Source organism: Phalacrocorax carbo, chromosome Z (genome assembly GCF_963921805.1).
Source record: "Phalacrocorax carbo chromosome Z, bPhaCar2.1, whole genome shotgun sequence".
Taxonomy (NCBI): Eukaryota; Metazoa; Chordata; class Aves; order Suliformes; family Phalacrocoracidae; genus Phalacrocorax; species Phalacrocorax carbo.
Window position 1 is genome coordinate 72,965,019 of NC_087548.1, and position 144,179 is coordinate 73,109,197.

Below are 144,179 nucleotides of genomic sequence, written 5' to 3' on the forward strand. Positions count from 1 at the left end.
TGGCAAACAGTAATAATTAATTTGCGCTGACTTCTTTCTGTGGATATCAGAATCATTTCCATAGAAAGTACCTGTAAGTCAGTATTATTTAACCTCACCATTAGTTAATGCAGTACAGATAACTGCCAGCAGTGGTAAGTGTAGTTACTGTTCTGATAAAACTTTTAGGCTATTGCCTGTTATTGCAGTTGACAAGCACTTACATAGAATCTACAGCATATGAACAGGGGGCAGGGGGGGAAGAGAAGTCTGCAATGGGTAAGAAGAAGTTATAGACTTCTAGCTGTACCTACAAACAGGGTTGTTTTTTTTTCCTAAGATTATTTCATCATTAATAAACAAGTTTGGGGTTTTTTCCTTTTTTTGTTAATTTTTTTAACATTGTCCATAGGTTAATATTTCCCACAAATACAGCTATATGAACATGCAGCTATTCCAGCATTAGCTTGCCTCAAACTGTCTTCTTTTCAAAAATATTATTCTTGCTCTATGAAGTCAGTAATCCATGAAATATAAGTACATGAGTAAATTCAGCTTAATATTCATCAGGAACAGTAACTTCAGCGGAGTTTGACCGTCTGCTGGCTGCAGCTAGCTGAACCACTCCAATAGACCGCAGGTGATAAACTATACATGTATTTCTGTAGCCGTTTTCTTTTCTGTCAGAGATGCTGTTTCTCCAAGGAAACTGGTGGATCCAGTATTAATATTTTCCTTTTACAGCAACCACACAGAATATAAGTGCTAGAAATATTTACAATTTTGAAGACTCTCTCACTAATGGCTCACTTACCGTTTATTTTCATTGTATTTTAAGTAATATGCAGGAGAAAAGCGGTTAGCATAGATAGCAAAAGATGTTGAATTTGTCAGGAAGCTCCCCTAACTAGAAGATAACTTCCTTTTCTTGCAGATATTCTCCACAAATGCCATTAACTTCCTGGGTGGGGAGTGGATAGATTTTCCTGTGCTCATTCATCTATTTTCTTATCACCTCTCAAATAGATGCACTCAGCCTCGGTGGCAGCAGCCACCCACCAATTATGCAACCCTTTCAGGCTCCCTGCCCAGAGCCCACCCATTCTGTCGCAGTGTGGTGGCACAGGGGGTACCTTCATTTACCCTCACCTGCACCTGGTTGTGGAGATATTGCAGGTTATGTATTAGCGACACTGGATGTTAAAAAAAAAATACTAAGAATGCAATAGATCAAATTTAACCCAAACTGCTGATTAAAAGCTTTGACAACAAAGAAAACTGGAAGACTTGGGATGCAATATCTGATAGAATTATCTTACTTGACAGTGGCTGAGAATTTCAGTCTGGGTACATGATAGTAGAGGAAATGCTTTATGTTCCCCTGTGATTAGAAATACCTAGGAAAAAAGTCTGCATGTCCATGCAAACACATTTTGTATGTTACCTTCCTGAAGCATATATGGATGGATGTTCTGATGGAAGTGGTACTGAAAATTAGAGCAGTGACTGTGAGCAAAATGGACACAGACACTTCTGTGTGAAATTACAAGGTGTGGGGTGGCAATCCCATGTACACACCTTACAGCAGACAAGTGGGAAATTAGTTGAAATTCTTCCGATCGCTGTGAGTATCACACTTTCTTACTTCAAAGTCCAGCCTTAGTGTGAAAAATGAGAATTCAGATTGAAGGACAACACCAGAAGTATCAGAACTGCATAAAATAATAAAGATTTTCTTGAAAATTTAAAGTAAAGGTGATTGTCTGGATGTTCCTGGGCACCCTCTTCTGCTTCCTCATGAATTTGTAAATGATGCTTTGAGATTATTTCCTTATAAAACTACCTAAAAGGTGTGAAAATCCATGTCAGTTGCCAGATATCAAGTGCCAAGAATGCACAGAAGGCATGGGATATTTATTCTGTTAGAAGAAAAATGTTAATTACAGCAGTAGTTTCATAGGTAAGACACTTAAAAAACAGGGCAACAAGCACCTCTTGCTGTTGCACCTTAATATAATTATATAATATATGATCAAAGAACTATTTCATATCAAACTTCTTACTGGTTCAACTACGAATTTTCAGTAATGATTCTCCTCCTCAGAAAAGAGTTAGAAATTTTTGATTCAAAGTTCTAAAGGAGACTGCTTTGCCCATTTTTACAGAACAGATGGGAAGTTATAGAAAAATAAGATGGCAGTTGTTGCAGGTTTCCATCTTCAAATAATGGGGATGTCTATTAGTCAGAAGTGTGAGAAACATTTAAGAACTGATCTCAGCCAAATTCAGAAAGTCACTGCAGCACCTTACAAGTTTTAAGCTTAGTTAACTGCATGCTTAAGTCTTCCACTTTCTGGGATTTTACATGTGGAAAAATAAAAAATTTAAAACTAACTCTGCTTTGTTCAGAAGTTATGTGGGCCTTTTTGGAAAAATATTATTAAAGCTAGTTATCTTTCCTAACTTGAATGTTTGGCAATTCATATAAGGAAAGCTGTGACTCAAATCCTGCAAATAATTCTGCATGCCTGTAAAGTCAACAAAACTTTAGAAATGCTCTCAGGGAAATGCGTGCATCCTTAATGCTCCCAACAATACTGACAGGTGTCCCAAAACTGCTTCCATTCTATATTTATAGCAGGGTATTGGCATGGATGCACATGCCACATATCTATTAGAGGGAACTAAACTTTTGTAATTTGGCTAGTCCTTAGAACTAAATATTTGTAAGCATCATAGAAGTGTAGAACACTTTAAAATATATACTTTAGCAACTATCCTTTAAGTCACTAAGTCTTTTAAAACCTCAATGCTTAAAACAAACTTTGCCTTATTTGTGCATTGGTGATATTAAGATCAGTACTTCAGATTTCTGGCATTCAGAGACCTCAGGCATTAGAAGAAAATGTACGTAAGTATCTGTGGAGAATATGTATTGAAACCCAACCATTTAGGCAGCATACAGTGTCATTCATCAAAGCAAGGTTTTTCTTGAAAGTTGGCTTCACAAGTTGTGTTCCTGGCCCTGGCTGTTGTTTGGTTACCCGGTGACAAAAATGTCAGGCTAGTCTACCTTAGCAGAAATAGAGCTGCATTTGTTTAAAAATTACAGGTATAAAAATTGGGGTTAACACGACCAGGGTGCGATGCTACTGAGTAAGTAAGTAAGCAATTTTATGGACCGTAAGTAGCTTTATGGCTAGACAAGTTCTTTCTGTGAAATGCGTAAGGGTTTGCTCAGTCTTCTGGCAGTGTTGTGATGTTCGTCCCTCTGTTTTTCTCAGGGTTATGAGAAGAGTCCCTTTCCCTGTTCCACTGGTGCTTCTTTTCTGAGCATAAAGATCTGTTTCTCTTCCAGAAATGAAATCTACACAGTCACCTATGGCCAAAATTTTTATGCAAAATGGTACATTTCTAAGAATTTTTTCTTTCTGTCTTTCCAATATGAGGTCTAAATACTTACTGTCATTGACAAGAGGTATGGCCACATACAGCCTCAGCATAGGGAGAAATCTACAAATATTCAAATTTCAAACACTTTTTTTTCTCCTCCAACAGTACAATTTAATGTGAATAAAGTGTTTCCAGCTTCAGTGGCTACTTTTTCTACATTGTGTCTTAGTTGCTGGGGTCAGCATGGTCTGAAGTAAAGCTGATTATTCCCTCTAGGCATGTTTTCACACTTTCTTGTTCCTGTAGCTCTACTGACCCTTCAGACAATCTGCAGAAGTGAAAATTTATAAACAGAGTGGCAGGAGTTGACATTGAAGATCAGGGAGTACAGGATGCTTACTTTTAGCCAATATTTACAAGTAAGTCAAGGTTTCATTTCTTCTGAGCTATATGAAGATCTTAATGCCTGTCGAGTTCATTTTGTCTCTCTGGTTATGAAACGTTCATCAAAGCAGGTTGGGTTACTAAATCCAGATGGTTTTAAATGTTTTAATATATTTATTAAAATATAACATTTAAAAAAGCTATATAAACCAACCCAAAAAATTGAATTAAAAAAATTAGAAGGCACATTTTGGGGGGGGGGGGGGGGGGGGGGAGAAGGAGAGAAAGGAGAGCAAAACTAGTTCCCTGACTAGTGTCCCACCTTCAGTTATGGTTTCTTTAAAAATGAGTGCCCATTGGATTCCATATTAAACTGGATATGCTGTGATGCGGTTTTACATCCCATGGTACACTATGTTGTTCAAAGCATGAAGAATATGAAACAGATGGCTTGGGAAGACTGTCAAAACGACCTGCTGGGCCGTTCTCTGGTATTACCTTAAATCAAGAAAGAAGATGAGTAAGTGTGCTGTAATTTTTGGCCTTAACACAGCATTCAGGAAGTTCAGGCTTCTGAAGAAATGCTTACTGAATCACAGTAACATATATAAAAACAAGGATCTATTTGAGGATAACAGAACAATAAAAATTATTTGGAATTGAGATTGATAATGAAAGGAAGAAGATGGAAAATTGCAGTGGAGGGGGATGGGAGGGCACACATTTGCTTGAAGATGCTCATCACAGGGCTGAGCAATGCAGAAAAATAAATTTATTCAGGAGTTCCACAGGCCATCTTTAAATATTTTTGTGTACAATGTAGTAGAAGATAAATGCTGCAATCTTTATTTTGATTTTTTTAAATTATTATTTCAGAGGTCTCCTTAAGGAAATAACAGTTGTGCCTTCAAGACCTGCTTGGTTTTGGTATCAAAATCTCTAAGCGTGTAGGTCGGACTCTTCCCCCTAGTAACAAGCGATAGGACGAGAGGAAATGGCCTCAAGCTGCTCCAGGGGAAGTTTAGGTTGGGTATTAGAAAACACTTCTTCACTGAAAGGGTTGTCAGGCACTGGAACAGGCTGCCCAGGGAGGTGGTGGAGTCTCCATCCCTGGAGGTGTTTAAAAGAAGGGTAGACATGGTGCTTGAGGATATGGTTTAGTGGTGGACGTGGCAGTGAAAGGTTAGCGGTTGGACTCGATGATCTTAAGAGTCTTTTCCAACCTAGATGATTCTGTGATTCTATCTTCTAACCAAGGCAAACAATGTATTTCATAATAGAGAGTCTTAGGCATGAAAATGAGATCCTGCTGTATAAGCTTACGTTTGCAAGACAGTGCCCTTTTAGGAGCTATTTAATATACTACAATATATGTTTGCAATTTTTTGGTATTATAAATAGTAAGCAATCCAAATTCATCATGTTCTTGTCCACAAAAAATTTTTGGAAGAAGTTGTGTTTTTTTGGAACCTCATTCCTGCAGCTGCACACTGTCTGATTTAACCTCAGCTAAGTAGACCTAGTATTCCAAGTCAAAAATACTAAAAATATTACATATTCAGTACTATTAAAAAAAGTAATTCCATTTTTGAGTTCACAGTTTACTGAAATGAAAATGTTTTTACTGAAATGAAAATGTTTTTTCCAGAAGATCATATTATTAAATAAGAATATAAAATGTGGACATTGCAGCATAAGGAAAACAATTTTCTTCAGTCATTGCTGAATTTGTGTTAACTATAAAAATGACCATCTAAAATGATCACTGAAATATTCAAATTTTTATACTACACAGCTAGTATCATTTTTTGCAGCTTATTTTCTGTTGTTAGTTTCCTTTAGGTATTGTCATTGCTCAGCTGTCTGATAAAGCCGAAATGTGTAACTATCTGTCTCAGCCATATTTTTTTTTGAGCTCCGGAGTATAGCACATGGCTTGGCAATACAGTTACCTCAGAGCTTTGAGAGATTAATACCTGCTAAAGGTGGTGTTACAATACCTAAGTTTAGCTGTTATTTTGAAAATACACCTTTAGCCTATTTTTATTTAGTGTCTTTCTTGGCATTGGGTTTTCATTTCGATGTTTTAGGAATATCCTATAAATGTTGTTATGTTACTACTTTGAAAAGGAAAAGAAAGGAAGAAACATGTAAAATACTCTTGAACTCATTTTCCTTGTGATTTTTGAATAGCTTTCAAATTAGAATGATTTTCCCAGATTTTTATAGGCTTGCCCAATCCAGCTGTATATTTTATATGCTAATCTAAGTTCTATTTTTGTTCCCCTTGGGATTTTAAGTGATTATAATTGTTGCTCTTCAAAAGCCAAACAGATGATGATTGCTGCTTCAGGAATATACCAAAAGAAACTGTCTTTCATTAAACCTGCTCATCCACTTCATAATTATCTCCATTTTATTTCACTACGAAGAAGGAAAATGGCAACTACAGTTCATTGAAGCCAGTTCAGTTATTTAAACATCATTTTACTGAGATAACAGGAGGTGTTGAAGTGGGGAACCTTTTTCCTTTCAAACACTAAAATGTAGCCAGTACTATAATAGGGTTGACAACTGGGAGATCAGGCCCTTCATGTCGGCTTGAAATACAATGCTAGAGGCCAGAGATGGCAGAAGATACTGTGGTGTCTGCTGTGGCTGGGACCACTTCAGGAGGACAAAACATAAAGTAGGCTGACAGCTATTTTGCAAGGCATCTGTTGGTCTGACCTCTCTGCAAGAAATGAGAAATCAGAGTAAGCAGAAGCATGGGAGAGGAGGAAAGGAGGGTAGAGCTGGCACAAGCAAAGGGACTAAAGAAGATTATAAATAGGCAAACGATACAAGCTTTGATCATAGATTCACTCTTCATATCTGTCAGACCAAGTGATGTTTGGAATGAGCTGGGATAGACCAAAAGGTTTCTCCATAATTTGTTTCAGTAATAAAGTTCCATTTAATTCCATTTTAAGAACATTAACAGAGAAATTTTGCAGTGAAGATCAATATCGGAGAGGAACAGTTCCCTGTGAATTGCGCCAAGATGCTGCAATATCTGGCAGCCCATGAACACTGGCAGAAAGAGTAGTTAAAAGGCACAGAGGTTCCTCAAGACCTAGAAATATGTAACCAAGTTCTTTAGTTCACAAAATTGGTTAAAAAACTCACATGTTCAAATTTCTGCATGTATCTTCTAATGTCTTCCTTATCTTACAAATGTAAATAGGGTTTTTTCTACCTGTTCTCTGAAGTGAGGCTCCTGCAATTACAGGAAGAAGTTGGACCATATGTGTTGCCATTTGTCCTCCACTGCTTTCTTTATGCTGGCAATCAGTGCACCTTTTTTGTAGAAATCACAGCTTACCACTCAAGGGGACCTGTAAAAAAACAGTACCATCAACAGTTTCTTCTTCAAAGACAGACTGCAGCAGCTGTCTGAAAGCCTGGTTCTTTCATCAAAGCAAGAGTCTTTTACAGCTTTAGTCTCCCACGTGCCAAGGAGATGACCAGGAAAAAAGTAGGAATTCACAAAGGCATGAATGTGGATTTTTCTTTCTTAAATTTAAATACCTATATGAGAGCAGAGGTTAAACTTGGCCAACCATCAGAAACTCCTTTCCATCAATTATAGAAGCAAAACTTCTGTCAGCCTGTGTCTTTCTAGCTTGTCCAGAATGTTAGTGAGGTCTGGATATAGCAGTGTAAGCTGAGAGAAAAATTTCAGGACCTACAGACTGGAGAAAAAACAGCCTGTTTCAAATAGAGAGAACAGAGGTGAAACATCCACTGTTTGCAGTTTTGTTGGTACAGCATCGAGAGTCAGGCACTCACTAATGAGGCCTTGTAAGCATCAGCAGTATGCTCAACACCTCCTTGAGACCAAAAGGCAGATGGTGCAAATCCCAGAGCACAGGTAGAAGGCTGCCAGGAACACAGCTTGCTCAATCCCAAGCAGCTGTATTCGTTACCACCAACAGTTTTGGGTCAGTTTCACCTCCAGCTAGAGTGTCCCATAGTACCGAGTCAAGTCTCCCATGTAACGCAGGAGCCACAGCAGCAAGATCTACCCCTGGGATGAAAGATTGTTGTGTCCCTGTCACATGCAGACCCAGATTAAGTCTTACAGTAGCAGTTTCGCTGAGCGATAGCAAAGGTCCTCTTTCTTTTGAAAACTGCTTTCGCATAAAAACAATATTTACTTTCTCCAAAGGCCTGATACTGCATCTACATTCTTCGACATTTCCCTCATTTCAGCACAAGCTCCTCACTTTTGTCTGAACCAAGCTGCATTCTCCTCCCTCCCTCGCCCCGTTGGGCACGAGGATTCCAGAGGCTGCAGCAGTGCCCTTCCTTGCACAGCTGCTCGGGAAAACGAAATTGCTTGCAGAAAGAAGAATGGTGACACTGAGATCAGTCCTATCCATAAGGCAAGTAAAGAATAGGTGACTGATGATAAAAGCAGGTAATGTAAGAGTTTATCAGAGCTATCACCTACTTTTCATTCTTTATCAAGAAACAATTGATCATGTCACTACTACCTAAAAATCAGAGCTCAACCCAGAGCAACAGGGGTCAGGAAATCCTGAGCTGTGAATCCTATCTCTAAGTTCGAGTTCTTTGCTTTCCATCCTCTCTCATCTAATATGGATTTATATTAAATCAAACTCTAAGTATATTTAGGACTCAGTTTTCCCATTGCTGGGAACACAAATTTGTATTTGCAAAACGCCATGCACTTGACAAGGAAGGGAGCAGGGGGTGGCTTTAGGAAAGCAGACTGTAGAAACAGAATTTTGTATTAATTCTTTTAAAAAATGGTTTATTAAACAAACTGCTATATCTAGGTTCTAAATTTATTACCATTCCTAAGGTAGCTTAATTGTATATCTGCTTCCTAAACTATTCAAGATGAGTTTCTGTGCTAGTGACTTTATAGCATCATGATGTGCATTCTGCCATATCACTCTCAGACCAAACTCTTTCTAGACAGTGCATTTTCACAATGGCAAATTCATAGTCCTCATTACAAACTAGCCACACTACATACTTTTAGCAGCAGTGTTCTTAGATTCTACAGCTGGAGAAGTGTTTATGCAGCTTCTGTAATTACTTGCTTACATTTACTTCTTGTTACATTATCATTCAGAATAAGCATCTTAAGCCAAATTAACATGGAAGGTATTGAAAACATATGCAAAATAAGCATTGAAAGAAAACTGTGCAAAAGGAGAATATTTCATAAGAAATTTCAAAATATAATTTTCCACGTTAGGAGTACCTCATTAAACAGAAAATAACTGTACTTTGTATTTGGCTTTCTTTTTATTAGTTTTCAGTTTTCGCTTTATTCACAGTAGATACCTGATCTTAACCTTATACGGCCTGCTTCTGGTGAGATTGCCTTAATTTAGAAATGAAATTTCAGAATAAGAAGATATTCTTGTAGAACCAGTAAATACTAATAAATTATCTGTAGTGTTATAAAGAATTTTATTTAGACAATGCCTCAGTATTTACAGCTATGAATATGAGTTGACTAGATACACTGTTGAGGAGGATTTGTTTTAAAAATATGGTATCTGTAGTGTCAATTCTTTTTAGCAGAGTTCTATGAATTATTAAAACAAAAAAAAAGAAAAAAGGACAGAAAATTAAAATCTAGTATAGATAATGGTAATAAAACTAAGGCAAGAAAAAAAAAGGCTTAACTGAATATTACTAGCATAACAGGGGTTAAAAAATGTATGACTAGAAAGGATTCTTCCTTCCTCTGAAACCTAAGGGAAGCATCGTAAGAATAAAAAGAGATGTTTCACAGTACATAATGTCAGAATGATTCATGAAAATGTTTGTCACTACTCAAACAATTAAAAAACATCTTTATTACAATTTACATTAAGGCATTTGACTTATGATTACTAAAGTTGTTCCTAAAGCAATCATAATATTTTATTTCTCATATGAAACTCCAAAATGAAGGATGTGGCACTTTTGGTGTGCATTGCTATTCCACTTGAGAACAGCTCCTACATAGAGTAGAAAAATCATCTCATGCAAAATGATACATATATAGTGTTAATACAGGTTCTTGGCAGTTAAATAGATGAGAAGTGTTCTGCATGTTTGACTTCACACACTATAAATATTTCCATTTATCTCAGTGAGATTACAATAACAAGGAGAGCAAAGTATATGTTGAAGTTTCCACAGTGTTATGGCTCTACAACACCACTCCTAAGCCGTACGCAAATAGAAATGACAAAAGTAATTTTCCACAACAGCAGCAAAACTCATAAGCAAGGAATAAGACGCTCTGTCCACTCATTGGGACTACGCAAATGTTTTCTGGGTCTGTATCTTTGTTTTTAAGTGAAAATAGAAAAGCATAAAATCCTGTAGTTATCTCTTCTTTCTAACCAAAGCATTTTGACTACTCAAGACAATACTTGGGTATGGCTGAATCACCCCTTTACAGTGCAGAGCTGGGGGAGGGAATAGATGGGAGGGAAAGTTAGAGAAGCAGTTATATAAAGGCTAACCCCAGCTTTGTTATTTCAAATAACCTCATTTCTCCTTGTCTCAGTATTATCAAGAACGAGGAAAGCCATAGCCCTGTGGACTGATGGGAGATATAAGAATACGTCTCCAAAGAGCAGAACTTGATCAATTATTCTCATGTGCTCTAGAGATGCAAAAAGGGTTGAGCCTCCTCTCCCTCTTTTATTACCTTGAGGATGAAGATCCAGTGGAAGATTTCAGTTCTGAGGAATGAAAAGATTTATTTTGAATTCAGTCTACACTTCTCCACCTACCCAGTGTAAATCTTTCCTGCCCCAAGCTTAACTAGGGTACTAGGTCTCTTTTTTTTTGTTTTGTTATGTGGTTCCTTACATACCCAGAGTGTCTGTTTCTTGCTGATTTTTCTCTTATGTGTAAACAAGGCCATCTCTCACAGCTAAAATACCTACAGCTTGAAGTACTTCCTTCACTCATTTATTTTCCTGTTCTTGAATACCTTAACTTTCTTTCTGTAGAGAAGACATTGCATAACCTCACACTCACAGACCATCCAGTTGCTGGTGTTGCTTCTTTTCTACCCTCACCTTCCTCACACTGGTGGTGAAACCTTGCCACAAGTTAGCACCAAGTTGTGGCCAACTGGGTGGTGATGCTGTAAAAAGGGCTGTAATGAGAGACCCTTTTGCTTGCAACTTTTAATGGCCTTTTTATCCCATGTTGTGGAAGTGGGCAGCACTTTAATAAACCATCTTCATCAAAGTATGCATTTAAATATTGATTGTCTGAAGATGTACACTGTATTGAAACTATGGTGACTCTACACAGGTCTATACAAGCTATAAATAGTTCATCCCTCTCTCTTACTTTTCCTCGGCAAGCACAATTATTCCAAACAGAAAATGCTGCAGAATAAGTGACTGCCTGAACATCACATTACACAATGTATTTGCATGACACAAAATGCTCATTTGCATAGTTATTGCATAGTAGGCTTTTCAGACCTGAACCACCCAAAGTAGAAAAATACAAGAAAATATTAGCCTGTTTGAACATGCTAAAGAAACAGGGGTGTCTGAATACATAAAAGAAACTCTGGGAAAACTAATAAGATCCCATCTGAAGGCAAATAAATTTCACACATACGAGTGGTATAAAGTAAGAAGATGGATGTGACTCACAGTTCAATTACTATACTTTTGTTCTGAATGCTCAGTGACAGTTATAAGGATGTTTTACAAGGATTAAGGAGGAACTGTAGCCAACAAGTACTAAATAATTATTTGGAGAGTAACCTGATATTTACCTTTTGTCTTACTGTAGCAGCTAGGAGCACTGATTAAGTGCTAGCTAGAATAAACACATCTGGCATAAAACTTGTCAATTTCAAGATTTGCCATGCAGGGAAAAAGAGGAAAAGGACTGTGGATGGAAAGATTAAGTAAGCCTTTTTACAGGATCTGTAGTAACTGTGGCTTAGTTGGTTTTGTTGCTTGCACCCTCTTTCATGCACGTTGAAAATATGGATCTCATCTCATGTCTTTGGGAAAGAACGATATGTTTTCAGAATCTAAAAGGCAATATCCAGTCATCCTGTAAAGCTAATTCTCTCCCTTTTTTCCCTGTCAACTCATTAAAAAAAAAAAAGGAATAAAAAAAAGTTAAGTTTTATACAGTTGAAGGTGACTTGAAGGAGGAAGGCAGGTCTTAGGTTTGGAACATAAATTTGAGTAAAAAGACAGATATTTTACAGCTTCTTGACATATGTTGTGACTTCACTTTCTGTTTCATGTTAAATATCACATTATTTAAATCATCTTCAGGTCTCATAATGTATCATCCATTTCCTGTAAAGGATGAAGAAATTAACCTAAGCATGACTGGGAAACATTCAGGAGGAGAATCTAGTAGAGTTTTGCATTATCAAGAAAGTACTGTGGAAAACCGGTTCCCATCATTAATATTTCCATCATTTCTAGACCATGAAAGTTGAATCATTGTCCTTAATCACATATATTTCAGGCTTTTGTTATTTGAAGGTAAAAAGCACATCTCTCATTGTAGTTTCACTTTCCACAGATTAGAGGTGAATCCCTAGCATTGTTGATCATGTTTGAAAATTATGTCTAAATGTAGATTTTTTTCCTTCTTATTGAGATGGAATTTGGTAGGTAGGTGCATTTATGCTACTGATCCAGTGGTTTGTAGACCAAAGTTTTCATTAGTAAGTTAGTATGTCACCATTTTGAAGTCCCCAAATGGGAATTACAAAAGGATGCATGATTTTTCAGAATGCAGATTGTCTGCAGCTAGTTTAATTCTGGATTCCTGTGTCTGAAGTGGACCAAAAAACAGAAAGGCAAATTAAAAATCAACAGCCAAACACTGAAAGGCACTTTGAAGATAGAGGTCTAGGAGATCTAAAAAAACAATCAGTCTTTGAATTCATCTGGAAAAAATGCTAGAATGCAAATAGCTTTGTTCATCAGACTCACATTTGTGTGGTTTCAATGCTTATTGACAAAAGAGGAAAAAAGTGTAGGGAACTTGCTTAGTACTTTACAGCTTTTTTTCCTCAGCCTATCAGATCTATTTCTTTCTTGGCTTTTTGTGTTTGGGGTTGTTTTTTTTTTTTCCCTCAGAGATTCAATTGATTATAACAGACAAAAGGGAAAAGCACTGTTTAAAACTTCAGTCATTTTTGGTTGTGGGAATTATATCAATCAGAAGTGTAAATCCTAAGGAGCTTGAAGAGATCAAATAATTTGTCCTAATTCTCTGAGGAAAACTAAAAGTGTATATCTAACTTTGGACCTCAGCAACTTGCTTAAGTAATGTGGTCCAGTACTTAACTAATCCTAGATAACGTTTTCCAGTTGTTAACCTAAATTTTTTGTTGTGAATTAAGCCATATGCATTGGTTTTTAGCTTGCAGTACACATGAAGATGATTTGATCATAATCTGCTAATAATAATTACTTCTAAAAGAAAGTTCATATAACCTTTGTCACTGTTTTTGTTTCTAAACAATATCTCTCTTGAAATATAATCATAGATTATGTTTTCTAAAACCTTTACTTTTAAACACCCTTCTGTGGGTCTTCCCCAAGGTTCTTAAAACATGGGAAAACTGGATACAGTTTTCTGTTTTCGGCTTGTCAATGTCAAATAAGAAATGCATTCATGTATGTCTTTTCAAATCACACTCCTGTTTATACATCTCAGAGTGAAGTCTCTCTTGCAGCATCATATTCCCATGACTCTTTCAGTATGATGCAGCAGTACCCTACAACCTCTTCTTCAGTACTGCTGTTATTCTCTGGTTTTTATATGCACATATGGTTATGATCCTACTTTTCTAAAGACCACAATCACTTGTCACTTATCCTTATTGAGCTTCATCTTGCTGGTAGGTCTCTCTGTTCTGAAAAGACCATTTTATATTCAGCATTTAACCACCAAATGTTTATAACCATTCTGCTTGCTGCAGTCCAGTCTTCATAACCATTCACTATGTTCCATCTTCCAAAACATGGACAGAAACACTGTCTTGACCTTAAAAGGTATACTCCAGGAGGTCCTTATTTGATACAGCCGTTCATCTGGCAATGAACTATGATGATCTATATATATTATTGTATACCCTTTTTACAGTAATTTAATTAACATTGTGCTTCCTCTTTATTCCATGAGAACACAATGCAGGTTAGCAACAAAGTTTTAAAAATTAACCTATACTACTTTTCTGCCTTATACAATATTATATGATCATAGAAGAAAATTGTTGTTGCCCAACAATTTGTTCCTGGCACATCTGTGTTTCTTAGTGTCATAATTTTGGGACCTTCTTTTGAATTAGGAACCAGAAATAAGACTGTGTAGTCTCCCTTCTCCTGAATCTCTGTTTAAAAAAGGAAAGAATATAATACCTTTAAACCCATTCTTCAGTGTGTATATGTATTACCTAATGATAGATATAGAGGAGAACTTTCAGCAAAGAGTAAATGCCCATGACATCATCAGACTCATTTGCTGTAATTTTATCACATATTTTATTCCACTAATCCATATTACAGTGCAGTATGTTACTATTAGTTTGAATAACCTTTTAGATATTTGCAGCTATGTGATAATTCATGGTCTAGATTTTGCTGATGACTCATCTCCAGCAGAATCAAAGTAGTACAGAGCTATGCATAATAATTCTGGTGCAAAAAACTGAGTTGTGTAAGCAGAAGAAACAAAACCTCCAGCATTTAAAGACACGAAAACTAGGCCAGCACCAGTAAAAGACCATTAAGTTATCCACAAGTGAGTAATTTTGACATTAAAAGAAAAACTAGTTATTTAGATAATTTTTAGCCTGCTCCTTCAAAGTAAAATCTTGATGATCAGTGTAAGTACGATAAGGGAAGTGGTTTTTGGAAGTGAGATTTGATCTTCGTAGCTAGTAACTGCAAGGAGTAATTATCAAAGTCTGGTCCTACTGCTTTCAAATATTGAGCCACTTTCTTATAAAAAAAATTGTAACATAGGTAACGTAAAAAAAAAAGTGTGCAAAGCTCTGTGAAGTTATGTGACAAACATGAGGGGGTGTGTATGCAAAATGAGGTAACTGCTTTTAAAGTAATGCTAAGAAAAAAGTATTTTTAATACCCCTTCTCAAGAGTGTATAGATAGTTGTCCACTCTCCACCGCTGTGCAATTATAGAAGGTGCGTGCTAAAAAAAGATTAACTTTATTTGGAGGAGGAAAATACAGTACTTTCTTACACCTTCTAAACTCCTACCCTTATACATTAGAGCAGAACTCTATCTGTACCTCTACTGAACCATAATTGCAAGCTGGATTTGTATTATCTTAATTGAATAAAACAAAAGATGCAAGTTGGTGCTTAAAAAGATGTGGAATCTATTTAAATAATTGCTTTACAAGGTCAAAACCAAAATTCCATGTACTATGCATGTGATCTGATTATCTGAAAATTATCTAATTACATATTATACAAACACTCTGGAATTTATAAGGACATTTTCAATAAAACAATAGAAGCAACAGCCACTATTTTACTCCACTATGCTGCCAGCAGGAAATATGCTGTCATACTAAAAAAGCTATCTTTGTGTAATATGTGCTTGTCCCTCAACAAATGAAAACAACTACAGGCTTTTGAAAAAGTAAAATCCATCTTTTAAGTCAATATTCCTATAGCTTTAATACCATGACTGGATATACTAATTACCGTAAGTTTATAACCATACATCTCTCTCCTGGAGAAACATATTGTTATGGTGAAAGTCTAATCTAACTGAATTGACAGTATTTGGGATGATTCACTGGAGAACTTAAAAGGACTTGTTATTTTTGGATAACAAACAGCATTAAAAATATTGATTATGTTTTTGCTTTGAATTGTTTCTTTTACTCAAGGTTAGTTCTCCTCCCATCTACACAGTGCTTCTCTGGCAAGGTGATCAATCACTTCAGGCTCTGGTTACATACTCCCCACAAATTAGAAGGGGCAAGGGCAAATTGTTATAGTTGAGTTCTGTGATTTGTGACCTTTTTTAAACTACCTACCTACCTGTGAACTTGAGAAATGCATCTTATAAACGAAATGTTTTTCTGCTCTTGGAATAGCCACTTGGCACTAATTTGTGTGTGTTAAAACTGCACAGTCCACTTAAGTCGCTCAACAAATTTGACCTTATCCCCATCTGCCTTTTGCTCTCTCCCAGTCACCTTGTGGTTTTACTCTCTGCCACACAATTAGAAGGGCCCCCAAATTTCAGGGACAAGCAAAGAGGTGTTTCCAACAAAGTGCATGTGCCAAAGATGCCTCCCTTCCCACGTCATTTGATTCTGCCTTTCCCCTTGTCTCTGAGAAAGCTTACTGTATTAAAACATGAAAGAAATTAGTCATCTTCTGGGTCCTTATTACTCCTCTTCCTCTTCTTCCTTGCTAGCTCCCGCTGTCAGATATGTTTTAGTGACAGGCTAAGGCCAAATATATGTGGTTAGATTATCAGGAGGATAGAACTGGTCTCACCTCTCTGCCCTTCATTTAACAAGTCTGAGTGGTAAGTCTTTATGTTTTTGCTTAGGTTTCAAGCTCCTCTTGGCACAAGTATCCAGCAACTTGTCTTTTGTTAAGAAATAAAGTTAACCTTGCCTTAAAGTATTATCCAAAGAAGATGGAAAGTTAGCCTTAATGGCCAAAATTAGATAACGTAATGGCTTACAAGCCCACACAGTTACTCTGGTTCTTCAGGAATCAATCACAAGGAGTTAAGTGAATGTAGCCAATCATTCTTTACAAAATAATGCTTTGTAACCTCAGGTTATATGCTCCATCTACATTCCTTTTAATTGCATTTTCCACAAAGCTTTCTTAAAAAAAAAAAAAACAAAACAGATCAAAGGTAAGCTGAACTCAGTATAAACTAAGTACTTCTGCTGGAAAATAGTGGAGCTACAGTATTCTAATCTGATGCCATTAGTCAAAAAAAAAAAAAAGCAGCAGCAGTTAGAAACAGGATTTTCTGCTCCTATAAAATGTCTTAGTGTGTACTATGGCTTATGTTTTGTAAAATGAGTAATTCCAAAGGTGATTATAGATCTTTTTTACATCAGCAATTAATTTTTGTTTATCTCTGCTCACAAACACAAGCTTCTATTGTCTGTTACAGAATTGAGCTGTGTGCTTTAATGTGAGCTTGACTGTTGTTTATTAAAAATCACAGTGCAATTCCTTCTCCTGCAGAGGAAATGGGGAATTGAAAACAAGCTACAGCAGTTTCAATGTGGAAGTGTTTTATCCTTTGTAATGAACTTGACAGACAAATGGACAGTTTGTTCTGGGACTCAAAGACATGTCACAACAGTGAAACAGATGAGGAACCCCGACCCCAGTTCAGGTACTGCTGGGACAGTGATTTGGGATGGAGATGTTAAGGTGTTTTTATTAAAGCAGAATCAAGTAAGAGAAACCTCTTTCTTTTTGCTGAAAACATCCTAATGACAGTTTACTTCACTGGATTATCAGCAACGTGATGGCTGTGCCACCTGAATTTCAATTTCTTAGCTTACAGCACAGATAAAATAGAACAGAGCTGGATCTCTGCTGCTCTCTACACTGGGCTGGTCTTATCAAGCATGAAGTTTGGCGCATTGCAAACCTATTCAAGTCATTATCTGTTGAGGACCTCTTGAGCCATCTCCATCTCTGCAATGTGCTGATAAGACAGCTGTTTCTGTAGCTGCAGTGCCTCTCTGGGCCCTGGTCTTCTTTCGGTGCAAACTACAGCTTTGTCACTGTGCCCTGATGCTGTCACTTTCTCTGTTGTGCAAGCGTTTGATCCAAGCACAAAAGAGGTTGATGGCAGCGATTGACTGGCAGGTGACACAGTCTTATTATTTTACAATTAAATGTGCATTACACACCACTCAAAGTACAAATCCTCAATAAAAGAAGCTACCTAAGCTGTGGTGCAGCAGAAATCTGCCTTTGTCTGGTCACAGTAGGAAACAAGCAAAGACACAATGATTTGAATACATAGACAGCTTCTTTCGGGAATTATATTTATCTGGACTAAGGTTCCACGGTTGTCTGTAGAAAATCTGAGCAGTTGTGTTTAACTTGTGTGGAACTGAGTTTTGAGATACCTTTTTAGTCTCAGCTGAAAGAAGTGGAAACATCCCACCTTTCCTCTCCCCATCCAAATGCTAACCTCTTTCTGATAAGTAGTTTTTATTAATATTCAGACATTGCTGCTTAATAGAATAGAGAAGAATATAACAGCCTCAGCAGCAGTGTTCATATTATTGTAGTTTTATACAATGTCCATATCTTATGACCACAGCGAGGGTCAGAGAAGGAGGTAAAACAATCGCACACTTACACTGAAGTGCAGAGCCCACGCAGGTATGTTTTGTACCAGGAAGTGTCTGATGCCTTGATCTGAAGCCTTCGTGCCTATTACCATTTATTTGTCAAAGTAACAGGAACAAACATAGGCTTGCACTGTAAAAATGACCCGTGGGATCCCCCAGGGCGCAGTAACACCCACACACTCACACACGCAGATGCACGCGTGTGAGCGTGCAGTTTCGCACACGACCACCACTCACTAGGCAGGAACATTCCTCTGAAGCGCCTTCGAGAGAGCCAAGCCCACAGCCACATCACCTACCTTACCGGGGGGTTCTTTTCCCAGGGAGGGGAAATGCCCATTTGGCGTCACGCTTTTGGTCCTTGTAGCGCCAGACGACCGACCCAGCCGGGCGGCGGTGCCGGGAGCGAGCCCCCGCCTCGGCAGCCGCCCCCGCCGCCGCCCCCGCCGCGGGAAGGGCTCGGTCGGGCCGGGCCGGGCCTGGCCGGGCCGCGCCGTCGGGCCGCGCCGCTGTCCCTGGTGCTGAGGCGGCGGCCCCGACCACCCCCCCCCCTCCCGCCCCAGCCCCCGCCCCATGCCGCCCCCCGGGAGCCGCCGCTGGTTTGCAGCCGGAGGCGAAGCGGTGCGTTGCTTGCTTGGTTTCTTCTTTTTTCTGCCCCCCCGCCCCCCGCCCCGCTCCTCCTTTATCCTAGTTGTTAAACCTCCTTCCGCCGGCGCGCTGCGATTGCCGCTTTCGCTGCCGTTCCCTGACCTCCCGGTCCCCGTCGGAGGGTTCGGCACGCCTGAACAAGCAGTCCCCTTCCCCTCCTCCTATAGCTTTCCCGTTTCCAAAGACTATTTAGTAAGCCATACACGTTTTAGCTTAAGGCTATGTCCAGACAGCCAGCTACTGCTAATGATAAAGACTTCTTTCCAGAGCTATTACCTAAGCAAAGGGGAACTTCTCTTTTTCCTGGGAGAAGGGAGAATTTAGCTTCCCCTCTTCTGCCATTGTCAGCATCAAGGGCCTCCGAAAACACACTGGAGATGAGAAGGGCCAATGACAAGACAATTGTCTTTAACGGCTATTTTCTGCCTAATTTCACTTTAGCACCGTGTATCGACAAATGTGGCAGACATGAGTGTGTTATTGGTAGAGACATTAAGCCTCGAAAGAAAATGCATAAAGTTTGGCTTTTGTCACATAAAGGTGGTCACTAATTACAGCTGGCGGGTTGTTCCTTTTTGGGGGGAACAGAGGGGAGATGAAATTGGAATCCTGAGTATCAGACCTGACAGAGAAGCTCCTGAGAGCAGTCTTTTAAAAATTTCCTCAAAGTTCAGAAAGACACACTTCTGGTTTCTAATATCATACATTTTGGCTTTCCTTAAAGCCAAGTTTCTTCAGTTCTCAGAACAGTTGTGTATTCATGTGATTTTCTTTGGGGGGTGTGGGTGCGTGTGTCAATATATTGAACTGTTCAGGAATTTTGGAGAGTTCATTTATTTTCTTCTTTTTCTTTTCCTCTTCTCATACATTGCTGACATTCTGCTAAGGAACAGTGTTGTCAGCGTAAACCCATTCAGCACAAACTGGACAGGTGAGAAAGTAACCAGCAACTAAATCTAGAAGTTCCAAGGACAGCAACACAGTACACAGGTTGTACAGATGTTTTATATCTGGTCTCTGCTCTAACCCATACTTCAAAACTCAGCCTAGAACAAATAATCACTTTTTTTTCTGAAAGATATATATAAAACTTATTGATGTATGCACCCACAACCTGAAGAGCCTGAGCACGTTTGTTGTTAATTGTTGTATCATTAGGAGGCTTTCAAAAGCAGCTTGGCTGTATCAAAGGGTAAAAGTTGCCACAACTGAACAAGAACGAGCATCATACACAAGCTGAACAACAGTGTAAACTCAGAGGACCTTCACCAATACTAACAGACACTGCTGAGAGCACAATTTGCACATGCAGTTCCACAGACTGTGTGTGAATAGACATCACTTCATGTAGGACTCCCGTATAAGCAGCTTTGAGGGACTAGCAACCCCCATCCTGTTCTTTATTCAGTCCTTAGAGCTGCTATCTTGGCACTTGTTCCACCAGGGAGTTATTCCCTTTTTCGGAGTGCTGCTGATTCAAAATGTTGGTGATAGATTGTAAATAATCACCTAAAGACAGTGTGTTCTAGAAAAAACATCAGGTGCAGTCAGCATATAACTAATTACATGAAATGTAAAATCAGGCCCTGTGTAACACTTAGTTATTGTCACAGCAGTGGGATAGGGAGATTATAGGAAACACACAATACACAAACAAGCATGTTTTCTCTTTCATTCTATTAATCATTTATAAACACTCAAGGACACTCTCGAGAAACACTGCTTTATGTCTCTATTTGAAATCACATGCCACTTTTTTGTGCCTTGCTACATGCAATTCTGAAAATATTCTAAATAAGCATTTCCTTTCTGCGGGGTGTAAGTCCTTTGCTATTGGAAATACATTATATACACTGGTTTGTTCTGTGACAGAAAAGGCACAAAAGAAATCCATGTCTAGGAATCATTTTGGATTCTGGAAAGAAATTACAATCCAGTGCAATGAAGGTCAAGCAGCATAAGGAATAAAAGGCAAATTTCTGAATACCATGCAGAATTTTTTTCTTCCATACATCACAACCTTTTTCTGCAAACACTTATCTGTGCAAGACATTGGAATCAATCACACAAGTAAAAGTTCTTTTATTTGCCTCTCCTCCCCTTCCTTCATCTGCCTCTCCTTCCTTTCCTTCCTTCCTCCCTTCCTTTCCTTCCTGTACTCCCTCCCTCCTTCCCTCCCTCCCCTTTCCCTTCCTTCTTTCCACCCAGAATGTTTATTCAAAGAAATATCACTCATTAGGATGTCCACTTTCAGACGTGCAAACGCCAAGAACAGTCCCCGGGTAGCGATATAACCTTTGCACGCGCTGTGCTGACACACGTATGGACAGAACTGTGTGCAGCCGGGAAAAACAAGAAGGAAAAAAAAAAAAAAAAAAAAGTTGCTTTCTCAGCAGCTCTTCGTTCGAGGGAATGGTCCGCCGAGAGCCGGCCGCCCCGCGCCGTGCCGTGCTGATGCACCGCCCCGCTCCCACGTGGCCGGCCGAGAAAACACGAGCCGCTGCTTCCCCACGCAGCCGTCCGCGCTGCGGGAGCGGCGCCCCGGTGCAGCAGCGCCCCGGTGCAGCAGGACCCCGTGCAGCAGGGTGCCTCGGTGCAGCAGGGCCCCCGCGCAGCAGGGCCCCGGTGCGGCCGTGCAATAGTGCAGCGGTGCAGCAGTGCCCCGGTGCAGCGGTGCAGCAGCACCCCGGTGCACCAGGGCCCCTACGCCGCGCCCCGCGGAGGCGGCCCAGCGGACCACAACGCAGCCTGAAACGAGGCGCCATGGAGCCTGCCAGAGTGGCGGCGCGGGCGGCCAATGGGCGGCCGTCACCTCGCCGGGGGCGGGTCGAGTGGGCGGCGGCTGGGCCAATAGGGGGACCGACAGCAGCTTACGTTGCGCCGGGGTGCAGAGAAGCTGCCGCGCGTGGCGGCGGGGTAGGCGCGGGCCGGCCGCCGGGTGGGGCGGGGTAGGGGGTGGCGGGCAGGGGGAGAAGGGGGGGCGCAGCCACCCGCTGGACGGACACACGCCCCCCGCGGGCGGGCGGACGGACGGACGGACGGACACACGCCCCCCGCGCGCGCCCCCGGGGCCGCGCAGCCGGGCACAGCACGCAGACGCACGCACCCCGGCGCGGCGCGGCGGCAGGCAGGGAGCCGGGCGGCGGGGCTGCTATAAATCTGCGGAGCGGTCCGCCTCCCTGCAAGGCACGGCACGGCGCGGCTCCGCACCGCACCGCACCGCACCGCACCGCACGGCGCCCCACGGCGTCCACCCCCCGCCGCCCCCCGCGCCCCCCGCGATGCGGCAGCTGGCTCCGGCGGCGAGCCGCTAGGAAGGGGCCGGCAGGCAGGGAGGGAGAGAGACACCGTCTTTTAAATCGCCCTTCCATCCCTCTTCTCTTTGTTCCTTCATTTCTCCCTCCCTCCCCTCTTTTTGTTCGATTGGGCTGCGAAAGGAGGGTAGTCCTGTCACTCTGTTTTTGAGTTCTTCCTCTTTTATTTTTTAATTTTCCATATTTTTTTCCTTTTAATTTTTTTCTCCCAGTGTTGGACAGTTGTGGGAGGGGGGGAGAGAATTTTTTTGCTTTGTGGTTTTTTTGTTCCCCCCCCCCCCCCCCCTTTTAGAACTGTCCCCAATTTAGCTCTTGTGTGTTGTCTTGAGAGAACTATCCATCTGCTTCTTACTCCTCTTTATTGGGAGAACTGCACCGTTACTTTCTTTTTTTTTAAGCCAAGGAGAGGAAGGTAAGTTGTGGCTCGATTCTTTCCGTGATTGTATGTGCGCGACAGGGTCCACGCGAACGCCTGAGGTGCATGCCGTGTAGAATTACGCTCATCACCTATGCTTGCTCCTTACTAACACCGCTCGGTGCCGGCGGCGCTGGATGAGGCGGGCCGTGCACATCGCAGCGCGCCGCTGGGGCTGAGTTACTCGCGGTGTTGGACCACGCTGCGTCCACGCAAGAAGGCGTGCGCGTCCCTACCCGTCCTGGCCCAGCTGCAAAGTTCCCAGCCCCGTCCCGCTCGCCCAGCTCCGGATACGTCCCCTTGCCGGGGGCGGGGGGGGGGGGGGGGGGGGGAGGGCGGGGAGGTGGGGGGAAGGATGGTCCCGAAGAGTACACATCCGCACGGCGCGGGTGGCGGGAGACGGATCGCTTTGAGGAGATAAACCTGCGTTTGCAGATTAGCCGGGATAAGACCCTTCCGGCGCTTAATTGCATTAGGCGCGCGGCGCGTCCTGGCTTTCCTGCGGGGCCGGGAGGCGGCTGCGTGTCGCGGCGCACAAAGACGCGCCGGGCGGAGCAAAAACGCGCAGCGCGAATGTCCCGCGGGCGCGGAGGGGCGCGGAGGGCCGGCGAGCTCTCCCTGCGACAAGTTGATTGCCGTCGGGGGTCGCGGGGTGGGGAGGAGGCCGTGCCCTTCCGCGGACATGACTAAGCCGCCGCGGGAGGGGGCGCGTCCCTTTGTTCGGGGCGGCGTGCGCGCTGTTTGCGCGGCGGGGCGGCCCCGATCTCTGTCCGTGGTCCTACCGGGGCGGCGTGGGGCGCGCGGAGCGGCCCGCGGTGCGCCCCACGGGGGAAGTTTGCATCCGCCAGCACCCCGCGGCAGGGATCCGGGCGAAGGGGCGGACGGGGCGTCCCGTCCTCGGGCTCATCTGCCGTCCTCTCGCCCTCAGTCCCCGTTGCGGTGGGAGGGTCCGCGCAGGAAGAGGAGGAGGAGGAGACGATGGTAAACGCTGGCGCTGCAGCGTGTGCTCCCGGCAAGGACTGGCCCCGAGCACTGCCATTGTTGTTTAATTTATGCCCAGCACAATGCTCCGTACGCACCTATTTCACATTTTCACAGAGGCACACACCCCCGCCCCAGTGACACCCCACGGGCGCTCCCCGCGGGACGAACAGCAGCGGGCCCGACGGAGGGGAGCCTCGGGGTCGCGGGCAGCCGCGCTTTCGCAGGGGCGGAGGGCGGTGGGAGGCGACAGGGGGGTCACCACGCCGCCGGGACCCGGGACGGTGCTGTTCCACCGCGTGTTGCCCGCCGGCGCGGCTGTCCGGAGGGGACGGCAGAGCGCTTTCTGCTGCCGCGCCGCTTTGGGCGGGGGCCGCGGTGGGAGGGGTGTCGTCCGCCCCGCCAGGCCGCTTTCGGGGAGGGGGTCAGCTTAGGACCTGCAGGGCTCGGCCTTTTGCGGGGAAAGGCGGCAAACCGGGGGAGAAGAGCAAGCACCGTAGGGGGGCCCTGCCCCCGCCGTGGACCCGGCGCTGAACACCGACGGGAAGGGGAACAGCAAGCTCCCACCCCGTCCCGCCCCAGCGCTGCACGCCGCCGCAGGTGCGGGGCTGCGGTCACGGGTCTGGGCCCCCCCGGCCGTGCCGCCGCCGCGGTACCGTGCCCCTCCGGCAGTGCCGCCGCGGGATGCCCGCCGGCGCCGGGGGCACGGCCCCGCGGGCGCGGGGCTTCTTGAGTGGCCGTCGGGGGTGTCACTCAGGCGGCGGGGGCGGGCGGTGGGCCTTTAATAGTCCGCCGCCGCCCCCCCTTCCCTCATCTTGCGGCGGGGCGGTACCGGCATCGCCGTCAGCGGCATCGCCGGCACAGTCAGCGGGTGAGGGTGCAGCAGGTTCCTCCTCAGCTCCCTTCCTTAGGCGGCGGCAGCGCTCCGTGGGACCTGCTGCTGGGGCTCCTCTTCCTCCCTGCTGTGGGGAGAGGTAGCGCGGGGTCCCGGGTGGGGGGGTTGCGGGGAGCCGCCGGTGCGGTCCCGCCAAAGGGGCGACGGGCTTCCCCACGGGGCACGCGTGGAGAAGAAGCGGATCCGGAGCGGGGCTGCACCCCGTGCGGGCGGGGGGCGGGGGGGGAAGGAGGGGAGGAGGGGCTGAGTTAGGAGCGGCCGATGCCTGACGAAGGGCCCCCTTGAAAAAGGGGTAAAAGCCCGGCGTGTGAGCAGACCCGCGCCTTCCCCGCTGGTTGCAGCCGGCCCGGGGCTCGCCACCGGCGTCGGTTTGTTGCGCGCCCAGTTAGTGCGAACTCTGAGGCGTTTGCAGTGGCACATCAGGAAAGGCTTCCTGTTGCTGACGGTGTGTGTGTTGTTTTTTGGTTGTTTTGGTTTTTTTTTCCCTGCGAGCGACTTCTCTCTTTTCCCCTTCCCCTTTTCTCCTCCTAGATGGGCTTCGTCGCTTTTTGTTTCACCCTTCAGGGTTTTCTGAACGCCTCTCCTCCCCCTCCCTTTCCCATGTGGTGCTAATTGGGCGAATTTAGCACCTGTTCTCCCGACAAAACATTGTTCAATAACCCTTTTGTTTTGTCTGCAACATCCCTCCGAATGACTTTTCGCCCCACCTTTTTCCTTCGCCGGGCCCTACCACTTGAGCTTAGTTCCCATTCTTCCCGCAGGCTGCACCTCTCTTTCCCTCTTGTTTAGGTCCGACCTTGCTTTAACCGGATTGCTGATGTCCACAATAGTGCATCTGCCGTCTCCTGCCCGCGCCGTCTCGTCTGGCGGAGGAGCTGCCGCCGCCTGAGCGCCGGGGTCAGCGGGTGGGCGCGGGTCCCGCCGCCCCGGGGCTGCTGCTTGCTGAAGGAAGGGGGTGCGGCGGCCCGCAGCTCCCGCCGCACCTGTGCGGCTGCAGAGCCCGGGGAGGGGAGGGGGCGTGCGAGACCTGTCGGCAGAGGTGCGGGCCGGGGGGCTCCGCTCCGGGGCGCGGTGGCAGCGCCAGCCGCCATGCGGGAAGGCGCCGTAGCCCCGGGCCGAGCGCCCGGTCCCGCGCGGCGGCGGGAGGAGGAGGAGGAGGAGGTGCGGAGCCCTGCGGGGCTGCAGGAGCTAGCCGCGCAGGAGGAGGGGTCCCCGGGGGTCTGGGGGCTCAGCGAGGCGCAGGGCTCCGTGGTCATCTGTTGTCTTTTACTCGGGGCGTTGCTGCGTGGTCGGGAGCCAGGGCCGGGCCCGGCTGAGGGGCGCCGGCGCCTCTTCCCTTCGCAGGGGCTGGTGCCTCGCCCGCCCTGGGCTGCCCTGGCGAGGTGGGCTCTGGCCCCCGCTCGGGTCCTGCGGGGCGGGTGGCTGCGCTCCGTCTGCGCAGCGCCGCTGATGGAGCAGCGGGTCCGAGCAGCGAGGCAGGTCCGTAGCCCTTTCGCCTCTATAATTCCCCGTGTACATCCGCTTAAATACAGGTGTAACTTCTTAGAGTAGTAAAACTGATTTTTATTAAAAAAAAAAACCACAGAAAACAATACTTAACAAAAGCTAAATAAATAGTCTTATTGTAGTTGATTTAAAGTAGATAAGACTAAAATGTGTTGCTGTATTTATGGAGTTTGGAAGACAACTTTGGTAATACGGTTTAGCAGCCACACAGGGTTTTTCAGTGGCTGATTTTCTTACAAGTGATATTTGATAAAGTAGCAATGCCCGATGAATTGAGTATTTCACAAAATGTGTCTGTACCTTCTTCAAAGGCAAAAGGTTCCTGGTTTTTTTTTTTGGGGGGGGGGGGCTAAAAAGCGTCTTTGCCGCTTGACTTTGTTATTTCTCTCTGCCTTGATGGCGAGTGCTAAACTCGGGCAGTGCAGAAAATACTACAGTAAGTAGGAAGGTGTTGAGGAAACCGACACCAGGGTATTAGCTAGACTTTTGCATTTTTTTCCTTTTAGTCCCACGGGTTCTGAATCCTGAAATTAATTCGGTTTTCCTCCTCCCCCTTTCCCCTGGCCTTTTGGAAATGTCGTGTTGGGGGTGATTGTTTCAAGAGAGGGCTTTGAAACTTTTTTTATGCATGATAGCTATAAATAATTTTGTTTGCAAATACAGAATTAGTAATTTCACATACTGTTTTGAATTGGATGTTATTAATCAGAGAGAAAAGTAGGTATTTTAAGTTTTTGAGGTGATATATTATCAAGAGTATTTGCAACTATAGATGCATACAAATGACCTTGAAGCTGCTAAGGAATTCTTATCACACTCATTAAAATCTGGCAAAGCACATCTTTAATGCTTCCTTCAAATGTCTTATGGCTGTACCTGAACTGATACTTCAGCTCAGCAATAGCTGTCTTAATTTTGTATGTTTTTTTTTCTGGTGGAGTGGTTGATCTTTTTCTGGATGCAGTAGAGATTTTTAATTGCTTTAGTCTTTGCAATGGGTACCTCTTCAATATGCTCGTATTTGCATAAAGCTCTTCCTATTATTGGCTTAATCATCCTAGTATAATATTTCTGCATGTAAATTTATTGCGACTTTCCCATATTAATGTGAACATCAGCGTTCATTCCTCTCCTTGGATTAATTTTAAAGGTTTTTTTTTTCAGTGAGAGGTGAAGATCCTTTTATCAGTGTGGTTTTTGTTGTCATTGATTTAATTATTGCTTCTTCAAATTGTGAACTATCACACTTCAGATTGAGCTGGGTGATCCAGAGTGAGTTGAATTTGTTCTAGACAGGTGCTAGATCTGGAGTATCTGCTTAAACACAAAACAAAGTGGCTTTCAGATTATTTCCCAAGTTTCTGGATGGCAATCAATACTCAAACTACAGTGAAGCCCCAGGCTGAATTTTATTAAAGCCCCTGTATCACTAAGCTAGATTTTTAGGGGGACAAAGCTCAACTTGCTTTATTTGGGGACTAAGTAGGAAATAGATGACATGTGGTGCAGCGTTCTAAAAGCCCAAGGAATACTTCAGCCTTCCTGTGCTTCTTAAAATAAGTCAGTGCCATTGCAGAGGTGGACTTTGCAGGTAAAAATAGTACAAGATGCAAGTGCAAGCTCCTTCCTAGTAACAGTGGTGTTGAAATGCTGCTTTTATAGGTAAAACTCTTGCTGTCTTACAACATAATGGTTTTTTATTATATTTGTTGCCACTGTTGTTCATAGCAATAAACCCAATTGTTAGCTAATGGATAACCACAATTTGTTATGAATATACATTTCAATCTTGCTTTAAAGCTATCTTTGCTATTGCTGTAATGCTTTTCTGATAGATGCTAGTGTCTACAGAGAGCAGTGAATGTTACCAGCTGTTGCTAAGACTTTAAAAGTGAGAGAATGTTGCCTTTGTGCACAGAGCTTTCGTTTCCTGACAGCCCCCAAATCAACTGAAAAATCACAATACTGTCCAGCAGGATTAGCTGATGGTGCTTTGGGTTTTGACATTTGTAGTTCCAATTCCAAAGGAAGCCATTATGTTTTTTTTATCTGTTGCCTGTGAAAAACCACCTAATTTGACTTACTCGGAAGGGCTAGTTCTGGAGAAGCTGGTATAACAGAGTTAGAATTCGTAGCTTTTAGCTACTACTACCGATGGGTCAGATCAAGATGTTTTGTTGTGTAATCCATGTTGAAAAAGTCATCCTGAGTTTCTGGTGGCAAAATAAAATACACAGAGGCAGGTGTCTTGACTGATACCCACTGAAGCTCGGAGAAACTGCCAATATTGAGCAAGCTGCTCTTGCCCAGTAGGCATTGCTGTTGATTTGTAGGGACTCCTAGCATCTAATATTTTGCCACTGAGCAACTAAATATCATGCTAAATTTGACAGAAGCTGTGGTTAGAACAGCTAATTGTTGGTCTTCTCTGTATTTGGAAGTGCTATTTTCTGTGCAGAAAAGCTGTATGCTTTTTGGTGTACGGTCTGAAGAAAGTATACCTGGGAAAGATGACCTCAGTGAAACACTTGGCTTTAGTGGTCAGCGGTTTTGTAGAGAGTTCAGTTTTTCCAGCTTTAAAACTAAGTGATGTAGTTACAAACACCTTATGGCAGAAATCTTAAGAAAAGCATGCTTTCTCAGAAACTTATTTAAAAATTCTAAGACCATATCAAGTTTTTGAAATAGCTCACGGTTTAAATCTGACTTCGCTGGCAAAACACCTGGAGTTTCAGGAGCCGTAACTATATAATGACCAAAGTCGTAATGGGAAGGTCTTACTTGCACACATTTGAAAAATGCAAATTGGGAACAAGCTGAAGCTTTCCAGATGGAGCTTAAACTAGTGTCACACTGCTTCCTATTCTGTTTGAGCCACTGTTCCTTGTGGTACTCCAGTACTTAAGCAGCAGGGGTTTTCATTTGTTTTGATAGTCATACTAAGCCTGGACATAATGTGGGTTTGGAAAAAAGCTATAGTTGCCTAATAGAAAGTCAGGATGAGTGTTAGGTGTTTAAATGTTGTAGCAATGCTTTGCTATTGTAAGTGCACCAGTCTAGGGTCAGAATGAGGATTGTTTTAGACAGTCCTAGGCTTCACTCCATAAAACATTTGTGATACTGATTCTCCATTACCTCATACAGTTCTGACATTGCTGGTGACTCAGACAGTGCTACCGCTGATTAGAAACCGTGCAAACAGATGATCAGACTTGACGAGGCTGTAAGATGTTGCAAGAATTAGTATCTTGGTTTGCTGTATTCTTTTTTTGCTAAACCTGCAGTGGTTGACCAAGTGACTCGGAAGCCAGAAAATATCGAAGTGCTGAGGACACTAGGATCTTAAGGACTCCAGACACTTTCTCTGGTCTTCAGCTCTGTGGAGTAGATTCAGAGAATGTTACGCTCTGGGCAGTTACTGAATTGCTAGAACATAGTGTAAAGTGTGTGTGTGCAGTTTCTTGAAATCTTAATTACCCAAGTGCTGGTAAAATAGAGAACTCACACATTCAGATGCTTTGTAAAACAGCATCTATGCAGAGGTAGGAAAGGCTGTTCAAGGTGTCCTGAAATATTCACTGTGATGCATTGAGCAGCCTTTCCATAGGTCTGTGCTAGCTGCATTTGCTTTCAGACTCCTAAGGGTGAGTTTGTTTAAGTACTTACTCAGATTTAACTGAATAAACTTTATGCATTTTTATGGAATGAAACTGCCATTGCATGTTTGATGGAGTACTCATGTTCTTCTGTACTTTAAATCTTCATGACAGAAATAAAATTAGTAGGATTTGTTTTACAGAATGGATGAATGGAGTTAATTTCTGGGAAATTAAAATAAATATTTGTAGACAAATCCCTTAGTCATTTTAACTTAAAAGGGTTGAGAGAATTAGATTCAGCTGTGGAAAGGGAGAGGTAATGTAAATTCAGCTTCTCTACCAGTAGAGTCCCTGCTTCTTACCCTGCTGATAATATTTTTCAATACCATTCTTTATTTTTTCAGAAGTAGAATTATGGTCAGAAGGGGTTCTTGGAGTCAGCTTCCCTGTGGCTTTTCTTCAGTTGCCTGTTTCTTATATTGATTTGCTGAAAGTTTCTGCCATATTACCTGGAGTGAGGTAGAGGAGGAGGGAGGACAGAAGAAAACAGGTGGATACTCTTTATGCCATTTCCACCTGGCTGAATTGCCAGGATGAGGTAGTGGTTCCAGTGAGTTTTGCAGATATTCAAACTGTAGCTACATGCTATAGGACCTGAACATGTGAAAGGAGTCCCTTAGGCTGGTCTTGCCTTCAAGGTCAAGGCGAGTAGTGGATACATTCCAAGCATTAATGTTCATGGTATCTAAATTGTGTTTGGTAAGGAAAAATGTCTGGTTGAGTCTTTAATCTAGAGCTGTGTCTCTCTAGTCTGTGTAATGACATGGGAAACTTACTGTTAACATACCTTAATGTAGATAAATCAGCTAAGGATTTCATGGTTATGTCTGTTGTTAGTAATGGATATCAAAAATGAGGAATTAAATAGCTAAATGGTAGGAAAAGTTCAAGGGTTTGCCTGCCTAGTGTTCATACGTAGCCTTGTGAGCTTGGCATTTTCTGTTTGCTGCAGAAACAGCTGTGCCTGGGCTTAAGCAGCACCTTCAGAGAAGAGTATGCTGAATGGCCAAGTAACTTTTGATAGCTCACAGAGCCAGCTCATGGGCACAAATGTACTTGTTTACCTACAGAAATAGTTAAGGTTCCTGCAAGGCTACTCCAGGTGATTGTGTGAGAAGTGTGTGCCAGGTGGGGAAGAGAAGGTCCCTTGGAGCTCTGGTCTAGTAAAGGGGTGTTTCTGATGAGGAATCTGGGTGTAGGAGGGAGTTGGTATTGTGGCCATTGTTGTGGACGAAAAAGTTGTTTAGGGGTGTTTGGACTTCTGAATTCGCTTTGAGCATGTGCATGCATAGCCATTGCATTGAAGTGGGTAATATATAGCAAGAATGCTAGCAGCAAATATGCCTTCACTGTGTTTCCATTTTTTTTTTGTAATGGAATCTCTGTTTTGGTGCCATCCTTTTTGGTTTTCTCCTGAAATGCCAGAAGACTAATGCTGTGACCTCTGTTTTTATTTGTCCATTAGCATTAAATTTCATGCACATCAACTCAGTTTAAAGGCAGAGCAAGATCTTGGGATTTACATACTGTTTCTGTATCTACTGTTCATCTCCAGTCTTGAGCCAGCAAACATAACTAGTTAAAGGTAAGAGGTCGACACTGTTGCTTGCACAGTTGGTTTAAGAAGGCCTTTTAAATCTTACAAATTTAAATCTTGAAAGTCTAATAACTGTGATAATTGTAATTAGGGATATTATTTTTATCTCTAGTAACATGCTTAGAAATCTTGTCAGACTTCCTGCTGTAGTTCCTTTCCACCCAAATATGCATTAGAGGCAGGTTTCAGTTTCCAAAAGAGGGACAACTGAAGTCATAACTCTAAAACACCATATGCGTCTTGTAACAAGCTATGCTTGTACTGCATGCATGCATGCAATAATGAAAAAATCAGTTTAACTTTTGTCATTTTGATGTGCTTACACCTTGAGCTATAAACCAAAATTGAGTTTCTGACCTAAAACTGCTGTTGCTGATCTGGCTAGAGCACCTATTCTGGAAAATTGCTGACAAAGTGAATTGCATAAAGCGAGGAAGACTTTAGAAGCTGCTTTTGCATTCAGATAGCTAAACTGTAAAACTTGGCACAGCAATGGCACTTGCCTTGGACTGCATCCATGGTTGAGATGTTGGTAGGCAAGATGAGAATTACAGCCTCATTAACCAACTGAGTTAGCTGAATTTTTTCCTGTAACAGTTGAGCAAACTGAAAGAAAATTAAATGGAGTCATGCTTGTCTTTTTGATAAGCTATTTTTATAAGGAGAGTGGTTCTTGTAATGAAATTTCTCTGAATCAGTGCAGCTGAAGGATATAAAACTAGCCATCCTGATGGAGACCAAGGCTGTTTTTTGATATAACGCTGATCAAGGATCTCTTCTCTGTTGAAGCTGTAACTGGACTGTAGGGTTACTTTTTTGTGTGGAAGGTTCCTTGCACAGCTCAACATCTAGAAGCAGTCACCAGCTCATACATTGAGTGGTATAACATGGATTAGCAACCTAATCTAGTGGAAGATGTCCCTGCCAATGGTGGGATGTTAGAACTAGATATTTAAAGGTAGCTTCCAACCCAAACCATTCTGTGACTCTATGATAAAGCGTCTGTGAGAGGGACATTCTGCCCTATTTGGGTAACATTAGGAGAAATAGAGATTCCATTATTAATCTTCGGGTTTGATAATCCAGTCTTTCAGAAGTAACTGTTACAAAAGGATAAGATACTGGAGACTTCTGTTGTGGCAAAAGTACAACCTGTTTTTCTTTTTTGGCCTTTTCTGATCTTTACAAATGCTGCATGTGTGTAATCCAGCAGGGTAAGGATTACCTGTCTCGAAACACGTTTAGGTGTTTTGAAACAAGAGATGTCAATGTTCCTGAAGAAATGCTAAGTCAAACTGCCTGTCTGATAGTTTATGTAGGAATAACTTCCTTTTTTGACTTAACTGTGCAGTATCCAATTTAACTTGCAGTTCTGCCTATCAATCTCACATAATCTTGGCGTGTACTCTGAAATGCCCAAGGTCAGGGACCTAATTTTAGTGGCTGTTGCTAGTACTTTTTCAGATATTCTAGTAGTGAAAACTAATGACCATCTAATTGTAGCTGGCCTCCTGTTTGTTAAATTGGGTTGAGTTGCCCTTTTAAAAACTGATTTATATATCTTTTTCATTACTTGCTTGCTTAAGAAGGCTGTGCTGCTTTTATCTGTATACATCTGAAAAATGTGGCTGTTAGGCTTTTAGGAAGAGCTGTAGGCATGTGATTTTAATCATATGTTTAGTCCAGATTATGATAACTTTGAGTAAATGCCCCTCAAATGCCGCATGTATGCAGGACTTTCCATTGACCTACATAAATGGATATGAAATGGTATACTCAGGTACAGCATGATGTAGACAACATCTAATACTGGCTGGGCAGCATTGAACACTTGAATGTTGATGGTAGGTGTTTGTCATGTGTAATATGTATGGACTGAAGGGTTATTTAATCCTCACTGGAAAAATACAGAAGCTGTACAACAGGGTTAAATGGGAATAAGAGCATCAATTTCTTGAAACATGAAAGTATTTGAAGTATTGTGGATATAGCAAAGAGGTGAAACTACCTTTAATATTTGAATGCAAGATGAATAGTTTGAGCAGTGTTTGTGACCTAAATTTAGACCTTGTAAAGCTGATCAGGCTCTTGGGACATCTGTTAAGGTATGCCTGACTCCATGTAACTTGTTAATTCTCTTGGAAAACTCAGAAGACAGTGGGTATAGCTCATGAGTTCCTATCTTCCAGATGTGCCCTTCCTTCTGTACATGTCAGTTCTGTTTTCTTTCCTGACTTGAGGAAGATGATGAGCTTGCTTGCATGTGTACAACACTACGGTCTTAAATTAGTGACAACCTCCAAATTGAAACTTTGGTTCAATGGGTCTAAATAGTGAGAAACCATTCCCATAGCAGAAGGACCTCTTTGCCCAGCAGCCTGTGTAGGCAGTTTATGAAGCAGGCTGTTTCATACTTCATTCTTCTACAGGGATTTATAAAAGTAAGAGAGAACCTCCTCCCCTTGCTCGTCCTCCATAAGCCTCCGTCTGAAGCTGGAGGGGTGAAGTTGGTGTTTTTGGTGAGCTTGGACATGCCTTGCTTTTAACTAGCTGGTGTCAGTTCCCATGGAGGCTGGTGAAGCCAGTGTCTTGCTGGAGCAGATGCAGGTTCCCTGGGACCTGCCACGATGGTTTGGGAGATGCTGGAGAAGTGACAAAGCCACTGGGAGGAAACTCTGTGGGCTTGAGGAGGCAGGGAGGAGAAAACAGCATACCAGGGGTGATGGGTCCCACTTCCCTGAGGGGGCTGAGGGCAAAAAGACCTATTTCAGTCTCCATATCAGGAGTTTGAAGCTTGGAGCTGAAGTTGCATGGGGAAAATAAACTTTGTCCAGCGGTTTCTCCTGCTGTATGTCAGTGGAGGACTTCATGTAGTGGTAGGCACCAAGATGTGGTGCTTCACCCCAGGAAAATACTTCTGTTGCTACTTGTGTAGCCCTGTGCTGGCTGAGAAATAGGAGCTTTGTCTGAAGTCTCAGCACTTCTCGTAAATGGCTGCAGTTCTTCTTAACTCTGCAGATTTTGCCAGGAAAACAGCGATCAAGCAAAACTGAAGTAAGACTTTGAGGAGGGATCCCTCCTCTTTCTCCACCCAGAGCTTCCTAGTTGGGTAGCGCTGATCTGTGTGTGGACTTAGGTGAGAGCTGGCTGCCTAACTCGCCCTCTGCGGAGCAGTAGCTTGCTGCACTGGGTGTATGAGGCAGGGTGAGCTCTCTGGCCGGAGGCCTGGGCTTGCCCGTACCAGGTGTGGCCGGATCCAGCCAGATCTGCTGCAGGACCCAGCCAAGCCTGTCAGGGGAGCCAGTGGTGCCTCAATGAAAACATACTTAAAGGACAAAATAACACACAGGTGGAGAAGAATGAGGAGGGAAAAGTGTGAGGAAACAGCTCTGCAAGCACCCAGGTGGGAGGAGAATGTGGTGCTGGTGGTCTGGGGCAGACATGGCCCTGCAGCCTGGGGAGGAGACCATGATGGAGCAGGCCCTTCACTGCAGCCTGTGGAGCAGACCGTGCTGGAGCAGATACATGCATGGCAGCCTGTGGAGGACCCCTTGCAAGACCAGGTGGATGTTTCCTGAAGGAGCTACTGGCTGTGCAGGGCCCTTGCTGGAGCAGGGGAAAGTATGTCTGTAAACCCCCATCCTCCTTGACCTTGCTGGGGGATGGTGGGGAGGAGACAGGAGTTGGGAATGAAGGATTGAAATTTATCCTGGGAAGGTAGGGGTGGAGGTAAGGGAAAGGTTTTAATTTGTTTTTGTTTCTCACTAGCTAAACCCATTTTAATTGGCAGTATACTAAATTTTCCTTGAGTCAGTCCATTTTGCCTGTGACACTAACTGGTAAGTGATTTCCTTGTCTTTTTCTTGACCTATGAGCTTTCTCATCCTGTTTTCTCCCCCTGTCTTGTTGGAGACTGGGAGGGTGCCTGGCAAGCCCACCATGCATGTCACTGGCTTAGTGTGTGTCAGAGGGCAGTGAACCTCTGAAAAACAGGCAGTGTACTGCTGGCCAGACAGAGCTGGCTAAGCAGAATGGTACATAAGGGTGAAGATGGTTTGTGTGCCTGTGGTATGTGGCTTCTCCAAAGTCTGTCACCTAGTTAACCAGGCTTCAAAGTGGTCAAGGACTGTGCATGCAGGGTCTTATTAGTGAAACGCTTTGTATTTTCTTCTGTGCTCTGAGTTGTGCCTGCAGGAAGACATAGTTGCTGTAAGTGTTGTAGGTCCTCAGGCAGGGTAGTTGCTAGATGCTTTTCTGTATGAGTACCTGACCTGGCAAAAGATTTTTGTCTTTATTTATGCTGGCATTTGAAGTTTTTAAATTAATGTATTCCTTCCAGAAGAGGTATTCCTGTCACCCATATATCCTGCCATTTCCAAGAGGGAGTCAGAACTTGGAGGTTTTCTTATTTTTAGGTAGGGAATACTTGCATGGCCTATGACTTGCTCCATTCTGCTTTTGTTTGCTAAACAAAGAAATCCCTATTGAAGTTGGTCCTGTCACCTGTCTGTGGTCTAGGCAACTGTTGTTAATGTCTTGTGTTCACTGCCATGATTAAAGATACACGGTCATCCTGCCCCAGTGCTGATACCTTAAATCATCTCTCTACTAGGTCTTTGTCCCTTCTTTTGAGCAGTGGAGGATTTAGGGTGTTGGTATTGCATGGTATACTCAGATGCATAGTAATTGCAACTTCAGCTTGCAGGTCAGCCCCCCTTAAGAAGTGCCTGGATATTAAAACTTGCCTCCTCAATTGTCTGCTTTTAAGCCAGCGATAAACTGATGGTCAGTCCCCATTGCTATCCTGTGTCCTGTTTTTCAGTATCCATAGTAAGTGAATGGACAGTCATCTGAGTCTATAGTGTCAGTGCAGAGCCATAAAAATGATGGGTACATAAAAGTAGGGGCTGATGGTAGTGGTCCAAGATAGACTTTAGTGAGGTGTAGAGGCATCTGCTTTATGGATGTGCTGTTGTAGGAGGGTTGTTGCTGTCAGATGTCTGTGATGCAGGATGCTCTAGAGGGCTTGATGAGGCTTGTCTGGCTCCTAGACAGTTATCCACTGTTTGCTGCTTACGCCTGTGGGCAACAGTGACAGTCGGGGGAAGACTGAAGTAAATCAAGCACAGAGCTCTGGGAGTGCAAGCAAAGGACATGGGAGCTCTGGAGGAGGTCTTCTCAATCATGCAGTTGAAGTGTAAAAGTTTTGGTGGTAGCAAACACTGGCAGTTAATAAATGGCTTTGTAGCTAGTGTTGTGTACAGTGTTTTGCCTCTTATGATGGTGTGTCCCTCCTTAAGGGAGGAGGACTAAGCGAGATATGTGGGACAGCTGATGAAGTCAGGCAAGAGCATCCTTGCCAAAGTGTTTGCCAACCTGGGGAAGAGGACTTTAAACTAGGTATGGTGTGTGGGTGTGGGCAGTAGTAATAGCTTGCACTTAAGTAATTGGTAAACAAAGCCCTTGTTTTCACAGCGTGGTTGAAAAATCTTTTATGTGGGGGTAGCTCTGAGTTGCTGATCTAAAAAACTAGAACTGTATCAGAGGGACAGGCTGGTGTAGGTAGATGATGTCAAGATCAGATTCTGCTTTGTCATCTGTGCTCTTTAAGAGGTCACTGGTTGGGAAGATGTGCTGTAGCTTTGTTTCATGTGACGTAAGCTTTATGTAGAGAAGAAGCTGACAAATCCATCCTGGAATAATTTAATAACCAGAAATGGAGCAGAGTATGAAACTACCGGCTGTTCTTATGAGTGCTGTTTGAAGTGAAATTAAGTCCTTTGCACTGCTTAACAGTTGTAATACAGCTGATACTCTCTCCCTGTCCTCTCCTTCAGGCTGTAGGATTTTGGGATAGCAATTAGATACCTACTATTGTTACCCACTATGTGGGCAGATGCCGTTATGAGTTTACTTTACACTTAATGCATGTCATCAGTTGGCAGTTTTTCTCCAAGCTTTTTCATGAATAGTAGTAGAGCCAAATGTTTACTGAGTCTGAGGGGCTGTATGGTATCATTCTTCTGAGAATAGTTTTGGGGTAGTTGAGTTGAGTGAGGTAGACTGAATAGTTTGTGTTGGGGCTAGCAAAGATCAAGCCATGCAGCCAAAATGTGGGAGTGATGATGTGGGGAAACTTGCTCTACCCAGGCTGGTGGATCCAGCCGTGTGAATGGTTTCCAAGGAAACTTGAGAAGCCTGGAAATAGACTTACATCGTAGGGAGGGAGGAAACCTCCCTCCCTATAGTAGTCAGATGAAACTCTTGGATGCCCTTATTTAATACTTGTGCTATGACTAGGTCTTCATACTACACCACAATCTGTTCCCTAATATCTAGGCAAGACCTTCAAACTCATCCTTTCCAAGTGATGTCAAGAAGGAATCATATAAAAGGAATGCTTGATCACCCTCTTCTAGCTAAGCCTGCCTGAGGTTTTTATACGTCTTTCAGTCCAATGAATTGTAACAACCTTTCAACTTAATTATAAAAAAATAACCTCTCCTCAAGGTCAGGTTCCAGAGTGAACCAGGGTGGTGTTGCCAATTTATTAAGGAGGGTGGCATTTGGAATTCTTAACCGTGAGCAGCTGGCAATCTCTGCTGCTCTTCATCTAAAAGCACACTTTACAACAGTAATCTGCAGTATATTTTCCTTGAACTGCTTTGCTGTTACTTGACTAGGAAGTGCTTATGACTTATTGTGCTGTGTGGGTGTAGCCAGAGCACAGCTTCTTGCTGGCTAATCAACATTTTCCTGCTTTATTTTTGCATTATGAAACTAATCTTCCTGAATCTAAATGTAGCCACCCTTAAGACCTGCAGCACTACTGCTGTGTATCAGTAAAATATTCCTGGAAATTGGACAAAACAGACTTGTTTTCTTCCCTCCTGCCTCCACCCCACAAATATTTGGATAGGGAAAAGACTGTTTTAACATACAGATTGTAAGTGACCTGGGATTACATGTTTTTCACTCTTTCGTGAGAAGCAGGGTGTAATGTTCTAAGAAGTCTTCTGCCTCATGTGTAGTATTGTCTGATTTGAAGAAGGTGAGTGGAACTTGTGAGGACAGTAGGTAGCTGTGTTAGTTGTGGGGCCTTCTGCCAATGAGCAATTGATATTGCAGTTGTGTAATTTTCAGTCCAGTAGCAATAAGCTACTGTTGTTCCTATTAAGGTATCAGCTGTCTTCTTCTTTTTTCATGTAAATAATATGCTAAATTTATGTAAGATGAGTCAAGAAGCTAAATATGCAGCCATGCTAGAGTTCTCACCTGCCTGATGCTCTTGTGTGGAGTTCTTGGAAGCAGAAGTGGCCCCTTACAAATAGCTGTGGCTGTTTCTGATGGCAGTTTTCTCCCTCATTATGAGCCAAGACACTGGTAAGACTAAGAAAGCCAGGGCCACTGATGGTGCAGCAGCAGGACTGTTCATCAGCTTAGTGTTTCTGCTCTTAATGTCCCCTTGTGCCTAATGTGTATTGGATTTGAAAACCCTATTCTATATGAAAAAAAATGAGTGTATTGAGTAACCAGCAGAGTTAAGAATACTGTTTGGTTTGTTCAGTTTAAGTTAATTTTTTCCAGTTATGGTTCTCCTACATAGGCAGACTCTTGTGGTTTTGGGGTAGGTATTTGGTTAAAGTCAGGTTGACTGTAGATGTTAAGCTAGAAGTAATGAGAAGATGGCTCACTGTGGTGTATCACTGAACTGTTGTCCAGTCATATTGTTCTTCAGCATTTTGAAACAGTGTCTTGAATATTCTCATTGTGGCATCCATCAGGATGGAGGCTAATGGGTGGGAAGCAAAAACACTGTAAAGAGTTAACTGAAGTTGGAGATGCTTGGTAGCTACAACACTGCAAAGGTGGTTGTAACAGAACAACACAGGTGTACTTAATCTAACAAGTGCTCCAGGCAAGAAAAGATTAAACAGATGGGGGAGGGAGGTGGTAGAATGATTTCAGTGTAACACAGCTGTAAAACTTAGTGCTTTCAGGAGATGTCAGTAGAGAGTCTGCTTGGTGAAGAATTCTATAGGCAGGATTTGATGTGTGGAAGGCAAAAAATCCCAGAAAGCCAGAACAGTGATGATGAACTTGCGCAATGGATGAAACAACAGTTGCTGTTCAAGGCAACTTCCTTCTGCTTCAGTTCATTCCCAAGTGTGTTTTCTTTTCTTTTTATAGCTTGTATACAACTGTTCATTAACATTGAATTCAGTTCTGAAGCCTCTGTAAAGGCATGACACATTTTCTGTCATCAGTTGATAAGGAAGCTGTCACAAACAGCCTTGGGGAGGTAGACTGTACAGAACAGAATTGGGGAGATATACTAATTTGATGTATCAGGAGTTGTATCTTTATCAAAAAATTTTGAAGCATAAAGCTTTATTTCTTGAACTTCCATATTAAGTCTTTTAATTCATTGAGTGCCTTGACTTAGAAGGTAAGGGTAGTGTTGGCAGGACTCTCTTGAAAGAAACATTGTCTTAACACAGGTTTTGCTTTTACTTACCTATTTATGCTGGTAACAGTGGCAGGGCTGTAAGCTTGGGAGGAAAATGGTGCTTATTAGGCAAAGTGAGCTAGTCTCCTGAGCCTAGCTGGGATGCTTTAAGATACTCTTGAGAACAGTCATGTCCTGTGTCATGTTCTACAGTATTTTATCTGATAAACTGGAGAATGGAATTGCATGGTAAATAGGGGAACTACACGAAGAGTTGAAATCTAGTAAGTGTGTAATAAGCAGTATTCAGCTAATATTTTACAAGCTGAATGCTACTTTGCCAAATAATGTTTTTGGAGTCTTGTGTGTGAATTCTTCATTTATGCTGGTTAATGGAGTAGCACAAATATATCCTTTGCTTTACTGTTGGTACTTTCTGTAAGGGACAGCTTAAAGGTATCAGTCCATCCACAGGATGTATGGGTGATATGCCATCTTATTTTTCCCTGTCATTCATGTGAATTATAAGACACTAATAGTTTGAAACTTTACTAATAGCATGACCTTGGGCTAGGAACTTAGGTCTTGGTTATTCCTTAAGTCTCCCTTCCCCTCTTTCTCATTGCCTTATTTTGCGTGTTAAGCATTGTTGCTGTTGACACAATTGTGGGAGGTAAAAGTTGATGTGTAGGTTTACCATAATGTATTCCTGTACCTGCAAGTGCATTTGAATGTTAATGAAATAGAGTATAAGTTAACTCTGTTTGCCATTGCAGATAGAATATTATGGATCCATCATGTAGTCATCCTAAGTTTCCAACACTTATGGATGGTGGAGACTTCTCAGTAACTCTTTTTTTTTAGTTGTGGGAAAACAGACACAGAGTTAATGTATTCTGCTTGTGTTCAGTGCTGTTTTAATTTCTAGAGCTGGTGCTAGTTGTTAACAGCCCTTTACTACATGCTTTAGAATTTTTAGTCCATTAAAAAACTATCAAAGGTATACTAATGAGTTGATCAGCTATATTAATAACTGAAATGATTTAGAATTGCAGAGTTTGGCAGGCACCTTGGGATATTTTCTGGCTCAAGCTCCAGTTTAAAGCAAGGTCAACCTAAAGCAGACTGCCAGCTGGGTTTTGGATGCTTCCTGCTCTGCCCAGAGATCCTCAGTGGGTGAGCTGTTCAGTGCTTGTCCATGTTCACTGTGGGAATAAGTTTTTTCATATCTTTAGACAAAATAAGTTGTCCTAACACTGGACACCTCTGAAAAGAGTCTGGCTCAGTCTTCTCTACTCCCCTCCATCTGGTATTTTTACTGGCCTTACCACTAAAGGTCCAGATGAAGAAGGCATAGACTATCTCACCCTGTTCCATGTCCCTTGATAGCAGGTTCCCTGCCTCATTCAGCAGCAGGACTGTCTTCTGTGGTCTTCCTGCTGCCTTTCTTTTTCCAAATGTCTGTCTTAAGAGAACAAGTCTTATGAGGAGCGGCTAAGGGAGCTGGGGTTGTTTAGTCTGGAGGAGGCTGAGGGGAGACCTTATCACTCTCTAAAACTCCCTGAAAGGAGGTTGTAGTGAGGTGGGGGTCGGACTCTTCCCCTAGTAACAAGTGATAGGATGAGAGGAAATGGCCTCAAGCCGTGCCAGAGGAAGCTTAGGTTGGACATTAGAAAACAATTCTTAACCAAAAGGGTTGTCAAGCACTGGAACAGGCTGCCCAGGGAGGTGCTTCTTAAAAGAAGGGTAGACATAGAGCTTGAGGATATGGTTTAGTGGTGGACTTGACAGTGATAGGTTCGTGGTTCGACTTGATGATCTTAAGGGTCTTTTCCAACCTTAATGATTCGATAAGTTGAACTAAGTCTCTTAGAAATGCTGGTAAGTTGAATTAACTTCCACAGTTTTAAAGTACACACTGTATAATTAGCTGACGTGCTAGCACTTTAAAAAATAAAGTGCTCAGAATGTGTTTTCCTCCCTCTGTATTAAGATATAAGCACTTGATTTCTAAGAGCTTGTTTCCACTGGCTGGTTTTGTTTATTTTTACACTACTTATCATTAACAAAAAGAGCTACAAAGTACAGATCTGCAAACTAAATTTTTCTGACTTACTGAGAAGTTACCATGCCTTCCATCTTGCCTAAGAGCAGTTATTATCCTTGCATTTAAAGATACAACTCGGGCCATAGTTCAAAATCCTGTGTTACACCATGAGTATTTACCCTTTTTTTGTTACCTCTGCAGGCTGATAGGCTATAGTTGGAGACTTCCTATGGTATAGAGTGCATGACTGAGTGTTCTTTTTGAAATTATGGTTTCATTTGTAACCTACTTTCCATATTGTGAGTTGTATGAGAAGGAAGCAATAGTTACCAGAGACCTGGTTTTGTGAAAGCTCTGGATGTAATACTAGCAAAGTTCTTGTTTTGAGCACTTGCCTAAACAAATGTGTCCAGCAGGAGGTCTAGATGAAGGTCTGTTTGACCTTGTCAGAATGCCAATAACAATCAAGTATGTCTAGAGTTTGCTTGTCATACCTAACCTTTAGGGGAGGAACCTTGCACTATCTAAACAATAGTTTATATTGATGGGGGGGGGGGGGGGGGGGGAGGGAGGGAATCAACTCTGGTGTTGCAGAAGTGGAGTAAAGTGCATTATTTATCAGTAGCATCTAATAAATGGGTGGAGGCTGAAGAAAATTGATGGCTGAGTGAATGTCTACTAAGCTTGTTGTCTTTGAGCCTGTAGAAGCTATTGCTAAATTTCAAGGCAAACCTTTGCCACAAGTGTCTCTGCATCATTTCTGCAGCCTTTGACTGGAAGTGTTTTGTGGGTAGGAGGTCTTTCATCTGTGTAGTACTTTACAGACTTGTTAAGGAACTTGTATTTCCTCTGTGCTTGGGTTTTACTTCTAATAATTAATCCTGAGTTGTAATCTGAATGCAGGGCCACTTGGATAGTGGAACCTGAAATTATAGTAGACACTTAGTTAGAAAGATGGCTGTTTCTTTTGGTAAGTTTGTATATCAGTTGAGAGCTAATGGAAGAAATCCTCACTTGCAATGTTCCTGTAAAATTTAATTTGCATCCTGGTATTTACCTTTTTTTGTGGTGTTTGCTCTTTTTGCTTGTGTGTTGTGTTAAGGGTGCCACATGATGGCTTTCTGTCTCTGAGCTGATATGCCAACAAAAATCACATAAAATGTCAAAGGTAAAAATAATGTTCTTGTTAGATACTTAGCTATTTCTGTAACTCTTCTGAGCCAGTTCTCTAACATCAGTTTCCTATTTTTGACAAACTCAAGCACTTCCTCATCTTAATTTGGATTATTTCTAAATAAAGGATAGAATTACTAATAATGGAACTGGAAATATACTGTCATAAGTTTGAGCTCAGCAGGAAGGTTCTGTAGTACTTCTCCATGTCCTTTTTGTAAAAGGACTCTATTTTGACAAGTGTAACCATTGACAAGGTCTGTGGGGAAAAAATGATACAGCATACCAAAAGCATGATAGTTAGAAGTATCTCTGGGAAGACTTCATAGAAAATACCATTGTCTCTAGACTGGTTTTGTATTATGGGGAAAATCTCAAGAGTTAAAAAAACCCTTCAATTACATTTGTGTTAGTGTGCCAAAGTTTGAACTGGAGCTACTGTTTGTAGGGTTTGAGCAAAACTGAAGTACCTTGGACAGAAACACTTCTGCTGGCTGACTTGATGTTGGCCAGTTTAGCTTTTGTGGCACAAATAGGACCTCCTGTGCTTTAACAGGTTTTTACTCCAATTGTTTCTTTTGAGTAGAAGAAACAGCAGATGTCTGGCATCTATTTATGTTGTAGAAGATGGTGGTGGAAAGGTAGAAGGCAGGCTGAACCTGTAGGGTAGTCTTTCTGAGTAAGTCTACTAGACCTGTAGGTTCAGAGCAATAACTGCAGTTGGCAGGTTCATTAAGTTCCCTGGCTTATCAGAACAGGCCTAGTGAGCACATCCAGGCTTGCATGGCTTGTTCTCTTAAGTCTTAAACTCACAGGAGAACTGGCCATCTGTTTTAGGTGGTGTGTAACTGTCAGTGTTTAAATAACTTCATTCTGTGCCAAAACTTTGTCCTGTGTACCAGTTGAGCTGAGCTGGTGCAAAGAACAGAAAATAGAACTAAAAGCACTTTAACAGTCTGTACAAAAATGAAGTGTGTTATGAGCTAAGGAAAAGTTACTATTTTGTGCCTCATGCCCATTAAGACTTCCAGTAAGCTTGAATTGTTCATTATGTGAGATTTCCTGGTTGTGAGACAGTGTTACCCCTGTATGACAGATTGCACTGAGGAGGAAGGTAAGGGTTTAACTTGCTGAGTTAATGGCATAAAAGAAATTGAGTATGAACAAATTTGAATGGCAGTAGAACACCTGATGCATGAAAATTATTATATCAGGTCTTAGAGTAAGGATTGGGTAGGGTGGTAATTTGGGAAGAATGATGTAGCGTGTTGACACAGCCTGGCACAGTTCCCTGGTTTTTTTGAGGTCAAGTTTCTCTTCAGAAGCCAGGTGGTATGGTGCACAGTGCTATAGTTAAGTATCTGGTGTGTCAAAACTAGATATTGAATGCACATAATTTCTGAAGAGAAGCAGGTAGCATGAAAATAATTGTTTTAAAAGCTAGAATAAAGATGGGGCTTGACTTCCTTATTTTTGAACTCCATTTGTCTCCTGATGAAAGCAATTGTTTTTAAAGTGAGACTTTTTTTTTTCCACAGAGAATATAAATGGAAACTTTTAGTCTCTTCTCTGACAGTTTGTGTGCTAGAATCAGGTGAGATTGTTAGTACTGGTATATGAAAAAATAAAGGAGATGTGCTTGAAGAAACAGCTTGTCTGTTGCAGAATTTCTTGTGCCACAGGCTTATTGAAACAGTGCCAGGAAGCAAAAGGTTTGCCATTTGCTCATTAGACATAAACTGATGATGCTGGTAATTATCAGTAATTTTTGATGCTGATATCTGGCTACTGCTTATCACTCAAATTTGGGATTTCCTGTTTTTCTGCAAACTTGGACTTCTGAAGCTTGAGATGTAAAGAAAGTTAACCTTTTGAGCGTGTTTAGAGTTGCAGGTGGAACTACAGGGATTATTGATATGAAAAAGCAGAAAACTGCAAGGTTATTGAGTTTTCACTTGATAGTGCACTGAGTAATTAACCACAGGGTTATGGTGTTTTCTGTCTTCATGATTTTTCCTTTGTGTATGTGTGCTGCTTGTAAAAATGCATTGCCAAGGTCAGACTTACTTAGCACAGTGCCCTAGGTACATATGGATCTCTTCTGGGGCATCAGTGAAAGAAGTGCTTTCACACCATTCCAGAAATGGGAAAAATGAGGTTTTTGATGAATGTCTTACCCAGGAGGTTATGCTGGAATTTGGTAACGGTATCTAGGGTTTGTATCATTAACAGCCTAAATAAGATATCTGTATTCTGCCCATCTTCCAAGGAAATCCTTTGCAAGTGTATCATAAGGACTGCTGTTTTCTTAATTCAGGTGTCCTGGATTTTTGGTTCTTTGTCATGCCACTGAAATAGGAAATACTCCAGTTGTCATGACAGAGGAAGGCTTGAAATGACTTTTCCTCACAATGGAAGGTTAGAAAATTACTTGTCATTTAGAAAGAGAAACAGTCTCCTTAAGTTAATAACACTTCAAAACTTGACCAAAATGCTCTGATCATGAAATTGATGGAGTGTGATACTGGATGATTGTCTGTTGCATTGCATTTTTACAATGATGTAGATTTTAAAGTACCAAGTTAGCAGCCAGTGGATGCTATCCATGCTAACATGGATAGTGTTTCACATCCATTGATATACTTCTGTTTTCACTCTTGTTCAAATTCTTGAGGTAAGCTTCTGTGTTTTAGTTACTAGGAATCAAATAAATTTGGACATACTAGAGCGCACAGTGAAGGGAACGGAGCATCTCTCCTATGAGGAAAGGTTAAGAGTGGGACTCCATAGCCTAGAGAAGAGAAGGCTCAGGGATCTCATTAATGTAATCAGTACATGCAAGGAAGGTGTGTAGAGGACAGACTGAGGCTCTTCTCAGTGGTGCCCAGTGACAGGACCAGATGCAATGGGTACAAACTGAAAGATGGGATGCTCTGCCTGAACATCAGGAAACCCTCTTTATTGTGAGGGTGACCAAGCATTGACATAGGTTGCCCAGAAAGGCAGTGGGTTGTCCCACCTTGGAGTGGTCAGAAGCTGTCTAGACATGGTCCTGGGCAACTTCCTCTAGGTAGTTGGACCAGGTGATCTCCAGAGGTCACTTCCAACCTCAAACACTCTGTGATTCTGTGATCTAGTTGGTCAGATTCTAAGAATAGTGTATATGGTGCTTTGTTGAGCTGAATTTCAACTTTGGAAAACATCTGGGAAACAGAAGTTGTTACTGCTGGAGCAGCTGTGGGAGTTGAAAAAGGGCAGGGTCTGCAAAATCAGGCTTGCAGGTGAAAGGTCTCTTATGTCTGTTCTGTGTGTAGATTTTGAAATCTTTAATAATTCAAATTCAGTTAACAAGGTGTTTTGTGTAGTTCTGCTTTTTGCAGGTGACTCTACTACATTTGATAGATACTGGGATTAAGCATTATTGTCCCTGGCTAGGGCTTTAGTCTTTTTTTCTCTTAGCACATCAACTTTTGTTACTAAGTTTAGAATGCCCCCCAAAGCCCTCTGTGAAGAGAAAAATTGTGGACAGTCTGGGTTTGCAGACAGGATGAAGGCATGATCTTTCTAGGAGCAGTGATTTCATTGACCACTCAGTACCACTGACAGTCTTGGGATGGCTAGTGTGTGTCTAAAAGCTATTTCCTAAAAGCTGAGACATATCTGACTAAGAAAAGCTACCAGTTATCAATCCTTACAGCCTGCTATAAAGGGGTAAACAAAACACTGAAACATGCAAGGCTTGGAAATAAAGATTCTGCATAATGGAGGGATCCCAGCATCCTAGAGCTCACCTGATAAAGACTTCGTTCATTTCTCACTGACATAACTTAACCTTGTATTGATATGGTTTAACGTATTATGTAGGTTTTGACTTCGGATATCCTCTTGAAGCTTCTTCCTGTAAATAGTAATAGGAAAATGCTAATCTATTGAGTCTTCAGTTTGTTTTCTTAAGGATTTCAGGAGCACCTGTTTTAGCTAGAAAAACTTGACTAAGACACCCTTTCTCTCTTGTGCAGCACCAGTGTTTGGGTGATACAGCTTTGTGGGGTGAAGGAGTTCGTTTCATGGAGGTGGTGGTACGCATTTCTGCTCCCCCCCCACCCAAGATCCCATGCCTACGTGCTAGTGAATCACTGAATCATAAGCACTTTGAAAACCAGAAGGAGCAAGCAGTTCCAGGAACAGATTGCTCCCCAATGTGAATGGAATCTGCTAGGTCAGTTTACACCAGTGTACCTTATTCTGGGTCAGGTAATCCAATTGTGATAGGCTTGCAAAACAATTGATGCCACTTTTCCCCACTTGCTTGTCAAGTGGGCTCTCTCAGCCAGCTGAATCACTTCTACCACTACTCCTCTCTGAGGTCTGTTGAAAGATTCCTGCTGCTTCTTTTCTGCCACCTGTCTCAATACATGCAAAAATCCACCCCCAGAGTCGTACCTCCTCTTAGTGCTTCAGAGAAGTGTCTTGCTAATAATGTTACTCTGTGTAGCTAATCCACTTACTGTAGTGGATTCTGTGGAGAAATATAACAGTCTGTTCTTTGCATAAGCAAATTAGAATGTAACAGACTGGTGTGACAGTTGGGAGACTGTACCACTTACTGTTTTTTAAAATATTGGAACTAAGGATAGTTTCGGAGTTTTTTGATGTTTTCTCTACCATTTTACATTGGTTTCTGTGTTACTGTTTAAAGACTGTTTCCCATCCAACACTGTTTCTGATGGTTTTGGGAGCCTGTGTAGGGTGGTAGGGGGAGAAATACTTGCTACCTGTGTTGTAAGTCAGCTACGAGGAAGCACTCCAGACTGGGCTCACAGATTATTTTTTGAAATTCTGGATGAATAGAACATAAAATGCTTTTTGATGCTGTGTGAAAAACCAAAAGGGGAAAGAAATGCAATAGCACTTCTGGAGGAAACAATCCTCCTAATTTTAGGCTGTAGTGCTTGAGCATATGTCCTGGTTTCAGCTGGGATAGATACTTCTGGAATACCTGTTTATGTCTCTTCAGCTGGAAGACAGTTTAAAGGCACTGCTGCTGTGTATTACAGCTTGGTGTGTGGCTGATCTACTTCTTCCTTGAGTTGTACCTGACCTCCTTCTGAAGGGTTTATTAAAGGATGCTGACTTGTGTATTTTCTTAGACTTACGAATCAGAAAGCTCAGTTTTCTGCAGCACATACAAAAAGTAGTTTATTGTTAAACATCGTGAAAAAAAATGGTTTTGTCCCTCCCTCAATCTTTGTCTCCTCACAAATCCACTGAATCTTTCCATGTGTTAAATGCTACTGTGAAAGGAGTGCAGCTGTCAGTAGTATGTTAGTGAAGTTTCTTGTATTCAGCATAAATGTCACTTTTCTGTTACCAGAGATGGAAGGGAGACTTAATCTTACTGATTTTTTCTGTACAGACAGTGCTTTTTGAAGCACCTGGTATGGATCAATTTTTGCCAAAGCTGAAAATGTTGAGTAGCCTCTGAAGCATCTACTGCACCACATTCCTCCCTTCCCTCTCCCCTTTCTGACATAGAAGATGAAAGAAGATGAGGTAAATGCAGTTAACTTAATCTTGAATACTTTTGATTACTTAGTATGTTTTTAGGTTTAGGTGTATTATGTACTATTCTGTTTACTATTCTGACATTCTGGAGACCAGAAGTGTTTTGTAGGGCTGGAAAAATCTTCTAAAATTTTGGAGGAGAATACGATGAACTTCCTGAGACAATCCTGATCTTAAACAACGATCTTCATAAAAACATACTAGTATATCAAAGACCAGTTGATGACTCCCAGTTGTTACAATAGACTACTTAAGCTTAGGTTTGAGAAGTTCTTGGAAGAGAGAACTGACAATATTCCAAAACTTTGAGACTGAGTTTAGTAATGTGTCACTGTGACTTAGTGTGCGCTGTACTCTTCTGTTCATTTTGAATAAAACTTTTACATGGTTCTGTGTGGGAATCCCTAAATGATTTCATTTTTGTATAGAACTAGTGCATGGATCTGTTCTTAACCAATACTTGTCCAAGCTGCATCAAGACCTGATATTTTTAGGTAAACCATAGTCACTTGTTAGGAAAACGAGCTTGAAAACCCTGCAGGTAGTTTGCATTGTTCACCTGATTTCACTGTGGCTGATCACAAGCTCCTATGTTGCAGTCTGTGAATGAGTTATCTTTACAAGAAGGACTTCTGAGTTTCAGTGTTTAAAGCTGGTGAGTACTTCAGAGACAGAGGAATGCAGACATTCTCTGCCAGCAACCATCTGAAGATACCTGGTAGCATACTGTCTTGATACCACCTTGGTAATGTGTCCAAGAGATTACAGGTGGGGGGATGGTGGTCTATGTACAGTAGCTAAGCATGTAAAACCAACACAGATGTTTAGTAGCTGATGCTGAGTACAGCCAACTGAAGGATGCTGGAAACTTGGAGAGTGTTCAGCCACTGAGCTCTGAGCTGTGTTGCTTTTATTGTAGTAAGCTTTTCCTTGGTTCGTTAGATGCAGCTGCAGTGAATTAGAACCAGAGTAAATATAACTGAGCTGATCTGCTTTGAATGCTCTAGGTATTTTTGTCAAAAGTTACAGGCTTGCTTTCCTTTCAGGTCCTTATTAGAAAGAATGTTTAGTTGTGGAAGCTAAGTGCACTTTGAAGGGGATGCAGTTTTTGAGTTTGAGCTGTGTTCTAAAAATTACCCCAACTTGCCTTTTCTTTATGCAAAAGATAAAATTTAACTGAGGAGCTGGTAATTTGGAGACACCCATGTGATTTCTCTAACCTCTGATACTTAACAGTCTAAAAATAGTTACCATATGGGATGTCTTTATTGTGAGGACAGCCTCTGCTGCTTGAGAACCTTTCTGTGTTTAAGCACTTTCTGTGCTTAAACATTTTTAGCTATTCCTTCAACTCAAAGTCATCATATGGCCTTGAATGAGAGCTGCTGTCGTTGTCCTTGGATCTGGGAGGAAAGGAGGTTTGTTTCTCTGAATTTGGTAGGGCTGGATATGTCAGCATTCTGTATTTGATCTGTTTTCTATTGGGTCTGTTTTAGATCTCAGTTAAAAACAAAATGTAAAAAACTTTGCATTTTCCACTGGTGTAAGATCAACAAATTCTAATCTTAACACCTGACTTGTATCTGTTTCAAGCCTTAGAGTTGTTTAACCTTCTAGCAACCTACTAAGAATTTGTAGCTTTAGTGGAGGTTATTCAGAGATGTGCCTGACAGATCCTACTTCAGTAGTTGTTCTTGCTGCTGTAGGGAGTTCACAAACTGCTGAGAAAACTAAGAAAACATTTGAAACTCAGCCTATGCTGAGTCCATTTTACACTAAGCTGTTGTATACAGAGTAATCATTACAGAGTAGTTGTGTGTCCTTTCAAGGTACACAGTAAAGAAGGCAAAATCTAAACTTACACACACTTGTGTGGTACAGTTATAATTAGTGTATATAATCTATCTGGTATTTTGCTGGTAGTTTGCAGTAGGTTTGGGAGAAAAGTTACCAATAGTCTACCTTTTCCAAACTGGACATAATTACTGTACTACAAGCTCTTTTCATCATCAGTCAGATGCTGTTTGATGGCAGGTCCTCAGTGTCAGGATGCTGCTCTTCATGTTTTACTTATGCAGTATCCTGATGTCACCCTCCTTTTGTCCCTGTCTCTCCTGATGATATGGACTTTCTCTAAAATCACTTGTAGGTTTGACTTCAACTTTGACTTCAACTTTTTCAGTCTTCCCGTGCACTGGCTTTTTAAAAGGCTTTGCAATATCAGGCTCCAGAGCTTTGGTATGGTAAAATGAGCTTCTGCAATCATGAGTCTCAAACCTGTGTTCTTTTAATAACTCTTTTCCTATAAATTAACAAGTTTACTACAGATGCAGCTACTGCTAACATTAGTCCTGATATGCGCTCTCTGTGTAGAATAATAGAGCTGTAAAGCTTTTGCCATACCCCTTATGCATAGGCTGAGCACTTGAACATCTTTCAGCTGAGGCACTGTCTTGCAGAACTGACTTGCAGGTAACTTGCAGTGACCTTGAATTTTGTACAGTATTTATGCAGTATTTGCAATAAGAAAGGTTTAAATTTCTTTTTTTACTGCTGTTGCTAGGATGCATGCTTGAACCTATTTCTCTACTACCTTCCCCAGAAACTTCACAAAGCAGTGAATAAACTTCTGAAGGTTAAAGTTGAACATTGACTGAAAGGTCCATTTAATGTAGAATGGTATAACATGCCTACAGAGTGAAATAAATAGATGAATGTCGTTTTTGATTTCTGAGTTGATTTAAAAATAACCTAACCACCCTATGTTCTTATTCTTTTATGTTCTACCTGTATAATGGGACAATGAAGTACAGTTTTGATTTTTTAGGCAGAGATGTGTGGATCATTGATATCAGGGCTTCCGGATTTAGAGGTACAAGGTCCTGCACCAGGACAGGCTGGGGGCTGAACTACTGGAAAGCAGCTCTGTTCAGAAGGATGCGGGAGTGCTGGTGGACAACAAGCTGACCATGAGCCAGCAACGTGCCCTTGTGGCCAAGAAGTCCAACAGTGTCCTGGGCTGCATAAAAAGGAGTGTGGCCAGCAGGTCGAGAGAGGCTATCCTCCTTCTCTACTCTGCCCTGGTGAGACCACATTTGGAGTACTGTGTCCAGTTTTGGCCCCCCAGTTTAAGAAGGATGTGGAACTGCTTGAGCAAGTCCAGTGCAGAGCTACATAGATGATCAGGGGGCTGGAGTATCTCCCTTACGAGGAAAGGCTGAGAGACTTGGGTTTGTTCAGCCTGGAGAAGAGAAGGCTGAGGGGGGATTTCATCAATACATCTAAATATCTAAGGGGTGGGTGTAGGACGATGGGACTAGGCTCTTTTCAGTGGTGCCCAATGACAGGCCAAGGGGCAACGGGCACAAGTTGGAACACAGGAAGTTCCACCTAAACATGAGAAAAAACTTCCCTGTGATGGTGCCAAAGCAGTGGAACAGGCTGCCCAGAGAAGGTCATTTTGACTTCTTGGTAGCTGTAGAGTAGGTGGAATGATGGCAGTACTTCTAGGAAGATGTCTTTAAGTAGCTACCTACAGTGCAAAAGAGGAAAACCCCTTGCTTTCTGGCTGTGAGACAATATAGGACTTTGTATAACTGACTCAAATTTTGGCTGGTAAGTTAATTTCCAAAAGAGGATGATTGTTTGTGTGATGCTTATGTCCTTATGTTCTTAGTTATGCTCTTCTTTTAAATGTCCACATTTCAAATGTGGGCAGCAGAGCTTAAATGAACAGCCTGTCCAAATGAATAGTGTAGAGTAAATAGCTTTCTTCCTGATAGGCTTTCATTTAGAACTAGATCTTGCTGACACCTGATGAAGCAGACTTCCAAACTCAGAGCTGGTTGTATTATAATTTGTTTAAGAATCTGTTCCAATGTATTCTGGATGGCACTTTTTTGAAAATGGGATCTGTGGAAGCTCTACTCCTACAAACTAATTAAAGGTAGCAGTTATTACACTACTTAGCTTTTTGGACTCTGGTGTATATTTAGTGGGAATGTATGATCATATAGGAAGTTGAGAACCCGTATCTGATACCAGCAAGGACTTCCAATACTAACTGAAGCAGTTTGTTCAAACTTCTCTGTAGCACTGATGCCTTTTGACCTTGTCAGCATGTCTCCAGTGCTTACTTCTGATTTTATTTTTTTCTCCTCTGGTGAAACACCTTCTTTACTTCATGCTGGTAAAGTGTTTGCATAAGAACCTTGTACTTTAGGAGATTCAGTATAAACAACAGTCATCTCTTTTGCAAGATAAAACTGCTGGGAGGGAAGATGCATACTGTTTCTGAACAGCCTTTTTTAATTTATTGATGCCTTTGCTTCACGAGACATCCCTTTCCCTCCCAAAGCATAACGTTCACCCTGTGAAAGTGGACTTGTTGCTGTTTTAGAAGTAATTCACTATTGAAATAAAGACAAACTTTGACACTTGGATTCCTCACTCCATGTCAGAGGGATGTCACAGCATAAAATCTGCTTCCTTTTTATTCTCTTTTTGTATGGGATTGAGGATGTCAGTTGCTTAGCTAACTAGCTGTGTACATGAGGGTTTAAGGGGAAGGGATATTAAGTCATACAGTTTCTTCCTTGCCTAGTGTATGTTTGAGATCCAAGTTCACTGTGAGAACCAACTCCCCTGAGGGGAGGAAATGGAAGGGATTAATTCTGTGTTTTGAAGGGTAGAGCTGTGATCAAGCTACCAAGTTCTCAAAATCTGTCTCTGTGGGTCTGGTGGGGCATGCCTCTGCAATGTGCGATACTGCTGGGTTTTGAGTCTGACCTTCTCTCCAGTTTGCTCTTGCTCACAGCTCCCTGGTAGTGCTGCCATGAAGAGTCAGCTGAACAGAAGTGTTCCTCTAACCTTTTCTTCAGCCTGGAAGATGATTCTTATCATCTGTTACTGGGCCCTTTGTGGAACTGAGGAAAGCTGGGTACTTGGGTGACAAAACCTTTTAGCTATGCTCTCTTTCAGGGAGAGGACTGGGAGAGTAAATGGAGTAGTGTGTGGCCTTGAAGTTGACATATGATTTTTTTTGATCAGGAGGAAGCTGTTTTTCTAACTTCTGTTTTTAAATTTGGGCATCTCTGACTCTGAAGACTAACCTGGTTTGTTTCCTTTTCCTGGCTATTGGTGAAACTTCAGCTTTTGAAATTGCCAGTGGGGCAGAAGGGATGTAACTGCTGTGTTAAAGAAGAAAAAGTTTTACATAGCCCAACCGGAATAGTGCGGTAAATGCTGACAAATTGAGGTAGGCATCCTAGCCAGTTCCGTAGAGCAGGTACTGTATGTCTAAAAGTAGATGTTGACTTTGAAGCCCTTTAAGCTGCCAAGATGCTGTTTTTGAAGAGTCTTCAAGCTGTCTCACCCCACTGAATCTGTTTTCTTCTATTATTCTCATTAGGCTCAAGAGGACTGCAGGTGTGTAAGGCTGAAGGGAAATGTCTGCAGTATGATACTGCTACTTCTTGCAGGATACATCCACATTTTGAGAGAATTGTATTGCCTTGAAGAACGCTTTGATAGAAGTCTGGGAGATAGCACAAAAGACTGGAACAGCATGCGCAAGTGTTTAAACGAATAAGAGCAAAAACTGTAGTTGGCAAGATTTTGTGGATATTATGATGCAGTTGAAAAGTCTGAGTATATCCTTTCCTTTAAACAATGGTCTCATTTTAAAGTATTGATTAAGTCTGGAATTGTTCAACTTGTTCGAGGTTTGCTATTAGTTTCAGGCCTGAACAGCTGTGTGATCCAGTGATAGTTTTGGTGGAACTCTTACAGAAAATCAGCAGTATTGGCTGTGTTCAGACAGGCTCAACTTTATATTTAGTTAGGCTTTCAAATGTAACAAAAGTAATTTCTCCTTAGCTGGCTTTAAACTTTAAATCAAAGAGGGCGATGGAAAGGAAGAGTATAATTTTGTGCAGAGTTATTTCATGTGGTGTCTAAGCTAATTACTGCTGCATATTGATTCTCTCTTGCTTAGGGAATAAGTTATGTCAGTAGAAGTGGTTATGTGTCTAAATTAACCTGAAAAATTAGGAACATAAAAGTAGTTTTACTTTATCGGAGTCTCACCTGAACTGATCACTTAAGATAATGCAGGTGTTTTTTCTATACAGAAGACTATTAGAGTTGATATTTCTAGTATGGTTTCTAAGATAACAAATTACCCTATACATTTCCCTCTCTTGTCCCCAGCTGTCAAGGTAGGTAGTCAGTAATTGCAGTCAGACAGAAGAGCTTCTGCATTGTCTCTAGATTACTCCATTGTCAAGCAATGTCCTCACCTTGTTGTTCATGCATTATTATTTCAGAACGGCTTTCAAATCTTTATGCTGGCTTCTTTCCTAATATACTAGTAGCATTAGCGTGTCATTGTTTAGAGAATCCTGTAGGTTCTTAGGTGTTTTGCAGGAATGCCAAGAGTTCCTGAAAGCATCGCCATTCTGTGAAGAGACTTCATATTTTTTAACTACTCCCTACAAATTTTCAAGTTCAGTAGATAACTTGTCCTTACTTTTTTCTGTCATTTTAGTGCAGTCACCAGGACTATCAGGCTCTTTTCCTGATAGCAGAATTCATGCCTGTTCTAATGACTGTTTCTTGTTCAGCTGTCTGCAGTTGTCTACCTCTCTTATTGTCTACGTGGAATGGGCAAGTCTGTCTAGCTGCCTCTTTATCCTTCCTGAAAGCTTTTGCAGATTAACTTCTGCAGCACCAATCACAAGGATTAATTAAAATCCTTTTGCTTACATCCCATATGACTTTTCATATCCATCTTCCATCTCTTCAGTATATTTTCACCATGCCTTTGAGGCCAAGGTATAGAAGTGTTAAGCTGTATTACTACTTTAGTGATTCATATAAGAGCCAGTGTGAAAAAGTTTACCTTCTAACCTGTCACTTCAGAGAGGTTTACGTAGCTGGGTTTTATTGTTGCATAGAACTCCTCTGCTTTCTGGTATTAGAGCTGCTTGTGTTTACATTAGTAACTTTAAGTTACTTTGAAAATTTGGAGACCACCTCATTATCAGAAGCAAATTCTAAGTTTTCTGTGAGTGTTTTGTCTTTGATCAGTATTGTATCACAAAGCTCTTTCTCATAACTTGCATAAATCAAGAGGTACTCTATTGGTTGGTTCTGTTCAGCTGAGTGAGTGTTCTCCTGGAGCAGTACCCTAATCTACTTTGTGCTATAGGGTTTTTTCAACAGTGTAATGAAGGGAGTGACACCAGTGAATGGGGATACAAGTGGGGAGGGCTGCTCATGGAGAAATGCTGGTTTATGCTCCTTTAAAATAACAGTGAAAACTCAGACTAAGGAATCAGGCCAGTTTGCAGACTCACCAAGCACAATATGTGCTGTTGATGTCTGGCCATCAGAGTGACTATCTCTCCTTGACTGCTATTCTTCCTACATGGAAACTGAAAGAGTAGTGTTTTGTTCTGATGCGCAAAGTTGTTGACTGAATAAATGCCTTCTGGCCTGTATGTACCTTTACCTATAAAGAAGTTTGGGATGTTCTAGCAGCCTATGTAGTAGTTTTTGCATATAATGGATTCAACAGCCTCCATTATCTATTGTTATACAGCTTTTCTGAGTATGAATGAATTAATGCTGTGCTTTCATACAGCCTCATAAGATAATTGACTAGTTGAAGAAAAATGAGCACTTCAAATTAACACTTCAATAAGGATAAAATCAGTAAAGAGGAAGCATGAAGAACTACAGCTATTCAAAGTACAAATAACCATGCTCTTGCATTTTAATACCTTCAAAAAATATTTTTTGCTGAATTCTGTTTTCTAAAGAAAAATTCAGCATCTAGGTTGTATCAGGGCTATTGCCTTTCACTGAGCCCTCAAATAATGATTTTTTTCTTTAAGGTGCTTAGCAACACTCGTCACAGACAGCAAACACCTTATCCTTACTAAAATACCTTCACTACTGTTGCGAGCCAAAGCAGGTGGTATAAATCCTATGTAACACAGACTAGTCTTAGCTTGTAATAGAGGTATCTTTTTTTAAATTTAAGCATCTAAAGTTCTGGTTTAGACCTTCATACTTGGAAGATATAAAAGACATTGTACTCAGCCATGGGGTTCTGCTTGTTCTGCTGTATGATATAAAAACTGTAGTATCTGCTATCCAAATAGCAGCATGTGATATTTGTCACGTGCTTCCATTGTACTGTCTGTACCCAAGAGCAAAAAGGGCAAATACTGAATTCTAAAACGTGTCCTGAAAGTCTCCTGGTGTGTAAATCTTCAGGAACACATTTAGGATCTCTTAAGATTTTACCAAGAGAATTGTATCAGCTGTGACCCTTGAGGCTGAAGCATCTCATGCTGCTTCAGTTGCCTCTGAACAGGGGTAACCTGTCGGAGGAGGCAGATGTGTTTAATGTCTGGTGTCTGGCCACTTAGATTCAGGGTGCTGACTTTTCTGTAATCACCTTTATGTAATAATACCATTCAGAAGTATATAGCTTAATCAGGGCAGGTACCTGTGCAACCATTTTGGTGTGGTGTCTGTATGTAGAAGTAAATTCTACATATAAAATCTTTGAGGTTTTTATCCTCAATGATAGGGATGCACAGGTATGAATCAAAACAGGTGGTAGAAAGTCTTTGGCTGGAAGTGTGACGCACTAAAGTTTTCTCCATAGCATATGGGTCTGAGGTGGTAACAGTGTTTGAAGGCTTTTCTGTTTTGTCACCTCACCTTGGTTCTCTCTCAACACTGCCAGAATCCAGGCTCAGTGTCAGTTTTCAGCTGAACATAAGCAGTGGAGGATGTTACATACCAAAATACTACTTTTGCACAGAAAACTGGTAGGCCACTGTGACTTAGTTTGCTGGTCTTCATCTTGATAGCTCCGCTTTATTTTCTAAAGGTCTCATATAAAAATCTACTGCTGATATAATTGGAACTGTTCTATGGCAACCAGAACTAATCATGTAAACCTTTTTAACTCCTGATGTCTTTGGTCTTAAAAAGAAAGCCTAGTTGCTTCACTGCTAGGCAAACTTCAGTCAGACTTACCTGAACTGCAGTTAATGAGAAGCTGGGATCCACAGTGTTTAAGGATAGTTGGATTTAAAATCTTATCTGTGAATTAGAAGTTAGTTTACTGAAAGGTAGATGGCTCCCATGCCCTGCATGTTAACAAAGGGAACCACCCACAGTTTGCTGAACTGAACAACTTTGTCTTAAGTTCTGCTTCATTTCAGGACTGTAAAGAAAGAACAGATTTCGTTTTCCAGCTTCACTTAATTGTTCCTCTTAATCTGAATGTGTTTTAAGACAAACTTATATTTATTTAAGAAGTATAGAGTCCTGTTTAACTTACTGATTTCTTAAGTTTTGAATGCAGTAATTGCTGAGCTATTTTCATAATTCAAACTGTATTACTGTCTCTGAGAATAATAATTAGAAACTACCTTTTTAATGCTACTAGTTATTATTCAGTAGTTCAGTATCTTAAAACTCTTTTGGAGACTACTCACAGCTCAAATTCTATGTTAATGTGCCATTTTAATCTTAGTGTTTAGGCTGGACACTTTTAAACTACATTTTTTTGTTTGGTGTAATTAGCTATATCCCTTTTCAGGTCAGGTAGAAGGGTAAGAACTCTAGTTTTTCAAACGATACAAAAGAGCATTCTGTACAGCTTTGAAAGTAAAAAAGTGAAAATTTGTAGAGGAAAACTTAGTTTTGAGACATAGTGGTGTAGTAGAGAACTGACTTGTACATTGATGCGGGTACCTTGCAGAACGCTTCAGCGAAGATAGAGGTGTTATGTAAACTAGAAGTACTTCAAATGAGAGGTGGTATTCTTTGCCTTTTTGAGAAGCGTTGCGATGCTCAAGGGCGTGGTGAAGAGTACTCTGAAGTCCTGTGCACACAAATAAGCTGTCCTATTGGAGTTCTCCATCTGCAGCCCATGGCTCACAGGAAGCAAATAATTTATCAGGACATGCGGTTTTGCTGACAGCCATAGAGGTACAAATCTAAAATTTTATGCACATCACTGCAGTCCCTGTAGGACAGAATTTTGTAGGCTGCTACTTTAATGCAGTGTCCTTAAAAAAAGCTTGTCTGGACTTAAACCTGAAAGTCTCATCTAACTTATTTTTTTCTTCATGTAATAAGCAGTTCGTCAAACATACTTCCCTGTTTGTAATGGAAAGCTTCAGAAGTACAGTTGTTTTGGGGTTGAGACCAGAGAGAATGGCTTGTAAGCTTGCAGCTGATACCAAAGGCTCAGTAGTTTGCATGAAAAGAGATGATTTAAAGGTATTTATCAACCTGAGTTAGAAATAAAGACCAGACATGAAATTAGCTAACCATATGGACTTTGGCAGCAAACTGAAATGAAGACTAATTTATACTAGTTGAAAACAGGAAAGGTTGTTTTGAATTATGTGTTGGTGAACCCTGGATACAGTAGCCTTCCAAATCTGAGTCGTTGTTTTATCAAGTTTAGACTTACCTCATCTGCTAACCAGGGACAGCAAGGATCTCTTGTATTTACACCAGTCTCAACCTGTGGCCATGTGAGGAGTCCTCCTGTTTGTGCCAGTGTTGTGGTTATATTCAACATCTGGACTACTTGCAATCATCTGCAAATGGCCTATTAGCTTTTGTGGTATCCTAGCACTGCTCAATTCAAATCCAGCTGGGTTTGCAGTGATGTTTTATTTAAAAACAAACAATAATGGACTTGGACAAAAATGCCCTTATGAAGAGCTCTCTTGCATGTTTTGCTCACGTTATTCCACTTCAGAAATCCTTGACTCTAATGCCACTTTTATGTCCAGTGGTACTCTTGAACAGCTATTGCAAGGAAACTTACTGAATACCATCTGTGCAAGATTTTAGTTTACTTAATTTTTAAATTTAAAGTTAGAATTTTAAGAACAGACCGGATTCTAGCAAAGTAGAGTTTCTCATGTATCTCTTTTGTGGGCTGGGAAAGGCATGAAAGGGGAGCTGTTTTTCAGTGGTGCATGGTCATCTTATGTGCTAATGGAAAATCCACTCACTACATTTTCTTTCCTTCCTCTTCCTTCAGTCTTGAAGATTTAAGTTTGTGGTATAGTTCTTCTTAGGCACAGTGTGGTTCTGAAGGTAGTTTCCAGGGTAGTTGCAGGGGTAACCAGACTGCATTATCTTTAAGTCTTCTTAAAAATAAGCATCTTATTTCATGTAAGAAAAATAACTTTAGAACTGAATTTGGAAAGATTAGATTGGAATTGCCTCAAATCCAATTAAGCCACACTGCATGGACGTTCTGGGAATATAAATGCAATTACTGTAAATTTGTACAAACTGATTTGTTGCATTATCTTGCTAATCTAACACACGGTACTTTTTGTGTCCATATTGCAGACGGCAACTCCAAACTAAAATGGCAGTCAGACTGTGTGATGTGGCTTCTCTGCTTAGAAGTGGTTCGTGGGCAGCAGAGCCTTGGACTGGGGTCTGTGGGCTTTTTCTTAAATTCTGTAGGCTGCTTTTTTACATGTTAATAGTGCTGAGGCCATACCAAACTCTTCAATCTCTCATTTGGAATGTTAACTCTCTTCTATGTTTTGTTATAGGCTGTAGGTCGTGTCCCTATTCTGTGAGAGCCTAGAGTACACTGGCGTACCATGACAACTTTTTCTATAATATGGTGATCACCTGTAGAAATTATACGGCAGTGGCTTGCCTTTCTTCTAATGTCAATTAGATTTTAGTACTAATTCAAAATACCCGGTGGATAATTGAAGAGTAGTATTGTACTAAAATGGTTTTGGTATGGTCTGAATACTAAATAGCAGTAACTTTAAAAATTTGTATACTGTGTATTTATGATTACTATTTTAAAAGTATATTTACAAGTCTTATTCTAATAAACTGTTTAAAAACTGTGAATTTATCAAACTATTTTTCTGGGTGGAAAATATTTAGTAACTGCTGAAGATGTGCTTTGTGTTTTACGAACAGTTATATTCAACCTATCAATGGAATATGCATTATTTGTAAAACATATTAGTATCACTTTATTCAGAGCAGATGGTTCTATAGCTGAGGAATGCTGTAATTTCAGCACACACAGGCTACTGCAGCTGTTCACTTGAATGTTGGCTAAGGATCTCATTCTTGCCACCTGAACATGAAAATAAATGTGCAATTAAGTGAGGATTGTTTGTTGTCCTTGCTAATTTTGATCAATGAGCACTTAAATTTGAGAAAAAAGAAAGAGGAAGGCAAAAAAGCAATCCTCAAGAGCCTCAGTCAGAGCACAGCATTTGTGGCTACTAGCTCTACTAAATACACTAATGTTCTGAAAAGTAATTCATCTTAATTGGGATCATCTCCTCTCTCATCTTTTCAGCAGACCTGTTTCATCACAGTGCCAGCAGCAGGTTACCCCTTGGAGTTTGTCACAAGGGAAGATGTTGTTCCAGTTGTAGCTCCTCAGGAAAACTAGATCATATTTTTATATTAAATGTTCTTAATAGTAGATGTATCTTCCCTTTTTTGCGTTGTGCTGAAGTAACCTCTTGGAAAATACTTCTGTATGCAAAACACAGAAATGTGTTCCCAGGAATATCTGAATTGCTGTTTAAGACACTTGACTTGCCCCCTCTCGTCTTTTTAGGAAATTCAAATTTGCACTCCCTGAGTGCAGTTAACCTAATCAGCTGGTTGGGCCAGCTGATGCTGCTGCATATGCATACGCTGCTTTGAACAGGACAGTTAGGACCGATAACCTCCACACGTCCTGACAATTACACTGCGATTTTACAATAGGCTTTTTCGTATGAGAACTCCTCCTAGAAATTTAAGTATGAGGTTGGATTTCAATGATTGCTGAATTTTTTTAATGGAACTTCTTGATGAGTCTGGCTTCTGTGTTGAAATACTGTTACTGGAGAATTAATTTATAGAATTTTTCTGTTGGATGTTGTCCTATATAGTTGGTCTCAAATGAGGTAGGCTGCCCAAGTCTTGGATAATATTAGGCTGCCATTAAAAATCCACTGTGTCTACCAGCTGTTACCATTCATTGACTGACTGAGGTGCCAGAGAGCTTTTTATACATGTGGTAGCTTGTGGGTGAGTACTGACACTTCTCCAAATGATTGCTGCTGTATCTGGCAATCACACGGTCAGTTACTTTGAGGTGAAACACAGTAGTCTGGAGTGGTAATCACTCCTTTATTTTGATGTCTAAAAGTATATCAAGTTAAAGTATCAAATTTAACTGTTCTCAGGGTGCAGGGGAGGGAAGAAGTGAGAACCAGGAATTGTCAGTTTAATCGAATAAAAGCATTTAGAAACCTACTTCCAAACTGCGGTGACAGAAGGTTGACTGAGAAGTTATCGAGGAAGAGTTTGTTTTCCATCCCAGCACATTCATGTATCTCTAAATGACTTGTGTTCTTTTATTGCTTATGAGAAGTAGGCTCAGGATACTGTTAACACCCACCTCACTTTAAAAATAACCAAATACTATCACTTTAAGTGATACAGAATGTAGCTTTTATCATTTGTAAGTTAATAGAACTGATTACCCTTGCAACAGGCCAATTCTGCTTGGTAACTTCTACACTAGAAAGGCTGTGATGCCCCTAAATGAAGGGAATGGGGGAGGATGAAACTGAGCTTTGGGTGTTGACTGAATTGAGACAGCTCCTAAAAGATTTTAGTGACAACTTCATTTGCCTGTAAGTTTTTAAAGTATTGCCTTGACTAACAATTAAAATCCTTCTGTATTGGTGGCTTGTTTTTTTGTGTTCTTTTTGTATTTTGTTTTTTTTTGCCTATAGAGGCAGTATATGGCCCTGGCAATACCACTTCTGCATAGTAACAGGTCTTCTACGTTCTTGTCTGGACTCTCCTAATAGATGGTGAAATATGAATTTTGATGGTTCTTATTTTCTGTATTTTTCAGCAGGTAATTGCTGCCATGGAAACACAACTGTCTAATGGACCAACTTGCAATAATACAGCCCTTGGGTCAAACACCATGAACAGTTGCTCATCACCAGTTGATTCTGGGAACACAGAGGACAGCAAGACCAATTTAATAGTCAACTACCTTCCACAGAACATGACACAAGAGGAGCTGAAGAGCCTGTTCGGCAGCATTGGTGAGATAGAATCCTGCAAGCTTGTCAGGGACAAAATAACAGGTATGTTGGTAGTGGGATTTTGTAATCTTTTCGATCAGCAAGCTGTCAGATGGTGTTTTGCAGTTCTGTTAAGTCATGGAATAAAGGCAGAAGAAACCAATGCTGATGTTGCTAGGCGGAAGGAACCTAAGTTCATAGTCATCTAGATTCAACACCCAAAAACTAAGTGTCTGTGTTTGCATTTCATCCAGGACTGTGTGAGTGCTATAAATGCTAATAGAGCATTTAAATATTCTGAGGTTTAGAGTCTTTGGAAAGAATATTCAGATGTGGAAAAGATGATGTTTATACAAGGTTTACTTGAGTTTTTATTCAACTCCATTGGAGTCATGACTTCATTAGCCCCAGCTGATGCAAAACTTCCTTTTCCATGGATGCAGGTAATTAAACTTGTACCTTGCACTTAATTTATTCAGCTCTGTAGGTAGAGCTGCTTTTGCATTTGCAGCACTTGAGCAATTTCTTTAGGATGCACACTTGAATCAATATGTGCTGTCTGAGAGTGCAAGCATGAACTACAGTGTGATGTATTCTGTTTGTACTTTATTTTAGCAACAGCTGGTACACAGGTTGCATGTATTTAGACCAGTTGTTTAACTTTGAAAGAGCTACCAGATGGATGTCTGCACTTCAGAACAAGAATGAAAGGATGGTTGGCAAAGTTCAGTTTGTCTCATCTCCATTTTTCAACTCTAAGCTCTCTCAAATTAAAATACATTGATGTACCACTTATGTCGACATTTCATTAGTTTTGTTCAGAAATGTTGACTTTGGTACTTTATTTCCTGGCTTTTTTGCAGAGTTCTCAAATATCCAGCTTTCAAGAACACATCTTTAATGTTCTTGGTTGCAGCTCTTGAATATAATGTTTAAAACTACGCTTCTTTGTATCTTTGTGTTTAAGGGATGGAAGCCAATACTTTCCTATTAGCAAAAGGTAGTGGCAGAACATGGACATTTTTCTCACATAAATAAGTTTTTTATAACTTGGTGTTCCCTGAGCAGCAACAGTGGGAAGTGGGAAGTCAAAAGCTTTAGTTGACATAGATTGCTTGTGGCTTTAGCCCCTACTACCCATGTTTGTATTCATGGCTTGAGTATGCTGAAGACATGTGTTGTCCAACTTTGTATCTGAATAGTGGAGGACAAAGCCTAAACCCTTCAGGCAGCTCTGGCACCAAACCCAGGACTTGTCTTTGGCATGCAGCACATGCCTTCTTCTCCTGTCCTGGTGATAAATTTGCCTCTCTAGCATGACAGAAAGAAATTATGCCACTCTTTCCCACACTGATGCAGATGCTACTCTGTCATCAGCGATGCTTAAACAAGAATCTGGCAGCAAAAAGATGCTAAGGGGAGTATTTCCCAAGTGATTGCTAATACACAATTAATGAAAATAGTGATCACACCGAATAATCACCATATTTTTTAAGGATGCATTTTCGTGTTGTCGTTCTCTGCATGCGGAGACAGCATTTGTGACTATGTCTGATAAGTTTTTACTTGTGCATGGTGTGAAAATAACCCATTAAATATAAAGGGATGGGGTTTTTGCATTAGTCATTCTTGATTATAGGTCTTGGCTACTGTCCTCTAAACAGGTTTGTTGTCAAACTGCACTTCTGTGTCCCCAGTCACAAGGTGGATTCTAAAGACCTTTTTAGACTTCCTGCAATTCAGCTCTATACAGCATCTGTCAATTTTACGCTTGAATTCACATACCTTACAAAGTAGAAACTAAAGAGAAGAAATGTCCATACTCAGGCCTAGAGAGGTGGTGCTGTACTTCTGAGACAAAGAAGGAGATTTTTTTAAGTCTTTATCTTTTCTACTGACTGTTATGCACACAGTTTGTTTTTTTGAAAGCAAATTCCCCCAAAACAAGGGAAATCCTGCCTGAAGAGTATGACTTTAAGACGACTGCCAGAACATATACTAATGTCTTGGTGAAATCACTAGGCCATGTTTCATGGCTGTTCCTTATTTCAGTTAGTGATTGCTGACAACCTACTGTCCCTGAGGTAGGGGCCATTTAGTGGCACAAAATGAATCAAGCTAAGAGGCTGTTTAAAGCCCAACACTGATCCTTTGGCTTACTACTTATTGAATAGTCTCCGGCTGACTTTTGAATGGTGCTTTGCCTCCCCTTTGGATCTGAATGACCAGCACTTGTTCCCATAGCAGGTGGCTTGTTCTTAAGACATTAGGTAGAGGAATGGTTAAATCTGAAGTACCCTGCTTCAGCATAGTAGTCTTGGCTACTCAAACCATTGCTTTTAGTTCTGGCCTGACCAAACCTCAAAGTGATCTCTGCTCTTCACTGTGAAGAATATCAAATGTGCTTGGGGATGGCAAAGAAACTTGACTAGGCTGATACCACACCTTGCCGTCTTCAGGTCAAGGCTGGTTGATTCAGAAAACAAGCTTGTCTTCTCTATAAGTAATGACTTGAGTGCTTTGAAACAAAAATTCCTTTACTTAGCTGTTTCCTGACCTCTTATTCCAGGAGTCAAAAGATGTAAATGGTACTTGATCAGTTAGTGGGATGGCTATTTGAAATGCTTATCTCTGTCTTGCAGATCTGAGTTCACATATTTAGCATTCCTTATGAAAGTTGCTTAAGGATTCTACGCTTCTCCGAATTAAGAGGCTGCTGCAGACACACAGAAGGTGCCTTAAGGTCTTAATGATGGATATACAAATCGTCTACATCCTTAAATGATGGGTTTGTTTTACATGCTAGAAGCTCACCTTGCTGTTACTTAGTGTCAGAAGACTCCTTGCGTGTGAATGGAATGGAGGAAGACTTGTTTGAAGGAGTGATGTCTTCTGTACAGCATAGTCATGCCTGAGAAGGATCCTGAGTTTAAGTTACATTATTAGTAGGTGACGACTCCAGGGTTGGATAAATAGTTGGTGTTGCTCCTTTTTCAGAGTGCAGCTCCTCAGCTTTGAGGGACACTTTCAGCTGCCAGCAAAAACATTGCATTAGTCTTGTTCCAGAAGGTGTTAGCATGAATGAGAAATGTAGTGTCTGACCTTATAACTGCATTGGAAGCAATACTTCTGATTTAAGTAGCCTGGAACAAGATTATCTTGTGTTTGTGGATGCTAGGGAGAGAATGCTCTAGCTCCAGTCCTATTCTTACTCATTTCCAGGTTTTCTACAGAGTTTTTGCAAAGTAAATTTTCCTCTTCTTTCTAGAATTCAGAACAGGGATTGTTACCAGGTTTTTGTGAAGGAAAAGGTTTGGCATGAATTTCAGAATTGTATTGGTTTAATTCCTGAGTTAAAACAGCAATCTTTTTCATCTTAAATGAACTGTCACATGTACTGGATACTTCATGAATACCTTTAAAGGATGACAAGTTTAGGGGAGCATATAAATTGAAATATGCTTTCATACAGGCTAAACTGCAGATGGGGATTGATGTGGGGCAAAGCTTTGGTCTGCCTTCGACTGTCTAATTCACGTTGGTCCATATCAATGTTGGATGCATCCTCTGGCCACTTCCTGAGGTGAAACTTCATTCATGATATGATGGAACTGAGAGCTGTTTGCCAAGTAGATGAGACAGCTCCAGTATAGGAACCCGAAGAAATCTGGTAATAGCTTCATGGGTGAAGAAGTGAAACATGTAGGTGAACCATTTCTCAGCAGTAAAACATTATTTGATGAAGAAAACAAGAAATTCTAACCTATCTGTCCATATTAGCAAGCAGTGACAGAGTCTCAGACCATACCCCTCCACTCATGTGATCCACTAGTGATTTTTAAGACATGAATCCTGTTTACCTACTGGGTCACCAATGCCATGAGTTGAAAATCAGAGGGATCAAGGATGACTACTGCCATCTTGACCCAGATACTTCTCAGAGTATCCTGTGTATTTGAACCAAATTAACTCCCACCCTATTTAATATTCAGTCTGTGGTCACAACTGCAACACTGGAGTGCATTAAGAACCATTATAGCAGTGTGTAAACAGCTTCAAGGAACTGGGACACTTTAGGATTGAGATCCATTGAGCTTGATGGTCTCTCTACCACTGGAAAACTTACTGGAGAGAAGGGAGGCATGGTGGAGTCAGTTTGTAATTTCCTGTGTGCAGTCTGAAGCCCTGTTTCTAAAGGGCTGTTCTAGTTGTTTCAGTAATGCTTTTTCCATTGAGTGGAATTTGTTAAAACAAAATCTTGATTGTTTCAACTACTGGTTATAGTTACTTGCAGTGTACTGTCAAAGTGTGTCCCTTATTGATTTGTATCTAAGGGTTTAGCTGTGAGGGAGGTAGGGAAGAAAGCTGAATTGCAGAAGGTTCCTGCTGGTCATCTCCAAGCACCTATACATACCATAGGCACAACTTGCTGTTGGGGCAACATTGGTAGCTGAAGTGATGTTTTACTTGCTCAGGTCATGGAAAAACACTGAGTGTGTTCAGCAAGAATTAAAATAGCTGATTGGTGTTCTGCTTTACTGAAGGTAGAGAGAATAAACTTTGATCCTATTGTTTTTAAAGGGTGCTGAACAAGAGTCTTTTCATGTGAGAATCCCATCAACAAGAGCAGCATCTGAGAAGTGGGGCATAAATGTCACTTATCTTCAGTTGCTAACCAGAGAATCTGTCTGGAACAAGTTATTATGCCCAGATATTTTGGAGTCTATGCTAACTCTTACATGCTTTTGACTAATGCAGATGTGTGTGAATATACAAGGTACAAAACTACCACATGAACTAGAGTTGTACAACAGGTGGGAGACTCTGGTCTCAACAGAGCATCATAACTGAATTCTTATCAGCTGCTTTAGATAGCTGTTTAATTTCATTTAAGTGCTTTTACATCTTTAAAAGCAACAGATAACATTTTACTTAATCTAATGCTAAGCATATGTAACTAAAAATGAAGCTAAAAATACTTTAAATGTAAGGGAGGAGGGTAAAATGGGATAAAGTTTGATTATCAAACCTCTCCTGTTCAACCACTCAAAAGCGCAAGCTTTCTGCTTGTGAAAGACAGATGGATTTAGCAGCTGTTGACAAAATGTAAGGGGTAGTAGTAGCAAGCACTTAAGAATGAACACTTACCTTAATATGGCAAACTGCATTTTCTAGGCCTACTTTTCTGAAACTTGGATATAGGTAACAAATGGCAATAAATGCGGTGTCCGTACAAAAAAGACTGCACTTATTTTTAATGTCCACTGTCTTTAGTGCAAATTGAGTTGTACATGTGGAAGACAAATGCTTAGCTTCCACATTATGTAATAACCTCCATGATTTCAGGCCTTTGCTTCTTTGTCATTTACCCAGGAGTACTTCTGGAGTTCTTAGCTAAACTGAAACTTTGTGGAGTTCAGACTTCCATTTCAGAGACCAGCTGAAATCAGATGTCATAAATTTGGGAGAATTTCTTAGTTTTCTTGGCTTCAAAGTTCCTGTACTGTTCTCCTATTATAATAATCATATGGTCATAAAATTCACAACTTAATTTCTCTAAAAGAGAACATGTTTGTTGGTAGGTCAGTTTTTTGACAGTGTGTGTTTGAACCAGTAATAGTGCATATATGTAGACTTTGCAGTTTAGCATGCCTGCTGTACTACATAGAAAATCAGGCAGGATGGGTTTCGAGATCTAGCCTAGAACAGTATTTTATGTTTGTAGACTTGTGTAGCTGTGAAGCCCTGGTAATAGCCTGGTCAATTCAGTACAAGAAGCCCGCTGCTCCCTACCTGAAGGTTTCTTTTTGCATCACTTCTGCTGTCACTTCCTGCTTTCTAAACCTGAAGACAAGAAACTACTGTTATGGGCCTGTTTTTCAAACTTGATTCACCTTCCTTACTGTGAAGCTTGCGTGTTTGTTGAAAGGCTGATCATTTTGCATACCTTTTTCCAAAAATATATGTTGCCATCGCCAGATGGTAACTGTCTGGTGGCTGGTAACTGTCACACTGTGGTGGGTTTTCTTTATGGTCAACATTATAGGCTCTCAGAGTAAAATTCTTCAGGTTGTTATGTGAACCTTAAATTTTGTAGATATTTACAATTTAGAAATAGTAGAGTGTGATGGACAGGCACATAGAGGAAGGGTCACATTTCTTTATCCTTCTGTCAACTTTAGTCTTATGGAAGCAAGTGTATCTGTCTTGTTTAATTGTGCATACTTCATGTTGCCCTCTGCAGATAGTAATTTCTCAGACACTTGGAAGTATTGTCCTGTTACTGTTTTGCACATAGTGCAGATGCAAAATGCAGCATACAACTTGGCAGGTGTCTAGAACTACAGTTGTAAAAAAAAAAAAAAAAAATTGCCTAGAAGCTGAACACTTCCAGAAAATTGATGCAGCTGTAGTCAGTATGTTTGCAATTAATGTTTGTACAGAAATAGTTTCTAGTTGTTAATACTGAAATTTCTCATGCATGCTCTGTTTTTGTTGAAGAACTGTGGTAGTAAATACAGAGGATTCTAGGGTGGTCACAGAAGAAAACAGAAAATGTGTATGAGTTGGACATGTCATCAGAGTTGAGTGTATGTTGTTAACAGGAGTCATAGTTCTAGTAACATTGATCATAATTCAGTGTGTGCGGTGTATTTGCATATAGTCAGTGAAATGTTAGGGGGGTACTCTATGCTGTCAGATCCTTGGTTATAGGGTACTCTCCTCTGGTGCAGCCTGGTGACAATGGTGAATTGTAGTCTGCCCAAACAACTGAGGCTGTGAGGTGGAGGATTTATTTTCTTTCTGTGGGGTAGGTGCTCTGTCTCAGCAGAACACAGGTGAAACACTGATCTGTTAGCGATAGCTGTTATGCTTGCTGTGACTTCTACAGCAATCTTGTGGTAATCAAGGGAAAGATTCTGTGTCCTTAGTGAAAGCAGTAGAAAGTGTGACTGGCTGGTTGAACCTAGAACATGTGAAACTCATGACCATGTGTAGATTTTTCTACTTCTGTCATACCGGTGCAAAGCCTGCTAGCCTGTGTTAATGTCTGGCAAGAGCAGAACTGTTGGAAACTTTATACCTTGTCAGTGCTGCCGCAAAGCTCCTGACTTTTTCTGCATGTGAACTTCTAAGTTTCAGAGTGATCTCATTGTTCACAGAATCGCAGGTTGGAAGGGACCTCAGGGATCATCTAGTCCAACCTTTCTGGGAAGAGCAGAGTCTAAACAAGATTGCCCAGCACCCTGTCCAGACGACTCTTGAAGGTGTCCAACGTGGCCGAGTCAACCACTTCCCTGGGGAGATTATTCCAGTGGTTGACTGTTCTCACTGAGAAAAACTTCCCTCTGGTGTCCAATCGGAATCTCTCCAAAAGCAACTTGTGTCCATTCCCCCTTGTCCTCTCCATGGGACTCGTTGTAAAAAGGGAGTCTCCATCTTTGTAGCTACCCCTCAAGTACTGGTACACGGTGAGGAGATCCCCTCTGAGTCTCCTTTTCTCAAGGCTGAACAAACCCAGCTCTCCCAGCCTGTCCTTGTATGGCAGGCTTCCCAGTCCTCTAATCATCTTGGTGGCCCTTCTCTGGACCCCTTCCAGCCTGTCGACATCCTTTTTGTATAGTGGGGACCAGAACTGTACACAGCACTCCAGGTGTGGCCTAACAAGCACTGGGTAGAGTGGGATGATGACTTCTTTCTCTCTGCTGGCGATGCCCTTTTTGATGCAACCCAGCACCCTGTTGGCCTTCTTGGCCTCAGCAGCACACTGTTTGCTCATGTTGAGCTTCCTGTCCACCAGGACCTCCAGGTCCCTTTCCACAGAGCTGCTCTCCAGCCAGGTGGATCCCAGTCTGTGCTGCACTCCCTGATTATGTTTTCCCAGGTGCATGATCTTACACTTGTCCTTGCTGAACTTCATGAGGTTTTTGCTGGCCCACTCCTCCAGCCTATCCAGATCTCCCTGCAGAGCAGCTCTCCCTTCTGGAGTGTCTGCTTCCCCACTCAGCTTGGTGTCATCAGCGAATGTCATCAGTCTACACTTGATGCCATTATCCAGATCACTTATAAAGAGGTTGAATAACATTGGGCCTAATATTGATCCCTGGGGGACTCCACTTGTGACAGGTTGCCTCTTGGAAAAGGAGCTATTTATCACCACCCTTTGGGTGCGGCCTGTCAGACAGTTCCCCACCCACTGCACAAACCACTTGTCTAGGCCATAATGCCTCAATTTCTCCAGGAGGAGACTAAGGGGGACCATATCAAAGGCCTTGGAGAAGTCCAGGTAGACAACGTCCACTGCCAGCCCCGTGTCAACCAGGCAAGTCACTTTGTCATAGAAGGCCACCAGGTTTGGCAAGCACGATCTGCCTTTAATAAAGCCATGTTGGCTTTTCCCAATCACGTACTTCGATTGATTTGTGATGGCCCCCAGGAGGATTCGTTCCATAACTTTCCCAGGGATTGAAGTAAGGCTGATGGGCCTATAGTTACCCGGATCCTCCCTCGAGCCTTTCTTGTAGATAGGGCTAACATTTGACTTCCTCCAGTCCTCTGGGACATCCCCCGTTCTCCATGACTTCTCAAAGATTATGGAGAGTGGCCTTGCAATGATGTCAGCCAGCTCTCTCAACACCCTCAGGTGGATGGCATCAGAACCCATTGATTTGTAGGGGTCAAGCTCCTGTAGTAGTTCATGTACTAACTCTTCCTTCTCCAATGGTGGGTCAGTGTTTGGTTCAATTGGCAATTTCATTCCCAAAGCCTGGGACCCAACAGTGTTGGTAAAGACCGAGGTGAAGAAGGTGTTGAGGACCCCTGCCTTTTCTGCATCGTTGGTGATTGACTCTCCTTTTCTGTTTAACAATGGTCCTATGTTTTCCTTCTGTTTCTGCTTGTGTTTGACATGTCTGAAGAACCCTTTCTTATCATTTTTTATGTCTACAGCCAGTTTCAATTCAAATTGGGCTTTTGCTTTTCTAACTGCATCTCTGCACACTTTGGCATGCCCTTGTAGTTCTTGGCAGATAATCCTCCACTTCTCCATTTCTGGTGTGCTTCTCTTTTGGATTTGAATAGACCCAGGAGCTCATGGTTGAGCCATGGGGGGCCTCTTGCTCGGCTTACTTCCTTTTCCTTCGTAGGAGATAAATGGGCTTTGTGCTTCCGAGAGAGTTTTTGAAGAATTCCCAGCTCTTACTAGCTCCTTTGTATTCCGTGGAAGCTTCCCATCGAATCCCTCCCAGTTGAGCCCTGAGTGCACTGAAGTTTGCTCTTCTAAAATCCAGAATGCTTGTCTTGGAGCTGATCTTCAGCACGCTCAGCAGGATCCCGAACTCCACAATGTTGTGGTCACTGCAGACAAGGCTATCACTAACTGAGCTATTACAAAATAGGCTTTCTCTGTTTGTGAATAGCAAGTCCAGCAGCGCCTCCTTCCTGGTTGCCACACTTAACATTTGTATGAGGAACCAGTCCTCTACTCATTCCAGGAACTTGGTGGATGACATGTGAGCTGCCGTATTGTTCTTCCAGCAGATGTCTGGGTAGTTGAAGTCCCCCATCAGGACCAGGTTCTGTTGGCCACAAGCTTGCTTTAGTGCCCCAAATATCGGTTTGTCAGCTTTGTCACCGTGTTTTAGGAGGTTGATAGCAGATGCCCACTGTGAGGTCCTGCTTGGGGATGACCCCCCGACTTTAACCCAGAAGCATTTGATAGAGCGGTTGCAATCACCATAGTTGACTTTGATACATTCAAGGTGTTCCTGGATGTAGAGTGCAACTCCTCCACCTCTTCTACTTGCCTGCCTGTACAAAAGAGCCTGTAACCGTCCATTGCGATCCCCCAGTCATTTGAGTTGTGCCACCATGTTTCAGTTACTCCTATGATGTCATACCCTTCTGAGTGGGCGCGGAGCTCCAGTTCCTCCTGTTTGTTGCCTAGACAATTGATCCTAGGCTGGCAGTTTCTTTAAAGTCTCTTGTCACTGTTGGCTTGAACAGTGTTAGCTTCCTTTTTTAACCCTAAGTCTTTCACTTGTTTTAATGTAAGACTAATTTTAGGGCATCTCAACTAACCTTACTGGAATATGACAAGAAAGTACGGTTATATACTTCTGCCTTAATCTGAGACTCTAGACTTGTTGCCACTTTTTATGTGGAGAGTGAGGTAAGAGACAAACTGGAAAGTTGTTTTCCCTTTTATCTCATGTCCCAGAGGAAGCAAGAGTAGACAAATAGTATGGAATATCTGTGGAGTGGCTTAGTCTGCAAAGTGGCTATTTATCTGCAGTGTAGAAACCTTGAAATATTCCCATGACAAAGTAGTAAATTCTGAGGATGGTAAGGCAGTGAGTAGCTGGAATTCCAGGTATTTGCTTATATAACACACACCTGATGCAGGGAGGATAACATGACTGAACAGACAACTACAACTTTGCCACTTTCCAAAGGAGTCTTGCTATTTTTGTAAAACTCCCACCTCTTTCCTTCTCAGCCTTTTTACTCCAAATGTGCATGACATTTACAGTCCTATAACACTGATCTGTCAGATGTTTCCACAAGGTTTTGAGGGCACTCATGTTGGGAGAGTAGAGTAGTTTGGCAGCTAAAGCAGGAGCTAGCTGAAGCAGGATGCTATTCTGTGAGGGGCAGGGGTTCTTGCTAGATGCTGCTTTGCAGTGTGCTGAGATGAGGAATGAGTTCTGGCAGCCTGATAATTCCTGATTTGGGCAGGGATGTGGACAAAAAGTGTTGCCTGGCAAACTGTATCATGCAAGCAGGTTGACTTGTGCAGACCTTGAATGAAATGAAATCGAGAATAAAAACCCAATGGTATTGGAGGCAAATTCATATTTAGAGATGGTGACTGATCTCTTCTCTAGAGCAGCTTGCTCAAGACCTTGAAGCATTGATTTTTCTGGGGGTGGGTGTGAAAGGGAAGGTTGTTCTTCATGTCAGTTTTAATCTTCAAAATAGTCTATGATTTGAACCCTACAGCTGTTAAAATACAGTCTCTGATGTGGCCTGGGGACTTGGTGTGTTGCAGCACAAATGAAATAATTTTGAACTTCACGTGCTTGTTGGAAGGAAGTACAACAGCAGAACATTGGCCTACTTAGCTGGTGGTTGGAGTATTGTCCTATTGTCTGGACTGCAGGAATAGTCCTGAAGGAGTTGTTTTCAAGGAAGCGTTATGTGTGGATCCAGAAGGCTATTAATGGAGACTTGTCTTAAGCCTGTTAATATTGTATCCTATTACTCTTCTCTGATTCTGCATATTGCTGTTTAATGTTATTGGAAAACTTGGTGGCATTTATGGAGTTTTTCATAGTAAACTGGATAATTCATTGCACGTTGCATGTGTCCTGGAAGTGAGTGGAAGTGAGTCATACAAGCAGGGGGAAACGTAGGAACTTGTTTCATCTTATGTTAATCAAGACAGTGCTTGATTGGCTTTGCACTTCCGTCTACTTGCTCTTTCACTTTTTTGCAGGCACAACTCTGGACCTTTCAGAAATTTCTAGGCTTTGTTTCCAAATACAAAGGTAGCAAAAAACTGTTTGACTAAACCTGTGTAGTCTATTCTACAGATTCAGTTAAGTTGCCTAGTTAGTCAGGTCTTACTACTGACACTGTAGAAAAAAGCTATCTTTAAAATGGTTGGACAATTTATTCATCCATATATTAACCTGAATTAATGAGCTGATCTCAATATGCAGCATATGCAAGGACTTACAGTTCCAGTTTTAAAACATAAGGCTAAATATGATTAGGGACCTCTCTGAATGTAGTAAATCAGAACATCTTCATTAAATCACTCTGCTTTCCAGCAAGCACTGTGCTTTTTGATGGGGATTAATGCAATATATATTCTCTTGCACTATTCGGCAGACAGCTTAAGATTCACTGTTGTCAGTGATTGCAGTAATTTACAAGAATCCCGTGAAAGCATTGGGTCTTGCAAATTGGCACTGGTCCTCTAGTGTTGTGGGATTATCTTGTGTCCTTTTAGCAAGAGGTAGCACTCTTTACTTCTACCTTGAGAGTACCTGGTCTTATCACTGCTTATTCTTTCATAGGTGCTTGTAGGTATATATTGCTTTTATGTCTTGGTGATGCTAGGCCAGCTGTTTGAATAAAAGGTAATTCTAGTGGAAATGAGTGTGCTAAGAGACCTTGAGTAATGTGAAGGTTTTTATAGGCATCATTGTCTTTCAGGGTAACTGTGCTGAGAGATTAGTGCAACATATTTGTAATAATTAAGGTGTTCTTCAGTGAAGTCTACCTCAGTTTGGGTAGCAGTGTTAGTGACCTGCATGCCCTCAAGCCCTTTCACTCCAAGGATGTCATGTGGATTGTAAGGACCTGGGTATCCCTACAGAAAGCAGGTACTTCCTCTCAGCCACCACAAGCAGAGTAGTAAATAACAGATGGTCCTAACTGGTTCATGGTTGGTGCATTATGTATTGAAGCTGCTAGAATATTGCATCATGGAAGTAAGACCTTAAATACATGCAAGGGACTCTCTTCAGCTTTGTGTGTTTATGCTTATTTTGCTATATGAAAGCACTTTATTTTTGTATTTTATTTTTTTAATATGGTACACTTCAACTGGCAGTTCTCACGATACAAATTTGCCAGGCTGCCATAATGTTTCTTTGTGCACACTGCAGAAAATTATTTATTATACTCTTCTATGGGGTTTTGTCTTCCCGGGGTATGCTAAGTGTGAGTAGAATTAGGTGGAAAATTGTAGAAGGCAGCAGAAGAAAAATGTGCAAGCCTCTAGTTCTAGTGACATAGAGTAGTGATAATAATTTAATCCACATGTAAAGGAAAAATAACACAGATACAGCTCAGAGCCTGCATTTCATTTCATGATTCTTTTAACAATTTCTGCAAATCTGTCAACTTCCAGAGCTATAAATGCACAGGCATGTTGCCTTCAAGCTTTCAACACTATCGACTGGTTGTTTTCACTTGCTTTGTTTTACCTTTTTTTTATTTGAGACATTTGGTAGAACTTACTAAAATAGGAGACTGTAACCTAAATTCTTTCTTGTCTTCTGAGTTTCTGGAGCTATTGAAGATAGAAGCTACTTTTTTTCTCCTGGTCTTTTTGATATCTATGGCATAATGCAGGTTAAGATACAGCCCTTTTTGAAATGCACTTGAAGCCTAACGTTGCTGGACAATGGTTATGAAGCCTTTCACCTATAGCAAGATGCATTGATTATCCCCGCCTTTTATATCCTAAATAAAAAAGCTTCCTTGTTGAAAAACTTTGCTGTGTTCCTCTAAGAATTACTTTGTGGAGACATATTCCAGTTTCATGTAATGCAAAAGTCAGGTTTTCTCAGCATATCCTTTTCCTGTGTGTATTTGTGAACTATAATGAGAAATGGCGTATTTTCCACTGCTTGGTATTGCAGATGAGTAGTTGTTTGTTAATCACAGCTATTAAAACTGAAAGAAGGATATTCCCCTTTGACATACTTGCAAGAACATACTTTTTTGAGTTGCTGGTTAACACTTTGGCTAGTGAAAGTATTTATCTTTCTATAACAATTTACCATTTTGTTATTGGTTTTCAGTCATCAGTAAAGACCAGAAAAACTCACATGATTGAAAGCAATACTGCAAGCAACTATTGCAAAATGTGCCCTGCAGGAGAAACAGTTTTCAGACTCCTCATCGTGGCACATTTCAGGATGTCTTTCAAAACTCTCGCTATTAAGTAGCAGATAGTCTGAAAGAAAAACAAAACACCAACAGTAGTATTAATGTGACGTTTGGGAAAATAATTTGTGTTCAAGTGTCATGCTGTAGTTTTTTACTTGGATGTGCAAATCATTGCTTCTAAATAATACCCCAGCAGTAGAATAAGATGCTTTATCCACCTGCTTATTAAGGTGATGAGGTGGTATGGTAGGACAGAATACTTAAGACTGGCTGTATTCCTAACAAGAAACAAATCAACTGCAGAATTAAAAAAACCCTCTCAGCTGCGTAGAACGTGTTACTACTAATAGTGGTAAAAACTAGAGTAAAGCTGTATTTTAAAAAATAACTGATTTAGCAAATTCTGTGGTATACTTTCACCTTAGTGTAATAAGGAGCTTCTACTTGTTATTACAAGCTAGTTTGTAAGAAAGCATGCACCCCAGGTCAGCGATTGGTTCGGGTTTTTTCAAGCAGTTCATGGCTGTAACTAGTTTTATGTTTGAACGTGAGGCCATAACAGGCAAGACTATCAAGTGTTCAACCTCCTGTAGTGTCCATAAGCAAATGCCCTGTTCCTTTTGCTTGTTCCAAAGCACACACCTTCCCATGCAGTCCCTGCTTCCAGCTGTGTGTTTTGGGGTTGATATTTCCTGTTTAGACATGGTTTATCTGTTAGTAACCCTCACTTAATGTCTTTTCTGGCTTACTGAACATCTTTGATCATGTTCACATAAATACTAGCATCCACAATACTCCTAACCTTTGTCTTCCTCTGCCTGCTGTGGGGAATAACCAGAGCTACACCCTTATTTCTGCATCTGGCATACACAAGCTCGTGTTCAGGAAGCAGCAAACAATGTTCTTCACGTGTGAAGAACCATGCAAGATGAAGGCAGGAGGATGTCAGTAAGTTAATAAAAAAGGTAGAGTTGAACTTGGCTGAGATGAAACATCAGTTTCTCTTCCTGAAAAATTCTGATTTTTAGGAAAATTTACAACTGTTTATGTCTAATCAAAAAGCTATTATCTTCTCACTGTATGGCAGGATAAACTGTCAGGTACCTTGGTCAGTATTTGACCCTTTTCATGCAGTCTTTTAACTTCTGTTTTTCCAGATTAGAGCAACAGCTGAGAAACTGGGTTTGGGAAAAATAGGCATCAAAGTATCAAATCTAGTGATCAAGGTTTACAGGTGTTTTCTTGCAAGCTGCCTATCTTGCTAGTTCAGTGGTATATGAGATCTAAGTGTTCAGTAAACAGAATCCATCTACTGGAACTATGAGCAAACTGCAGTTAAACTGGGGATTGCAGTGGCTTGTGTGGTTTCCCATATTTTGCTGAAGCTGCTTTTAAAATGCAGTTCAAACTTAATGCAAACTTCAAAGGACTATGGAACTCAAACAATAATTTATGTTAGAAGTAAATGGGAAGAAAGCAACACTGATGGTATTCTGTGCTTATTCTTTTAACCCTTGTTAGAGACCATAGCTGTGTAGGAGTTTTGTACAGTTCTGTAGTTCAGTGAATTGCTTGTCTGGGTGTGTGCTTCTAGCCTTATTCAGTGTCAAAATAATACTGTGGTAACTTTGGTGGCTTAAATCAGATGCAGTTGACGATGGTGATTTATGAAGATGTAGCAACTGTTGAAAAAGAGCTGGTACCCGTTGAAAGATTTCCCTGTCTTGGCACAGGAGTGTCTGTGGGCTTGTCTGTCAGGAGGATCACCCTAACATATTGTGGAGCACTCCGATGTCTTGAATGCAAATCCAGACAAACAAAAGGTTTCAGTGTTTTCTTACTCTATATCTTACAACTCTTCATCAAACTTTTCATGCTCTTGAAGCTGGACTACAGGCCAGAAGCGCTGTTGATCTTTCCTGTCACCATACTGGCTTGCCTTCAGGGCATTATAGGCTGTGACTACTTGCAATTTTTAGGTTAATCTTAACAGAACGCTGTGTCTCTTACGCAGTGCCACTTCTGCTTTTGTGCTAGTCAGCGAACATGTCTCCATGCTGAAATTTTGGGAAACTTTTGAAAAATTATATGGGTTCATGAGATCAATTCAAATGAGAACCTTTGTAATAGGCTTGTAATGTTGCCATGTATGTTTCTCTTAACAGCATTCTTCCACCAGTGTGTGTGACTTCAGGAGTGATGAAAGGCAGAATAAAGCCTAACATCAAGTTGCTGTGAACTTGACTTGGTCCTATTTACAAAGATATGAAGCTCTTAGAGTAGTCTAGTGGATCTTTATCAATTAACTTCATGCACAGGGACAGAAATTTACGGCTTTAAACAAAGTTATGCCTAGTCTTTGAAAATGGCATTTGATGTAAAATGAACACTTGCATGGCTGGTGGCCGAAAATGTATTAATGTTTGCTATTCCCTTTCAGTCAAGGACTGGCCAACAGACCTTCAAGGAGTAAAGCACTGAAGGCAGCATGTGTAGCTGAAGCTAAATTGCAAAAAAAGTAGTCCCCAGTTTGCTAGAATTCTTATGGTTTTCTGTAGACTTACAGACACTGAGTTTCAGCTCTTAGACTTTTAAATTTACTTCAGAATTATGTTTTTTACTGTCATATTGATGCAAATAGTATATAATTTTTTTGAAGATGGGCTTTTTTAGCATTTTTTGTGATGTTAGTTCTTTAATTCCTTTAATTCATTATTTTGCAAGAAGTTAATCTTTGCAGAAGTTGAGATAGCATGAAATGCCCGAAATGTCACTATATTGAAATCAATTACTGTACTGTAGAAAAATCCTATTTTTTTAAAAATGTCTGCATATCTTAAAATTTTTTGATTGCCCTCTGTGGTAGGTAGATGCATGAATATATATTGTTTGCTACTGAGTTTAATTTTCCAGAGTATGATTAGCACGTGCTTGTGGTAAGCTTTTGTACTAGACCATGAAACTAGTTTTATGCCTTAGTGGTATGTTTACAGATGGTGGTATTAACCCAATTTAAGTGGTGTTCTGGGGTTTTTTGCTTTTTAATTAATATGTGTATCAGGATGATAACTTGAAATTGAATAGTAGTTTTGGGTTCTTCTAAGAATTAGCATTGATTGCACTCAATTAGTGGGACTACTTCTTTATATTATTTTTACCTGTTAAGGACATCAGTAAGTGGAGAAGGGGAGGGGGCACTTAGAAACCTAGCTCTGCTCCTTAAAATGAACCAGTTCGTTTCATAGAAGTTATCTGGTCTTACCTTATAAGAAGTTGAGTATGTACTGAAAAGGTTTTGAGAGCTCAGCTGACCGTAGTATTCATTTTGGTGCTAATTTTTTGTGTGTGTGGAAAAAACGATTACCTGAAATTGGTGATTGATCTTCAGACCTTACAGAAATGTTTAAGAATTCCAGAGGAGATGCAGGATTAGCTGGGTACTCTGGTAATTTAATCAACTGTTACTTCTAAAAGGTAGCTTGCTGAGCCCTGGCATTGGTATTCGCTAGCCGACAGGAAAGAACAGCCAAGGACTCCCTCGTGTGGTGGGTGTGCCAAGCCTTCGGAGGTGTCTCCCTGCATTGTTAAAAGGCGAGTGTTTTGGTTCAGGCTAGTAGGGAGGGCACACTGAAACAATGCAAGTAGTTGACCCCGGGAAGAAATGCAGCAGTAGAAACTCTTATAGTATGGAAGTTGCTGGTTTTTCAGCACCTGTTAGTCACCTGGTCTTAATACCATTGTATGCTGATGGAGCAGTACTGAAAGAAAATGCCAGCGGTGTGATCAAGCAAAGATGAAGTTTTACAGTACTGGGTCTGGACTATTGTCAGCAGTAGGTATTAGAGAGGAGAAACATGAGGACACAGATTCAGTGGACAAGTGGACAGGAGACTTCAAGAGCAGAAGCTAAGTAGGCTTGATATTGGTCAGACTTCACATTTCTGCCCAAAAACACTCAGAGAAGATCTAGTAATATATGAAGATGCTTTAATCAGTTGCGAAATAAAGCTAATAGGTGCTTAATTCTTATAATAACTTCATATAATTATATGTAGTAATAATAAATTAAGAAACATACTAATAGGCTGCTCTCTAATCATTGTTATGCAAAACAATATACATTCTTTTTTAGGAGTGATAAAATGTTGCAAGACTACTGGAAATGCAGCACTTAAGTTCACTGGGCACTTGTAACCTCACCAGGGCTTTTCCTTTTCCTCACAACATTTCAGAAGTAACTTTTGAAAGGGCTTACTTAATATCTGTTAAGGTAAAGCTCATATTTGTCTACCTTTCAAGCCTTTCTTCTAAGGTGCAACAGATTGTAAATGACACTTGAGCACTTTTCAGGCAAACTGTTAACAGGACTGCACAGTTCAAATGACTGAACTCTGTTGTTACTATGCATCCAGTCCAGTAGCATTGAGAAGAGCTGTTGAAGATGCTGCCTTTGGCACTTGTGTCTGAAATAGTATTTCTTCTTGGTTCCGAGGTGCCTACAGGCTTTAAGGAATGTTCCTTCTGAAACTGAGTGGTAGCATATAGGTTGAAAACATAACAAGCATTTTACAGCCATTCTGCGCTCCAAGGTCTGTAATAGGCTGTCATCCATAGGCCACTGAAGGAGGGAGCACCTACACAGAGACATTCCTACATATCTGTCTAGTTACAAGTTTTCTCTTGTTACGGGCTCTGTTCAACTTCTTTATTTACTTTCACCTGTTTTCTAGGTTTGTGGGCATAGTAGTCAAAAGGGAGAGGATCTCTTAACTTGGCCTTCAAGGAAGCTGTCTGATCTGAAGGCTCTTGTGCTTTCTGCCCTTCTTTTTGGAAGTGCAGCATGGAGGAATTTAGCTGTTATGTGGCAGGTATGTTAAAGCTTCGGAAGACAAGCCACTGTCTGTGGCTGTTGCAGCTGCTTCTGAAGAGAGAAAGGCATGAAATGAAGGAGGGCAAGTATGCTTTTTCTTGCAAGAAGAGTTGTCAGGCAGGCCACTTCCCCGGTATGCTGAGAGGAGAAGCTGTAAAACATCTTAATTGCTGGCCTGATGTGGTTGGGGTAAATAGTCTGGTTCAGCTGTTTGTGTAACTCCTTAATGTAAAAGTATAAGCTTAATGCAGGTTTGCTGGAAAGAAGAAAACAGGCTTGGGTGGGAGTGGATAACTTAGTTTGGAATGTCTTTCAGTTTTTCTTACGTTATAGTGTAGCAGAATTACTGTTTGGAAGTAAGTTCTGGATTTCCCAGAGAAACAGGAAGCTTAAAAAAACATTTAAAAAATTATTTGACAAGAACAAACTACTAAGAGGTGATCATTATGTATAGATTATGTAGGGAGAATAAAACCTTTGTCATGTTATCCTGCGCTTACCAAACTGTTTATTACTGTTTACAGCTGCTGCCCTCAGTCCAGTTGAGACATAAATTGCTGTCTTGGACAGGCAATCACTAGTAGTCCAGCCCTTAAAACTGTGTCAGTAGACAGGCAATAGCAAGGAGACAGCACAAGCTTTTAGAGTACAAATCCTTCATATGAATTTAGAAAAAGAATTGTCTCTTGTTCAAATATACGATCTCTAAATCGGTAACAAAGAGGGGTGTGTGTATCCAACTGAGAATAGCAGTAGACACTGCAAGAAACAAGTGGTGCCACGTTCCCCCTTCAAATAGAGATGAGCTGTATTTACTGTGGTCTTCAAGTGCACCCGTTAGACTACAGTAATCAGCAGGAAAATAAGTGACTTGTTGCTCCACACTCTTACTGGATAATGTCCTATTAATTGTCCTATCTGAAGCAATCTATTTTTGAGACCTGTCACATTAGCTAGTCCCCCAGTACTGAACTGGAGGATGCCTCAGGACACCTAGGCTGTTTCATGCAACCAAGTGTTCATGCATGAACACTTCTCCAGCAGAGGATTTTTCTATGTAGTGAGGTGCATCAGTGTTCAGACAGCCTCAGTACTTTTTCTTTCATGTTGCCAACTCTCTTGCCCATCTCTCCATTATGAGTAATTTGGACAGTAATAGGACAATAAGAAAAATTTCCTTGTCTCTAGATATCCTATTCCTCCCCAAGTTCATGAAAGCTTTGCATAAGTAATTAATGGTGATCAAGTGAAGTGAGCTAGCTTGTAATTGCTTTTGTGTCCAGTAACTTGGCAGTAACCTCTTTCAGACTGTGTAAATAGCTGTGCCTCATGGACATGTACAGTGCAGAGTAGTGATGCATTCTTTTATCCCACAATCCTGAGTTATTTTAAGGAAGGATTAGATCCAGCTTGGATTTTGCTAAACAACCAGTTAAGTTTCTTGATCTTTTTGTCATTTCTTCTTTTCTGACACATCTCTAGCAGTCCAACCTAAGTCTTCATCATGATTTTTACTTCCAGAATTCAGTTCTTGCAACAGGACTCTGGTATAATCTGTCTTCTTAAATGTTGAAGCAGTTGCTGGAAATAACCAAGGAGTCCTTTCATATAAGAGAGTTCTAGAGTGAGATTATTCCTATTCAGAAAGTTGAACCTTTTTATTGTCAGAAGGAGGAAAATAGTTTTACCAGTTATATTAAAAGGGCTTTATTCTGCTTTAAGGAATATTGCTGCTACTTTTAAAAGCAAAACATTAAGAATGGACAACAGATGTCACCTTCTATCACATCTACTTTGACCATTTCCTCTGGATAGCCTCCATTTGGGACTTGCTATAAATGTATAGTAGGGCATTTGCTCTGGGCTTTTACAGCTGTGTACAGTGTTTAAATAGGCTTTGTTTATAGTAAACAAGTAAACACTTGTGAAACAACTTGGGCAGGTTAGAACTAGTTTGTGATTATTCCTTTAAGTATTGTGAATTAGAGTTTGTTCATTTCTAAAGGCTAAGAGTGACATTTTTCAAGGCACAGTAGTAAATTCAGGAGCACTGTGACTGTGGCTATACCTCCTTACCTGTTTATTTCCCTCCTCTTATGCAAAGCTTTTTTGGTCTTTTGCTGACCAGTGCCTGTGAAGTCTCTCTGCTTTTCTTTCCGAAATACTGAATCACTGTGTTCTTTACTTGCTTCTTATTTATGTTAAATTACTTTGCACTTTTCTAGTGTGCATGTTGGATCTCCACTCAGTCCTTGAGTAGTTCTTTCAAAGACTGATCAGAATTAAATTGTTGGAAATGACTTTTAGCCCCTCTCCTCCCAAAATCCATTCCATATAATGACTGTAAGGCCAAGAAGTAACTTTGCATTATCTGATAAATTACTTTTAAATTGCATCAGCATCATATGTGGTGGTCAAGTGACATTTATGAAGCTCATAAACTTGAAACATAAATGGAATAGTTTCCCCTATTAAAGTGAATAGCATAGTGCTTTCCAGTTCACATTTTCTCATGGGCCACATACTTAGTGGCTGAACATTTCAGTGACCTACTTAGTGGTGGATATAGCATGCCTAGGTTCAATGAGATGCCTAATTTTTTTGCCACTTACTCTTGAATTTGACTTTGTTGCAAGTGTCAGTTACATAAAACATAAAATGTAATTAATGAGTATGAACTTTGGAATCATAACCTTTGCTTTAAGTCCCTTGCTGTCTTATAGGCTTTTGAGATGCACTTCTACTGCTATGTGGGTTTTGGTTTTTTGTCAGATTTTGTTGAAGCAAAATTCAAGTCAAACTGTTCTTCCTCGATTGTTTTTCTCCTTCCTTCTGGATCATTTTGTCATTGTGGCTTTTCCTACTTCAGGTGCTTTCCTCTTTTACCAATTATTTAGCTAACTGTTGTTTTATTCTAGACCATATTGTCTAATATTCATAGTGTGCCAAGCATAAAATCTAGTAGAAAGTGTACAGAAACACCTTTAAACAGTGCTGTGAAATAGCCACAAGAACTCTTGAGGAGAAGGTCAACTGATAGTTTGAGCATGTAACTTCTGAAGTGTTGCTCACTTCTGCAAATGGGTGAAATGTTACCCTTGAGGGCAATGAATGTTTTCATCTTACTGGCATAAGTAAGAACTCACAATAATAAGAAACTCAGTCGTTCCTTTCTTTAGGATAAGCTAAACTTATTCCATGACTTAGACCTATAAACAGTAATAAATAGCTTAGGTACACAGATAGTCTCTTGTCTGTGGTGAGGTTGAGTAGACTGTAATTTTCAAGATATAGGAAAGGCTAAACCAGGTCTTCAGAATACCTAAACACATTACAATAGACAGAGCACCAGGACAGCTCACTTGGAGAGGTGCCAGAGGGTTTTTTCAGACTATAGTGTCATTAAGCATACGTTGGAAAAATAAATAAGGCAAGAGTCAGACGGAACTGACCCCGTCTTGAAAAAGTAAGCTGCTTTTTGATACACATTTAAATCTGAGGATTATTTAACTGTGGACACTAGATTTACCTTCTTTCTTCCATCACCCGTTGTGGACTCAGACAATCTGCTTTAAATGTGTTACTGGACATGGAAACAAGTGTGTGTGAATGGAGTTTGGTTTAGAAGAGGCACAGATGGAAGAGTCCAGAGCTGATCTCTGTCAGTGTTCAGTTTAATCTTTGGCTTCAGGCAACAAATTAGTACAGTTATTAAATAATGAAGTTTCTCTTTTTAGATATTCTAAGCAGTGGCTGATTTTGTTTAAGTGCATCTAGCTTCTAACTGGTTTGTCTTGAAAGCAAAAAGTTTAGACATTGAGGAGGGGGAAAAAGCTACACAGGAGAACTTGTTTCAGTTATACTGGCCAGGTATGTCTGGTTTTATATCAGTAAAATATGTGTGTAGTGGGTATGCTGCTCTTTCTCAATCTGAAATCCACAATCAGATGGGACTTTTCTCTGGCTTGTACAGCTGTAGTAATTCAGTGTAAGATTGGACTGAAGTCCCGTACATCAGTGAAAACACTTGGGGATAATCACAGGATCACGAGTTGGAAAGGGACCTTAGGGATCATCTAGAAGCTCAGTTGTGGACTAAATTCTTGTAACCCAGTTGGCACTTTCCCACCAACGGAAAGAAAATGAGAATTACTACCAGCTGTCAGATGTACTTTGCAATAACTGGGATATATGATGAGTTGTTTGAAATAGCTGGTTCTACTGCATTTTGTGAAATGCTTGTCTGGATTTTCTAAAACTCAGCCATTTGTGTATGAACTGGCAAACATCTTAAACATTTTCCCTTAGTACAAGCAGGAAAACTTAAGAGTGGTCCCTCAAGCATCTGACTCCAGAAATGAGGTTCAATTTCCAGTTGTATTGCTCGTTGAGAGCTGAAATTCATCTTTCTTATATGCTTCTGTGAAGAAAATGATTTTTTTTTTCCTCTGAATTATTGATAATGTGTAGTTTAACCACTAATCTTCAGGCAAGATTTCAATCTGTTAAGTTTTACCTTTTCTGAACCTTTTTCAGGTATATAAGGCCTTTGGAATGTCAGATCTGAACACCCTTGAATTTTAGATAATAGCCCAATTTAAATAAAACTAAATTAAATAAGGCATTCATGGAATCACTGAGGGTGGAAGGGACTTCTGGAGATAATCTAGACAACTCCTCCTCAAGCAGGTTCTCCCTGAGCAGGTTGCCAAGGGCTGTGTCCAGGCAGACTTTGAGTATCCCCATGATGAAGACTTCACAAACCCTCTGGGTGGTCTGCTTCAGTGTTTCACCAACCTCAAAGTGAAGGCTTTTTTAATTGCAAAATTACAGAATAAACCTGCAGAAATTAGTTCAAACTTGTCTGGATAAATTACAGGGTTTTGTTTGTGCACTTTCCTAGGTTAGTCTACTAATATTCATCAAGCTTAACTAACAATGTCTGCTGAAGAACTGGTCATGAATGATATCTTTTGTAGCAGCCGGGTATGCTCTTTGACTGCAGTGGTCTGGGTGTTTATAATATGAAAAATAGATAACATGAACAGAGAGGTAGTAGAAATAATTTATGCACATCTTTTTCTGTTCATTCTGGAATTAGTGAGTAGCGTACTGGGAATGTCTTACATGAAATAGCTTTCTCTTAGAAATTTTAACATCTTAAGGTTGTGGTTTAAATAGGTTCCTTCCTAGGAGATTAATAACACCAAAAGCCAGCATTTCTGTATTAGGAGATAAGACTAAAATACAAGCTGTGCACAGAGACATTCCTTTACGTTGCTCTACTTTGGAGGCACTGCTGGGACGAGTTTCTGCAGACAGTGGGAGTGACGGAGGTGACAGATAGAATTTACTCAGCTATCATCAAACTAAAGGAAAAAGGCACTTGCAGGATAAGGAACTTTGCTATATCTGGGTAGAGCTGTAAATGAATACAGAAATGCTTCTGCATATTTCCATATTGTTTGTTACAGGAACACCAAATTGCTGTGGTTGGAGACACTTCTGGAGATCATGTAGTCCAACCTCCTGCTCAGAGCAGGGTTGCCTAGAGCAGATTGCTCGGGATTTTGTCCAGTTGGGTTTTGGATGTTCTTTGTTAATAACTTTGCATGTTACAAACTTTGTGTTTTACTTAAACCACTAATACCTGCTGTATAGATATCGTACAAGAACTTGACACAGCATAGGTTGCTTTATATCAGTTTACAATAAGTGTATTTGCCATTTGTGCCTTATGTAATATTATTTATCCTTTTATATTGTTGTATCTCCAAGTTAATATTTCAAACTAGCATTTAGTGAATTAGTTATACTGGATGCTTCCCTTTGACTTGTCTGGTTTTTGGACCCTCATCATTTCAGTTTCTTAAAAAGGTCGAGGAATATGGTAGAGTTTCTGAAAAGGTTCATGCTAATGAATGATATTCTTTCTAAGCGGTATGCTCTTGCTATGGTAAATTTTTCTACCCATTTGCCGCCTGACTCCTTTAAAAGTATTTTTAGGGTGTAGGCTGAAGGCAGCTAGTTAAGGATGGTATACTTGAAGCTTTGAAGCTGTCAAGAGATGTCTACTACTAAGATCTTGAGTGTTTAATAAGTGGTTAGAACATGCTCTTAGAAATGGGCTGGAGCTGAGGGATTAAGAGCTAATTAAAAATGCTTTATGTCCCATCTAGGATCTGAATTACCAATGCTATAAAAACCTGAAAATGTTGCATCTTTGGATGACATTTAGCTCATGACCAGTTACTTGTACCAGTTGTTTTAAATATAGAAACAAAATAAGCCTTTAAAATCCTTGTTACTGACAGGCTCTAGTCAGTGTGGAAATGTTTGGCTTCCAGTTTGGCTCAAATTCCAATTTTGAAGTATATTTCGAACATGCCCATTTTCATGCATGGATCCAGAATTTTGCCAGTATATTTTCTTATGTTCAATTAAAGTTTGAAAGTGAGTAGTGCATTTTTAATATTGTCTTAACCTCGAAGCTCCTTCACTTCCTCTAGTCTCTAACAGATCATAACAAACTCCTGAACCTATTTTGCATAATAATTTAAGTCTTTCATTAAACTGACTGTAGCCATTTCTGCATTGAACTTAGGACAGTCTGTGGGAACAGAGGAAGCTAGTTAAAAACCACTAACCTTACTGGAAAATTAGGTATTGTGAGCTTTTGAAACTATCTCAGGCAGATGCTGTTCTTTAATATAAGCAGTTTTTGCTCAGGGTGTCCGTATAGATTTTAAACACTGTTAGTTATCCATTTTGTAGCACTGTAGTACTAATGATCACTCTTCTTCCTGTTTTTAATCAGGACAGAGCCTGGGTTATGGATTTGTGAACTACATTGACCCCAAGGATGCTGAAAAAGCTATCAACACACTGAATGGATTGAGACTTCAGACTAAAACCATAAAAGTATGTAGTTTTAATTATGATTTAAAGAAACTGAAACGTTTTACCTTGTTTATTAGATGCATGATTTGTTTTCCCTTTCTGAGTGTAAGTTAAGCATTCTGCTAATGTCAATAGAATAGACTAGGACTTCACCATGTAGCAGATGGTTATTCCTTTGTAGCCAGTTTGTCTAGAGAAGTAGATTTTGATTAAGTATAGAAAATTTCAATGTTTTTAATGCACTTGATAATATTTTAGATGTGCACTTGAATTGTTTTAACTGAGAAACTGTTGTATGCTCTAGTTGCAGAAATGCAGTATGTCATATAGACTAAACACTGCGCTATGTGCTTCCTCCTTAAGGATGACGGTATAACTTGCTTATGCTCCCTTTTTAGGTTTAGCGTCTTGTTTCTCCTACAAATCCTTAAAATGAAATGCTGAAGTAACTATTTGGGTTATCTATGAATTACTAGACTCCTAGGGCTCTAGTCTCGAGGTCTCTAATGTCTGTGATTCCTGGTTTTTTTTGTTTGTTATAACTCCTGCACATGTTTGCTAAATTCAGTTTCCTGAATTTCTAGAAGCAGAAACCTTGAGTTACTTTTTCTCATCTACTACCCTATTCCATTATCAGAACAGTGAGGATACTCATTTGAGCAATTAATTGGGCTCTGAAATCTTCAGAGGAGATGAAATAAAATTTATCAGGGAATGCAGACTTTTGAACATGTTTCACAGGTGTTGGTGCCTGAAGGCAATCCATGTTCCAACCAGCCCATTTTTCCTCATTAAACAGCAGGGTTTGCTAGCTGATCACTTGGATGGTGACTGCCCTCTAACTAGGATCATGTTTGAGCCATAAAATAAAGCTTGCCTCTGAGAAGGTTTGAACTTAAAAAGCAATGCAGAGCCACTTAAAGACCACTGAGACAAAAATAAGATGGCAGTAATTATGGTTACAATGCCCTACCTGTTCTGAATTAATAAGATTTAATAAAGTGGATTACACTATTTGAAACTTAAATACTGCAGTTTAACAAACAGTGAATCATGGCTCACAACAGCAATGGATGAAAGATGTGGAGAGATGCTTTGCTGCAGAGAGCTCCCTGTGTGCTTCTGGAAGACTTCTTGCCCACAGGCAGGCTATCCCATTTTCTGCTTTGGGGGAAAAGGAAAGTCATTTCATGCTCAGTGTTTCTTTTTTTAAACTGTCTTCTGGGTGGTGGTGAGAAAGGGAGAGGGTTTGTGTTTCAGTAGTATTGCAGGTACACTGTATCTTTGTGTTGAACGCCTTGGATTGGACAAATAAAATGCATCTGTCCAGGGCAATAAGTTCGAAGTTCTGGTGACGGTATATCCAGGCAAAAAGGATGTTGTCTTAGATAATCAAGCCAGGTCTCCAAAATCAAAATGATCCCCTAAAGTGGGTTTCCAGTGACTTATTTGGTGCAGTATATGAATTCTTAATCCTCTTTCATCTTGCTAAGTGAATGATGCAATCACTGTATTTCTGCAGCTAAAAAATTAATTGTAAAAAGAAGTTGGGGGCAGTAATTGAAAACAGTAGACAGATGTGGGTGATGACACTGGTGCTTTTCCTTTCCTGTTTTCCCAGGACACGAATGTAGGATTAGAGGTTACAAACAATATCAGACAGTGAGCCTTGCAGTCAGGCTAAAGCTTATGTATAAATTTTCAGGGATACGTGCCCTAGATGTTTCAGTTTTTCTTTAGCTAAGGACACTTGAGTTGTCACAAGCCAAAATGATGACCTCTTTTTTTTTTTTTTGACCTCAAAATAAAGAAAATATGTTTAGGAAAAGTATCTGTAAATGCTGCTTGTTCATATTACAGGTAAAATTCTGACTCTAGCTACCCACATTCACCTGTTTAACTGAAAGCAGCATCTTTCAGTGCTAGTGTGCATGTCTCAAGGGGGAAAACTGCTTTACTCCCTTCTACTTTACTCTTCTTCCTTCTTGGATACAAGCTGGGTTTTAGACCAAGCTTTCATGACTGGATTCTCCCAGGATGCTGTTTAGAGAGGCATTTTACTTTCTTCCATACTGCAGAAGGAGTAGAGACTAGGGGGATCCAAATATGTTTTAAGGCTAAGGTGTTTGTACATTGGACAGTTGCTTCTCCTGTTACAAGAACTAAGATGTCTGTGGCAGTGACTTGAAAGAAGACTTAGCAAGAGCATCTTCCTTTATCTGTGAACCAACAGAAATGACCAGCCTACTGTGAAGCACTTTGTAATTCACATTCATCAGATCAGCCTGGAGACAATAGTGAGCAGAGATAAAGGTGATGTCTGAGGCCTTTGCCTGTGGAGGGAGCCGCTTACCTGTTCTCAGTGCTCAGACCTTTGCAGAGGCTTAGTGTATAGACCACCATGTTCCCATTTGTCCAGAGTTGCTACTTCAAATGAAAAAAAAATCTGGCAAACTCAGAATCCAATCCTTTGATTTTCTTTCAGCTTTAAAAAATTTATATCATTGAGATTTTTTAATATATACCTTCATATGAAAAATGATGGAACAGGATAATGTTAGTGGATATCTTGACTTCAAAAGAATAAAATTAGATGCTTGTTCTCTCTGTACCTTTTTAGGACTTCTGTAGAAATATTTAAGTAGTTCACTAGATGGATGGTTGAAAAGTTTGTTTCCTGTTAGTCTACTGGAAGGAACCTGTCTATGTGATGAATCCTCATATTGTGGTTGACCTGAGAGCATTCCCACTGAGCGGGAATTGTCCTGATCCTGATATGTGAAGTTCTAGACTGGGGCCATGACACATACTTCTGATCCACTGCTATGCACTGGCCTGTTACTCATTGGATGTATTTATCTGATCCCTAGAACAGGATGCCACCTACTGTTTTCTTGAAATGAAGTATTTTGAAAAAGTGCATTTGCAAAGCGCTGGCTGAATTTTTTCTGTATGGGTAACAGTATTAAAACCTATTCTCTGTACTATTTTAAAATGAACATCGTCCTATGGAATGCTTTATGGAATACTTTACTGAACTATTTGCAAAGTATATCAGCCAAACTTCAGATCTGTACCTCCAAAGCAAGTCATAGCAGTCTTGGTCTTGTCTAACCTGGTATCAGTTGTGTTGTCTTCTGATTTGACCTGAGTATTAAAGCTGTGGGGTGGGCTTGCATTGATGTTGAAGCCACAGCTAAGTGTGGTGATCTTGAACCCCACTCTGCTAGGCAATATACCTACACATGCTAGATGGTCCCCTCTGTGGAATAACTTCTGGCTTATTTGCAGTGTAAACAGGTTTATTTGTATTGCAGGTAGCCTGTGAAGGTCAGGCTTAATTTAATTATGCAGCTTTAGTGTGAAAACTAGTTGTATCTTGGAAGAGGTAAAACATTTTCTGGCTTCTCTTCTGGAAGAAGCTGCTGCTGGGAAGCACTTGGGCTCTGTTCAGTTTAAGAGCCAGTGAAAAATGTGGATTTTTGTGCCTGAAGTGATTTTTTTTTTTCTGTCTACCCACTTGTTTATCCATGACTCTTTTCATTTGGGTTGTCCTGGAAAGATGATTTCTTCCCAAACGTGGAAAACTGAGGAGCAAACAGCATGTAAGAGTCACTGACTTAAATATAGTGATAAGAAAATTCAATGCATGTTTTGTTGGCATGGCTTCTGCTTGTGAGAGAGGAAATCCTCGGTGGCTTCCCCTCCTGGAAAAACTCCTTCAAAAACAACCAAAAAAAATACAGGTGAATTTTTTGTGAGACTATCTCAATAAGAATATCTGTGTAGCTCAGAAGACTTGTACATTAACAAGAAAGTGTGATAAGATTCTTTGTCTAAAGAGGAGCAGGCAAACAAATGACCTATGCTTGAACTGGTGTAGAGGTGTTTTAAGCTGCTCAATGGGAGGCAGTTTTTTACCTAGATGATTAGGGGTACCAGGAGGACACAGGAAGATTTCTTTGGCTTTTCTCCATGGATGCTAGGCTGCTTGAATGATGGACATGGTCTCTTGTGGATCACAGCTGCCAAGGGGACACTGCAGATGGCAGTAATGCAGTGCTCATTCCTCCCTTGCCAGGTGAACTGGGGCTGAGGAGCTTCCTGCTGCCCTATCCCCAGCTCTCCAGCGTGAGGGCCTGAAGTCTCAGCATGTAAGAACTGGCTAATAGTTTTCTTACTCATTAATGCTGATAATACATGCATAGACATGTATGCAAATATGCATTGGAAAGGGGAAAGAAAGTAGTACGTCCAGGCTAGAGACATAGGAGTTGCCCTTTTTAAAATACAGCCAGATAATCAATGCTACCTTATATCTAGCTAATGCTTCTTAAAAATCAGGTTTAGTAAGGTTTCCTCCTCTTTTAAATTCTTTGGACTATTAGGGTGTTTACATGGATAATTATCACCTGTCAGGGGAATAAAATATTTCTTAAATGTCTATCTGAAGTATTAAATCTGTAGGTTTTCTTCCCACTCCTTTATAGCTGTGCATATATTAAAAAAAATCAGGCTTAACATGTAACATTCTGCCAACTTCCTGTTGGAGTGAAGTTTGAGAAATTCTTTGGCTACAAGCACAGATGTCCCACTTTGCCATCATCACCCAGTTAACTGCCCTGCTGCAGAAAGCTGTATAATGAGAAGGGCTAGTTATGACTTCAGTTGAAGAGTGAATAATGAACTATGAGCTTTACAAATGCCTGAAGAGGCACCATACAGCAAGGGAAGACTTAAAGTGAGGTATGTGCCACAACTTGATTAGTGTCCTCTGAGGCAGAGTATCCTTAAAACTCTGTTATCCAATGTTAACTTCACTTGGTGCCTTGAACCACTACTTAAATTTACATTAAGATTCCTTTTAAAGGAATTATCCTCTAACTTAACTGCTCAAGGTCTCCACTCTTATGAACATCTACCTATGGTAGTACTCTTAAACACTGTGTACACTTCATGGAAAATAACAAAATGCTGAAAAAAGAAACATGCTAGTGTGAGTTCTGAGCTAGTGCAGCAGGTGAAAGATTGTTCCTGCCTTCACCATTGATACTTGTAGAAGAAAATTTTGGTAGTGTCATTTTATGTAGTATTTTTTATTAACTAATGTCCCTGGGGAACAATGAAATATGAGTTGTATAAAAAGTCTATTAAAATACCAGAGACAAGTGAGCTGTGAAGGTGAGAGAAACCCTTCTTACCTTCTTGATATTTTGGGGTTTTTTTGTTCCAGCACTAAAGAACATTGATCTAGTGAGTAGCAAAAGGGGATCCTATTTGGACGTTTAATTAATGCTCGTGAGATTTACTGATGCTATCAGTCAGCAAAGATTGAGAGGGGGGGTATGGTGCCAGCCCATTTAGTGGTCTTGACAGGGTAATTAAATACCCCCGGACTGTATTTTCGAGGTAAAATTGAAGTGCTCTAGGAGATCTGAAGCAGAAGCACAATTTGTCTTGGAACAAAGCTAAAGGTGGGTTTTTTCCCTTAAATTTCTGCAGGAATTATATAAATGGTAATTATACAATCTTTTAGCTATGCTACAGTTAAAGCTTTGACAGCATTTCCATTTTAAACCCCCTCCCTACCCCACACACGCCTTTTCACCCCCAGGTAAAACTCTTTACTGAAATTCAAGTCCCCTCAGACTTTGTTACTTCCAGCTTAAGCTGGCTGCTTGTTTTTCATGTTGCTGAATAATATTGAGAGGAGGATTTACTTCTGAATGTATATTGCTGTCACTTCCTGTAAACCACATTATGACCACACGATTGTTCATTAGTGCATAACCACTCTGAGGAGAATAATACCGTAAGATTGAACTACAAAATATGCTAATCTCACCTTCAGCAACTATGTAGCTTGTTTTCTGTTTGGACCCCATGTGCTGCGTTGCTGCTGCTAAGTTCATTACAGGATTCTGTCCCTACTTTCCCTGGGGCAGAGGATCCTTACACCGATGCAGCTCACCCTAAGGCTGCTGAGCAGGTTTGCAGCCAAGAACTTCAGTGGTGCAGTAAGTTTCTTTCAGAGCCTGCATAGTAGATTTCTGATACAAATACAGCAGTATTAGAAGGGGCCAACAGCACTGTATAGAGCTGAAGGAAGGCTGCAAGCATTGCTCAAAAGCCAAGCTCTAAGCAAGTGAAAAGCCAACCAAGCCAACAGCACTGTATAGAGCTGAAGGAAGGCTGCAAGCATTGCTCAAAAGCCAAGCTCTAAGCAAGTGAAAAGCCAACCAAGCCAACAAAAACCTACTTGTTACTCTGAGATTGATGATGCATCTTCCTGTCCTCTGCCCCTCTCTATGCTATGCAAAGTCCTCTAAGAAGGATAGAGCTTTCTGCTTGGGTCCAGAATGCTGCAAATGCCAGGCATGGAGATCTCTCTGGTTTTTTTTAAATCCAAATAGTTGTTTTCTCCATAGGAATGCTTTTGCTATTGTAAAATGTGGCTGCACTTATTTTTGAAATTATGGAAATCTTGAGACAGCTTGACCTTCATTAAGCTAGTGGCTTTCAAGGTTTTTTTTGACATGTTAATTAAATATTGACTCTGTCTTTCATCCATGCAGTAAAAGTTTTTCCTGAAAGATTCTAAGATATTCCAGTGAAATGATAAAAGTACATAGCAACAGATAAGTGGTTTTTTGCATTCCTGTAAGGTGCATCTGTGGAATAAATAATGCAAGAGAGACCCAGAGGATGTGTTTACCAGTGCCTCTGTCAGCAGCAGCAGGTCTCTAGACATAAACATTGAGAAGTTTAAGTATACTTGTTTCCTTCAGAGGAAGGAGAAACTTGAACAGGTTCACCTCAGCTCCAAAAACAGAAGGAGAATTGGGGTCTGCTGTTCTGAGATTTTGTTCTTGTTTGTATTATTCCTATGGAGGGCTGGAAATTATCTTGTATACTCTTGTACTCTAAACTGAAATGATACAGGTTTTTTATTGGAAGTGTCTGAAATTGGTGGTACTCATACTCAGTGATTGGGCTTGAGTGGGGAGGGAACGGAGTGTTCCTCAGATCAGAATCAGGAATGCAAAGAGGGAAGGGCTTTGCGAGTATCAAAGTGAGAAGTAACAAATTGACAATGTTTGGAGACTGGATCTTCTTCTGCTTCTTGTCTTTTCTTTTTTGCTTAAACTCTAAGTTAAGTATTTCTTATTTTTAAAGAGACAATAATTCTGACTGTGAATTTTAAAATGTTCTTCTATATTAGTCCTTTTAAAGGCAAAACAGCAGAACTGCTGTTCTGTGATTGTAGTCTGTAATTCCCATCTCTTGTTTTAGTATAGAAATAGGTCAGTGAAACTAATTTTCTGTCTTGAAGTAGTATAAGAAACTTCCAGTAACACAAACTGTAAAATCTCAAGAATTTCTGAGAAAACCTCTGGTTCTGTTTTTGCCTGTAGCAGGATTTCCAGTTGGCTTCTGTTACTATTATGTATGTACTATTACACTTGGTTCTGTTCACCAGGTGGCATTTTGGTCTCATGTATCGGCTTCAGACCAAGCCTTGTGAAAGCTCATTTCTGGGGTTCCGTTCTGGTACGTACAGCAGCAGTTCTGTGAGGTCTTCCTCTTTGAGCAGTGCTCTGTCGTTAATCAGTTATATCCTAAGGAAGACTCCTGGTCCATGTAAAGACTGGTCTTAAGTCTAAATTGTTCCTGAAAGAAGAGTCTTGTAAGAGTGTGCTGACATATTGGAAGGGTGTAGACCTTGAATCTAGTAAAGAGAAACAGAGGAGAAAAAAAAACACACAAAACCCAGAAACAAAACACAAAAATGGAACACAGTCAAGAGCTAGGAACTGAAGCTGCCAATTGGAGATGAAGTGCAATGTCAAATTAAAGTTGGAGAAGAGCTAACCAACAAATGTGAAATCTGTAGTCTACTGTAAGAAAAGAGTGGATGAGAACAATTGAAATACATGTGTTTAGAATTACCTGAAGATTACAGAACTAATTTAAATTCTAATAGAAACAATGCTGTTTAGGGCACATTCTAATATAAATAATGCTGTTTAGAACCCATCCAACCTAGTCGTCATACCTCTCATTTCTGATCTTAACCTTTTCAGCAGTCACATTTGTCTTCATCAGTGCTTACAGCAGAAAACAGAGAAGGAAAGCCAGTTCACCCTTTGCAAGGTCAGTCTCTGTGGACACTTAATTTAAAATTCATTGAGCCATCCTTGCAGAACACGGTAACCATTGCTCAGAGGTGTCCTCTGGCTTGATTGCTCTTTCTGTCTCACACTGTCTCTCTGAGAACACAAATGCAGATTTTGCGTAAGCTGTGTTCAAAATACATTGTGCTATCATTTTACACTTGGCTTTTAGCCTAAGAAAAGCCAAAAACAAACCTAGGAAGACTGCTTTTCTGTTACGTTGGAAAGTCCTCATCTGGTACTGTGACATGCTCTGTAAAGATCCTCTTGCTGACTTTAGTCATGTCTTTGACATTTTTCAAAGTCTAGCCATGAAAAATTGTAAGGGCTTCAGAGTTTTTCTGTTTTAAGACTTTTAAGGCATATTCTCAATCTGTCACTGATGTTTGAGAATGTTTTCAGTAGAACCATACAAACATAAAAGATACCAGGATAGTGCATTTCTTAAGAGCAAGATCAACTTGATTTGCCCTTGCTTACTGAGTCACAAATTTATCACTCTTACATGAAGTAAATCCAGATAACTTTGAAAGAGTTGCCTGCAGAAAATTCTCCTAAAAATGGGAAAAAACTTCTAAAAGAAGCCGTGTTCCTCCTGAGGATTTTGGGACAAAGGATTGTTTTCTGGTAGCCACTGAAAGTCAGCATAGGCCTGCTGATCTACTTGAAGCACCTCCACTTCCCAAAGAAACTTTCTGTTGCTAGCAGACAGCCTTGTCAGACACACAGTGAACTCTAGTTGCTAGTTTTCTCTGGCTTGTAAGAGACCTGAGGTGTAACTCACTCTGGAGCAGGTTTAGCTGCTGGGTACTGCTACAGTGATGCCTGGGATCCCATAAGGATGTCACTTTCCAAAATAATGACTGCTGCTTTTCCAAATGAAAGGTAGTTCTCTTGGATAATGCAGTGTTATCCAAGGCTGTGAGACTGAGCTAGAATCAAGGCTCCTTGAATCCAAAACAAAGGGCATAATCTAGCTGGGTACTCTCAGCATAGTTCTGATCAGGTCTGTTACTGCTATGTGTATTGAATTTGATATCATTATTGACCAGTATTGTTCCTGCCTAGTGGTGACAACTGGCCATATTTTATTAGAAAACTCATGGCATATGGCTGGCTTGATGGGAAGGGGAAGATCAGTTGACGACTTTCTGATGAAAGACCAAGGGTTCATCTTACCTATGTCAGCGTGAGGTGCTTTACATGGTGAGTCATGAGCATGTGGGAAAGTATCTTGGCTTCACAAGGAGGTATTTTGGTGCTTCATTTCAAGATAACCTTGAGAATAGTACTGGGAGGAAAATGCTTCCCAGACTGGAGAATCCCATGCTTTCTTACAAGACATTTCAGCTCAAGAATTAATTATGGGCTTTCTCAACTTCTCAGTCTGGTTGTCTTCAACATCTCACTGCTGTCCTAGGCCTTCATCATTCTTCTCATCCAGACAAGACCTGCTCATAGTCTGAGTTCCTTTTAAAACTTGCTTTGCTGTGCTGAACTTGTTGCTGCCTATGCTTTAATAATGACTAAAACATGTCCCATTCTGAAGAAACTGCAAAGGTAAGAGGGAGGAATGGATTAAAATGCTGACCTGGGTCTTAGAGACAGAATTGAAACCAGATATTCCTTAGATTTAATGCTGATCCAAATAACCTGAACAGCTAGCTCAGTTTCCTGGCTTTGTTGTGGAGCTAAGGCTTTTGACCCACTGTGCTGCAGGTGAGTAGTGCAAGTAGCTGTGGTGATTGTTTCCTGACTGACAAGAGTCAAATACAGAAACCTGGTCAAAGAGGAATGAAAGCTAAAATCTTTCTGAGCTCTAGTACTTACTGTTGCGTCAGCAGTGCTCCCCTCTGTCCAGTAACTAATCTAAATATTGGTGGAAGCCTCAGATGCTGGAGACCTATCCACTGTCCATACTGTACACTAATATGCTTAAGAGTGAAGGTGATAAAGTGGAAGAATTTCCTGTGAGCAGTTACTTACCAAAAGCTGCAGAGACTACATCTGTAAGGAGATCTCACTTTGTTTTAGTAGAAGTTACCTGCAGAGAGGTCATTCCTTAGTTTATTAAAATACATCCCTGTGTTACTACTTTCTGCCACCTCAGAAAACATGTTGGGTTTGTATTTGTGAATCTTAGTAGATATGGTGTGGTATTTTTAGCCTACAGTTCATATTTGCTAGGTAAAATTACTCTAGTTCAAAGGAATTGCTTTTTGAAACACAGGTACTCCTGTGTTGGCTAGTCATGCTTTTGTGAACTACTATCCCTGTCCGTAGTCACTTTGAATGTCATATTTTAGGCCTGCCTTGTATAAGAAGCTTGTAAAGAAACTGGAGCTTCAACTCTGTTCTAGCTGGGCTGTTGATTTGGACATGGAAATAACTGCCTTGGTCAGTGTAGCTGCTCTTGTATGCCAGGGTTGCAGGGGATCCTTTGTCGAGAGTGCATGTAGCCACTGATACAGTTACTCTGCACTGCAAAATCCTCAGACAAGTACTGACTTTACAGGTCTGTTACAGATATACCGTGTTGTCTGCAGTCCTTGAAGAGACATCTCTATCAGGGCAGTGTATTGATGAGCTATTTGCCTCTGAGGTGTGGCTCATCATGATCCCTCACCTGTTACTACTTCATGGGCAGATCTGGTTCTAGTTGTGTCCTGATTGTGGAGGAAGAAACTGTCAGGTTGGTCTATTCATGCCTTCAGCTGTGTGGGCACTGAACAGATGTGGATCCCATGGCTGACTTCAGGGCTGCAACTCTGGCACTGGTTGCAACTGTCAGAGCCTGCACTCTTCATAAGACGTGGACTAAAATAGCAAGATCTGTTCTGACGGTAGTGCTGAAAGGCTGCTACTTCCATGTCTGTTTTTTGAATGTGTTACCTATTGCAGGGTAGGCTGTAAAAGCAAAGCCTGTATGGGATATGGTTATATTTATTAGCTTAATCTAGAAACATAAGTGAAGCTGTGTTGAGGACTTTGTTTTTGTAGCGCCACAGAGTTGAGTCTAAATTTCCTTTACAGAGGGAAGTCTATCATGTTTCCAGTTTGCTTTGCCCACAGAAACAAATGCTGCTGCAAGCTTGCACCATGAACATAAGCTCAGCACAGAATTTACATGTTTAACAAGGCAGTCTGGTGTATACTGGGAAAAGTGGCCTTTAAGCTTTGTTTGGAATGGACCGATCTTTCGTGTGAGGGGAGACAGAAAGTAAACTTGATGAATATGCAGCAACATACTCTCCTGTTTCAGACATGAACCTATCACTAGCTGGTAACAGCTGAGACCTCATCTCTGCTGTGTGCTGCAGCATATTGTTACTAGAAATCAAATTAAGAAGAAGAGTTCCTGAGTCATGGTGTCTCATATACTAATTTAAGTGCAAGTTAAGAACACTTGCCTGGCATAATGGTTTCTGAGAACATAGCTGTAACAAAACCAAAGAAATATGTCCTTGTTTTTGTTGTGCTTGCCAAGGGGGGTTATATATTCCTAATGTATTCCTCTTCCCAATATAAATCTGTCTGATTTACAGAAAGGTTTAACCCACTTTCACCTGCACAGACTGGGGGTAATTTATTTGGATTTTTTGTTGGATTTTTTTGTCCACTGCAACAATGGTTTTAAAAGAAACAGATACCACCCATAAGGCAGTGTTCTAAGCTGAAAGTTTAGACTGGAAAGTACTGAATGCAGACTTTTAATGAAATCCAGTTTTTAACATTTAAAGATTTCAGATTTAAAGACTTGCAAGCATACCGTAAGTTGAGGTGTTTAGAAGTTAACGTCACTTTTTCCTAAAGTTCTTGCAGGTAATGCAAACAGTCTGTTTGGCCTCTATACTACTAATAAGCTGTAAGGTAAAAAAAGATGGAACTGTGGTGCTGAGGTGTCTAAAGGTAGTAACTGACAGTAAGAAACAAACATTGATTTGTAGGGACAGGGTCTCTTCATTCTTTTTGGCAACTTCTTCGTTTAACCTGTCTTCTTCGTTTAACCTGTGAACTTTCAGTTTTGACTTAATATCAAGATGAACCGATTTAAAATTTAAGAAATGAAATATTAGAGCAGTGAAAAAACTTGGATTTGGCATTGTAATGTTTGCATTTCTAGAAACAAGTCTTTCCCCCTAACTGCAGTGGAAAATTCCAGTAAAACTGTTTTTACATTGGTGTCTCCAGAGTAGCTGTGTTCAGTGTTGTACAGTGTGTGTCATCATTAAATATTTAAAACTAAGCTTTCTGGCTGCTTCTTGACTTGTATGGTTCAACAGTTTTGACATTGCATAACCTTAATATTTATCTATTAAATCTTCACCTGTTGAAGAAGCTGTGGAAGTAGTGTTTTAGCACACCTGTTAATTCAGAGCATATGTGTATCTTTTGAAGAGATTGAATCTAGAGCTATCAGCAAGTAATTACTGAATGAACAAAGTGACAGGATACAGGTAGGGGTGTGAATCTGGAGAGTCTCTGCTTTAAATCTGCATCACAAATGAAATAGCTGGACTTTGACATGAATAATGGATAGAAAGTGCATATCCCATACTCCCAGCAAGCTTCTTTAGCATGGGTATTAGTTCCCTTACACCAGTAATGTTTTGTGGTGTCCTTGGCTTTTCTCTGTGATGCTGACTTGCCACAATCACAGATCACTAGTAACATTTTGCCAAAGAAAGTCAAACTTTAGAGAGAAACATAACTTCAGAAACCCAAGGTAACTAATCTCTTGCCTGGCCAGAACTTGTGGTGCTTAGCAAGATGACTAGAGAGTGGTCGTACATTGGTGATGAAGTACTGATTTCAGTTTGATGTATGTTATTCCTGTGACTAATCTGCCAAGATTCCAGTACACATCAGTCAGGATCCAGGAGTAGTCGCTGGGATACCTTCCATGTAGTGTAATCTGTGATCGGTGAATGTTCTTAAATGTGAAAAATGCCTTGTAAACACACTTCAAGAATTTAAAGGGAATGACACTGAAACTGAACTTGTAATGGTAGTACTTACTGGTTAGAGCTTATTGCTTTCATTTACTTTTAATTTGCATTCAATATAGGCCTTGACTGCCATGTCAAAATAGCATTTACCATCTAGGGCATGGGCAATAAACATCACTGGATCAGGAATCACTGTGAAAGAAGTCATACTCATTTGACAGAGGAAAAGTGAGAGGAGTTTAGCAGATACTGGTTTATATCTTGACAGATAGCAGTTTGTAGCGTAAGGTAAATTTGCAGTAAGTTAGTGAACATTTTTTGTGGATTTCCCCTCCTGAGGGGCTCAAAGTGAGTTTATATTCTTGATATGTGACAGTATGTGTCTGGCAGTGTGAATTCCCCTTTGGAAAATAGTGTCTCTATTCCTGAGGAATTCAAAACAGGGAAAATGACTGTATCACTGGTTTTATACAGGAAACTGAGTGGGAATCCTCTGTCTTGGCTTTGTTACCTTCACTAGATTCAAGTTACTTCCAGAGTCTGGGTAGAAGTCCATTTCAAATAATTCCTTAAGATTTGTTACGTGTTGCTGCAGAATCACAGAATGGCTGAGGTTGGAGGCACCTCTGGAGGTCTCTAGTCCAACCCTCCTGCTCAGAGCAGGTTCACCATAAGCAGGTTTCTCAGGCCTGTGTCTAATTGGGTTTTGAACATCTCCAGTGTTAGAGCCTACAATCTGAGTAACTTCTTCCAATGCTTGATCACACTTTACCATAAAAAGGTGTTTTCTTATGGAATTAAATGTAAATGGAGTTTCCAAATGAACTTCTCTGTGTTTCAGTGTTTGTCCATTGCCTATTGTCCTGTCACATGATACTACACAGGAGAGTCTGGCTCCATCTCCTTTACTCCCTTTGTCAGATTTTTATGGCTAAGGTCCTGCTGAGCTGCCTTTTCTCCAGACTGAGCAGTCACTGGTCTCAGCCTTTCCTTACCTCAGAGATGCACCAGTCCCTTTATGGTTTTTGTGGCCCTTTACTGGACTTACTATAGCTGTCAGTATCTGTCTCGTATTGGGAAGCCCAGAGCTGGAGACAGCCCCACAGAAGTCTCACCAGTCCTGAGCAGAGAGGAAGGATCATCTCCCTTAACCTGCTGACAGTGCTTCTACTAATACAGCCCAGGTGACTGTTGGTCATCTTTGCTGCAAGTGTATGTTCTTCTGGCCTATGGTCAGCTTAGTGTCTACCAGGACCCCAAGGTTCTCTGCCAAGCTGCTTTTCAGCCATTCAGCTCCCAGCATGTACATGGGATTATTCCTCCCAAAGGGGAGGACTCTGCCTTTCCTGTTGTTGAACTTCTTTGAGGTTCCCATTTGCCCAGTTCAGTCTGTTGAGGTCTCTCTGGATAGCAGCACAACCCTCTGGCCTATCAGCCACTACAAGTTTTTGTATCATCTGAAGTTTGAGGGTATGCTCTGCCCCATCACCCAGGTCACTAGTGAAGATATTAACCAATACTGGATCCAGTATCGATGGATGCTGGTGACTAGTTTCCAGCTGGACTTTATGCCACTGTTTGCAACCCATCGAGACTGGCAGTTCAGCCAATTTTCAGTCTACATCAGTGTCCCAATTAAATAGTATGTACTTAATACTTATCTAGTATGTATTTAAGTACATGTAGGTGTACTTAATGTATGCTCTGTGAGGATATTATGGGAGAGTGTCAGGTCTTACTAAAGTTGAGATGAAAAATATCTACTGTTCTCCCCTTGTCCACCAAGGCACTTGTGTTGTAAAAGATGTGATTACCCTTTTACAGATCTAATCTGACTACTTCCAGGCACCTTCTTGTCGTTCATGTGAATGGAGGAGATTTTCATGATTAGCTGCTTAATCATCTTCCCAGAAATTGAGTTGATTGACTAGCTGTAGTTGCCCAGAGAGCAAGTTTCTTGCCCCTCTTGAAGATGGATGATACTTGCTTCCTCCTACTGCACAGAAGTTTCCCCTCTTACCCATGACCTTACAAAGTCAATGAAGAGTTGCCTTGCAACGACATCCATCAGCTTCCTCAGTGCTTGTGGGTGCAGTCTTTCAGCCTCCATGGACTTTTGTATGTGCAGTTTAAATATTCCTCAGTGTGATCTTCCTCCACTAAGGTAAGTAGTTCTTGTTCCAGACTTTCTACTGTCTCATAGGCCTGGGATCCCTGAAGGCCAGCTGTACTGGTAAAGACTGATGCAAGAAAGTACAAAGTATCGTGTCCTTTTCTGTGTCGCTGGTCAGCAGTTTCTCTGCCCTTTTCAGTAGTGGGTTCATGTTTTCCCTAGCCTTCCTTTTGCTGCTGCTGTGCGTAGAGATCTTTGCCCTTCAAATCTCTCACCAATTCAAATCCAGGTGGGCTTTAGCTTTCCTAACCTCTTCTGTGCATGACTAGATATCACTTACATATTCCTGCTTTCACATCCTGTATACGTTTCTATGTTGGTATTTAGTTCCTTGTTCATCCAAGCAGGCCCCCAGACATATTTGCTTGATTTCCTACTTGCTAGGATGGACCTTTGGCTTGGAGGTGAACCTTCAGTCACTGGAGATGGTGAGCTGGGATAGCAACATGGTTTCTGGACCTATAAAGCTGTTGTAGCAGCTTGTGTTGTAAGAACCGTGGTATCCACACCTGTGCTGCTGGGCTGTGGTAATAACCAGGGAGTTCCATCAGCACAATGATGGATAAGAACGGAGAACTTTAATTTCATTCTCAGCAGTACTGAACTTGAACTGTGGATCAGGCAGACCTTGTGAATTAGTTGTTTACTTCTAGCTTACCTTAGCGTCACTGACCAGGAAGGAAGGCAATTTTAGGTATTAAGCATTGCATCACAGGTAACTTATTTGACTTCCGGTTTTCTTCTTTTTTTTATGTGTGTCTTTCTCTTTTCGTAAAGAACACAACTCTTAATTCTGCTTATATTGTACTTCCTCAGGGTTACTGACTAATGTGTTGAACCAGAATAACTTTGACAGCAGTGGGCAGCTGGAGGGGAAGTCCAATTACTCTATTAGATTGAATAGAAAATGGAGCTATTTAATCTATTGACATCTATAGAACTACTTCTAGAGCAAAATCTAGGCAGTTTGGAGACTGGGAAAACAGTAGCACCATAAGTATGCATAGGGGTTTTGGCAGGCCTTGGGTATCTTTTCATACAGACTTCTTTTATCCTGTTTGAAAGAAGTTTACATTCTGCAACTTCTGTTTTGAATGCTTGCAAGCATGCATGCTTGGAAAACAGCTTAGTAATAGGTGTTTATCTGAGTTCAAAGCTAATGTTAAAGTCCACAATACCTCCTGAATCTTCAGCAAATAATGGGGGTCTTTTTGAGGTTCTCAGTGAAATATTGTTTGACCAGCAGTTGTATAGCGTTCTTAAGTATAAAGGTAAGTCAACTGTTTTTCTTCATTCCTTAGCTGATGGTCACTCTCAGGAATTCTCCAGAGGACCTGGCCAAATGCATATGGAAAGAAAAACTTGTGTCTGACAGCTTAAATAGGAATAGGTACAACAGTGTTCAGTGTATCTCTGTTCCAGAGAGAACTAAAAACTGACAGATAAAATTGAGATGTGCCAGTGATACATGCAGCTATACATATAGTTTATCTATAAGTAGTGCCTGTCTTCCCCTGCTTTCACTGCTGTCAGACTTGACGTTAATAACAGGTCATTGTGTTCAGTTACAAAATGGCCTTTGTTGTTGTGCCCTCCTACCATGTAGAGTTGAATTGGGGGGGGGGGGGGGGGGTGGAAGGGTTCCTTTTTGAAACAAACACTTACTTAGCTGCTCAGAACTGCTTGGTTTTGATAATTCAGGATTTTATTGTCTAATCCTGTCTGCCAGGCAGTCTGTCTCCATTCTTTGGCCATGTGTTTCCTTAAGGTCATCCTGCCAAATGTGGCATGGAGCTTTATTTCTTATAGAAGCTCATAGCCAAATGGGCAAGTTGGGCAAGGTCTTCCATTCCATAGCTGTTGTATTTTTGCACCTCTTGGGTAGCCATCACTGTCCTTGCTGCTGAATGCAGACAAGCTTTACTCTGTTTTCCTGTCTCTGGTGCATCTTACCTCTCAGACTGTGCACCTGGGAGTATCACAGGTGTATACTTTTGCTGTAGAAAAGTAGGAAAATCATTCAAGATTTAGAAGCTGTTCTTTCAAATGTGCATGTATGCAGTATGAGGGTTGAACATACAGAACAAAGAGTTTGTTTCCAAACAGTTTTTGCAAGTATTGGACTTTTTCTGCACAGCCATATGATGGTAGCAGATTTACCAGTTGAAAAAAAAACATGATTTACAAAGCTGGTGTTAAACCCTTCAGTGCAGAACTGACAAAATCAGTCACTTGACCCAGCTGCAGCATAATCTGTCATACAGCTGGTAGCTAAAGTCTGATTCCTCTTCACTTTGACTTGCAAGACTGCTTTCCCCTCATCTTTTTTTTCTGTAGTTCCTCTGGTGCTCGTCCTTGACTTCACAAATATTCATCTAAAGAAAGGGCAAGACTAGTTAAAAACAGCAAAATAATAAAACAGCAGGGTCTCTCCTTTCCTTATTTTTTCCTCTGGAAGAGCTGATGTTGCTGATGAGATCTGGACTTGAGTATTTAATCTACTGTAGCAAGTTTAAAGAAATCAGAATTAGGTATTTGTCTTTCCTGAGAAATTTAACAAGTCCTTCATCTACCTTGTGAAAGGCTCTTGGGAATCAAGTATTCTGTCATGTGCTGGAGCATGACTGCTGTTCCTGCAGCAGCTATTATCTAGTGTCTTGTTTCCAGTAGTTTCCAAGATTCTATTATTGCTGTAATTTAAAGTGGTGCTGCATATAGTGTATGAATAAATTACTTACAATGCTGCAAAATGTCCTTAATCACTTTTTACTAGTACAATTCTGATAATTAGAGAGGCTTCCTATGGCAGGTTACAGGCACTTAAGTTCTCACTGCTCCTGCTGTGTGAATCTGACTCTAGCCAGTAGTTGGTACTGTCTCCTAGGAATAATCCTATGTTGACTTTCTTAAACTGCAAGAATCAAGTCAAAATAGAAAATCTAACCCATCAATTCCCAGCTAGTCTACAAAATTAACTACTACTTTCTGTTCACCCTGTATCTTGAAAAAAATCACAAGATCTATCAGACATTTTTAAAGGAGAGAAAAAAATAACCACTTCTAACCTATTGGAAGATATACAGTCACATACACTGACAATGGGTTATAGAAGAGGTCCCTGTGATGTGGAAAGCTGAGGTGAAACGATTTGTCCAGAGTCACATAGCAGATTCCTGGCATGACCAGATGTCAGGAATGTTTTTTAATATTTGGTAGGGTCTTCTCTTGATTGGCTGGTTTTTCACACTTAGCATCATAGACATTGAATCTATTTTTGCTAAAGGGTCTGTGGCTTTCCACCTGGCACCTTGGTGGTAATTTTCATGAGCTGTTCTGTGGACAGTTCCCTAGTGCATATTTCTAACAATATACAAAAGTGAGGGGGCATGTAGAAGAAAGAGGACTAAGTAATCTTTAGTTTAGCAGGCTCAGCTCCAGTGCAAAATAAACTGTTCTTTAGTGCAGTGTTACTGGAGTTGAAACAAACTATGGAAACTGGGAAGTTCTGTCATTCCTGCTATAAAACTGGACACTGGCAGCTTTTCTATTATGACCGAACTTGCACATTTTCACAAAAAAAGGAAATTAGGAGAAAAGGCTGAGTTTATTCCCAGCTGCCTGTGTGGAATCTCGGAAGACAAAGCACTTTGAACACAAGTCTTGAGTTCTTGTGTGGCTCTCACATTAGAAGAGCAAGGCGCTGTGGTTCTGTGTTGGGTAGTGTGTTACCCTGGACAGCTACATGTGGTGTAGGTCAGCCCAGTTGAGCCAGAGGCACAAAGCCTCTGGGTAGAAGGTCTAACGATCACAGCAGTGTTCAGGGTACTGCTTGCTTAGTCTCTGGAGTGCTCTGTCAAATACCTTTTTTGTTTTGCTTCCACAGGAGTCTTAAGTGTCTGCTGATCTGCATGGAAATGAGATAGGGGGTGGATTTGAAAATAAATGTCAAAGGATTAGACAAAAGATACATTAGAGTTAAGTTCCAGCTGCCCAGAGTTGGCTTATAGTGCACTGCAGGGAGGGAAGGAAAGGAGATAAATCTGACCACTTCTTGAGGCTCCTTTTTTACCTTTATTTGGGGCTTTCACTGTACAAAATACATTTTCTCCTGTCCTCTTCCACAAGCACTGATGTGCTGTTCTAACCTTTCCTGTAATGAGGTTAAACTACTTGTACAAACTTCAGTGAGAGGTTCTGAACTCTTCAACATGCTGTTTTTGTAGCATGTGTCTAATGGTTGAAGAATCTAATTGATAATAAAATATTTGACTGACACTTTGAGCCAGCAGGTAAAAACTCTGTCCAAAAGGGCCTGAGCAGCTCACTGTTACTTGGCATTTGGTTGTAAGGCCTCTGTATTACAGAAATCGGCAAGCTGCTGAACAGCCAAAATGCAAGTTGCATTCCTACTTCTGCCATTCATTCTTTGGCCTATAAAAGTGATATAGCAGAGTTTATCTTGACCTCATGAATGATTGTGTGTCATTTGATAGCATGCTTAACACACGTACAAAGGGCGCAGCACTTGAAAAACATTTACAAACCTCTAAGTGCTTTGAACTGTCTTTCTGTATTCTTGACCTAGATATCAATGTGAAATCTTTATGCCTTTTATTTTTTAATGCTTTTTTGATAATTGAAGGGAAAACATTCTTGTATCTTCTTAAATTTTTCTTTTTAATTTTAAAGTAAGGTAACTGAGAATACTTTTTCTCCACCAAGGCTTGCTGGAATGTGTACCTAGCTTTACTCCTTTATCTGAAAGTACTCCTTAAAATATATGAGTTCATGTAGTCAGCCTCTGCTGCATGGTCTGTTATATTCCTTCAGTGTTTTCACAGAAGCCAGCATAAAAAAAAACCACAGCCCCCCCCCCCCCCCCCCCAAAAAAAAAAAACCAACTGGCTTTGCAAGGTAACTTTTCTGGGTGCCCTTAAAATAATTTCAATGTCTCTGAACAAATCACACTGTCCTATTTCAGCTGTTTTTGAAGTGTTTGATTTCTAGTTTTTCGCTTCCTTTTTTTCTAAGGTTTCCTATGCGCGACCAAGTTCGGCTTCTATCAGAGATGCGAATTTGTATGTTAGTGGACTTCCAAAAACAATGATCCAGAAAGAACTGGAACAACTCTTTTCCCAATATGGACGCATTATTACTTCTCGTATTTTGATTGACCAAGTGACTGGTAAGTAGGCAGTTCTGCACTTCCTCTCATTTTTGAACTGGCAGTTTAAGAAATAATTCATCTTTCAGTACAATAGTCTTGTCTGTAGAATGTATGAAAGGTGTATATAGGCCAGAAAAAGCAATTTTCTGCAGGAATTGTTCATAAATATGCATGGACAAAAATAGATTGTGGAGTGTACTGAGCCAGCTTGAGTCATTTCCACCCTGAAGGTGCAGGTTTGAAGCCTGTATTATGGCTTGTAATAAATTTACAGCTGCTATAATCTTCCTTTCCAAGCTGCTGCATGAAAATAGTCCCTATGTGCCTTATGAAATACTATTAAACACTTTTTTGTAAAAATAAAATTTTATGCAGAAATGCACAGCTGGTTCTCTGAGGCCAGGATTACAAAGACCCAGACTGGTAATTGCTGTTAAGATGTTTTCAGGGTTGCCTCGTTAACTTTGGGCACATGGAAGAACATGAACTTTCAGTTTCTCAGGAGCGGATAAGTTCTGTGCTTATCAGTGCCTTAAAGAACTAAGCTCTAGCAGGTTAGTTGCACTGGTACATTATGTGTCTTAACCAGTGAGTGGGTGCCATGACACTCTGTGGCTACTCTTCAGGCTTGGACAGTAGTGCATGTGGTTTTGCTGGCTCAAATGGCTGGTCTTGAGATCTACAGTTTGCTGCCTTACCTCCTTCCAGCAGGCCTGTTGCAAAAATAAGCAATCAAATGACATGCCAAGTACATGACAGAAGTATTGAGTGTGCAAAGCAAAACACAAAGGAGCAGGACTGTCCAAATTCTCGTCTTTCCAAAAAACAAGGGGTGTGGGGGAAGAATTAATTTACTCACATAATTATTTCTTTAATAAGCTAGCTTGGATATTTTTTGTAGTTGTACTGTTTCAGTGTCACATGTCATCGGGGGTGACAAACAGCTTTCAGCTGTAGGAGCTCATAAAGTTAGCTTTTACTTGGAAAGGACTGTGCCTGCCAGTGTTCAACACTTGGCTGACCTGTAGAGGACCTCATCTGTACTACTTTGCAATTCTCTGGTGTTAACAGAAATCTCAATATCGACACAACACTTATGGAGTATTTTGATAGTGTGAGTTGGTGAGAGCCTAGAGAAGCAGGGAAAGGAAGGCTAAAGGTCAAGTGGTGACTTGTAGAAGCAGCAGATTTACAGGTCAAATATCGAGTCTTTGTGCAATTAATAGCTGTTTACAGTATGTTCCCTTATATTCATTCATAGAAGTGGTGGGATTTGACAAATGGGCCAAATAAATAAATGTAATTAAACTTTTAAATGTGTACTGTAATTCTAAATACTCATAAATCCTGGTAGGTGCACAGTAGTTCTGGCATACAGTTGTTCAGGTTTACACTTTCTTCCCTCCTCCTTCTTAGTAATTTGGAAGAGGTAGACTCAAATTGGTATGAATAATAAGGTGGTGACAAAAACTGACAGATGAAAAATGCAAAGTTGAAGTGTGATGTTTGCCTCTAATGCTTTCTTACGCTTGCTCGTTGTCACTTTGGTTTAAAACATCATTGTTTATGAACAGAATACATTTCTTGTTAATGTATTAACAAGAGGACAAACAACATCTGAGGGCAAATGTCCTCAAATGAGGACAAGTGTCTTAACTTACCTGTGTTTTCATGAACCAAAATATAAGGGGCCCCTAAGTGGATTTAGGAATATTACAACAAAGTATGCAACTAACTGGTGTTGGCTGTAGTAGCTTTAATGTTAACTGGTTCAAGTATTGACATCTCAGTGTGTTTCTGTTTAAGCTCTAGTATAAATTTGAGGTCTTAGGAACATCTTACTTTATGTAAACACTTGATGATGCCCCTGCATGTTGTCTTTGACTTCTCTATGCCAAGGAAGAATCTATGACCCAAGAAGTTTCCTTCCAAAATAATATCTAAAAAAGTATGGTGGTATGCTGAAACTGAATCTTTCACTTAGAGGTTAGCCATGGACTGCTAAAACAGGGCCATAATTCCCACTACAGCTATATAGAACCTGCACTCTGTTCTCTGTCCTCTTAGCATATTTGGTCCAAATGGAACTTCAACGGGTGCCGCAGGACAGCATAAACCATTTCTTGCTGGTAGGGAGCAATGAATAAGCTCACAGAATTTCTGTGAGTTCAGATGCTGCAGAGTAGCATGAACTGAACAGAGGTTACAATGCAGCTGGTTCTGGGTTTCTACATCCCCCAAAATCACTTTCTTTCAGAATTACCCTTTGGCTCACTATGTTTAAGTTGACTTCACTGTATTTTCCCTCAACCTTCCAAGGTTTCTACACAATGTATTTTATATCAGTTAAAGGGAGAAGAAAAACTAAAGGAAAAAATATTACTGTAGAAATGGCTTAATTTCTTTGAGCTAAAGCTCAAAGTTTTCTTGTGTTCACAGCAACCAGCCATTAACACAGCAGTGAGCTATGCAAATCAAATATTAATGTCTAATATTCCAGTGTCTCTGAATTGATTTTTGTATGATACTTTCACCCTGTGCAGGGGCATCAAGAGGCGTGGGGTTTATCCGGTTTGACAAGCGAATTGAAGCAGAAGAAGCTATCAAGGGCTTGAATGGCCAGAAACCTCCAGGTGCCACAGAGCCCATCACTGTAAAGTTTGCTAACAATCCAAGCCAAAAAACCAATCAGGCCATCCTATCCCAGCTGTACCATTCTCCAAATAGAAGGTATCCAACACCTCTAGCTCAGCAGGCTCAACGTTTTAGGTAAGTCAAATACATACTTATCTGCAGCTGTGCTGGAAGCCACATGTTCTCATGGCCCTGTTTGTTTTCCTCCACTCTCTTCCTTCCCTGCTTGTCTGATGTCTGCGTGAAGGAAACACATGAAAATGTTGAATTTCAGCTATGCTGCTACAATATAGCTAAAAGCAAAAATGCGTTCCCTCCTATTGACAGCATTTCAGTATCTGATAAACCTACTTAGAGCTGAACTGAGATGGCATCTTTTTCTTTTAAACAGTCAATAAAAGAATCCCTTTTCAAAAGTTATTTTTAATTTCCTAGATTATTGTTGATTAATGTGCAAGTTGATTCAGTTAACGTTGACCTAGGCAATTCAATTTTCTTCTTAGCCGTATGGCATGCCACAGCCAGCCTCCTCTTCCCTACCTCCTGTCTTTCCTCCCTCTTCTGGCTTTCAGGTTTTTTCCTAGTCAGTTGTCAAAATCCTGCATGCCACACTGCCTTCTCTTACTACAAACTTCTGTAATGAAGATTATTCAAATATTTTCTACATGTGTTTTTTGTGGATATATATTCCCATCATGTTGAAACTACAGCCACACTGTTCTGTGATACTTAGTGTATTGAAAAGGACAGATGGTGAGAACAAAGTGAAACAAATATTGTATTATCTACATTCATGAGTACCTCGGATTTTTTTCAGTGATTTTTATGGTTTCTTCCCACCCTCTGCCCCAGGCTATGTGACTGGAATGTGTTAAACAGTAATGTACTCAAACACTTGCACACTTTCTATTTTATTTATGTCGTGGTTCAGCCCCAGTCAGCAAATGAGCCCTACGCAGACACTTGCTCACTCCCCCCACCCCAGTGGGATTGGAGCAAATCAGAAGGGCAAAAGTAAAGTTTAATAATGAATAAGTTTAATAATGAAAATAAAATAGCAATAATCATGTAATGAAAAGGAAAATAATGAGAGGTGAAACCCAGGAGGGAAAAAGTGATGCAACTGCTCACCACCTGCTGACTGACACTGCCAGTCCCCAAGCCACGATTGCTGCCCTGCCCCCTTCCCCTGGCCAACTACCCTCAGTTAATATACTGGGCGTGACATCATCTGGTATGGAATATCCGTTTGGCCCGTTTGGATCAGCTCTCTTGGCTGTGCCCTCTCCCCTCCCGGCTTCTTGTGTACCTGGCAGAGCATGGGAGGCTGGAAAAGTCCTCAGTTAGTGTAAGCACTGCTCAGAAACAACTAAAACATCAGTGTGTAACATTATTCTCATGCTAAATCTAAAATGCAGTGCTATACCAGCTACGGTGAAGAAAATTAACTCTATGCCAGCCAAAGCCATGACGTTTTTAAGAAATAAAATCAGCTGGCAGTTTGCCTCAAGGAGAATATACCAAACTTCAAAAGCTTTCTTTCAAGCCAAACATTCAGAGTTCATGGAATGCACTTTTGGCAGAACTACTGAAGTCTTATCTTCGGCTTTGCAGCCTTACATGCTGAAAGTATTTCACAGGTGTGAAGTTCAGTGCTAGAGTAGGCTTTCTGCCCTAAAGGAAGGGATAACCAGTTTTAGTCATTATTTGGTAGATTTTCTTACCATTTCTTAGGGAATACAAGTGTTAATTTAAAGTGTGCTGCATATTGAATAAGAGTAGTCTTGCCACTGTTCTGTAGGCATAGCATAGGGGCAGAAGTTGCACTTGCAGGATGAACAGAAGTGCATTATACGACGAGATAATGAGGGAGCTGTTGTACAGCCTGTGTGTTACAGCATTCAACATATTCTGGCAAGTCTGGCCTGCCGACTCCTTGAGTTCTTCCGAGGGCACTTGTTTGCAGATACTTGGCTGTATTTGGTATTACTGTGATACTGGCTGGGATAGCATCTGTATCTAACGGATATTCCAGATCTATCATGATTTGTAAAAGTTCTCCAACTTCGGATAGGACCTAGTTCTTTGCAGTTAACTAATTTCAGCAGACAACCTCTGTCCTGCAACATTAGGCTTCAAAACTTAAAAAGTCTAGATTGTGATTTTATTTTTGGTTTTAAAGGAAGTCTGTTTTTATGAATGACCATATAAATTTCATGGGAAAGTGGGGTTTTTTTCTGAGATAGTAAGTGCAAAGTGATGCCTGAAACAACAATAAGATTTGCTCTACTTAAAAATATTATGGTAACAAAAAGCACTGTGTAGCTACCAAGTCTGTAGTGAACAGGAGGGAGAGTAAAATCTTTCTTGCTTTTATTGATGTGAAAGGAAGAACAAGGTTGAACTGACTGGTGAAAAGGTAAACTGGGGTTCCAGATAAAATTAGACTTTTTTAAATATATGTAATTTTGGGGGGAAGGTCTTCAGGCTTCTGTTTCTTTTCTGAAAAAGGCAGCCTTGCCAAATTTTAGGTTTCTATAACTGTAGAGGGAAATCTTTTTGGTTTTTCAGGTCTTTGGTTTGCTGTTCTTGTACCATTCCAGCTCTGCTGACTACATAGTTCAGATTGCACCGATGCTTCAGATATTTCATGTCTTTTGCATGCGAGAAATCTTAGCCGTTGACATTTCAGACAGGATTACCTGATGCAGTTGTCCTGTCTCTGCTAACAGTTGACAGAGGCCTGAAAATGGAGTCAGCATAAACTGCAGTAGTGAAGAATAATAGGAACACTACAATGCTGCTTTTTTTCTTCTTAAGCAAAGGCTTGAGCTAGACTTTCAAAAGCAGCTATATATAATTGTTCCTTAGTTTTTGTAGGATTTGTGACTTAGGGCATCTTTAAAAATTGTCCAGTGAATGCCCCTGAGAATTTTTCCAGAATGTTTTTAAGTCACTCATGTAGCTGATGAAAACTGTTACGGTGATACCACCACTGTATGAAGTCCTAAGCCAACTGCTGTACCAGACTTTCTCTTCATGTCTGGGATTTGCTAGGAAGAAAACAGTTTCTTCAGGGCTAAAATTTTCCTAGAGAAGCACTTTGAGGGACTTCAGTAATAAGATTAATAGGTATGATAGGTACTGCATGTTCTGGGTATTGGCTAGGTAATTCCAAAGGGTTTAGAGTGGGGGTTCTATACTGCAGTTTAGCAGCCTGGGGGAAGGTGAGGGAAGAAATACATGGAGAAAACTTAGTCTAATATTTGTGTGTTTTTGTATATATCCTAAAGACACTTTATTCTGGAAAAGAGTAGGAAAATTAAAAATATTTTTTGCAGTTCACATTTTAACATTTGCTGCTCCAAAATCCTGTGTGTGTCTGTATATTCAAGTCAGCAAACTGTCAGAAACCTTGATAAAGACTTCATACAAAACAAGTTAATAATCTGGAAAATGTCACTGATGGGGTCACGGACCATAACTTTAGCCTAAATCAAATACTATTAGCGTACACTTGTGCTAGTAGTGCACTTTCTGAAATGAACTATTTATGGTTGTAGATACTACACAGGAACATCTATTTTGTATTCACTAACTGTATGAGGTGTGATAAGGTGCTACAGCTCTTTCAGAGGTGATATTTTAACTCTGCATGAAGTTCTGTGCAGTGCAAGGAATGTGGCAGTAATATATCAAGTTTCCTTAAGATTAAAAGGTGTAAAAGTCTGAAGACTGAATACTTTGCTGAATGTTTTGCAGGTTGGACAATCTGCTCAACATGGCTTATGGAGTAAAGAGGTAATGAAGGACTGTTAGGTTCATAATCACCAAATTATTCTTAAGTATTTTGCATACTCTTTATATTTTCAGTAAGGCTTAGGTTGGATTTTTGCATGCTGAGACTTCAGATGAAGTCATTCACTTTGGTGCATTGTGCATGAAAGACACACCATTTTTGGCAGTTCCATGGAATTCCTGTTTCAAGTTACTTACCCTCACTGGTTTTGTAGCATGCTTTTCCTTTGGTTTTCTATGTTCCTTCATTTTGGATGGACCTAGCATTGTTACCCCTACTTGTGTATAGTATTGTCTGCAGTATTTATGCAGTTGGGGGAAGATGTATTTGCAGTGTTACCTTATTGATCTGGCCAACATGTTCATGCTGTGAAAAGCCCTGTATCATTTTCTTTTTTATTTTGAAATGTCTTTGGGATCTTCTGTGCACAACAGCTCTTTCATTATTCTATTTTGTTCCTGCCCCCCCCCCCTTTCCATAGCAGATTTCCTCCAATGACCATTGATGGAATGACCAGTTTGGCTGGAATTAATATCCCTGGACATGCAGGAACTGGATGGTGCATTTTTGTGTACAACTTGGCCCCTGATGCTGATGAGAGTATCCTCTGGCAAATGTTTGGACCCTTCGGAGCAGTAACCAATGTGAAGGTCATCCGTGACTTTAACACCAACAAGTGCAAAGGTTTTGGATTTGTGACTATGACAAACTATGATGAGGCAGCTATGGCAATAGCCAGCCTGAATGGATACCGCCTTGGAGACAGAGTATTGCAGGTCTCCTTCAAAACAAACAAAACGCACAAAGCCTAACAAGTTATTCTCAGTGCATTACTACATGACAACTATACAACAAAGGCAATTTACAAGAAGCTTTCTGCATTAGTAAATGCCTTTGTTGTATGCCAGTGTGGAAATGGGGATAAATGACTATTTAGCATCCTAAGAATATGTGAGATTTTTTATTGCTAATATTTGAATTAAAACTTCTTAAATATCTTTTGTGTTTGAATATTGACAAGAAGTACAGGGTTTTTACCTGTCATGATGCATATTCTATTGCCTTCTTTGAAGAAGGTGGACCTTTTAAAATGTTTCAGCTAAGGGAAGAAGCTTTTTCTTTGTACATGACTACCTTTAACCTATGAGTAAATATTGAGGCTTTGTGTTATACTTTTTCAGTTAGTTTTTTGTTATTTCTTGATTTGCCTTGTGTTTAATTTACATTAATCATTGCTGTTTTGTTCAAGAAAAGTATTTGAAGTTTACGTTTTATTTATAAAGTTATAAGCAGTATTTATTTTATAATTATCATTTGAGTTGGGAAATGGGAACACATTATAAAAGCTTATTGTAAGAATACTGGAGAACTTTTCGTAAAGCAGTACCTTGCCAAAGAGATAAGAGCCTCTTTGATGTGGGTTTAAAAAGCATCTATTTTTATAAAGAAAAAATTTGGAGAAACTTTTTACTGGTCCTGGAACAAATATTTTGACTTGAATACTTTGAGAAATCTCTTCATATGACACCTAGTGAGCTTTTCAAACTTACCAGGAAATTTGCAATTGTTGGGGAAAACTTAGAAAGGTTTATGATGTAGAAATACTTTTGAGACCTTTGTATTAAGAAGTAGAGTCAATGGGATGCACTGTTGGTTTCATTTTTGTAATCATCAGTGGAGTCTTTGATCATCCTGGTTATTAAGTGTCAGGTGGCTCACATTAATTTGTGATTTTGAAACAAATGAAAATTTAAATAAGGAATATAAGAACAAGCAGGAAACTTAAAATACTGAGAGATGGGGGAAAAAATCTGTTCTTCCTAAAGAATTCCCTTCAGATAGAGCTCATGGTGTTTAGTGATGTACTTGCTATTGTTTGAAGAATTGTTTTGTCTTAAGAAAAGACATTGAGCATGGTTTGCAGAGTAGCAAATCAGCAGAAGTGGCCTGAGTTGGGAATATTTGGAGGTATTTTGAAAGTTTTGTTCAAGGCTAACACCTGAGCTTTGTGTAATGTAAATAAGACCTTGAGTTACAAACTTCTCAGCTATTTTTTGATTTCAGTTTATTTTTAAGTTACATGCCAAGTGATGTTCAATTTTGAATGTTTTTGTATGAGTTTTTCTTTGTAAATGGCATTAACATTGTTACTTGAGGTCTGCTTATTCATTTTTGTTGTCCTGAGGACTTGAATTTACAGTGCATCAGATCTGTTGCTATTTTTGTCTGTAGATAGTCTAGCTTCAGCTGTTTATGGTGATGCTACATTTTTGTTTATAAATATGTTTGTGGTAAAAAATTAGTATAATCATAGGTTTTGAACAAATTTCCGTACATTTTTCATACAAAACCCATAAATACCTGTATGCTATTGAAATTTAACTTTGTATGATGCTTAAATCACTATTTGGGGAAATAGAAAAAGTCTTTACCACATATTGAAGAAATTTAAGAAAAAATACAAAATATTTTCTGATTAGCATCTAGCTTATAATTAAATTTTTAAAAAAAGCTGAGGGTTTGACGCCTTCACCAGGATGCACTGACACCTATGTAGTTACGTCCTGCTCTTTGTATAAACTGAGATGCTCATATGCTTCCCCTTAGAAAAAGCAATGTTCTATGCATAACATAGTTGTACACTATCTTTGCAGTTGCTTTTGGTTCTTATTCCTTTAAAATGTAGTTATAAATTTTTTCCATATAGTACAGTACATATACTGTGAAGCGCGTGCTAAAGTGAATAAGCGAGTTTTCATGCTGACCCACTCAATGCTATTCAAAAATCAATTGGCTTCCTGAGCACTTCTTCATTCTTAGGTGCATTCATATTGTTAAAGCTAATCCTCTGCATTAAAAATTGTATATAGCATAGAAATTACAAACTTTCCAATGTGGGGAAAATAGTAGCTACATGCTTCTTTCCTATACTACTGTAGCAACTAACGGCATTGATGAGAAGGCATGTAAATTGGGCTTCACTTTACAGTGTTTATCAAAGCACTTAGTAAAATATAAGGCTGGTATTTATTTGAAGTTGTATAGTATGACTTAATTCACATCTGTTGGAATAGAAAATATATTCTGTTGAGTATTTAAGAGGTTGTACATGTTTTCTTTTGTGTTTGGATCCTTTGTACTTTTTCATGTTCAGTACATCAATAAACAAAGTTGAAGGGAAAACAGTGTCATGAGCAGGTCTTTTACCATATTGTCCTCTGCTTTAATGGATAAGCAATCTTGAGTGTAAGGCTTCTGCAAAGCTCTTGAACAATTTTTAACTTAGCTTAGGTTCCTAGTTACCTACATGGAGGCAGGACAGTGGAGCTGTGACCCAGTGTTACATTAGAATTAGCATCAAATCTTTTCACTTTGGTTTTATATGCACCACTCAATACTTAGGCTGATACAATAAATGAGGGTTATTAAACACATTCAGTAAAAATTAATTTGCTGACTGTCTAGCAGATGGCTATTCGGTGCAGCTAAGTTAATGTCCTGGTGTGTTAGGATAAATACAGAGGAGAGGGAAGGATTTACTCTGTATTGCAGTGTCCATTTGCTGTTTAATTACTTCATTAATTTCTGAGCTCCATTGAGTGGATACCCACTCAACTTCAGTTTGCTGTTCTTTTCCCTTCCCAGCCCTTGAAAAAATTCTTTACAGATTAGTTAACTGTTTCTTGCCCTTTTAAAGTACATACACTCCCAAATTAATTTCCTTTGCGCAACTGAATGAGAGTGAATTTCCACCAGTGAGAATACAATTCCAAAAGTGGCTTATGCAGTATAGCTTTTAACTGTTTTATTTCACCTTGTCCTTTACATCTTTACTGTGAGGTTTTTTTATATGAAACCTTGTAGCATGTGGTGTGGAGCATCTCCCGTGACTACAGTGTGATAGAGTTGAGTTTACTTGGATGATCGGGTCGTAAGTCTGAACAATACATGCAGCTAATAGTACCTCAAGGTGTCAGTCATAGCCAGTGTTAACAAATTGACTATATTTACTTCATAAATAGTGTCTACTGATGACTCTTTGGTTCTGTATGTTCTTTGGTGGCTGGAGTAAGGAAAGGATGTAAGACACAGTGCTTGGGAGCAAATGAGAGGCTGCATTTGGCATTCCGGTTCCAGGAGGGACATCTGCATGTTCAGCTTGCGCTCTTTCCCGGAAGGATAGTTTTAGTTCTCAACATACACCAGTTTGAGTACAGTGCAACTAGCCATGGTTGAATGATTTTGTTATATGAAAATGAGGACAAAATGTGTTTACATAATTGCCTTCAGTTTAAAATCAAAACTGCTTGTATTTTGAGGGTTAGCTGCAGATAAGCAGGCAGTCAAGGAGCAACACTAAAAGTCATCAGTTCTAAGGGCAGTTCCCAGAGGAAAGGTCAGTGCCGAAAGCACAAATTTCATTATATGTAGCTGAGCACCTCTGGGTAGTCAGAGTTCGAGTAAGGAAACCCAATGCAAATTTATACAGAAGTAGTACTTTCCTTACTGTATTGAAGTTTTATGATTAAGGAAGAAAATGTGACACTGCTTCATGCAGTGTACCAGAGAACTACTCCTTCTGTACCTAAATAGTAAGAGTCCCACACAGATGCCTATAGACATTTCCTGGAACAAACAGTGGTAGGCAAGACAAGCTGGAAGCATCACCCTGGGCAGAGGGCGGGGTGTAATTGGAAGCCATGAGTGTTAGATGGGGTGCTTGTGGAAGGGTTTTCTTACTGCAGAAACATGCTCGAGGCTTGTGTGGCCTCTTCTGCTAAAGACATATGCAATGACATCAGCTGTGGCAGGTGAACTTCCCACCTGTGTCTAGAAGAGCCTTCCTTGCCTGCCTTTGGCAAGAGAGCATTTTCCCCAGTGTGAATGGAAAAGGCACATGTTTCTTAAAGCGGACAGCTGTCTGGGGTTCCATAAGGTGTGTGTTTATTGCATAACACCCAGTAGTCACCAAGTACTAGTAAGTCTGGGATACTCTTACCTGTACTGCCGAGCAGGCCTGACTGATGTTTAAAACCTATTTCCCTTTGTCACTTCAAATGCAGTGTGTGAAGGTGACAATGTGGAGGAATGATGACTTAAATTTTGAAAATCAGCAACTAGTTTGGACTTAATATAAAAAAATTGGTAGCTTTATTTTATGGCTAGCAGAATATCTCATGGGGGTTTTTTACTACAACAGTTCGAGAAATGAACACAATTTGACATATGCTCCATCATTGGTAAAATAATAGCCTGGGATTGTGCTATTTCAACCTTGTTAACGCTGCTGATCCAACTGTGCTTGCATCTTCTTTAACACTGGGCTTTGCCCAGTTGTGGCATTCAGACTTCCAACGCTTCAATGTGTGCACCTCAAAACCAAGAACACCTATTTTATACTGAAATTTTCCTTATTAAACTTTGTTGTAGAGGCACCTGTCCACAAAACTACTGTGTGATGACTAACGCTTTGGGCCAGCAGATGTACTATCACATCAGAGGTCATCTGGGCCAAGCAGCTTAAAATGGAGCTCGGGGAGAGATCAGGACCTTTGGTGGGAGGAGGTGGAACAGGTATGCTGTGATAACATGTGGGATGCCTGCTGTTGGGATGAAGAGCAGCGTTAATCTGAAAAGCTTGACTTGTTGCCCGCAATTTCAGTAACTATGACAAAAATTGAGGAAGCAATGCAAACTTCCAGGTACTATCAAAGCAACATGAGTGACAAGAGGTTGCGTAACTTTATGCCTTCAAGTGTGATGCATTACTGTCTTACCTTGTAACTACTCTCCAGTTTTCTGCTTTTGTCTAACATTCTGCTCTGAGACATATATGGGAACAAGAAAAACTTACTCATGTTTTCGTATTTGTAAGGCCACTCTAAAAATCAAGTGTAACTGCAGGAAGTAAATAAAACATCTGATTTCTTATGTACTATGTCATGTGACTCCAGCAGTGAATCTAAGTCAACATGACATTTTTTGTGACCCTGTAATACTGTAAGGAAAGCTGCTACAACTGCTGGCAGGATATTGATTATAAACAATGCATGCTTTACAAAACATAGGAAGAGCTGAATTTCAATCTGAAGCAACTTTTATTAAATTATTCCCATTTATGCAGTATGACCCTTGCTTAGTGCAGCACATGTGTTTCTGTTGCTCTGAGTGCAAAGATGTTCCTAGTTTCAAGTGTTTAAATGAATGTTCTGCCAATAAAAGCTTCTGCAGGTCACCCAGCTGCTGATACAACAGAGCTATTTGCCAACGGTTATGAAAGAAAATTTCTAATAAAAAATTAAATAACCCTGAAAGCTAGCCCACTGCATCTTGATGCCTAGCTGTCTCAAAAGTTTGGTACCAGCTTTTAGAAATGTGGGGTATTCTGTAGCAGCTTGTTCTGTCAGACGTAAGGTGGAGATATGTCGAAGTGAAACACTTTCCTACTACTATCTGCTTTGTGCCATCATATGAAATACAACAAGCAAAAGCGTGGTGGCAGACTTTATTTTTTTCTGTCCTCAATTAACATTGGCACTGTTCTGATGGATTGAAAACAGCTCAGCTGTACCCTTCACTTCAAGCTGCCTGTCTTCCCTGTTCAACAGTTCATGTTTTCTGAAAAGTTATGACTCCAGAGACTGGTTGAATTACTACTTTCATGAAGTAGTGTCTTGCATATTCATTGCAAACAGCTGCAGTATCCATTTTTATTGCCACAAACTCAGATATATATCTGAATTTTGAAAGTAACTGTAATGCTTGCTGTAAATGGTGCCCAGTGATGGTGAGCTTTTTTTGTATAAGCATAATACTTAATAAAGTGAGTTTAGGCTTCCTCAGATACCTGTTCGTTGTGCTAACACACAACAGCTGTACAACGTGTGTGTGTTGTGTCCCATCCCACCTCTCTAGTCTGTGATTATTCAACTCATTCATTGTGCATCCAAGCTGTGCAAATAGATTTGTGCAAGTAACAGAGGAAAAGCTTAAGAACAAGAACGTAGACTACATGGTTTACAGACTTCAGAGAAGACCAGAAAGGGCAAAATTAATCTTCAGATTAGTTCTATTAGGTTGCCTGTACAGGACTTACATAAACTGACCCACAGCTGATTAACAACTTGCTTTCCAGTGAGAACTCATTCCTGGATGCTATTGCTTACTTCCCTGATTGAAAACAGCGTCTTCCACATTCTAGATAGCTTAAGAATACTTGTCATGCCCCTGAAGCTGATGCCTTAGGAATTTTTATGACCATTTCTCCAAACAATTGGGAGAAGGGAGGAGGGAGCCCCAAAAGGGTCAAGGTCAACCAGAAAGGAAAGTTAAAATAGTTGTTGGAAATTCAGGTTATGTCTGAGGCTCATCAAGACTCCTCTTCCTTCAGAGATTACCCTCTTCACTCCTTCGGCTTGTTCTTGCTTTCACTGGGAAAATGGGTATTTCATTTCCTGATACCAGGTAGCTTCTCCAGAAAATCAGAAGCAGAGCAAAAACTGATGTGAAAAAAACTAAAAGCAAAGGCAGCAGAAGCCTGAAAAAGAGCTTTCCAATTGTGATAATAAATCTCAGCAGTTCTGTCAGTTGCAGCGGTCATCTTTGAAATCTATGCAAAGCATGGAGAGCAGAAAAACCTAAATTATTAAAAGTAAACTAAAAAATTAGAAGTGAACTTATAATAAAATACAATTCAAATAAAATAGCTAAGTGGACTTCCTCTTCGGTTGAATGAATTGCCATCTGTGAAGTGTTGTATGTTTCTTGAGGACTTCACCTGGTCATGGTAGATCTTTGAAGACACTGACAGCCTCTGCTTTAAGCATTTGTTCAGAATAAAATTCTATAGCTATTACCTAGAAAAGGAAATGAAGAGTTGACCAAAGTTCCTTCCTCAAGATGGAATTTGAAGTAGTTATTAGATGTATCAAAATAATGATGTTCTCTGTTCCACACAGACATTTTTGCTTAGCAGCAGCTCTAGGTGAGAATTTCTATAGGATGAGAAAGGAGTAGGTCCACACTGGGTACTTAAAGGCAAACTCAGTTTTCTTGGAAAAAGTTGATATTTTTCCAACTGTGTGAAGTTCCTGAAGATGCCAGCGCAAAGGTTCTCTTTTGCCTCTTGGCTCTGGGAAGTAGCAGGTACTTTGTTCCATTGATGAAGATGAATTTTGTAAAATATTCCAGGTGGGATCATTTTTGGTTTACTTTAGGGTACTAAGGCTGAGATAATCTTACAGCATTGTCTAGTTCTTAATCTTTTACTTTTATAAATTTCAAACTGTAGACAAACCTTACAAGGTCTAATCCAGGGACTACATAGTATATGATTTCAGGGAGCCTTGTCAAGGCATTATGTGACCATGTTTGCTGCTACTTGACAGCATTTTCTTCTTAGATGATTCATAAACATGAAAGGTCCTTCAGTAGTATGGCAGTATTGTGACAGATGTTGCAAAATATTCCTCCTCAAATTCTGATATTTAGGTTTTCCCAAATACTTTCTTTAGAAGATAACCCTGTAATCTGGTCAGTCTACCCCATGTCAAGTATCCCTTCAGTAGAAGGGGCTTTGAGGAATTGGGTAGACTTGCAAATTCAGAAGCTATTTGGCTGAATCCAGCAATAGTCACAGTAACAAGTGCCAGCATGTTTTTGTACTGGAAGCTCGTTTGGGTTTGGGCAAAGCAGTCTTCTCCAGGTGTCCACACACGGAGAGAGCGGTGTCAGGCTCTGGGGGAAACCCCATTCCTAGCATAATCTAGTCTCACTTAGCCACCAAGATAGGTGGAAAATTAAGAGTTGAGACTTTGGGTTCAGAAAGTTGCTTTGAAACGGTGTTTCTCCAGGAGTGCATACGCTATGCAGTGGAAGTCACTGAAGTGACAGTAACAAATGGGATGAAGTGAGCAGCTCTGCACTTGGTTACCGGAACCTATTTAGGCAGAAGGGATGCACTTCAGCTCCTTAACAGCAGACTCTGTTGGAGGCATCCAATGTGAATCTTCCATCAGACTTGCTGACAAGCTGTTCTTTACCTAAATGAACCTGCTGCACACCAGAGCTTTGGGAAGACAGCTGTATTTTCGTTCATGTGCATACTGCCATCTCTCCACCTTGAGTAACTCTGGGCTGCCATAGAAATATCATCTGGGGTCTAGCTAGTTTAATTCTTGCTGTCTGTTCAGCCTCCTTTGCCTATAGATGAGCAGGTGTGTCATGTTCACAGTGAATGACACTCGACTTTGAAGGTCATGGAGTTTTGTTTCATGTTAGGTCCCTTAAATGTCTTTGGATGTTGGCAAACCTTACAGATTCTGAACTGTTCTTTCTAAACCCAGACAGCTGCTCACCAGCTGAGCTCTATCAACCCTGTCAAAAATCTGATTTTCTTAGTAAATGAAGCAAAGGTGTTTGGGGGAGGGTTTTTTTTTTTTATTCTCTTAGCTGCCCATGTATTGCCGCTTCCAGCTTTGCCCTGGTATTTTGTGCATAATGCTGTATGGAAGGAGCATTGCTTCACATTCAGATTTATTAATATTAGTGTAGCAGTATTGCTAAGTATGATGTTTTCAGCCTCTGGAGCAAAGAGGGTAGAAGAAGGATATGAGAGTGTCATTTCATTCTGAACACTGGTTTTCCCTCCTTTTGGCTACTAACATGAGCTTGCAAGCTAAGCATTTTTCACAAAGGCTGTGCTCTTTCCTACTGTGTGGACTGAAATGCACCATTCAGCTCAAACAAGCTTGTGTTCCTAATTCCTTTCTGCCCTAAAATTACAGCAACACCCTGCTGCATGTATTACTGATGCAGTAAGAAGGTCATAAATTCCCACTACTACAAATTAAATTATGGAAGAAATTAGGTGCTCTGGAACTAATGTGGCTTCAGCAGCTATGCAAAATAAAAATACATCACCCCAGACATGAGGGAGCAATTCATGGGGGGAAGGTTTAGAAGGGAATGAAAGTTACCTTGATGAATAAATACTAACTTTTCTTTCTTTACTTTAGACTGGACATGGTTTTTGTATTGCTGCAAGATGTATGGGTGAAGTTGACAAGACGCATTTGTTCAAGGTGCTGGTAGGGAGAAGACCCAAAGAAAGAAGATCCAACCACCTCATTGACTGGGAAGGGTGGAAAGACACTTTCCTGAGCGATTGGAAGCTCATCTGGATTCCCCTGCCAGCAGAGGTCTTCACAGGTAAGGAAAGATTGCATTGTTCACTAAACTTCAGTGTAATACTTTTCTCTTCACTACTCCAGAGTTGAAAGGAAAACTTGAGAGGAGTATAGAACCAACTGCCCAAGTGGTTTTAAATATCAAACATAGCACTGGTGCTACTGCATGTTTAGCTTATGGAGGCAGAGATCCCTCATAAGGTAAGCAAATCTACCGTGTGCTTTTGTGTGTGTGAACAGCACTTTTATTCCCATGTAAGCATGGCATTTTTTGTGCTGCTCTTCCCTGAAAATGTATTTCTGGCATATGTACTCTTGTAAATAACATAGTGAATTTTTAACAGGAGTAGCTTCCAAACACACTAAATTGTTCACAGCTATAACAGCTCTCTAAAAGCACATGTCAGGAAATCACAAACCATTATACAGTGCTAAAGACATACAAGAATAGCTACGTGGGAATAGCGAAACAGGGCTCTTGTTCTTTGCGTATGAGCGGTAGGATGCTGTGTTGGGTATCTACTGTGCTGGGTCTGGCAGGCGCGTTTAAGGAAGCTGCCACCCCTTGTCTCTGCCTTTCCTCAGAGCCGAAGTGGAGGCACGACAAAAACCGGACTTCAGATGTAGCATGGGAACATGGGTACTCTGGTTGATAGTCCAGTGTTTGCTTGATCTCTTCAGCACAAGGACTGCATGTACAGGGTGAAACTGGTGTTGGAGGACACAGTGTATCCTGGTGTGCCCCCTCTCTCACCACAGGGCCATTGCACTTGTGGTAGTTCACCACCCGATGCATCTCTTGGCGATAAGGCAGGCCTAGCCTTAAATGTTTATGGACAGATACTCCTTCAGAAATCTGTTAGTTTTTTGGAGAAACTGATGTTTAAATAGATAAGTGTTAATACAATTTACTGGGATAGTCTTCTCTTTTTTTTTTTTTTTTTAGGACCCTTAGTCCTATGAGAAGTTGAAAATTATGCGATAATGATGAGTTCAAAAGAAAAATATGGCACTAAGAATTGCTTTATTTCTTCTAGAACAGGTAATTTTTTCACTGTGTTCTTATTAATCTTTTTTTTTCTGTAGCTATTCATACTCCTCTCTACATTTCAAATTGAGTTTGTGTATGTATTAAAATTTTTTGAAGCAATTAGGTGATTATTTTTCCTCAAAGTAGGCCACTTACTGTGTTTCAGTGAAGATGTTAGAAATTGTATCTGAAGGGTTAAGGTCAAATCTCTGATTAATGAAACTACTAGCCTGTGTGGTGGCGTGTGCTCTTGGTGTTCAAGATTTTTGTGAGAGGTTAATGAAGCATAGAGCCCATTATGAAATCAAGAAGCTAGTTTTCACGAAAAAATGTATATAGAAAAAATGCTTAAGGTTAAACTAGTTTTTAAACGCCTGTATCTATGAAAATACTTTCTCTTTCCCCAAGACCCTGGATCAAGTGGAGCTGATTTTGTTTAGTATTAGGTATTTGGAAATGCTAATAATTCATTGCCCTTCAGTAAGAATGCTTATCAATTGTTCTGTTCGGTAGAGGTAAGAGGATTCCCTTTTTCCCAGCATAGTCAAGGGAAAAAAATATTTTGACCCTGTATACTCCAGGAAAATAAACTGTGCAAAAAACTAACCCCCATTAGTTCGAGCTCTGTTACGTACATTCCACTGCTAATGGTTTCGTTATTGCACATTGTCACTGTGGAGAGGAAAACCAGACTTCACACTGATTTCCACTGTACCACTGGCAGGTGAATCTATGTGCAGTTTCGCTGGAATTGCAAGATCAAAGGCAAAATGAGCCTTCCAGTTCTGTGCTGTCAAAACAGTAGTTTTGTGCATAACAAGAGATGTTATATGATGAGCTGGGTAATCAGCTGAGACAATCAGTTGAGTTTGATGCTAAATTCTGTAGTCTGGGAACACTGCAGCAAATATTCTGTGTAAAACCTACAGGAGGGAGAATTAAAGAAACAAAGAGCTTAGTAAAATGAAATCTTTATCCAGGTATATGCTATTCAAAACAGATTTGTTCTTCCAAGTTTCACTAGAAAATGGAATTATTGCTTGAAACAGAGGCAGATTGGTAAAAGGAACTAGAGGCCTAGCCATTAGTGGAAATGATGCTTGAAAACAAATGGATTTTCCAGGTTTTTTGGAAAACTTTGTTCTCAGAAAACCATCTGTCTCCATTTGCTGATCAACACCAGGACGACCTCCAGGCTTCAAAGTATAACACTGATCAGCCATGATAGTTGAGATAATACCGCAGCACAGCACTGACTGCAGTGGCGTCCCATGGTCATGGTCACAGACAAAGGCTCCATGCATGTGACAGTGGATTCCTGCTGCTTTGGGTTTTTTGTGGGTTTTTTTGAGGGGGGCGAGTCATGAAGCCCTTGCATATGTGCAGAACAGGAATGACCCCATGCAATGCAGAGCCTTGTAATCACTCCTCTCCAGCAGAAGAGCTGATTTTCCCTGACCTTCACGTGTATTAATCACTGGAGGATCTTATTACAACCATTATTTTTAGTACACTTGCCATACCATGACTGTGGTGAAGTCCATCGCATTTTACCATTGATTCAGCTGTAAAAGCTGCTGCTTTGAAAAAGCTCTTAAGCAAAGAGTGTTTCGTTCAATTTAAACTCAAGCAGTACTATAGTAAATGTTGGTCAAATGGAAAATGCTTTTGAAGAATTTGCTTCCTTCGGTGGGAATAATTCCTACTTAGAAAGCTTTTAACATTAGAACTGATTCATTCAAGTGGCATGAAAAATCTATAAAACTGCCTTAAACTTTCTTCACATACTTTGTCCAGTCTATGAACAAGGGCCTGGCTACGGTGATTCCATATTTACTTCACTGCTGGACTACAGCCCTGTATTCATTTAGCTGGAGACATACAATAACGCATGATTTTGTGCGTAATTGTGTGCTATTCTTCATGGCTTATGCTGCTAAAACTGCAGGGAGCATCTTTGCTAGTGCCTTCAGATTGCTGTACCAGTTTGCATGGTGCTAGATGCCTCTGTTTTGAAATGCCTAATCAGTGACTGCTAAAGAGCAAATCTGTGCTGAAGAATCACTAAAGCAGCTGCATTCATCTGGGATGAGGCACACCATGATGTCATGGAAAGTGTGCTTACAAGCTCAGTGAAGAGCAATTCCTAAGAAGTTATAGTTATGAACAGACTTCTGCAGGAAACAAGAGAATGCAAAGTATAACCATCTTTAGGATATGCTGTAAAATATTTCTGTGAACAGGTGGCCTACAAGACTAAATAGTTTTAGGTCAGCAATACTTTGTGAAACAGGAAAAACACAAAGCTCTTTCCTATACTGAACTTTGACTGAAAAAGTAAGTTTTGAAGTTTTATTGAAATCTTTTCTAGACCGCGCTTCCCTTTTTGCTAATCTGTAAAAAAAAGATAGAGAAACAACAACTTACAGAAGGAGTTTTACCTTTGAGAAAACTTAAACCAAGATTCAGGGCAAGCAGCATCTGCCTAAAAAATGCATTAATATTTCACTGGCAGAGAGCCTTCTTCCTGTAGTGATTGTTTATTCTTTTTGTTGCTCAAAGTAATTAGCTAGAGCAGCCACTTGCAGCTGTTAGATACTCTGAGCTCCAGTGGAGATCATCAAGGCTTTGTGTGCGTTCAGGTTCTGTTTGGAAACCAGTGAGTCTCTGGAGTAGTTTACATCAGGGAGTATTTTTGCCAATTGGCGGGTCCACTGAAAGAAATGAGATAAATGTCTGCTTTTAATATTCAGTTGCGCAGCTTGGGTCTTACTGTGGTGTGCATTAAAAAAAAAAACAACACACCAGACTGACCTGTGTGAATTTCCTAGGTTATGTTTTGTACATCTGGAAGATGTATGGTTTTGTCAAAAAAAAAAAAAAACCTAAATGCCCACCAGGCCAGGTGAACAGTTGTATCACAGCATCTCCTTTTCCCTTGCGTGTGTAGAAAGACAATTGTATATAAAACTGTTTTCTGCTGTGATAGATGTGGCTGTTTCTCACCTGGAATAAGACAAACACGAGCATCAGTTGGTGAGTTTTTTTTCCTTCCTTTGAGATTGGAAAACAAAGCTAGTAGAAAGCCATAGCTTAATTTTAGTCTCCTGATCTCTGGTGTCAGGGTGCATACATCTGATTCAGGAAACAGATGAACCTATTTACTGTTCATCACCCTATGCTTTGCAGCAGCTAACTGCAGCAAGATACCATGTAGGAAACTGAGTTTCCCTTGCAGGTTACTCACACAAGCAACTGGCAAGTTCTACTTTGAAGTTCTATAGTTTGCCTCAGATGGAGTTATCTCTGAGGATATATCATATGTGTGAATCCATAATAATTTCTTTAGTTATTCAGATTTGATGTAACTGCCAGCTCCTTTCAAGAAGTGGAAGAACACCAAAGTTGAGAAGTCTTCATGCTCTTCAAGTATTTGAAAAAAAAAACTGGTGGTGTTGCGCCTTTGATTCTTTCAGTACTTTCATTTTTACCTGTTTGGGAAATGAACTTCATTAACTCACTAGCAAACCAGCAAAATTTAAACATTTGTTTGAAACATGGCTGGTTTCAGTTGTTATTTTTTAAATAAGGCAGTTAGAGTAACTTTCCTGTCCTGATGTCTGGTCAAAGAACTTAAAATTCTAAAATATTTGTCTTGATTGAGACAATGTGTTAAACCTTATCAGTATAAAAGTTCTTTAAAGCATAATATTATAAATTTTGTGACAGATGGATTTTCCTGGAAAAGCTCTCATTTGCATTTCTGTTGACATAATACTGAAAATAATTTCAAAAGCAAAGAAACGACAATGTATGTGGAATGATCTTGGAGAAAATACTAACCTTTTGAGACTGAAGAATACTAAGAGAGAGAGCAGTTCACAAAATTATTAACTTCCAATGTCCTGAATTAAAATCTGTAATAATGTAATAGAAATGGGAAGCTAGTGGGTGATTTTCTTCTGTTTTTTTAGAAATCTTGGTTACAAAACCGTGGCTATGCTCAATCATTGCACACACAGAAATCTGTTGTAATTCATCTCTCCTTTCTGCCTGGAAATTGTGGCAGTTGTAATAGCTAAATGTTTAAAAATTTAGAAGGTGTAGTTTTAATAAGCTCTGGAAATATTAATGTATACTTTAAAAAGGTCTGCAGTCTCAGCAAGAAATGGTTTGTCTTCATTAAAGAAACATTTGGAAGATGATGCATAAAGAGCAGAAACTATCTGCTCACTCAGTCTATAATTGTTTATACATATCTGCTTGCTGTACATAACAAAAATATCTACAGGGAGTATGATTTAAATGAAAGTATGGATTATCCTTGAAAGAGGTATTACCGTATGTGAGTATACTGTGTTATTCCATAAAATAACATCATCAAAGTTGTGAAATTATTTAAAACAAACACCCCCCAAAAAAAGAAAAAAAAAAACAACAAAAAAAAAACCACAACAAAGCAAAATGTATTGTGCTAAAACAGATCATTTTATACAGGTTCCAGTTTTTTGAAGGAGTGACTTTTTCTCATTAAGATGAGGAAACCAATGTCACTTGTTTGAGGTCTGTACAGGAATTTTACAATACACAAGAAAAAGGCACTACAGCTAATTACTTCAAAATTCATTGCATCTTAATTTTGGTTACTGTGGCCTTTTCTTTCAACATACATATTGATCGGTAACACTAAAAGGGATCATGATTCTAGAGCTTGCATTTCTCTCCCAATCACAACAGCTTGCATTCCCAGTCACTTAACCAGAGTGTGTACAGGAACTGGTGAGCACAGGAGAATAAACTCCAAAAAGTACTCTCCTCATAAGCCACAAGTATGATTTCTACTTCCCATTTCATGTACAGTTAGTGACTCAGGACATCTCCTATATGGCCGCATTCACCAGTAACTAGCAAGTAAGCATCTGTGTTGTTTAAGACTGCAGAAAAATCTACTTTTGAGAATCAAAGCTCAAGAAATTTCTTCGTCTTTTTGTTCAGTGAGCATACTTTGGGTAAGACACTGGTCCAGCCTAAAGATTTGGTTTAGTAGTAGCCTTTGCTGCTGGCAAGTGAATTACCATTTAAAGGTGTGTATCTCATATTCCACTAGGGTTTTGTGGGAACCGTCCCTCAGCTTCCAGGATGCTTGTTCCCCTATTTTGCTCATGCCAAATGCTGTATGGATTTTTATCAGTGGATTGATATGTTTTCCTTATTTTGCATGTCTGATCTGCACTTCCTCTTCTTAAATGTAACTCTTCAGTGCTTCTGATTTTCATTTTTAATGTTAAATCTTCTAATGAAAATCCATGGGGAGACGTTGTTAGTTTTATGGACAATAAAAAAACATGAGTTTTATTTATCTCTAATTTCCTTTTTGAGGTTTCTGAGGCCAAAGTAATTTCATGTCCACTAGTGCTGTGTGGTTAATTGAAGTTCCCTACGTCTGATATTTTATTGAAGAATAAGCCATATTCATGCAGCACTAGTGCTAATCTGGCTTCATACATTGTCTATCAGACATTTCTAGAATAGATGCAGTTAGTGGCTATGAAATAGTTTTCTCTCTGTGTGAAAAATAAATAAAAAATATAAATTCTGTCAGTATCAGGATTGTACATGGTATGTTTGAAAATCTATCCAACAAAGCATGATTGAAGATTTTTAATTGCTAAGCAATTATTATAATCTAGATGTAAATTAAATATAATCAGTAGTATAGTGTTGTCCCCTTTAAAGATAAATATTTTCTTTAACACTGGGGTAAATATGCTCATTACAAAACCAAACTCAAATGTGACCTGTTCACATCAATTTTACATTTTCAAGCTTCTATAACTGCAATGCAATCAAAGTTAAGTGTTCAGGCCTCCAAGATTCCTTGCATGTACATAGCACTGCATCATTAAATTTCCTGGTTTGTAAAAATGTGTCTTATGCCAGCCAAAATTGTCATTGCAAGGGTCTTTGGGAAAAGTAAGGAGGGAGATTGTGGGTTTGTGAACCCTTCAGTGAGCACTTCAAAGTCAACTATATCTCTTATGTCCAACTGCTCTTTTTCTTGTGGTTTTTCTTTTTTTTTCTCTCCTCAGGTGGTTTAATTTATCAGAAGCTGCATCTACTCCTGTAAATAGTTGCTTCTTTCCTTGGATCATAGCAAAACCTACAATAAGCTATCAGATATACTTTACCACCACTTGCAGTAATGTAGTCTCTCCCCCTACAGGCACACAGGCCACTGTTGGTCATGGTAGGGGTGAGGGAGGGGACCTTTTCAGATCCATAACAAAGCTGAGATCCTTCCTTTCTTCCTCCTGTGCAGAAGCTTGTCTCTTACAGTCTAGTGTGAAACTTAATGGTAATGTGTTGTGACTGATTTCAGCTGCAAGAGTGAACTGTGGCTACTTGCCACGAGTAGGCAAGCGAGTCTTTGTTGTTTACAAAGACAAGAAGTGATACCGCAATGAGACAGGGAGGTGTGACTGCAGTTTGCACCTCTGCTTCGTTTGCCCAAAGGATGTTTTCTTTGTTGGTATTTCAGAAAAGTGACAAGGGGACTAGCCAAATGCACTGTTTACAGATGTAGCAGTGGCACTCAGACTCAGACACAGAGTCTATAATTCATGCTTAAAGCTTTCTTTTTAAACATATGCATTGCAGGGGCAGAAAGTATTTGCTAATTGTCAGCTGTTTCACTTGCTGTAGCACGTGTAAATCAGAGCTGCTGTGCTATGGTGGGAAGGGGTAGCATTTATCCTTGACAGTCTTCTGCCAGAAAGCCTGGGTGCCAGGATGTGCACTTCCAACACAAGAAGGGTGATACCATCAGCCCTTGCTGAACAGCAGATCTAATTTTGGTAATGAGTCTCTCTCATTAATACATCAGTCAGTTTTTGTTAAACTGACATCATAGCCTCTGCCTCTATGAGGGCCTATGTTTAATAGAGAGATTTAAGCAGGAGCCTATTAATGGCATTGTCATTATTCATCACCGTAACTGTCAATTTCAGTCCCATAAAGACAATTACTGTTTAAACAAGGAGAACAGGCTGTAGCTGAAATGAGGGCAGATCTGTGGCCTCAGTTTGCCGTATTCTGCTACGATGGACCAGATGCAGAGAGGGATATTTCGCCTAGTGATAGGTCTTTAGTGATAGGTGTTATTAGGGTGCCTAACGATCTGGGTGCTTTGGCACTTAAATACTTCACAAATGTCCACACCCGTACAGACGTTGTCTGTGGCTTGTCATCTGGACTCAAACTGGGCAGTCCCCCTGTTTTTTGTGGCTACCATGTAGGTGACTGACCTGGGGGGGAGGCAGCTCCCGTATGACATGTGGGTGTCCCTGGTCAGGCTGTGAGCTGGAGCACAGCACACCTGCTTCATCAGTGGCTCAGTTTGAGGAAGGGACCTCTGATCTTTTACATAATTCAAAGTTACCCTGGTGTGGATTGTTAGGATTTTTCCAGCTGTTACTGTATGGTGGGAGAAGTCCTGATGGAAGGAGGTAATCTGTGTTTAACAAGTATCCCAGACGGCTGTAGCCACTTGTCGCCCTACCAGCCTGTGTGCCCATAGGCATGCACATAAGCTGTACAAAGTGATGTTTTTCACATGCTTGTCCAGCTGTGCAAAGTGCGTAAATTATTCAGACTCACTCCTGGAGTGAGAAGAAAAGCCTGTTTCTTAATACAGCCAATATATCACACACATGCTGTTGCAGAAATCATGCTAACCAAAATAGTTTTTACAGCTGGTGTATGCGCATGTACGCATATGAAGTTTCATGTCACAGGATGCTTTTACCTTGTTTTATTAAAGCTAAGAAACCAACTGTTATCTGAAAACTGGGAGCCCCTCTGGCATTTCTCAGACCAGAAGCATGGACTATTCTAAAGGGCAATCAAACTCAGTCCTGTTGATCCTCCTTCGACATGTCTATGCTGATTGTGTATCCTGTGGAAGTTTGCCTTTGCATGATCATTTTTGTGCTGAATATATCTTTAAATCCATAGCACCATGAATTACTGAATAATTTATTGTGCATAACTTCAGCAGTAAATTATAAGAAATTTGATTGCTATGGGACCATATCTGCACTGTAATGCAAGAGTATGGTGCTGTCTACAAATACAGCTTTCTTCCACTGTCCTGAAATGCAAGTGCTTCCTTTTGCATGCTGTTATCTAAGAAGATACTTAAATCCAGGGCATCTGCTTCTCACATAATTAATTAATGTGTATGTTTGGTTGAGGGTGGGGAAGTAGGAGGAATGCTTACTCCCATTATTATATGTAAATGAGACCAATAAATCATGTATGAAACACTCTTTTAAACTGAAGTCCACAAATTCACAAAGAGGTTTTGCTATACAGAAATAAGGCTGAAGGGAATCCTGTGTACCTATATATGTAATTATTTATCCTGTTGTACATTCTCCAAATTTTTTTATTACTTTCTGTAGGAATAATTTGAAGCTTTTTTGTATATGGTGCATAAAATGTCATTTGAATCTATTGAAACTCTTCAGATAATCTCAGTGAAACTACTCCAAGAATAAGAATGACCAAAAAGAGCCACCGGTTTTCTGGATAATAAAAATTTTATTTGCAATATTAGGTGTAGGCAGTGTTGGTATTTCTGGAACCAAAAAGGCTTGTCAAAAAGACAAAAATCTGGTGAGGGGTCTGGAGAGCAGGTCTTATAAGAAGAGGTTGACGGAACTGGGGTTGTTCAGCCTGGACAAGCGGAGGCTAGGGGAGACCTTATGGCTCTCTACAACTACCTGAAAGGAGGTTGTAGTGAGATGGGGGTTGGTCTCTTCTCCCAAGTCACTAGTGATAGAACGAGGGGAAACGGCCTCAAGCTGCATCAGGGCAGGTTTAGATTGGATATTAGGAAAACTTTCTTCACTGACAGAGTGGTCAGGCACTGGAACAGGCTGCCCAGGGAGGTGGTAGAGTCACCATCCCTGGAGGTGTTCAAAAAACATGTATATGTGGCACTTCAGGGCATGGCTTAGGAGGCCTGGGGGTATTGGGTTGATGGTTGGACTTGATGATCCTAGAGGTCTTTTCCAACCTTAATGATTCTATGACTTTAGTAAGTAGTATCCTATGCTTGCCATTGCACTAATGAAAGAGCTCAGTATTACTCTTGGCCTGTCAGTCCTTTTATCAAGGGAATCCAAGTGTCCAATGGTCATAATGGGTTTAAGTGTATAGTACAGAAAACTTCTGATTTGGCTTTTCTGTTAATTTTTTAATCTTATCAATAAAAACACAAGGAACCAAGCAGGATTCCCACATGTAACAGCCTTTAAACAAACTTAGTTTTCAGGAAAATGTACTTAGTGGACTGCTACAAATCACCCAGCCTGGCATTTCATACCCTGACCAGTTTGAGAAAACTTAGCCATCTTTTTGTAAATCAGAGCACTGTAATACTGTGCATCCTTTGGTTTACATATATTTAGTCAGAAACAGTCATTTGAGCACTTCTTTAATTTTCTGTGATTGTCTGTGCAGCTTAGAATGTCTAAACCAACTTCCAAAAACTTACTTTTATTGAAATATGTCTTCAGACATTAAATGTATGTCTTCAAACATTAAATGTTGCTTTATTTCAACATTTGAAGAAGATAAACTGCAGATGCAGAAGTAAAAGCTTGTTTTGGTTCAAGAAACAATTGTGGGTATTTTAGCAAAAGAAGAAATCTTGAACTTTTAAAATAAAAAAAATCTTTCCATTAAAAAAGGCATTTTAGATACCTTTAAAATATTTCAGCTAAAAATATAACATTTGTCTAGAAGCAAATCAGTTGTTGCACTTGCTGCTTAAAGGAAAAAAAAAAAAACATTTCGGTGAATTTCATACTGTAGTACATACTACCTTTTTTGAAGCTTTGGTTTGTTTAGCCGTTAAGTGGCTTGAAATGGAATATACATTAATGCTTTTATGTAGGAAATCTGTGAATCTATTTAGGTGAATTACTTCTTGAAGATCAGTGCCCTCCAGATACAAGGTTTTTAGAAAGTCATGAGATATGGGCTACATTCCAGTTTTCTTACCACAGCATTTAAGAAGTGATGGCAGTTCTGTTGGCAGGGGCTTTGTTTTCCCTTGTGCAGTCAAAACAAGAAACCTTGCTAGCATTTGTTAAAGGCTTACCTACAAAAAGTGAGGGACAGAGGGAAGAAAATGTATAAATGAGCATTTTAGCAAAGCTTATATTCCTACCATCTTCTTCTGTGGAAAGTCCATTTTAGTGTAGGCATATCTCTGAAAAACACTGACTTTAAAAGATGATGAGGAAAAAAAACCCCAGACCTCTGAACTCTTGCATTTCTGATGACTCTCAAATATAAATTCCAAGGGAGGATAATTTCCTGTGTGTGGTGATGAGCATGTGTGACACGAAGATAAATTGTGTTTATGTTTAGATAGGAAAGAGAAGAGAGCAGGAGATGGCATCAGCTCTTTTTTTCAAAATTTTGTGAAATTACTTTTGGCCATCTTGATCAGCTTATGTTAAAGCAGAATTTAGGGTGTAGGACTACAGAAATGCTTTATTTTTATGCGAAGCAGAACTTACTGATCTGTTTGCATGCGTGCTTCTGTGTTACAAGCAATGCAGCCTTTACAGAAAATGAAACAATGAGATTACCATATTTTTTGTGGTTCCTGTTCTCAACAGGGGCTAACTGTATGGTGGGAAATTGAAAGGTTCCTTGAGGAATATATATCCAAGCTATATTGTTAGAAACTTTTTGTGTCTTTATATGCTAGTAGAAAGTAATTAAAGATGAGCTAAAATTGTTTTTAGAATTTAAAGCTCTTTAAACTAAAATCTGTGTTAAAATTCACTGAAGTGATACACACGTGGTGTATATACAATACAAAGTTTGAGCAATGTTGGGACTCTAAATGGTATTTGGAGTTTAAAAGTATCAGTTCAGCCTCAGTACAAAATCAAAACAACCGGTGTGATCAGCTTTTGCTGGTTTTATTTTTAATTTCTGCCCTTGCGCTATTTGTGCAAGCAGGTAACTTTTGAGGGCCAAGGGGGCAAGCATATCACTTACTAGCTGAAGTCAGTATTTTAAAGCAGTATACAATAGTCACATATGCTGAAATTAGTCATGTGAGTGCTTATTTTCCGTTGACTTAAAGCCTCTCTTTAAGAACAAATAGACAACAGAGCATATATTTGGGTGATTGGAGAAGCTGTTTCAGAAGAGATTGCATATGCAGTTGTTAAATGGCAGTAAATCACCAGCAGTAGGTGGTATAGGAGGTGTATGAAGGAACTAACTCTTATACTCTCTTCTATCCTAGATCTGACCTTAAGGTAGGGGAGTCCTGAGGAGAAAATCAGCATTACTGCTGGTACAGGCTTAAGATGCAAATACAAAATGTCTTTGCCTAACAGTGTTTGCAAGGTGCCTCACTTTACCAACAAAATCAGCCAAGTAGTCCATTTATTTTGTTAAGCATTAATGCTGGCAGGGACTACACTAAGAAAAGGCATAGACCCGAATATGTGACTGTTATCACTTGTGTTGAAGGAATACTTTCCCTTCAGTGACTCAGCTCAACTTGTATAACCTTCTGTTCATTCTGTCTTCCCTGTGTGATAGGAAACTGAGGCACAGATGAGGTGAAAACAGTTGTTCAAGGTCATGCAGGGAAACAAACCATCTAAAAATCATCTTTTTCCAGTGCTTTAGCCATGGGAATGGTTGAGAACCCTCCAGGAAGACAAATTGTGCTTGAAAACCATTTCTTCTACACTATTGCTCTGCTTTACAGACAAATTTGTTATTCCTTCACTGTAAAAATGCAAATTAGGAAGAAGTTTGCAGATGAAATTTTCCTCACAGTGACATTTCAATTGCCTTGTTGGTGTTAGGCTGTTGATCCTTTTAATTTAATCGGTAAATGTTCCCTGCAAATATGAGAGGTAAACTGGTAAATTAGCAGTACATGGTATTTTTGCTTTTGATCTCCAGGAAAGTTGTCATGTTTGTGCTTTTGCTGCAACATCTTTCCTTAAATGTTTACCAAATCTCTGCTGTTGCTTTGATTTATTTATTTATGTATTTGGGGTAAACAAACTCTTGTAGAACATTTCTATCCAGGTGATAGATAGCTTTATATCTGCATCCACAGACTAAGGAAGAGGTCATACCAGAAATACAGATCAGGGAGTAATACTTTTCGTTAACAATGGTGTAGGATTAGATGCAAGAAATCTTTAAAGCTCCATTTCTGTTCGGTTTCCAAATGGACTTGATACTCTTACAGGGTTTTATTCATAAATCATGAAGCCCACACGTTCCATTACTTGTCTTTCTGTGCTTTGTAGTAGCAGAGGGAGTTCTACTGTTAGCCGTAACTGTAATCATTTATACACCAAGACATTTAATGCTCTTTTGCCAGTACCTAGGGGATAAATAAAAATATTCTGCTTTAAAGAGGATGTATATGGATGCACTTTACTCCAAAATAAGTAAATACCATTCCAAATTATTTAATTCCTTAAAATTATTTTGAGTTGTTTTATATCCAGCTTGGAAGGAATAACTGGATGTTGAAGACATACTTAGTATTCACACCTAAGATATATTTATTTTGTATTTAGATTGAATACACTGAGAGGAGACTCCAGCTCAGTATTGCCTAAAAGACCATGAGGATTCAAGTGTAGTATTTTTTCTTGAATAAGAGGAGGCAGACCATTGCAGATCTTGTAGTAAACTTTTAGTCATTGTATCATTTCCCATTGTTGATATTCATGCAATCAATCTTGTCCTTTCAGTGCTCTTGAGATTATTTGTACCATGTTCTTGAGGAAAATATGGGATGGCATTTTGCATTGTGTGCAATATTTAAATAATCTTTTCCCAACTTTTGCTTGTATAGTAGGATATGGAAGAGGCAGCAGTTGTGGTATAAAGCTGTAAATAATCAAAGCTATCTGGCAGCAATTTGAAAAAAAGTAATGTTTGAGTCATTGCATCTCATCCTCTATAATCAAAAAGCATCTGTAAATCAGAAGGATTTACAAAATTTCTGTTTGTGGAGCAGGGACAAAAAGTGCTTCCTATTGCATCCAGATTTTGAAATAGTACAAACCCATTAGAAGAACAGAACAGAAGACATCAAGAGTATTGCCAGTGTCCTAAAATCACTGTCATTGCAAGGATTTTATAAAATATTATGGAAGTTGTGTCTAGGTGGACTGCAAGCAACTTTGTGATGCGCTATAGAGTGTTGTACAAGAAACAGGCAATGGCAGACCAGTCTCAGAGTTGATTCTTATCTGATTACACAGTTTTCCGAGACTACAGAAATGTGTTGAATCAGCTTGCATGGTTTATACTTCTGTTGCTAAAATTAATTGTGTTGTCAGTCAGTCTGCAATCAAATCAGGCAGATAACCTGCAAGTTGAGTGATTGTATGTGATCATATGTAATATACATTTGTATCTTTCTCTATTTTGCACTCTTAATTTTTGGCTTGGATGGAATTGGAGTTTCTTCCTGTCTGAGTAGTAAGCCTGATGAGAGGGTTTTAAGAATGCAGGTGTTTGTGCATCAGTTTGAAATAGAAATCCAATCCCTTGACCTTAAAGTTCTTGTGGCCATTAAAATATGGTTATGCACGGCCCTATGAATGAACACAGTTTTTTGGGGACCCTCCTCAAAAGATGAAGACTGCTTGACAGAGATGGGATACATCTGATAATGTGGGGCAGGATCCTCTTTGGGAAGAGGCTTGCTAATTTTGTGAAGAGACCTTCAAACTAGGGGAGCTTTCTCATAATCTGAGGCAAGTGAGGGTTCCAAGAGCAGAACAGAGGTGTCCAGGGGACTGCAAGGCTGGGGGGAGTCGCAAATGCATAAAGGAAATGGAAGACAGGCTGGAAACCAGGAAGAGCCACCAGGAGGGTACCCATTGCCTGAGTGCAGAGGGTGGGGTGAGGAAAGTCAACACTCAGCTGCAGCTGAAACTGGTGAGGCAATGAAAGGCACATAGAGGTTTTCCTATTGTACATCGTGTGAAAGGAAAGGCTAAGGAAAACGTAGCCCATCTGCTCCATAGGGGCAGGAGACCTCATAACAAAGAAATTTAAAAAGGTCAAAGTACTCAACTGTTTTTTCTTATTGGTGATTTTGTTTGGTTTCACTGATGTGGCCTGCCTTTAGGTCCCTGAGCCTCCTACTAGAGACTTGGGGAATGACACTACTCCCAGGAAAGAGGGATGGAGTTAGGGAGCATTTTGCCCACTAGGACACAGACAAGTCCGTGGCACCCTGGGTTCCCCCACGGGTGCTGTGGGAGATGACTCATGTCACTGGAGACAGCTTTGTACCACCTTTGAAAGGTCATGGCATCTGGGGACATTCCTGATGAAGAGGAAAAAAGCAAATGTTGCACCCATTTTAGAATCATAGAATTAGAGAATCGTTAAGGTTGGAAAAGACCCTCAAGATCATCAATTCCAACCACTAACCTATCACTGCCAAGTCCACCACTAAACCATATCCTCCAGCATCACATCTACCCTTCTTTTAAATACCTCCAGGGATGGAGACTCCACCACCTCCCTGGGCAGCCTGTTCCAATGCCTGACAACCCTCTCAGTGAAGAAGTTTTTTCCTAATGTCCAACCTAAACTTCCCCTGGTGCAGCTTGGGGCCATTTCCTCTTGTCCTATCACTTGTTACTAGGGAGAAGAGACCTAACTCCCACCTCGCCACAACCTCCTTTCAGGTAGTTGTAGAGAGCGATAAGGTCTCCTCTCAGCCTCCTCTTCTCCAGGATAAACAACCCCAGCTCCCTCAGCCACTCCTCATAAGACTTGTTCTCCAGACCCTTCACCAGCTTCATTGCCCTTCCCTGGACACGCTCCAGCACCTCAATGTCCTTCTTGTACTGAGGGGCCCAACAAGGAAAACAGTATTCAAGGTGCAGCCTCACCAGTGCCGGGTACAGGGGCACGATCACTGCCCTGCTCCTGCTGCCCACACTGTTCCTGCTACAAGCCAGGATGCCATTGGCCTTCTTGGCCACCTGGGCACACTGCTGGCTCATGTTCAGCCGGCTGTCAACCAACACCCCCAGGCCCTTTTCCACCAGCCAGGTCTCCAGCCACTCCTCCCCAAGCCTGTAGCACTGCATGGGGTTGTTGTGACCCAAGTGCAGGACCCGGCACTTGGCCTTGTTCAATCTCATACCGTTGGCTCCGGCCCAGCGATCCAGCCTGTCCAGGTCCCTCTGTAGGGCCTTCCTGCCCTCCAGCAGATCAACACTCCCACCCAGCTTGGTGTCATCTGCAGACTTACTGAGGGTGCACTCAATCCCCTCGTCCAGATCACTGATGAAGATATTAAACAAGACTGGCCCCAACACTGAGCCCTGGGGAACACCACTTGTGACAGGCCACCAACTGGATTTGACTCCATTCACCACCACCACTCTCTGGGCTCGGCCGTCCAGCCAGTTTTTAACCCAGCGCAGATGCACTTGTCCAAGCCGTGAGCCGCCAGCTTCTCCAGGAGAATGCTGTGGGACACAGTGCCAAAGGCCTTACTGAAGTCCAAGTAGACAATGTCCACAGCCTTCCCTCATCCACTAAGAAGGCCAAGGAGGGTATCCTAGGTAACAACAGTCTGGTCACCCCCTCTGTGCCTCTAGAAATGCCATGGAGCAAATCCTCCTGAAAACCGCTTCCAACCAGAGGAAGGAGGAGGAAGTGACTGGGAGCTGCCAGCAGAGGTTTACCAATGGCAAGTCCTGTGCAGTCTGTGTACTCAGCTTCCCCTGTGCTGAGGTGACCGGCACTGTGATTGCAGTGGGTATTGTATACTTCAACTTCAGCAAGGCCTTTGTCAGAGTCTTCCATAGTTTTCTTCTCACCAAATTGATGAAAGAAGTTAATGTGAAAGTAGGTGAAATGGTGGATGGGACTGATGGTCTTAGAAAGAGTCAATGAGTGATTTTTTTCTGTGATGTCTCTACCTGGAGATATTCAAACCTCAGCCGGACAAGTTCCTGAGGAACCTGGTCAAGATTAACCTGGGTTTGAGCAGGGTGTTGAACCAGATGATTTCAAGAGGTCACTTCTAACATATATGTTGCTATGCTTCCATGAAGTAACAGTAAAATCATCTCTTTTTTTTCCTTGGCTTCAAAGTCAGAGGCATTTATTACCATCCAAGACTGATTTTTATCTGCCCAGATAAGCTGAGCACTTCATTGCTACCATACACATGCAGCTGTGGATAGGATGACATTGCAGTTTCTGATGCTAAAAGCTACCACTTCTAGGTTTCTAGTAGCTTCTAAGGCTGGAAAAATCAGAGCAGTAGTACTGCTTGAAAGACTTCCGCAAACCGCTGTGTTATTAGTTTTCACATACTTTGTAACAGGGTCTACATTTGGACCAAGAAACTAGCCTTGTAGTCTGCTCCCAGCATTCTTTCCTTTGCCCTCCTGTGCCTTTTTCAGTTATATGCTTGTATGTTACTGCATGCACACTGTCCTTGCATGGTTGTCATAAAATTGATATTGCCTACAAGGATCTGATTTCTGTGTGTATTGAACAGGACATCTGCAATGAATCAGTTAGCTGGGAGCCTAATGTTTGTGCAGTCTCCTCTGTTAGGTGCTCAGAAAGTGTCTGTGGTACATTGCACTGCTAACTCTCATATAGGAAAGTGATCTTCATAGTCAGAAAGAGGACTGTGCTACTCTACACCATGTGTCGTGGAGGAAAGTCCTAGAAATGAGAAGAGAGATAATTGTGTGGAAATGGCTTTTTGTCGTGCAGAAAACTGCTGATAATTTACCATGGATATCTAATCTTGCCATTAAAATATTGTGTGGAAAGTGCCAATTGTAAGCTATTCTTTTTTTTTTTTGGCACAAGTCTGTGTATCTGACATCAAGATGATTATACCCTTTTAAAAAATATGCATGTGTAAATTACAGAATTGTAATTTAAATATCTGAAGTTAATTCTTCTTCCACGAGCAACTAAGAAGCCTCTTTCAACGATTTCATTTAATTATTTAAATCAGATTTACCCTAGTTATTTTGCTAATGCTAATTTAGGTTTTGACACATTTTGCATGGCAGTTCTGCTTGTGTAGGGAATGAGCCCCAAAAGGAGGTTTTGCCACAGAAAACTGACCTGAACCTGTGTTCCAGCACTCCCTTCTGCAGCCCTTGTGGCATGCCTCCAGATCTACTCTGCACAACTAATCTTTCCTTGATGTCCTCAGTCTCCTGTACCTCCCTTAAACTTTTATGGTCTGTAATGGAAAAGTCACCTTACACTAAGGTTGCAGCAGATGACTTACTGTTGTGGAAAGCAGTAGCATGTTTCTTACTTCTTCGGGACTAGGGTGAGGGGAGATGGAGAAGGGAGAACAGGTATTTTATTAGGAAAGGGTGTAGGGACTTGCTGGTTTTTGGATTCCACCTGTGTTATAAACCATTATGCAGGCTGTTGAAAGGTCTGGAGTCAAAACAAGCTAGATTCAAAGGAAGAAATAACCTTTCTTTCTGAGTTTTGTAGAACCAGTAGACAACAGAGTTCTTAAATTGAATGAATTTTATTTACAAGTACAGCAATTCTTTTTATTGCTGGTGTTCTCCCCTGTGAGTGTCTTTACTCATCTCAAATTTGAATCAATAACAACCATAGGTGAAATGACTCGTTTTCTGTTGTCCTGACAGGTTGAAAGGTTTCTTATGTGTATATGTGTTTTTTCTTCAGTCTGTTACTATCCTTTAGAAGAGAGAATGGTAGTCAGATATGCTAGGAAACTCACTGATCTTAGTAGGATGCTTTTATAACAGTTACATACGTGACACTGGAAAGAAATGCTGAGCTTCTCTGTTTTCAGATTATTTGTTTAATGACTAGAAACTGAGAAACTAGTTGTACTGTACGTAAGTTTGGGGTGACAAAAGGACATTTTTTATCTGTGCAGCAGAAGAGGTGAGGGATGGAGTTAGTCTGGTAGGTGACAGACTGCCAGTTAACA

The 144,179-nt window shown here is 40.5% G+C and overlaps 1 protein-coding gene across 8 annotated transcripts; it reads left to right on the forward strand.

The window, feature by feature from the left end:
- The first annotated feature begins 21,682 nt into the window (after positions 1–21,682).
- Positions 21,683–118,081, forward strand: ELAVL2 (ELAV like RNA binding protein 2). Of its 8 annotated transcripts, none has more exons than XM_064438420.1 (8): positions 21,693–21,729; positions 59,821–59,911; positions 62,375–62,615; positions 87,926–88,029; positions 108,336–108,489; positions 111,015–111,240; positions 114,868–114,906; positions 115,386–118,081. In XM_064438420.1, the coding sequence occupies exons 2-8, from the start codon at positions 59,840–59,842 to the stop codon at positions 115,714–115,716; spliced, it is 1,167 nt and encodes a 388-aa protein (XP_064294490.1). In that variant the 5' UTR covers positions 21,693–21,729; positions 59,821–59,839; the 3' UTR covers positions 115,717–118,081. The 8 variants fall into 8 exon arrangements, with proteins under 8 accessions (XP_064294494.1, XP_064294490.1, XP_064294488.1 ...); XM_064438418.1 differs by lacking the exon at positions 21,693–21,729 and adding an exon at positions 22,461–22,539; XM_064438421.1 differs by lacking the exon at positions 21,693–21,729 and adding an exon at positions 22,461–22,539 and having other exon boundaries at positions 115,389–118,081.
- Positions 118,082–144,179: the final 26,098 nt, after the last annotated feature.

What these genes read in the sequence shown, in the direction of transcription:
- ELAVL2 (XM_064438420.1), top strand. Translation starts at nt 59,840, where the DNA reads ATGGCAGTCAGACTGTGTGATGTGGCTTCTCTGCTTAGAAGTGGTTCG. An exon ending in CAGCAGAGCCTTGGACTGGG is followed by an intron (nt 59,912 to 62,374) that starts GTCTGTGGGCTT and finishes TGTATTTTTCAG; the next exon opens with CAGGTAATTGCTGCCATGGA. An exon ending in CAGCAGGCTCAACGTTTTAG is followed by an intron (nt 111,241 to 114,867) that starts GTAAGTCAAATA and finishes AATGTTTTGCAG; the next exon opens with GTTGGACAATCTGCTCAACA.